The sequence below is a fragment of the Thunnus maccoyii genome, chromosome 3 (genome assembly GCF_910596095.1).
Source record: "Thunnus maccoyii chromosome 3, fThuMac1.1, whole genome shotgun sequence".
NCBI lineage: Eukaryota > Metazoa > Chordata > Actinopteri > Scombriformes > Scombridae > Thunnus > Thunnus maccoyii.
Genome location: NC_056535.1, coordinates 9567916 through 9712094, shown reverse-complemented (window position 1 = coordinate 9712094; position 144179 = coordinate 9567916). Strand labels below are relative to the sequence as shown.

General features: G+C 41.0%; 1 protein-coding gene across 2 annotated transcripts; it reads left to right on the top strand.

Annotated features, from left to right (window-relative positions):
* Positions 1-27038: 27038 nt before the first annotated feature.
* On the top strand, positions 27039-133180 carry LOC121894839 (chemokine-like protein TAFA-1). 2 transcript variants are annotated; one of them, XM_042407713.1, is made up of 6 exons: positions 27039-27062; positions 29275-29411; positions 119214-119354; positions 129423-129547; positions 130877-130968; positions 132121-133180. In XM_042407713.1, exons 1-5 carry the CDS (start codon positions 27058-27060, stop codon positions 130901-130903), a joined length of 435 nt encoding a protein of 144 aa, XP_042263647.1. In that variant the 5' UTR covers positions 27039-27057; the 3' UTR covers positions 130904-130968; positions 132121-133180. The 2 variants fall into 2 exon arrangements, with proteins under 2 accessions (XP_042263647.1, XP_042263648.1); XM_042407714.1 differs by lacking the exons at positions 119214-119354; positions 129423-129547; positions 130877-130968; positions 132121-133180 and adding an exon at positions 94236-94559.
* Positions 133181-144179: the final 10999 nt, after the last annotated feature.

Below are 144179 nucleotides of genomic sequence, written 5' to 3'. Positions count from 1 at the left end.
GTGGCGCCATGGCAGCTTCTATGAAAACGGGCTTATAAGCAATTTGGCATCCTACTGAGTGCACTTCTAAGGTAAACTAAAATATGAATACAACTGCTTTCAAATGCCACAGTGTCCCTGTTTTCCTACTTTCTTATGAGTCATGCATAGCAGCTGAATATAACAAAAGGTCCAATTCAAGCATTCACACACAAAGAATGAAATCTTTTCTACTAACTCCTGATTTTCACTCTTGAGAAGAAAGAGAAGTCTGTCGGCGTAGTTCCATCTTCTTTGCTTTGACAGCTAGCTGGTACAAACTAGGGCTGCTGCAATATTGTAGCTTTGGGCATATGTGCTGTGTTTGTGAGATAAATGTCGACATGTGGAAGACTCTCCATAACACTCCACCTCCTTTGTCACCTAGTCAAACTCTCAGGCTGCTCTGGATCAGCTGTCTGGCTGAGGTGAATGGAGACATGAGGGGTGGGACGCCTGTCAGGGACAGTTCCCTGCAGCCTACGGCCACTGGGCTTATCACAGCCTCAAGTGTGTTATATCTCTGCTGCTCTCATCATGCCCAGGGATCTACTGAGAAGTACAAAGAAAAACCTTCTGCAAAATGATTGCCTCAGTTCAACCAAGATGTGTCACATGGCTGTCTCCCAACAAAATGCACCAGATAGGTTTCAGTTATGGCAACATTGTCAAAGCAGCCTAATGAGAAGAGACGTGCTAAACTGCTTAAAATGCAAATGTCCTCTGCATTTTTTCCGCAGAGCTTTTAAATGGTTATTCCCAGTGCTTTTAAGTGGTTTGAGATGTTACATAGCTACAATTTGAATCCAATTTATAGACATATTGACCCACGAAAATCACATGCAAATGGGATCAGTCGCGCCCAGGTTAAGTGAGCGATCTTGGCAGCGGGTAAGAACTTTACGGCTTGCAAATAGCAAATGGATGGCTTCAGTCTCTCTTTCTCTCTCTCACACACACACTCTTCTTCCTCAATAACTCAGCCCCGGCATGAATATAAATGGAGAACGGTGAAGAGCAGGGACCGGGTGCCGGTGAATGGCTTTCTGCTCGGCCTCCGACAGCAGCGCTCCCCTAATGGGTTCAGCCTGACTGGATTCAATCATGTCCCCTGATACCCTCTGAAGAGGATGCAAATTGTCAATCAGACCTCTCTCTCCACACGTCATACTTCCCCATCTTTTGCTGCTGTCTTCACCTCATTCCCTGTGATCATCTAGTCATCATTCATCTTGCTCTTACTTCCCATTCTCTCTTCCTACAACCTTTTACATATTAGCTCCACCTCCTGTTTTCCTGTTAGCTCTGTCTGGATCTGTTGGGAAGATACTGACATGCACTTTAACCAGGTTGAGTGAAATAAGTAGAGGGAAGGTCATGTGCATACAAAATTCATCAGTTCCTAGTAATGTGAGTTGTAAGGAAAATATGTCTTGTCTAGAATGCATATTTGTGTCTTTGTGCCACTTGTAAGTGTCATAATAAAAATCATCTCTAATAATAGGGAGATAAACAGAAGATTTTACAAGGGACTTTCAATTGCTTTCATTCAAAAGAGAGGAGTAACGGGTCCACTGACTCAATAAACACTGGACAGCCCCATAAAAATGAATGAAAATAATCATGTTTTTGTTTAATCCAACCATTTTAGGCAAATAGCAACAGTTAGGAGGAGATAACATGTTTTGATTTGTAAAGGTTAATGTATTTATTGGATTGCCTCATAATACAATCATATTTCATTAGCTTCATGTAAAAGCAATCAGACTGTGAAAGCACTTGCTGGAGGGCAGGCACAATGAGGAGAAAATTAAGCATATTTCCACACTGGATGACAACTTAATCCACCCTGTGGGCTACAGGTGCGCCCAGCTCCCATCTGAATTCAAAGGACTTCATCGTGAGTCTCATTAGATTGCAATACACAATAATCAAGCCACAAGACACAAGGAAGGGACATGCTGGGTTGTGCTTGTGGTCTAAGACAAATACATGTACATGTAACTGCAACTTCAGTTACTGGAATCAAACTGGGAACTCAAATTTAAATCACAAAATAGGTCATTTCAATCAGGAGAGACAAGTGAATGAAGCAAAAAGAATTGTTTATTATACAGATGATATTGATGATTAAGTCTTGTCAAAGGTCTTTGGCGCTTAGACTCTACAGAGTGATTTTGTAATTGACATCAGTCCTGAGCAGCAGCAAGATAAATCCCCCCATGGAGTCCAGACACTGGTGCTGGTCGTGGATGATGACTTCTGCTGAGGCTGATAAGGCTGATGAGGTTGATGAAGTGATGCACTGATGAATCTGTGAAGACTGGTTGGTGATGGGGAGGTGGTGGGGTGTGCATAACGGCAGCATGAAAGCATTAAGGCAGAGAGGGAGAAAACATACTTAAAAAGACAGCCGCAAGATGATAGGCTGACAATGAAGGTGTTTCACCATGCTATTGGTTAGATGTGACCAGCTGATGTGAACAGCTGACGTCTCAATTGATGGCTCGGGCAATGAATGCAATGAAATTATGAGTGAGCATGTGTGAGGGATGGGAATGACAGATGGTTTGAGAAAACTACAGACCTGAGCATGCAAAAGATAGTCTTCCGGACTAAACTTTCGCTAAAGCTCCATTTATCATTGGCGTCAAAAATGATCTGTATGAGTGCTTTCTGATCTGTCGGCAGCACGTGACAGAAATAGGCTTAGCAACTTTCTGTCTCAGAGTTAGATGAGAAGATGGATACCACTCTCATTACCCATGCATTAAGTGCTTAGCTAGAGCCTTTGCGGAGAGCTATGAGCTGTAACTGTTTCTTGACAAACAGCAGTTCAGTCGGGAACGATCTCGTCATAGATTTAGCCATTTATTAGTAAGTAAGTAAAGTTTATTTATATGGCACCTTTCACAGACACCAGTCATAAAGTGCCTCACAGGTGCACAGAAGAAACAATAAATACAATAGATGAATCAAAGATAAACAAGAATTAAAACACACAGAAGTTAAGTTAAAACATAAAATACCACATGCTGCCTAAATGCCTGTCTGAACAAATGGGTTTTTAACTGCTTTTTAAAAGAGTCCGCAGAGTCCAGAGACCTCAGACCATTAGGGAGACTATTCCAAGGCTTAGGTGCTGCGATCTGGAGTGCACGATCTCCCCAAGTCTTAAAACGTGTCTGAGGGACATTCAGAAGACCCTGGTCAGAGGACCTAAGAGCTTGGCTCGTGGTGTGTGGGGTGCAGAAGGTCTACAATATAATGTGGAGCCTAGCCATGTAGGGCTCTATAAGTGAGCACCAAGATTTTAAAATGAATTCTAAAATTAACAGGAAACCAGTAGAGAGGTTAAAATAGGTGGAATGTGTGACCATCTGTTGGATTGCGTTAAAAGCCTAGAAGCATCATTTTGGGCAGTTTTGTAAGCGGTCCAATAAAGATTTATTAAGGAAGATAAAAAGAGAATCACATGCTGTCACCATGTGTACAGTTCCTTTTCAACAAATCTTTTTTCTAAAATTTTAGAAAAGAAAGGTAGTTTAGAAGTAGGCCTATAGTTCTGTGACAGGGAGGGGTCCAGGTTTGGTATCTTCAACAGAGGTTAGACAATAGCCTGCTTAAAATAGCAGAGAACACACACCTGATAAAAGAAAGTGGATTATAATATTAACTAAACAGGGACCAATGTATTTAAAAACCTTTAAAAAAAAACAAAGGTTGGTAGGACGTCCAGGGGGCTTGAAGAGGGTTTCACTTTTCCTAACAAAGCTGTAACATTGTTTAAAGAGACAAGACAAAAGGAATCCAAGATGGATGGCTTAGAGGAACCACTAGTGAGTGGACTGGATAAGGGTGGGATGTTTGCCCTAACATTTACAACCTTATCTATAAAATATTTAAGTTTTTGCAGCCACTGTTAGAGAAAATTGGCAAATTTGGAGTGTGCTGAGAGACAATATTGTTTATTGTATCAAATAGGAGTTGGGATTTCTCTTGCTGGAAGATTTTAGATTAGAGAAATAAGAGGATCTCTCAGCCTTCACCATGCCATTGAGGATACCCATAAGTTCTTTGAGATGCAACCTGTGTACTTCAAGCTTCATGGCTTTCCACAAGTGCTTGGTCATCCGACATTTGTGCCTAAATATGCAGATAGTTTCATTTATCCATGGGGATGAATTTGTGGATGGGATCTTTCTGAGCTTGAGAGGAGCTACTTTATCCAGCACTGAGGAGCAGTGATTGTTAATGATTGGACTAGAGTCTCCACATTGCCATCCTTTAACACTAGAACTGCCAAGGGGTCATTTTTACCCCACTGGCATTTTCAAATGCATGTAACCCCTATATCTCTCAGTTCATGACTTTTCCTAAAATGCGTTTATTAATCATCTAGTGAATTATGGGGGGTGTGGCATGAAAAGAAAAAAAATTATGATCATTTATACCTCAAACTGCTAAGGGGTAATTTTTATCCCTCATAGAAACCGCTGTATAATGCCATGCTCAACATTTTTGCCACATCCAGTTGCTTAGCAATGACCATTGCTTAGACGTCTTTTAATGAGCACACTGCCATATCAAGAGCTAGAGCTAGCTAGATTTGATAGAGAGAGAATTGCAGCGTAAAACGCAAGTGCGCAAAAACAGCGAAAATGTACATGATGTGCCTACGTGCAGTGTGTGGACAGTGCACCGTGAAAGTCTACAGCATGTGTGCTGATTGTGAGTAGTGTGCATGTGTGTGTGTGTGTGTGTGTGTGTGTGCATGTGTGTGTGATCATCTCCTTGCAGCTTTGACTTAAATATTAGTGTTCAAGTTTGCTGTCTGTCATTGTTGCAATAACAAGTGAGAACAGAAATTGAAAACGATGTTCAGTTCAGGTTTATTTTGTCTCATTATTTGTATGCACACAGATAATTTAGTACTACTGCAAACATGTATGATCCATGGGTTAACAGAAGAGTGCTGCCAAGACACTGTGTGTGTGTAAGTGTGTGTGTGTGTATGTGTGTGTGTGTGAGTGTGTGAGAGAGAGAGTGAGCAGTATAAAACAACATCGTTATCCAAAATTCTTTTTCTTCTTCTACAATAATTAGATTATTTAAATGTGTTAATTATTTTGTTGTTTGTTTGTTATAGCCTACAGTTTATTGATGAATTTTAAATATATTTGACCTTTTTGATCTGTAATGAAATAAAGCAATTTAAAATTAATAAATAGCAAGCACTCTGTTTCTTTATTCCCAGTAGCATAACTAAAACAACACGTTATTATCCAAAATTCATTTTTAACTTTTACTTAATGTTTTTCTACAATAATTAAATCATTGAAATGTGTTAATTATTTTGTTGTTTATTGTAGCCTACAGTTTATTGATTTGATTTATTTTATTTGAATTTTAAAATGTATTTGACCTTTTCGACCTGTAATGAAATAGCCTAAAGCAATTGTAAATTAATAAACCCCATAAACAGAATTTTAAATAGTTATTTTGTCAAGTCTTACTTATTATTTTTTTAAAAATAGATGAAAATGAATAATTTAACTGCTTCAACGATGCTTAACGATTGCTGACACTGTTGTGGTAGGGGATAAAAATGACCCCCCTGGTGGTTCTAGAGGGTGTTGGAATGTTGCCGGTTCTAGTGTTAAAACAATATCACCGTCAAACATAGAGAAATTAACAGCTGTAGCCTCATTTATGAAACAGGTAAGTCTCATAAGTAAAGGAGGCTGAGACTCTAATTTAAATAAAAAATACATTTGTGGTTAATGATAAATCCTTAGAGCCAAATTCAATATCTGTAAAAATGAGGTCCAAAGTGTGCCCTCTGTGTATGTAGAGCCAGATACGTGTTGCATAAAATCAAAGGACTCAATGAGATTGGGAAATTCAGGGGCAATATTACACGTAGTATCATCAATACTAAGATTAAAATCCCCAATCATTAGTTCTCTGTCCAGCTTTATAGTGGATGATAAAAGATCAGCAAAATAAAAAGCAGCCGATTGGGTCAGACCAGAAGACTCGGTGCTTACCATCTGGCATGTAAACTTGTTCTTAAAAAACTATGACAAGTTCACCACCATGACCCATCAGCCGGGGTGTGCTGATAAAAGAGCAGTCTGCAGGACAAAGTTCGATCAGTTGGGAATAGTCTATATTCCACTGCCATATTTCAGTCAGAAACATAAAGTCCATACTTTCCCTGCAAAAGAAATCATTAAGGAAAAATTACTTATTTGCAATAGAGATCAGAGCCATCCTGACTGATTGACCGCTGGCCAGTGAAAGCCAATCCGCACTGCCCAACTCACACAAATAACTGTTAATCAACCACCCGAACCTGACCTGACCCGCAAACTGCCAATTTTTTTCTTACCAATTTTGTTTACTAAACACCGGTAAGCTCAGTGAGCTGTGGCCAGGGAGCAACAGGCTGTGTCCGGGCAGCAGTGAGCTGTGGCTGAGGAGTAACAGACTGTGTCCGGGCAGCAATGAGCTGTGGCTGAGGAGTAACAGGCTGTGTCCGGGCAGCAAGGAGCTGTTGTCGGGGAGCAATGCGCTGTGGCCGGGGAGCAACAGGCTGTGTCTGGGCAGCAAGGAACTGTGGATGGGAGCAATGCGCTGTGGTTATGTTGTGAAATCTGTGCTTATTACGACCTTTGGACTACCAACAGGAAAAACAAAGGGATAAGCTATGTTCTGCTATTGTTCTGGAGTTTTCTGCTCCTTTGTTAAGGGAATAATGCTGTTTTAGCTGTGTGTGCTTGGGAGTGGGTGACTTGTCATTATGGGGGTGTTTTGTTGTGAAATGTGTAGTGGTTGACAGAGGCAGCTATCTGTCTCATTAGCTGGAGAGCTAATATCTTCAGGGTGTTTCTAGTGTGATAGCACCATTTTGTTGTGTTGTTTTTTTTTGTTATGCCGGTCGTTTGTTGATGTTAGCGGGAGAGAGGCAAGATGCTCGGAAACGTGCAAAAATGTCACTTCTGTTGGATTTTCGTGGAAAATTTGGCCCAGGTCCTTCACATAAAAATCAGCCCACAGGCTGTTACAGACAACTGAGAAAGTTGGAGAAGGTCTCATTTTTTAAATTACATTACTACTCATTCACTCACTGGCAATAAAAAATCATTAATACATGTAAAATCGCCCCACAATTCTACATATAGAACCTTTAAGCCAGTTAAGTTTGATTTGCTTGTATTCATTTCTTTTTCCAAGACACTTTTTTCTTTGTTAAACTGGACAGAAGAAATCACTTTTTTTTAGTCATTCAACAAGTCTCTGAGTCTGCCTCCTACCACCTTCCTAGCCACTCTGGTCAGACTTCCTCACAAACACTATGAACAGATGTCATCATGAATCACTCTTGTGATGGAAAACTTGCTTGCAACTGCGAATACTTGTAGAGGCAGAGTTAGGTGGCCTTTCAACTTGGTGGGCTCATTTTTTAAAGAATATGGTCACACTGTATGGATTGCATTTACACCTGGCTGAGATCTGAGATCAGTGTCATGCTTAACTAATAGGTTATAAACGCTCTGAAAGAATGCAAATATGCATATTTCCTAAATGTGCAAAACAAGAAACAAGGAGCTGGCAAATTGCAAATTCAATTAAAGGATTAAGTTGAGAATTGTAACCTTATTGTGGTGGATGTGGTTTGAGTGTCCCTGTGACCCTGGGAGCTTTGTTGTTGGGGGCAATAGCCCCTTGAAGGGTCTCCCAAGGCAAATTGGTTCCAGGATCCAGACCAAGGATGATTCATAGACCTCAATGGAGTGTCATTTCAGGCATGTGGGAACCTCGCCTGGAAGAGGGAGACTGAGGCACCCTCCTGGAGCCAGGCCTGGAGCTCACTGGCAAGCTCCCCTCCCAGGGGAGGGGAGCCGGGCCTTGACATATGGGGTCCAGTCAGGCACAGCCCAAAGAAATAACATTGAATTGTCACCCTGTGGGCCCACCACCTGCAGGGATAAAGACTAGGGTTGGATGCATTGCCAAAAAGGCAGCAGGCAGGGGCGGGGACCTGGACATGGTGATACCAGGCATCATAAACTAGTTCTAGGGACGTGGAATGTCACCTCTCTGGTGGGGGGTGAGGAAGGAGCCGGAGCTAGAATGGTAGGTAGAGCGGTACCGACTGGACTTTCTTCTTTTCTGGAGTTGCCCAAGGTGAGAGGCGCCGGGTGGGTGTGGGGAAATTCATGAGTCCCCAGCTGCACACAGCAGTCATGGAGTTCTCCCTGCAGAATGAGAAGGTTGCCTCTTTATGACCATGTGTTGCTGAGAGGAAGACTCGATCTGATTGTTGTTCGTGCGTATGCGCCAAACAGCAGTTCAGAGTGTCCGGCCTTCTTGGGCCAAAAGGACGACTGCTCAGGTGGCTGCTGAAGCAAAAACCTGGATGTGGGAGGAGTTCGGAGAGGCCATGGAGAAGGACTTTTGGTTGGCCTCAAAGAAGTTCTGGCAAACCGTCAGGTGACTCAGGAAGGGGAAGCAGGGCTTAGCCCAGGCTGTTTTCAGCAGGGGTGGAGAACTGCTGACCTTGACTGGGGACATTGTTGGGCAGTGGAAGGAACACTTTGAGGATCTGCTAAACCCGACTGACATGCCCTCTATGGAGGAGACAGAGTTGGATAACTCGGGGGAAGCCTCACTCATATCCCTGGCAGAGGTCTCGAAGGTAGTCAAAAAGCTTCTCAATGGCAAGGCATCAGGTGTGGATGAGATTCATCCTGAGACGCTGAAGGCTCTGGACATTGTTGGACTGCCATGGCTGGCACAACTCTTCAATGTTGCATGGATATTGGGGACAGTGCCCGTGGACTGGTAGACCGGGGTGGTCTTCTCCCTTGCAAGGATACTTAGGAGTCATGGGAGTTCACACATCCAATCTACATGTGCTTTGTGGACTTGGAGAGGGCTTACAGCTGTGTCCCTCAGGGCACCTTGTGGGTGGTGCTGCCAGAGTATGGGGTACCGGGGCTGTTGCTGTGAGCCATTCGGTCCTTATATAACTACTGTGAGAGCTGTGTCCGCATTCTCGGCAGTAAGTCAGATTTATGCATTGAAAGGAGCCACCTGAGGTGGTTTGGGCATGCCTCCTGGACGCCTACCTCTGAAAGTGTTCCGTCCAAAGTTGGCATGTCCAACTGGTAAGAGCCCCCAGGGCAGACCAAGAATGAGCTGGAGGGATTCCATATCTCTCCCGGCCTGGGAACACCTTGGGATCCCACAGGAGGAGTTGGAGGGCGTTGCTAGGGAGAAGGATGTCTGGGTTTCCTTATTCAGTCTGATGCCACCCGACCCTGTCCCAGATAAGCAATGAAAAATGGATGGATGGTTGGATTAAGTTTGGCAAAATATTATTGCCAAAGAAATGTAAACAATGTGAAATCAATCACTAAATTGTCATCTAAGGTACTGATAATTAACAGGAAAAAAACACATTTGCATGGCTAATGGTGCTCAGACTGATGGAGGGTAAATTGTTTTGCTCACTTTCTACCATTTCACAGCTTACACTGTCAGAAACATTTTCTACCTTTCCCTCCACCATTTAAAGTAAAGCTGAAAAAGAACAAGATGGTGCTGACGTGATCGATGACAGGGGTGATGTACTGCAATTAGCTGTGATGAATTGCTAGACTCTTTAGATACTCTGTAAATAATTGATTTTAAAAAGAAACATCAGGTGTAGGCATTCCAAAACTACAAGCATCAGTGTCAGTAGGTGATGTATGGAAACCCAGTTAAGAGCCCATTTCCCTCCCATTCCATGGGGAGAGGAGAGGCTGTAGTAAATAACCACTACATCTCCAGAGAGGAAAAAGGAGAGAGTGGAGAGGAGAAAATCCCCTGTACTCTCACCACCTTTCTTTTTCCCTCTGCTTCCTGCATATTCTACTTCATGCATTCATTTTCACCTGCTTTCTGCTCCTCGCCTGCGTCCCTCTCGCTTCCCCCAATCTCTCCTCTGTATGTCTCAATCTCCTTTGCTTTCTTGCCCTCTCAATCCTGCTTCTTTCATTCGTGTGTGCCTGGCGGACGATTGCTGAAAGGAAGGTGGAATTGGATGCCTCCCTTGCAGAGCTTTCCTTTGAGACTTGTAGGAGATTTTGTTTTGCTGGAGTGAGCTGTTACAGCTCACTGGCTCATCGTCATCCAAAACATCATCCAACGTCTGTCATGGTCTGCTATGGCCCTTAAGAGTTCAAAGCATCCAGGACAACAAACATAACTCAATCACACCATTGAGTACATGCACTTGTGATATAAAGTAAGATGATATGCTGTAGATGTTTTTCATTCATGTGAATGTTTCCATTTGTTGTTTTGATTGATAAGGATGAGAAAACATGTTTGAAAGTTCCTCAGGGCTGTGCTAAGGTCGCAGATGAAATTGCCAGTCAGTATTATCAGAATTTAGTGAGTCACTCCAACAGATGTGTGCCCTATAATGCTGCTTTCAAGTATGGCTGACTCATCCCTGGAACCTCTCAATGAAGAGTTGGAAGTCCCTCTCCAACTCAAATGAAATGCAATCCTTAGTGGGTGGAACTCGGGTGTTTGGAATTCAGCGGCTGAATTTTTCCTCAGGGCTTCAACGCCACTTTTGACAGATCATAATTATCAGCATTGGGAAAACATTGAAAATCCTTGTCTCATGGCTGATGAAAAAGGTCACTTCAGTTCTTCCATGTTACCCTGACCTGCTGAGTCACCACTACAGACGGTGGTGGCTGACAACTCAGTTGTCCAAAACCCCCCTTTTTTTCTCCCCATCTCTCCAAAGCAAAGCAACAGAGTTTAATCCCCACCCACAGGTTGAAACCATCTCCTCTCTTATCTCCCTCTCTTTCTGCTTCTCTTTCAGTCATGGACAGGCTGCTTGAGCCATTGTGGAAGGCAGCCAGACAGGTCAAAGGTGACTTGAGTGGAATAATCCCTTTATGAAACCCTCCTCCCCTGCAGAAGTAAAGCTGGCGTAAGGAAGGTCAGCATGTAGGCTCTGTCCCTCCTCAGCATCAGCCAAAGATTGTACTGCTCTATTCACTCTCTTACCTTGAGAAGCACACAGCTGGCTTATCACCCTCGAATTGGCTGTGCAGCATGAATGCAGCAGAAGAGAGAAGCCAGATGAATGTTTGAATGGGGCTAGACTGTGAATGCCTCACCTGTTTCACTCTATCTGCTGTCAGCTTCTCTCTATCCTCTATCTCTTGTTTCTCTTTCACTTAGTTTTATCTCAATCTATTCTTGCCCATATTCTCTAACCCTATGTGAGGGAATTGAATCTGTCGCCTGTCTGTGATGTGTGTTTTTAAGATGACCCAAGTAAAGAGTAAGTTTTGCTGAAAGGGATCACGGCCTTTTCTATAGGTCAGGGTTGGATCAAACCTACTCTGCTGCAATAGTATGTCCAGATGAACATGCTAAAATCCCAGTTAAAAAAACACTTCAGTGACTCTGAACTTGTCTATTCTTAGTCAACTTTCAGTTCATTTTAGTTTTACTTTGCAGACAGAAATAAAGACAGTGTGGCAAATTTTATTGCTTTAAAGCTATACCAATCAATACTTTTATATTATCAGCTTTCAGGTCTTTGCTTTTATAGCATGTGACTTTACTGTTTTAAAAGAAATTAATGGTGAAAATAATAACCCTGTTGTTAAGGTTGGGGAATGATAGTGATCATGGTTTAAAAACACAAAGACACCCAACAATCCACCCCATTCTCCTCCCTATGGAGACTTTGTTTCCCCACAATAACACCTGATTCCTAACACCTGATCACCTGATTTCCTTTTCTGTTGTCATAATTACCAGTTGTAGAACAACTTACTGTTGTTTTTCTCTGTAGGACAGTCTTCTTTTGTAACAGCTGCCCTACCAAAAAACTTTGGAACTTTGGAAAACAAGAGAAAGCAAAATCCAGAAGTCTCTATTCCATTAAATCAATTTCACTTTATTCTGCTCGTATTCTGAGCGGCATGGACAATGGACCCACCATGGACCACTAAAGACTAAGTGCTCTCCTTACAAGGGGCCGATGGCGAGCCATCAACCCGCACATTTCTGGCTGTCTGGGTATTCTCTTATGTCGTGTGCTTCAGATTTTTATTAAATTATGTGTTTCTTATGATTACAATGTAAGTTTGATGATTTATAATCTTCAGCAAGCAAGTTATTCTTGCTGGGTTTAATTCCTCCATAATGCATTCATATTCACACTCTGAGGACAGAACTGGTATGTAATTTTTATTTTTTTCCAAAAAGCTGTGTCAATCTCACACTAGTGTTTTGAGAATGAATAACTTCCATATTCACATAGGCTACCTTCAGCTATCAGAGGCGCTGCCTCCTGTGAACAACCTAAACATCCATGTTTCCACTGTCAGTGTAGATGTGTTCGGATCAACCGTGCCACTGCAGTAATGGTGGTGTTGCTTCAGAGCACAACACATAATCAGCCAGCAGATTCATTCATAATGGATGTTTACATCAATGTACACAGATTCTAGCAAAAAGGCTCTTTGAGACCATAGCAAGATATCCATCTTTGTTTGCAGCATCAGATTTATATTTCCTCATTGAGGTTTAAATTTCAATTTAGTTGCATATCCTAGAACTAAACTAGGGTCTTATCAAGTGGTTGAATAAATCACTCACTCCTTCTCATTCTGACTCACAGTAATTTCTAATATCAGTTAAGTTGTGTTAAGGAACATTGACATCTGTCATTTGGAGGAAACCTGGAGCAAATCTGCTACCTTTCCAATTTGAAAAGTGAAAAGCAGTGGGTGCATTTTTTGTCTCCTTGTTCTCATCAGCATTATTCCTTTTATCACTCTTTTTTTCTCTCAGCAGGTCCCCTGTCTCATCAGTTTAATAGTGGTGTATTGAGCAAAGCATTTCCACAGGTGGTCTCCTCGGGCCAGAACCCAACCCCACTGTCCCTGGTCCAATTACAGCAAGAAAGAGAGGACATTTTTATTGGTCTGCAAAGGGACATTTCCATGGCTGCCATCTTCTCCAGGAGTAGAGTCGTCTAGTGCTTAATTACTCCTCCATTCTGAACTGGCAAGGGAAGGAAAACGTCCCCTGCTGAGACCTGGTGAGTCCCAGTGTATTACCAGCAAAGAATTTCTGACCTACTTCAAACACAAAATCCCACAACTTATTTTCACTGCTACCTTTTACCTTTTTTTATTTTATCAGTGACCCCAGGGCTCATGGTCAGGGTGGTGGGCTAGGTGTTGTATTTAAAAAGCATTTTAAATGTGGTCTGTTACCCTCCAAAGATCTCTCTAGCTTTGAGGCCCTTGTCCAAAAAATTCATTGCATAGACCCTGTCCTCTTTGTTGTTATCTATTGTCCCCTAAAGACCAGAAATACCTTGTTCTATTTCACACAGGTTCTGCCCTCTACTGGACTCTGGGTAATACTCTCCTCCACTAACACACAATTGCCCACTGAAATTTGCATGTATGTAGCCAGCCAATCATGACACATTTACTGATTACATGTGTCTCACACAGTATATAAGGCAGTGCTTTGCTGCCGCTCTCATTCTTCTCACTTCAGCGATGGAAAATCTGCTGACTCATCTTACCTCTCCACACGGATTCACCACTTCAAAACGCTTCGTTGTATACCATTATGTATTCTACTTCAAGTGCCTTGGATGAGACCACACGGAGAGAGGTGTTCAGCAGCCACCATCCTGCCCAGGCTGCCAAAAGCTGTCCGAGATTAGACGCCAGCAGCAGTGGGATCACTTTCTGTGTATCAACGTGATGCTCCGCTGTGAGGAGAGTGAGTCAGAGCTCATGATCAATGACCCTGAGCCCCCTGCTCTGGCCGACAACACACTGCTGCCACTCCCGGTCACCCCTGCTGAGATGATGGCTTTGTTGCAGATGTCGAAGATAACATCTAATCAGTGTCCAGTACATCTTCATCTCGTGGCGGAGCCCCACTGCAGGTGTCTGTCCGCTGGGACTTCCTGCAAGTGATGACCATCGTGGCAGGCCATGTTGGGCTAGCATATTCACAGCAAAACGTCAAGGTGAAGTCGGTTCATTCCATCTTACACAGCGTGTTATGGCTGTCCAGTGTTGCACAACACACACACACAGATGTTGACCCTGCCCCCGCTCCCATGAAGGAGGCGGAGGGCTGGGGAACTCGTGCCAGCCTAGGTTGTGATGTCCAGAGACATCAAGGCGCTGTGCCAGTTTGCGCATGTTACAGTCAGTGTGATGCTGTCAGAAAGCACACCTCACCCAATGTAACAGCACTGAATAACGTGTTTGCCTCCTGTTGTGGCCGCTGTTTCCACTCTGTCATGGAGCAGCATGTGCAACATCTCTGGCTTAGTGTGCGGTGTCAGGTTACATTATCTCTCCATCAGGGAGAAATATACCTGACGCGCGCTTATCTCAGAGTGAGGGGCGTGCATGCATGACGTGTTATTCTTCATCCATCTCCACATGAGAGACAAGGAGGATTGGACACAATAACACAAGGTCTGCTGCTGTGTTCACAGAGTGGCTAGCAGTTGCGCGTTCACGGACCACCCTGCCAGCTCAGGTCCTTCCACACTGGCCTTTTCTCTGCAGTGATGCCCAGAAGCATCACAGCGCTATGCCAGTGTGTGAGTGCTATGTTCGGCATGATGCTGTCAGATGCTGTCAGAAAGCCTCACCTCACCCGATGTAGCGGCTCTGAATAACATGCTTGACCCCCATTGTTATGGCTGCTGTTGTTTTGCCTCGAAACGGCACGCACAATCCTTCTCTTTTGTGAAGAGCGAGGCATCAGAGTGCATTATGTCTCCATCAGGGAGGAATACACCTGATTCGTGCTTAACACAGAGGAGGGGAGTACATGTCTGTCGTGTTCTCCTTCATTGATCTCCACATGAGAGACAAGGAGGACTGAACACAATGACACAAATATTGCTGCTGCTACGTTTACAGGGTAGCCAGCTCACAAACCTCCCTGCTGGCTCGGCCGTTTGTGTACTGGCTCCCTATGGGCCAAATTCCCATTTATGGAGGTGTGGTGGTGGAGAGAGCTGAAGCAGGATATCACAGCTTCCTGACTGCTGCTATGCAGCTGGTCGCTCACCTCCTGATGCAATTTTATGAGGTGTGGCAGTGCGAGTGCGTATTGATAGAGTGGATGGACAGGACACTGAAACTGGGTTGTTCTCTCCAGTTCTGCTGTGTTCCTCTTCCATTCATGGGCATCAAGGAGATGAGTCTATCCTCCCAGGGGGATATAGACTTCCTCTCAGCAAAGATCCAGGACCTGTTATAGAAACAGGCTGTGTCTGTTGTTCCCACTCACGACAGACAAACAAAGGGGTTTTACTCCGCGTACTTCTTGGGAACCAGGAATCCTAAGAAGATGGGAGATTTCAGACCCATTTTGGATCTCAGTTTTCAGACTGCGGCTGGGAGCTGTAGCGACAACCTTGACTGTCATGCAAGTGTTGGGGCTCATGGCGGCGGGCCATCCAGTGGTTCTACTGGGGCTCCTGAACATGCACATGGGGGTTTGCCAGCCTGCGCTTGGATCTCAAGAGGCACAAGCACCGCATGGTGAACATTCCCATATCGGTGCAGGAGAACCTGCGTTATTGGGAGTCCCCACATTATCTGTCGATGGGGACACTGCTGGGTTGAGTGACCTCCTACATAGCAGTGTTCACAGATGTGTCACTGATGGGGGCACCTACCTGGGGAGTGCGATAGGTGGTGTGTGGCCTTCAGGGGAAAACTGACACATCAACTTCCTTGAATTTCGTGAGTGCTCTTGATTCTCCAACACTTCCTGACTCTGGTTTAGGGGAGACATGAGTTGGTGAGAACAGACAACCACACCACAGTTGCCTACATCAACAGACAGGGCAGCCTGATCTGCAGTCCTGTTGAAGATGGCAGAGAACCTGTTGGTGTGGGTCCAGAACACCTCCTTTCTCTGAGAGCCCTTCACATTCCACTTCTGGAGAGCAGGGGTGCCAACCTCAAGTTTAAAGGCGGCCCTCTGGCAGAGAAGTGGGTGCTGCACCCTAAGATGGTGCAGCAAATTTGGAACCGGTTTGGGAAAGTGGTAGTGGACCTATTTGCCAATTGGAACAATACCCACTGCCCACTCTGGTTCTCCCTGACGCCACAAGACGATCCACCCATGGGGATGTATTTACACACGTGCCACAGCCAAGGAGGCTGCTTTACACCTTTTCTCCTCTTCATCTCATGCCCCTTCTGCTGGAGAGAGTGAGACAAGAGTGGCTGTCGGTCTTCCCTATAGCCCCAGACCACCGTTCAGTGTTGTGGTATGCAGAGATGACCCAGATGTTGGTGGTCCAGCCCTGGTCCATCCTCCAAGCCCACGGGACCTATCCCCGGAGGCAGGCTCGATAGGCGTGCTGCCCATGTTGGGCCAACCTCTCCAGGCTTGGCTTCTGAGAGGAACAGGCTGATGTGGTCTGGACTGTCTGCAAAGGTGGTTCAGACCATCCAGGTGGTGAGAGCAGGATCCACCATTGCTTGTGACAAAGCAAAGTGGTTGAGATTCCAACGCTTGTGCAAGGAAAGGTTCTCTCCTTTCTACAGTATCTTTTGGAAAAGGGGCTGTCTCATGCCACTGTTAAAATGTATGCAGCAGCTATTTCCTCCTGTCATGAGGGTTTTGGCGACAGACTTGTCTTCACCCACTCCTTCATGAAAAGTTTCTTACAGAGAGTTAGGAGACAATGCCTGATGACACATGTCTCCGCCCCCCAGTGAGAACTACCGTTGGTGCTTAAGGCCCTAGTGAGTGAGTGAGAAATATTCCACTAGAGGCATCTATTGTGCCCAGTACGTGTGTTGGCATGTTACTGTTGTTGTTGAATGCATGGCCCCTATTTGGTGCACTGAACAGCTGTTTGTGTGCTATGGTGAGAGAGTGGCCAGTAAAATCCTATCCAAGAAGCGCCTAGCTAGTTGGCTTTGTGAGTGCATCTCCCAAGCCTACAGGCAGGTGGGTAAGGACCCCCTGCTGTGGTCCAAGCACATTCCCCACGAGGTGCAGCAGCGTCAATGGCCTTATTCAGTGGGGTGAGTGTCAAGGACATATGCACAGCAGCATCTTGGTCTACACCTTGTCTGATCATAAGGTTCTATCTCTTGGACATGATGGGCTCCTTTTAAGGGTCTGTGCATGCAGGGGTGATTTAAGACTTGTGAAAAGGGTGGTGTGAGTGTCAGCTGTGGTACACCTGACCCCCCTATGCAATATGTGCCTGCATTCTCCTGCGCTCCATGATGACTGAGGGAATGAGGTGTGCAGGGTGTCCATTATATGGTTTTTGACCACCGTGAGGTTAGGCCATGGTTATACCCAGTTTCATGCTCATGTTAGCGGGGGCTGGCTTGGGCCCCCTACTGCTCCACTGCAATGGCTTGGATTAGAAAGTAGTAGGTAGGCTCTGCCTACTGTACTCATAGAGTCCAGAAGAGGGCGGAGCCTGTGTGGGATAAAACAAAGGTTATGCTATTGTAATCCTAGTTCTAGGCACAGGCGGACCCTCTACCGAGTGGTTTCTGGATGAGAGCTGCAGCAAAGTACTGTCTTATATACCATGTGAGACACATGTAATCGGTTAACGTGTCCTGATTGGCTTGCTATGTACATGCAAATTTCAGTGGGTGATTCTGTGCATGTAATTGCAGGAGAGTATTACCCATAGCATCCAGCAGAGGGCTCTGCCTGTGCTTATAGAATTAGGTTTACAATATCGTAACCTTTGTTTTTGCCTGAACTGTCAGAGTTTTTATCCTCAGTTGTTCTCTGTCGTGCCAAAGTTTTAATTGCCGGTGACTTATATATACTTATATGCGTTGATGATATTTCTGATGACGTTGCAACTGAATTTTTAAACATTATGGAGTCCTTTAATTTTGCTCAACATATGTCAGGCCCTACTCATAAATGTGGCCATACATTGGACTTAGTTTTTACTTTGGGTCTGGATTTATCATCTTTGGTTTTAAGGGACATTTTTGTTTTATCTCTGATCATCTATGTCTTGTGTTTAACTCTGTGTTTTATGTGAACAGGGATCCTCTTAAGTGGGGAAATTGCTCACACATGGACTCTGCTGAATCCTCAGATTTACTTTCAAACACAAATGACTCAGTGAACTGTGTCAATGATTTGTGTACAACTGCTTTAGATAATGTTGCTCCTCTAAAATGTTTATTTAAATCCAATTCATCAACTGTATAACCTTGGATTACTGAAAGAATCCATGGCATGAAAAGGGAGCGTAGGAAGACTGAGAGACAATGGAAGGAATCAAAGCTCTCAGTACACTATGAGCATATGTGAGCATATGAACTTTTTATTAGTCTTATAACAGTGAAATTAAAGATGCAAGAGCAAAATACGTTTCAAGGCTCATCACCACCAGCCAGCACAGGACTAGTTTCTTATTTAAGACCACTGATCGATTAGTCAACCCTAGTACTTCTGGTGTCCCTATTATTTCTATTGCAGACTGTGAGAGGTTTTTAACCTTTTTCATAGATAAGATTGAGCACATTCGATCAAAGATTCACCTGCCCCACACACACTTCTGTGTCTGACTTAGCTTGTCCTCAGCTGGATACTTGGTGTTTTTTAGGAAATTTTTAGGAATGAACTGAAACTATTTCACATATGACACCATCATCAAGCCCACTTGACATAATACCTACCAAATTCTTATTAGAAGTTCTAGATACTGTAGCCCCCCCTCTCAATCATCAACAGTTCTTTATTTTCTGGATGTTTTCGTGATTATTTTAAGACTGCTAGTGTCCAGCCACTTCTAAAAAACTGGTTCTGATCCCTCTGACTATAGACTATAGACTGATTTTCTTAGCTTCCCTTTATATCAAAATTCTAGAGAAAATGGTCTCAAATCAATTTTTGGAAGTCTTGATGAATAACAGTATTTTTTGGGAAATTTCAATCAAGTTTCCTACAGCAACAAAGCACAGAGACTGCCCTTGTAAGAGTTGTCAATGATATCTTTATGAAGGCTGATGCAGGCAAATTTTCAGTACTGGTTTGATCTTAGCGCTGCGTTAGACACGGTGGATCATATCATTATTATTGAAAGGTTGAAAACATGGGTTGGTATCTCTGGGATTGCCCTCCAGTGGTTCCCCTCATACATTTCTAACAGAAAATTTGTTGAGTCTGTTGATGGCTTTACCTCCTCTCAAGCATGGTCTATGTATGGGGTGCTGCAGGGCTCCATTCTAGGACCAATTTTATTTTCTCTTTATTTACTCCCTTTGGGCCACATTATCAAATAGGATTTAATTTAATTGCTATGAGGTGATACTCAGCTGTACTTGTCCTGCAAACCATCTGAATCAGCTAAGTTATCTTCCCTGCATAATTGCCTAACTGCGGTTAAGGATTTGATGGCAGTAAATTTTCTTCAGCTTAACCTCTCAAAATGGAAATCCTTATTAAAGGCCCTGAGCACACTCATGGCCAGGTTCTGCCTTCATGCCTTCTTGGCTCTCTAGCTCAGCATGTGGTGCCCACAGTTAAAAATCTTGGAGCTATTTTAGACCAGAACTTTACTCTCGAGTACCACGTTAAAAGGCTAGCTCAGTCTTTTTTTCCACTTGAGAAACACCTCTAGAATTGGATCTTTTATTTCTTTTAATGATCTTCAAAGAGTAATTCATGCATTTATCACTTCTCATCTGGTTTATTGCAATGCAGTGTTTATATGCCTTGGCCAAAACATGATTGCATGGCTTCAGGGTGTCCAAAATGCAGCCACCAGACTTTTCACCAAATCACAAAAGCATGATCATATCTCCCCTATTTTAGCTTCCCTTCACTGGCTGCCTGACAATTTTAGAATGGATTTTAAAATTTCTCTTGACTTTACCATACCTGGTATACCTGGTTCAGGTATGGCTCATGCCAAAAATAAATAATAATAATAAAAATAAAAATAATAAAATTCACTGCCTTCTTTTAAATCGTCTCTCAAAACTTATTTCTACCTTATGGCTTTTGCTTAATCATTTTACCTGTTACTTATTTTATCTGTTAATTTATGTGTTACTTTTACCCATTATTTTATCATTACTTTTAACTGTTTTATGCTCTTTTATTTGTTACTTGTTTATTTGTTGTTAATTTTGTATTGATTGTTTTCCTGCTTTCTTTTACTTTTCCTTGTTTGTCAAGCACTTTGTAATGGTTGTTTTGAAAAGTGTAATACAACAGTATATGATTGAATGTGTGGCAACTAATATTCCCTTCAAGATTGTATATAGAGGTACCAGCAGACTCTTAATAACATACTTTTCCATACAATACATAAAAAGGCATATAAATAAATTTCAATTAGTTAAGAGCAAAGGTGTCATAAGTAAAAATTATCTCAAAGTTACACATTAAAAAACAATTGAAAGCCTGTTTAATGACAGTAATGACTATGATTTGAATTGTCATAGAGTACAAAAATACAAAGTGCATTGAATTCAAAACGAAACGAAACAAAACAAAACAAAAAACTGAACATTTTTTTGTATGCAAATGATTTGGTTATATTTTCTCTCTGCAGTGCTGTTCTTCAATGTTCTCCAATACGGTGCTGACTTTGACATATGTTTTAATGCTAAAAAGAATAATGTAATGATAATTAGATGTACAGTGAATATAAATTCTTCTTCAGTCTTCTGAATTCTATTGTAATTAAATAGAGACAGTCTTAAAGTAAGCAATGAGGTCAGATATATTGGGTCAGCAATTAATGGATGATTTACTGAATGACAGCCTAAACGTAAGCACTATCAGAAACGATCTGCTCAGTGCAACACACATACAGTATATTTCATTGCTCTCATTTGGTGAAAAAGCCTGACTCCTCAGCATAAAAAGAGCAGTATGCAGAGGCTGACAGTCGCTTACATGGGGATTTTATTGTGTGTGCCAAGATTTATAGTGCTAGTCATATGTTCATCAGCATAAATATACCCACATGCCAGGCAGCGATAAGAAACCTTATATAAAAATGTATATGCAGATAGAGAACAGCATAACTGTTGCATTAGCAAATCGTACCTAAAGTTGCACACATTATATGACTGAGATGTGGTGATGTTGATACAGGGGTGTATTTGAACATTAAAGAATGGGTGACAAAGACTGAAATGTTAAGTTTAGTAGGTTTTTGATTTTTATGTTGTATGATTATGTGTGTAATGGCTGTTTTTTGAGATTTAATTTGTATCCTTTTTTTTTTACAACAGACCAAGGACATGGAACAAAAAACAGTTGATAGATTGTAGATGAAACACACACTGTGATCTCTAACTTGACCTCTACCTTAGACTACCTAAGACTATTTATCACGGAATAATAGTGTCATACTACATTTACCTTTATTGACTTTAAGGAGGTTGTTACTGTAGATATTCAACATTTAAAATCCACCATACAGCTTTCAAGGGAAGTGAAACTTTTGGTGGTATCCATTTTCATAGGCATATGCATGTGGTCATTTACCACTGGAGGGAAATTTGACTATGGATTATTTTGGCCAAGTAGTTGCATACAAATACAAAACTGTAGAGGACCTCGGTCAGAACCAAGAGCAACTCCACTGTTCAGGGTGTCAGTTGAAGATGTAGAACATTAAATTTATCTTTAATGACATAGGAAATCAACCACTTGAGAGAAAATCATGTGAACAGCCATGAAAGCACAACTCAGGTCAAGTAGAAATATCAGTAGCAAGGAGGCCTCACCTTGACATCGACATCACTTAGGCCTGACATGGTCCTACGGTCGTCTTACGGCAGTGTGTGTTCAGGTTTGAGCTGACTCTTGCCTGAGAAGACTGGATCAAGGAGGCCCAAATATCAAAGAAAGATAGCCAAATATCAGGAGCTGGTAGACCAATGTAAGTGGCAGTGATAGAGACCTTGCTTCATATCCATAAAGGTGGGTTATTGATACTTTGCTGGTTGCTCGCTATCCAGAGTACTTGCACTGCTAGGCATCACAGGGGCAGCAAAGAAGCACCAACAGAGCCTGCCAAAAGAACTTCCAGATGGCTTTGGATCACAGGGAGTGATCTGTGGGGTAGAGCTGCTGGGACACAAGTCTGGTTCTGATCAACCTTGGCTGGGTTGCCCTAGTAATGGCATCTGATATTGAAATACTCAAAACACCTGACCTCAGGTAACATCACTGATGGTGTGTCCCAGTGTCCTATCGGGTGTATCGCAGAACCTTAGAAGAGATGTGGAACCTTGGATGTTGCTTAATGATAATGATTGAATAAGTGAGATACATACTGCATCCTCTTACAACAGCTCATTACAGAGTTGGAAACCAAAAGCAGACTCAGGACACAGAGCAGGTATAGTAAAAACAGTCTTCACCTTGTCAAGAGGCAGGCCTAGAATCAGCAGGAGCAGAACAATCCACAAGACACAGAATAAATTGTAAGCGCCATATCAAGCAAGGGCATCATAACAACAGACACAGACAAAACATCGAAGGCTCGAATTCTAAGACAATATACATGATCTGGCAGAGAGGGATAATTAGTAACTATGTATATATGAACTATGGTGAGTGGCAGCTTTACAGACAGATGATGGGGTCCGGTTGATGGCTAGGGATGAGAGATGACATGCAAACTGCAATTTACAGTGTCAAAGTCTCACTCATTGTAGGCCCATCCATCCAACCTGACCTGCTTCCTCAGACTTCAGAAAGTGGTATATCACACGATGTCCCTCATTGCTATTGAACATAAACCTAAACAATATTACTGATTAACAATAGTCCAAGTATAGAGGAGTGAAATATGCCAATGACTAACTGACTTGAATTTGCCTCTTGATGACAATGAGGGTGTAATTTGGGATGTTACAGCAAAAAAGTATTCATATTTATAGCTATGAAATTGATAATTTGTTTTTGTGGAATTGCCTATCACGTTCTTTTACACTTTTTACTGACATGTTAGTGTTTTTTCTCTCTGGATCTGCTGACAAAAGAAAAAGGTGGAGGTAAAGCCTGAGAGGTTTATGTGTGGAGAACTGTATATCCACTAACCTTACCCTTTACACTAAAAATTCCACTGTTACAAATCGACAATATCCTCACAGCCAGGTTCCCTCAGTAATGAACACCTGTGAGCAAAAGCAGAAAAAGAACGCTTTGACAAATGTGAAATAAATTATTACTATAGATCAGGCTCCTTTGTTTCATTAATCATCTTCTTCCCTTCACCATACATCAGTGAGCAATAGTTGCCACCGCATACGTCTTCCAAATTAATTTTCTCTGCCTGCCTTAATCTTGCCTTCTTTTTTGCTATTTTCTTTCTCTGCCTCTGTGTCATTCTAACTTTTTCTCAAGTAGAGTGTTTCATAAAGTGTCTATGGAGACTAGGTGTACTAACACAACACAACTTCCCTCATCAGATGAAGAAATGCTTGGTTTGCTCCAGTGAGAAATGTTGAGAAGAATGTAGGAATAATACCGGACAAGGGCTCATTTTTTAAAAGAAAGCATAAAGCTGTTGGGAGGGTTAAATTGGTATTTTAGTACTGCTAGCAGGTGTATATTGAAGCTTGTTGGCTGAACTGGAAGGACAAATTTTATTAGCCAGAGGGAGAAACAGAAAGAAAGAGAATGACAGAATGAGAAAGAAAGACGGAGAGTGAGAGAGGAATATTGGCAAACGCTGCTGTTTAACAGGGCTGCCCAGATCCAAACACAGAGTTGGCCAGTGATTGGTCGGTTGTGGTTAGGTCCTGGCACGGTTTGCGGCGACAGCTGTTTGGAAATGATGGAAGCCCCTGAGAAGGCAGACGGGGAAGAGTGGGACCACGACAACAATCCAGAATTACTGTGAAATACTGTTGTCCCGGTCCATTCTCCCAACGCAGCTCAGACTGACGCAGAATGAAAAATAGGAGACCGCAGCGAATCAACAATAGGAAAAAATTAAGATACAAATGAGAGACTTGCATTGGTACTGCACATTGCTGAAAGGAACATGTAGTAATTGGATGCCTTCAATCTTAAGTTCTCCTCTGAGGCTTGTTTGTGGGCCTGTTTCATTTCACGCCTTCATCTCAGTCCAATGGGACAGATCATAAAGACATTAAGCGCTGAAGACAAAATGGAATTCAAGCGTGCATGCTATTAATGCTCCTTACAAAAGGAAATATCAACAAATATGCACAAATACAAATAAGCCTATTTATTGGTAATCAAACCATTTAGTGCAAATATAGCTTGACAGTGTAGAAACACTAATCAATGTGGTAATTACTCTGCAGTTCCTGCTTAATGTGAATCTGGTCACTTAACATGTGGTGTGCTTTACCCAACTGAGATCCAGATGGCAGCTTCACTATTTATAAATGCATTCCCATTAGATTATTACAGAAGAAATATGTGAATACAAAGGACGCAGTCCAAAGGCAAAAAAAACAATCAACACATGGCTTAAAACACATCCAGGAATAACTACCACAGGACTCTTTTTTTTTTTTTGTCCAGTATTTAGCCGTACGAAGAGGTCTCTGTTAACAGCTACTTGTTTACCCACTCAGGTACTCACATCACATTTTGAGAAATCCAACAGACGGAATAATAAATCCCCCACATCTCTTCCTCCATTTCTCCACATTGTGTTTTTCTACATTCATCGCCTCTCTCCCCTGCAGATTGTAACTCTGTGAGGCTGTGCGCATCTGGCTGTCAAATCACACTATGGCGTGTAAAGAACAAGCAGAGGTGATAGCAGCAGCAGATATGGTCCAGGGTGCCCTGTGGCATGGCACAGTGACCAACAATTGAAGAGATTGTTAACCATCTCAAAAATGTCACCCACTAGATAACTGGACAATCAGGAAGATGATATTTTTGCACCGTAGCTCTCTGAGACACACATGGATGTACTGTATTATCATACATCATCACACAAGCAAAGTAAAACAGGGTCTAGCAGATATTAATCATCAAGTTCATCTGTCTGTACTCCCCAACAGCACTGACACTATCCTCACGGTCTGCCAGCTTGTTTAGCCCCTCAGCTCTGCATTGTTGTGAGTAGCATAGGGTTCATTTTCTGTGAAATGTCAGACTGTGAGTGAGTCAGCCATGGCAGGTGCGTGGGATTGGCATATACTGTAAATCTCTGGTTAACAGTATAATGAGTTAAAGGGGAGCTCCTCCATATGGAAGAAAATGTGTTGGAGGAAAACATACTCCACACAAATAAGACTGGTTGCTTTCACCTGCCTGGCTCAGGCTCAAACACACATGCATACACCCACTCACCCACACATACAAACACACACACTCTTAGGTCACTTTTGGGGACATAACATTTCCTGGAGACTTACCCTAACCCTAACCGTACCCACTATTTGCCTTAGCCTAACCCTTACACTAACCTTAACCTTAACCTTAACCACCCACCCAAAAATCCCTGTTTTACCAATTGGGGACATGGCTTTTGGCCCCAATTGCATAGGCTGTCCCCAATCAACTGGTCTTAAGTCTGGTGTGTATCCCTGACAGTGACTTAAGTCATAACCCCCCCCCCCCCACACACACAGACAGCAGATTCAGTTTGTGAGCGAGTGACAGAAGGGTGCTCACAAGTTCTCTCAGGCTCTCGCAGCAGTTGTAAGTTTGTTTGGCTGGCTGTATAAACAAATCCCAACTCATCACCACAAAAACAGGTAGAAAGCGCACAGCCAGCTTGTAATGGATATTATGGTGATTGCAGAGCTCTGATGAGGCACTCTGCCTTCTATTAAAAGTGCTGTGCTTGAAGCATATTTCACTCTCGCCCCTCAAATGCTGCAGGGTGATGACTAAAAGAGGCACATTCAGTCATCCTCCCTCCACACCCTCTCCAACATACACACATACTTGTGCACATGGGTACACTCAAACACATTGAAAGTGAGCTGAAGGCTATACTTGCATGTCTCCTGACGTTGTGGATGGGAGGTTGGGATGTAAAGAGGGGTGGGTTAATAAAGCATGCTTCATTTGCTGATGAAGTCTTGATGCAGAAGTGGGCAGTCTTGCTTTAAGACATGTGATCTGACTCTCTCTCAGCTCTCTCTCTCTTTCCAGCTGGGCTACATTGTAATACACACACACACACGCACGCTCACTCACACACTCGCTCTGCCTCTCTGACACAGACTCTCTACTTAGTGCGTTGGAGAGAGGACTGAGGCTCACACTATCAGCACAGCTTCTCAATGGGGGGACGCAGCCAAGAGCAGACAGAGCAGTCATTCCACTGGAGCCTTCCGCTGCACGCGTGAGAAGGAGACGACAAGTGAGGGGGGTAAATTAGCTCCCTGTCAACACAACATAGGAGTTCTACTGACGGAGAAGAGACAGAGACTGAAGCAAGGAGAGGAAAAGAGATCTGCATGTATGTGGCTGATACAGCAGTGACATGATCAGCCTCCCAGTCCTCAAATCCTGGCCAGTTTGTGACACAGACCCCTGGGTGTTTTGCTCTTGGTGACTATTTGTGTTGCAAAGGATTTCAAAGGAACTGAGCAGCGGGGGTCCAGAGAAGGAAATATTGAGGAAAAGAACAGAATTTTATCCCCTTTTGTGCGGTGACCGGCAAGTCTAGTGCTGGAATTTCATGTGGGAATCCCTTGCTTCAAAGTATGGATGGATTTAAGACAGAAGAGTGAGTCTGCTGGGCAGACAGGCAGTGATTCTTACTGAGCTTCTTTCCTCCTGAACACATTGCTCAGGTAAGGGTGTGGGACTTTCGAGGAACACCTCTGGTGTTTGGGGATGGGATGGGTGGGGTGGGAGCTGATTTTACTAGGACAATTATATCTTTGGGATATATTTCCCACAAAAGATTGCTTGTAGAAGAACGTGTTTGAGTTGAGTAAAAAGGGACATGACTGGGATACTGTATACATGAGGTAAAAATATGGAAAACTGAAAACATCTTGTGTATCATAATACAATATTTGACCAATATATTATATAACTTTCAAGCATGTTTAAATGGGGCAAATAGGTTACATTCATCTTTTTAAATACCACAACTCGCATATTATTAGTGAACTGCATTTAATTAAATGCAGTGTTAAGACATCACGATCATCCTGAATCAACCAGACAGGAACGCTCTTGAGACTCACTGCTTAAGTTGTCTCCACATGTGAAAAAGATAACCAGGCTGCAAGAAACAAAAAACGAGAGTAATTTTGCCAAATCAATGTTGCACGCAGGACCATCGGTGGGTTGTGCGCCTGCAGGTTTGTCTGTTTGTCTGTTTCTACTCCTCGACCGCCTTTACTGTATCACGCTGGACTTACCAATTAGTACGCACTGAAGAGCTGTCCTCTCGCTTACGAGAAACCACATAACTGAGAGTAAACCGCTTTTCAAATGGCTTCCTTTTCCCGTGTGGAAAATAAGAAGGAGAAAAGCTCTTTTGCGCTGAGAAAATGAGGCACATACTGTCAAGAGTTTGGTTCTGTTTTCTTGAAAACTGGTTTCTTTTTCCTCCTCGAAGTTCCTTTAAAATGATGCTCGACCCGTGTATGTGCGTTTTATTCAAACTCTGCTGCGAGTTTTCACCTCTGGTAAAACGCTGCTGGTAAGAATCACATTTTATTTTCGGAAAGACTGCCTTCCGATAACCGGGAGGAACTCTCTATGCAATATGCAGTTAACTGTGAAAGCGTAACGACTCTCTTGAATATGAAGCCAGTTTAGCAAAGAGAAAACACTGAGTGGTTAAAAAAGGAGAGGGAAACATACCCATGGGACCAGTTTACATTTCCACAAAACCGCGGATTATGGTGGATTTAGAGCAGGGGTGGGGATTTACAATTTCTCTTAATAATTATATGCTTAATTTTCGCTGAATATTAAGCAGTGTCAATGTCACAGAGGGCACAGACACGGGAAACATTTAGTAACCTAATGGTTATAATCTCAGATGCAGATCAAAACATAACGGTGGTCTAGTTTGACCAAACAAACAAGCAAGTAGTGGCTTTGCTTTGTAGAAATAACTTATTGGATCAGGCCTGCTTTCATGGCACTTTTTTTTTTTTTTTTTTTTTTTTTTACAGACATTTATTCCTATATACAGGCTTTTTATTCAGATGTGAAATTCACTGGTTTGAAGATCATCTTGAAGAGACTCCCTGGGGCTCGTAGTCTGGTTTATATTCTCTTGTGTATGATGCTGTAGAATTAAACATTAAAGGAGTACTAGACTGTAACATTAGAGCATCAGATTCACACAGTCACCACCTCCACTACCACCTTTGTGTGAAAAACACAAATCGATCAAGGTTCCAGTTCAAGGTTTGTTAATTTTTCCAAACAGCTGTTGACAGTCCCACTGAGTAGGATGTAGGTGGGTGTACAGTTATAGAAGTCTGAGGCAGGGAGCCTAAATACACCACAGTTGAGTTTAGAGGAGGTGGGGTGATGCTTTTAAATTTCCCACTGCGGGGTCTTGAATGGAGAGAAGCGCTAATAACACCTGGAGAGGAGGAGAGTCTCATTATTCAATGAGGGCTAAGGCGTGCCTCCATATGCTGGCCCTCACCAGCCATTAAGCAGTCGCTGAACAAATCTGTGAGTATGTGCTTAGAAATGTCATCTTTTGTACACTTTTGGATATTCAGGGCTCCATCGTTGCTGCTGCTTTTAATTGAACTGTAATTTTCAAACAGATGACACAGATCATCATGAAATTATTATGGCCAAACAAAGGGATCAGGTAATATTCCTGCTACCGCTTCACAGTGTTTCGACTATTATATTTGTGTGGTACAAGTCCATTTAGACTACAGCAGGTTTGGACAAGACAGATATTGACTATCTTAACTTTATGTTTGTGTGATTCCTTAAAGCCTCTGTCTCCTGTTTTTCTTTTTAGTCCTAGTGTTATGATAAGAAAATACCCATGTGCAAACTTCTAAATAAATCATCACTAGTAGATGTGTTGGTCCAAATATTTTTAGTTGAACGTATCAGAAGACATGTCTGCACACATGTTTCTTTTGTTTGGCTTTACTCAGTGTTTGTGTTATAAATATGTATAGTGACATGCTGTAATAAAACTCTTTTCTTGTTTCTCTGTTATGTCTTTCTTACTGTGTGCTGCAGACTTGGCCTGAACATGTCCTGGTTGTTGGCCATGTGGATTAGCCTTGGCTTCCTGCTGTTGTGCCAGGCCACACTCTATCAGACCCTCCAGCAGCACCATGTGGCCCGGCCCGGCCGCACTGACATTCTCACCCTAGGTACGTGTGCCTCCTTGTCGGATTTCGGCTTCACAGCAAAGTCTTACAGTGCGAGATGTTGCCCTGTTGATGGGGTAGCAGTTGTTAGCTTTGGCTGTTTAAAAGCAACAGCAAGAGACTGCTGCAGTATGTCAGAATGATTTGCCACGGTACTGTACTGTAACATGATGATTCACCATGCTTGCAGTCATACAGGATGAGCGAAGAGGAAGACGACTAATTGTGCTTCTAATTGCATGTTACATCCTTAGATTTAGTCAGACTCAAATCTATATATCTGTATACATTTTGTGCTATTTATGGAAGGAATATGGTTACTTGACTTTAAAGCTGAGCTGCACGCTTCTGTTCAAATCTGAACATGGAAGTCCGGTTAGACAAAGAGCATCTTACACTGTGAGTTAGCTGGTAGGGAGATGATTTCTATGTGGGGTGAGAAATTCTTGACTACTGCACCCTGAATCTTGCTGGCAGACTGTTACGAGCAGGACAAGCTGTAGGCAAAAATCCCTATTACTGTGCTGGGTAGCCAAGGGAGCTTTGATCACTGTGGCTTAGATGGAAATGACAATTATGTTTCCCTCTTTTGCACTGGAAACGTTTGGCAATTAAGCCCGACGCCTTCTGCACCGTAGGGGCAAAAGGGGAGGGTAGACGCTGAGGCGGATATAATTCTCTGATTATGAAAAAGCTTACCACCATTGCTTATGGTGTATGAGGGAGTGTTACAGGGAAGGCAAAGGTTTTTTTAGAGCAAAGCGAAGGCTTTCTTTAAGCTTCTAACAATGAGTATGACTCCCATGCTGAACCCTCACACAGAGTGGGGCTCTCTCCGGAAGCCAAGCGGCTGTTAAACATTGATGCTATCTTCTGCTTGGTTCCCTCAGTGTGTTGCATTGCCAAGCAAAAAGACAGTAATTGAGGCACAGCAAAAGAAAAAAAAAATCTAGCATTGAATTCTCCATGCTTGTGTTGAATACTGGTGATTTTAAGCAGCATGTTGGAGAATTGGCTTACTTTTGCTGTGGAACAGCTGACACATGAAAATCCCAACTATGATAGATAGAAAGTTCTCAAAGTATCCCGGTGCCGTTAATTGGAACAAGAGGGTGAGGGATGAGCGACAGAGAGCTCTGAATGAATTTTTAAAGGCTGGCTTCCAGTTTTTCTGTTTTTTTTTTTTTGACTGGTTGGCAAGTCGAGCTTGGTGCCAAAGATGTACAAGGAAGTGCAAGGCTCAGTAAGTGTCTTTTGAATAATGCAGAGGTCCCAAAGGGGGAGAAGGGAAGAAAATAAGATCCCCCCCCCCCCGCCCCGCTACAGCCACCACCCCTGTTGTAGATCTAGAAGAGTCATCCAGGATGGATGAGGATGGTTATGGCTGAGAGTTCTCTGGAAGGTTTTCTGTCAGACAGATCAACTCACACTCTAACTGCATACAAAACTAAGGAGGGTACGGACATGTACATGCTCACACATTTACACACCATTTTCTCACTGAGGCCATTATGGTTGTGGCATTTTCTTGGGTCCTCTGGTGATACTGGAGCTGTGTTCAGGACACATCAGGTTTGAGAGGAGGCAAGCTGTGCAGATGAACAATAACCACACACTCTGTTGATTTGATCTTTTTAAGTCTCAGATTTTATTTACATTTTTAGACTGAGCCACTACATTATGAATAACGTCACCAGGAGGTAATCAAAATAAATACGTTTTACAGTATCCCTGCATTCACACTGAGACCAAAAGTCTGTTGTAGTGGGGGTTTTCTTTATTACATGTGTTCTCCAGAAAAAAAGTACTTTCCAGAAAAGTTTTAAAATCACCAAACTGTGATGGACGACGGCCATAATTGGTGCTGACAATCATAATCTCGGGATATGTTATGATATTTTACTATCCTAATCAGCAGGCTTCGAAGGGATAATGGTCTATCACAACTGGGCGCTCAGAGAGAAAACATTTCTGTCTGATTTTTTTTTCTGCTGCTGGGCAACTGTACAATTTACTGTATATCATGTTAAGAGGATTAAGCTGACATCAATCTTACTCAGCCGTGGAGTGGCGTTAACCGATCTAACCAGAACTGCTCTCTCAGAATTGAAATGCTATGATGAATATTTGAATTAGAATTGATTTTATAATTTAAGAAGCTCTCTGGTTTCATTGAGGCCAGAACCCTCAGATATAAATAGATATGGCTATGTAGGAAGTGGCAAAAAAAAGAGATGTTTTGCCTCGAAAAATCCATTGACTTTCATGCTACGCTGTTTTCCGTAATCAAATAATGTTTCTCTGTTTCAAAAAGATGATGAAAGGATGTGTGATATACTGTCTGCCACACCGTAAATTAAGTTGTAAAATGTTTTCAAGGAAGCTTGTGAAATACAGGATTCAAAATGTCTTTTATGCTGATAAATAGCTTAATGGAAAGTGTTTTGTCTCAGACTCACACTCACACTGAGATTATTGAATAATTATCCTTAAAAATAAGATAGGTGGAGCATCTTTCCTATAAATTGTAGCATGCTATGCTACTGTATTGTCTTTTGGACAGTCATAAGCTAAGTCTTGAAGTGAAATAGAGGGTTGGTATTTTGTAAGAAACAGTGTCTTGAAATAAATTTTTGTGGATGTTGGCATGCAGCCCGGCCAACTGTCTGAGAGACTGAATGGTACAAAAACTCAAGAACCATCCCACATAGACAAAGACAAACAGACAAGGGTCTGTGTGGGTATCTGAGGACGGGAAGTGAAGGTCATGTTGAGCTAGGTACAAATGTAATCCTCCATCCTGTTGAAGCATCTAACAATGTTTGAGAAATCAGCTTATCTGCCTCCTGGAACGGTGAGCTGACAGTGCATACCAAAAAAAAAAAAAAAAAAAAAAGTGACTGAGGAGATAAAGTTTCTAGATCGTATTTAGTTATTTTTTTCAAATGTTTCCGTGACAAATCGGCATAGTCACTGCTGAGGCGGAGATTGTAACGAGTTGCCTGACTGCTTCGTCACCTGCTCAGGAAGCGATGCTGCTCTCTTTCCCATGAGCCTCCGCTTCACACCGCTTCCCTTGCGTCCTACTCGTGCAGCTGAAGATTGATGGCGGCCTGATTCTGGGCAGCCAATTCTGGTCTCTCAAGAAATAATCCACTACATTGACAGATGAGCTGAATGTGACATGACACACACAAGCCCGGCTCTGCACTCTCCCCACCTGCCAACGCAGCGAGCAGAAGTGCTCACTGCCAAGACTGCCGCTGCACAAACCAGGCCACTCTTGACAGCACACAGTATTGGACTCCATCAAAAGTCAGTAAAAGTGTAACCAATTTACATTGTCAGTGCTTTGCTGCCACAACTTATTGCAGATTTGATGTCTTTTAATGAAAACTAAAATGAAAATGCTCCCTAATGTTTTGTCTGCAGTGTTATATAGTATTCTCATTAAGTTACGCTTAGCAGGGACTGTATTTACCCTTGTTCAGCTGAAGAATGCATACAGTACCATGTTCATAATGTATCAGTACCCAGAGGGGCAGTCTGAATATAACAACACTTTAGCTGGTGCTTTATTTTATTATGACTCTGACAGGGCAGTTTAAGAGAGTCTCAGATCTAACAGAAGGGCATGATTCCTGTTCCAGGTGCAGCTGTAAAACTAACTCTACTAGCCTGTTACACTTTAATGGCAGTTTGTTGCTGATGTTATGTTTTACCATTGTTTTTGTCTGCCATGATTAAAAGACAGTACATTGTACACTATATGTGCACTATTACAGAACTGTACATGTATTATGAAACCTCTTAATATGTAAGTGGTGGCTTATGATATAGACTATAACACAGTGGTACTGCTGTTATGTTTTTATCCATTGATTCGAAATGGCTGGTAAAGTCTAATAAGAGATGATTGGAAGGCATTTTAATGAGCTCATTGTGCAATGTGCCATAATGCTCCCTCAGTCTAGAGCATTATCTGAGGTGGAAAAAAACATGTAATTACTTTGATTAGCTAAGACGCATGATATGGTCAAACAAGAGCAACAGTGATCATAAGCGAGCGTGTGTTTGATAAATTAAGGAATGAAACTTCAGCTTTAAGAACACAAAATAAGAACACAAAAAGAACTGTCAAAATACTGTAGTGCTGAACTTAAGCTTGATGTATCTATTAAAGCTCCAATTTTTATCTTTAGAGCTAAGGTTTGGGTTTTTCTGAGTAGAGGAAAATCTGACAAGATACAGGGTGCTAAAATAAACCTTGAACTTGATTTAGGATTGCTGTCTTTTGGCAAATGAGGACGGGATAGAAGTCTGGAAGCCATACATACACACAGCATGAATTGATTTTTTTTTTTCTTTCTTTCCATCGCTGAGCGGATGGCTGCTTCAGAAGATTGATGATTTTTCTGGCAGTGTTTGAGAATGTTAAGAAATTAGCTTCACGGGCTCCCAAACTGCATGCACACACCGTTTTCAACTTGGAACTCATTTCCATAGTTCTCAGTCTCCTCATTACAATAAGCGTTAGCGGCAGAAGTGAACGTGTACTTTTTTTTTTTTTTTTTTACGTAGTCATCCCCAAATTAGTAATCATGCTGCTTCCCTTCTTTTGTGGCGATGTATGAGTGTTTATGAAAGGCAGATCCATCCATCCTACCCACAGGAACATCTTTCCATATAGGCTCTCTGTGCTTTTGTTTTGCCATTAAATCTGCTTTATTTACATCCCCCATTAAACTGAGGGGACTAATTAGTGTGAGAATTGATTGCAAAAACAAAATTCAATCAAATTTCAGTCACTTGAATGGATGGCGCCTTAATCATATTTTTGTTAAGTGGATGAAAAATAATTGTTTGATCCATCTGTCAGGGTTTGCTCAAGTGGAAAAACATCAACTTATAAGCTATATGCACATGTACACACAAACACACATCAGAACCACTAGTGTCCAAGATATTGAAATAACCTTCTCGGAGTTTGCAGTGGGCATGTTTTTTATTCCATTTTTATTCTTATTCACTTGTGTATGTGTTTGTGTATCATGTCTTTAAGAACTAAATTAAACTATACGGTGATAAAAATCACACATTTTATATGACACAAATTTAATTAGAAACATACATTTTCTGAACGTGGCATCTACAAATCCTGCCTTGAGCCAGCAGAGAAACTCAAATCTGATAATCTACCTCGCATAGATTATAATTGCTTTGAAAACTCTGGGTTTAGGTAGAGAGCTCATCAGTGCTGTGTGATCTCTCACTCTCCGTCGCACAGCATGCCCTTCGAGGTAATGAAAGCAACCTTTCTAAAAACTGGGCAATAACTGCCCGATCATTCAGGTGCCGAGCAGCACTCACTCCGCGGCTGGCCTCTTCTCCCAGCCCTCCATCCTCTTGTCCCTGCTCCCCTCCCCTTCTCCTCCTCCCTCCCTCCATCTCCTCGTCTCTATTGGCCCCTCAGACGATTTGTCATGGATCAGATGAGACAATTTGTCATGGATTAGTGCACTTAAATGTCTGTGTGATAGTGGAAGCAGTCACTGGAAAAGCTTAGGAATCCTATTACACTGCGTTTTATGGCCGACGAGAGGGGAGGGAGGAGTGGAGGTTGAATTGGCACTTTCTATGGCCTGTGTACCATTTCTTTACTTTTTCCTCCACACATAATCAGATATTCACTTAGAGGTGAGCTCCGCTGATGTGTCTGAACTGGGACCAAAAGTTATATATTCTTTTTAGATTCATCACTTCATGCTGCATAAGTTTAATTAGATTGTTGTCTGCCTTTGCCCACCCCCCACCTACTAATTTTACCATCTCAGTGACACATTTGAAGCCAAATATGAACAGTCTGTATTTTGAGTGCCACTTGCATCAACAAGTGAGTCAGACAGCGGGAAATTATCTACATTTCCCTCACTGTGTCATAGTCTTTCTTGGAAAACATATTCTGATTCACCTGTTGCAATATTGCTGTGTCATTAGTATTCATTTACTCAGCGGTGTTTCTCATCTCAAGCCTTTTGCTGCTTGTACTCTGGTGCATTTTCTCCCTCTCCGAGTGAGATTAGATGGTAGTAGATTAGACACTTTTCTGCTCTGATGTCAGATAATTGTGTCAGACAGGGTGCACAGGTGCTATTTAACACAGGTGGCCCATTCCCTAAACAATTTCTCATGAAGAGCATGAAGTATGAAAACATACACACAGAGAAAAGTGTGTTCAAACAACCCAACAGTCGCGCAATACCATGAGATACACGCCTGTGTCACAGTTATTATTTTTTCAGCTGTCTATTTTAAATAGTCCTCTGTGTATTCTTTTTTTGTCTGCCAGATTTTTATTTATTTCAGCCCCTTGCAGCACATCTATTTTATTTACACTGAACAGAGAAGTGGAAAGTTACTGTGTCATAGATCATTACCATCTTTATTCATACAATATCTTATGCAGCTTCTCCATCACCTCTAGGCCCCTCAAGCCCTTTAGTATCATCTTGGTGAAGTGAAATAGCTTGCTTATGTTAATGGAGCAAAGAGACACACTGCCAGGTAATTGTGATGCAGCAGAGCTACTTCATGGCATCATTTAAAACCACTGCAGGGGACAAATGTTGTTCATTGAGTGTTTTGTTTGCAGAGGACTCACTTTGCCCCAGCAACTCATTTACCCGATGGCAGTCAAATTAGGTTTCCTTTACCATATTACTAATTTACTTCTAAATCTTTTCACTTTTTTGCAATCACTTGAGTGGATTATATGAAACCTAAAATATTTTTAGCATGGATTTTTAGTCACAGTTCTGCAAATATGAACAGACAGCCAACAGAATCAAAACAAAACTTGCATGTTGACTTCCATTGTCTTTGCCATATTGCTGGTTCTTTCAGTGTAAAAATAGCAAGTAGAATATTTACCCATGTGGCCCTCTTCTCTGACTTCACTTCTGGCATGTTGAAATAGACACCGATATCATTGATTTTGAATTCCAGTTTGCCTCTGGTTTGAATTAATCACTTGTTTGTTTATTGACATTTTAGCCTCTAAAATATTTACAAATTATAAATGTTATATTTCTACTTTAAATTTCAAGTCTTTGTTGCCTGATATCATGTTACCCTTCCAAATGTATACTCACCTCACTTACACTCACAAAATGTGTGATAACTACTTCATCTTTGCAGCATCTGTGTATCAGAATATCAGAATTGTTTTCACATTCGTAAAAACATGATTTTGAAAATGAGTTTGAGATGCATATATTCAATTTGTTGCCAAGGTGACTTCTCAGTTTGGCCCAGTGAATCATTCATTCAGGCCCTGACAGGGGACAAAAGTGGATTATGGGGTTTGGAATTATGGAAACAGAAATCCTTTTGCTTGAATATGTCCCCACTTGTCAAATGAATGATTGAACGTCTGTCTAAATTTTCCACCCAGGGTGCTCTGTCAGCATTAGCTGAGGTCTATTTGTCTTGTCTGATGTGTCTGAATCAGTCTATGCGGGTGCTGCGCCGATGCAGCACCATATTGTCTTATCACAGTCTTATCTGACAGCAGATGTTCTAATAATGGAAGTTCGGTTGAGATGTCACAGTTAAATGTTTATCACAGCTGTAAAAAATAAGCCACCAGAGATGGACACAGCCAAATATCTCTATAAATAGACAGGATATCTTATTTTAATCTTTTTCATACTATTGTGTATCCTGTATGAAATATGCCAGTCATTTGTACTGTACACAGTGAGAATGGTGACAGACTGTTGAAAATGTAGGGGGCAATTAGTATCCGCTGGCCCTGCAATGTATCTTCATTTGCCACAGTATCTCCAGCACATGTCAGGTTCACTGAACATGGCTCAATGCCCTCATACCTTCCCGTTCTGTGCGTGTTGGCCAGGAGAGAGAGAGAATGAAGGATGGGGTGGCACCTGAATGTGTCTGTCTGTAGCCTAATGACCCAGAGGAGCTTTCTCTCTCTCACACTTTCATGCTCTTTGTCTTTGTCATTCTCTGGACAACTCATCTGCCTCTTAGGTCTCGTCTGATCTCAATCCTGTTGTTTTACTCACAAACTTCTCTATACATCAGTTTCCTCTGTGCCTCACTCCCTCAAAAAAATACATGTTTAACTTTAATTATCTTGGGAGCTAAGCAATGTTGGCAGTGTGTATTTGCAAGGAAATATTATTTAGGCAGCCAGGCAGGCTATGTAGGATTTTCTCTTCCTCATCTCACATCCCAGAGGTTTTAAGTGGTACGAGCTATCAAGCTTTTCCAGCAAAAACACCTTTTGACCTGCTTTCTGTAAGTTTTGAGTTGAGTTTAAATGAGGATTAATACCTGCTCTAAGGAACTCGTTCAACCTTTTCCCCAAAGGTATCAACGAAAGTGTGAGGATGGCATACATGTGTATAAAATAAGAGTGTTATTGGAACTGAGCTGATAGAACTGAATACCTTTCCACATGCTGACTTTGATCATAACATCTCTTCCCCATCCTTGTGGATTTCCACTGTCTCCAAGGCATAAACTGCAAGGCACACATGCATGCTAAATAAAGAGTACCAGAACTGTACTGACATACAACTGGATTGCTCACCTCATCTCTTATAAAAAATTTTTTTCTGTCCTAATGGAATCCACATCAAGGCACATAATATTAAGATCCTTCGTGAAAGACAAACAAAAACAGGAGTTACGAATGTAACAAAGGTTCTATGAATTCTGGATGACTGCCAGAGATGGTATGTAATACCTAGACATGCATCATGTACATGGGAAGGAGGTCGAGACATAATACCAACAAAGTCACATGTGTGACCTGGGTGATGCAAGCAACCTGATAAAGGGGCCTAGCAATCAGCAGTCGTTTCCAACAGAATCTTCTCGTCCAGACTCCGAGTGACAATGAACTCTAGCGGCCATGCAGAATTCATAGAACCTTAGTTACATTCGTAACTCTCATTCATATCATTCTTCCTGACTGCTAGAGACGGTATGTAATGCGTGGATGACCCATACCAGCAAGCAGGCAAATGTACAGGAAGAAGCCCGAGTAGCTGCAGCACAGATGTCACTTAGTTGAACACCCCTCAAGGCAGCCCAAGAAGTTGAGACACTCCTGTTTGAATGACATTTCAATGGGGGGGACCTGGAGGCCCCTAAGCCTGTATGTTTGTGATATGGTATCAACAACCAAGTTTGAGAGTCTCTGTATGGACAAGGCACAACCTTTCCTGTGTCCTCCATAACAAACAAATAGCACATCAGACTTACGGAACCCAGCCGACACATCTGTCTCACAGCCTGAATAGAACTGAATAGGCTAACATTAGGATGCCGTTCCTCTGCCCCTGGTTGCGGGGCAAAAACTGCCAAATTGATAGGCTGCTTGATGTGAAAAGCTGAAAGCCACATGGTAACCCTAGACCCATCAGAATTCCAACACAAACAGTCCCTGGTAATGGACAGGACATGAAGCTCACCAACTCGCTTTGCAGATGCAGCAGCAAGGAGAAAGGCAGTCTTACCAGACAGCCATCCGGGGTCAGTCTGGGCACCAACTGGAAAAGAGTTTCCACCTGTTGGCATACAGTGCCCTAGTTGAGGATGCACAAGCATTAAGTATGGTCTGGACCACAGCCTGATTGCAAGAACTCAGTAGCGAGCCTGGCCCTTCAGGGGCCAAACATGCACCTGAAGGTGATCCAGGTGAGGTTGCCTATTGCGCTCCCTCAACTGTGACAGAAGATCCTGTTTCAGTGGCAGAGGCCAAGGTACTCCCTTGAGAAGCCAACAGATCACCGGAAACCATATCCTTCTTTGGAACAAGAAAATAAGTTGAGTTGAACCCTCTCAATTGAATTGAACTTTCTACATATTCGATGGCACCTTTCCTTAGAAGCACCAAAATTTCCCACCTGAGAGCCAGAAACCTCAGAAGGTCATTGACAACAGTCATTCTGACCCCACTGAACTTTAGGGGCCGACGCCTGAACTGGATACAGTATCCCTTGGAAAGATTCGACACCCATGGATGCGAAAGATGTGGTGGGGAGAAATGGCTTGCGCCTGGACTTTGGGAGTCAGGCTCGACTCCCTTGACATTTGGGCAGCTTGGATGGTCGGTTGGTTGTGTTTGGGTACCCTATCCCTTGGTGTCCGAAAGGCAGGCTGTGGACAGACCAGTTGGAGGTGGCCCTGCTAAAAAGAGGAACGTCTGGCTCTCGAGGGACTCCGAGTGCTGGCTGCAAAGCAAAGAGTGCTGGTGTGTCTTGGTTTAGGCAAAGGCTTGACTTTGTTCACGTGTTCACTTTGTGCACCCCTCTGACGGGAGACTGGGCAAGCCAGGCATGGCACCGGGCCAAGGTCAAAGTGGACATCAGTCTGCCATGCTCTCTGGACATGAAAGCAAACACCTGGAGTGGTGCATCACTCAGTTTCTATGTCAAGGCATCAACTCCAGCAGTCTGGAGAGTCTGCAATAGAGCTAGAACAAGGTGGGAAAAAGAGATTCCAATACGCCCCATCCAAGCTGCTACATCATAGCCCTTGGTAAGGAGGTCATCAGTGATTTTACACTGTAGGTGTGGAACGGGCATCCAGTCTAAGGGCTTCATCTGGAGATACTATCAGAGAAGCAATGGAGGCATCAATGGCAGACATTTGGTCTAGACCATATTTGGCGTCATCTGCTAGAGGGAACAGCTTCCACAGGGGCAGCATCCAGATCAAGCCATGAGATGGTCAATTGGATGGCTTGCTTAACTGTGGTATGACCAGCCTCAGCATTCTTCAAGGAATCTGCTCCTGACCTGTGAGAACCTGTCACCGAGGGGAGGGGGGACTCTCCAGTTCCTCCTGTTCTCCTGCTTCCTTATCATAAAAAGATTCCCTGAGGTCACAACAGTTAATGCATTGTCGTCTTGCTGGCTAGCAAGAGAGGGTAAAGTAGCTAGGTGATCACTCTCATCATAGGCCTGGAGTGGCGGCTCTGAAACAGCATTGACAGCAGCAGCAGACGACCAGGCTGTAAATTCAGAAGGGCCTTAATCTGGGCAAACTCAGAGGCCAATGAATCCTCTTTAAGAGCCAATGGTTCATCAAAATTCTGTTTCTTCTTAGTTTTGGAGGCATCATCCTGTGTGTGCCTGTGGAGCTTAGAACCTGAAGGGGGGCTGAATGCAGACATTACTGAAGGAGGTAAGCCAGCCTCAGCAATGCTACTGTCAGACCTGGCCAAAATCACGGTCCTCTCTGCTAATGGCATGCAGCTGCAATAGTGAAAGCATTATCTGTCAGTGCCTGCATTAGGTGTTCAATACCAAGACATGATGGACATCTGTCATGGCCATCCTCTGGGCTGAGAGGGACCAAGCAGGAGTTGCAAACAGAGAGGATAGCCTACTTCATGACTTTCTGTCATAAACCAGCAAGGGGCGTTGCCCAAGGGATAAGATGGCCAAACAGGTGTTGGAGTGAACAAGCTTGTTCCTACCTCACACAGACAGCTCCAAGGCGAGCAGACCTCAGCATGTGTAGCACCCTATGGTTTGATAATAGCAGTAGAGCAAGACATACTCACTTACAAATCCGAAGTAAACCAGCATCTTTACTGCCGTAAGGTTAGCGACGTAGCAGTAGAGCGAGCAACGCTCAGCTACAATTCCAGTTAAACCATCACCTATAATGTTGAAAGGCTAGTGATGTAGCGGTAGAGCAAGAAACACTCAGCTACAAATCCAATTTCCGCGAGTGTCACAGGCAATCCTATTGTATGTGTGTGTGACTTGTAAGTGTGTAATGAAAAGTCTACTCAGAGCTGAGCTCTGCTCTGCTATCGTCAGGATCAAGGGCTTTAGTTTCACTCTCAACAGACGCAAAGAAGCACCGTAACAGTACGATGTTTCGCTGAAGAGAGAAATACCTCTGGCTCACTGACTGTATATTAGCTTTTAGTCTTACATTCCACCTCTTCGGCTATTTTGCTGAGTGCAAGCCTTGCCCAGAGCTTCGCTCACATCTCAACACGACTCCCTCTCTCTCATAGGTGCAATCAAAGTGCAAAGTGATTTAACCATGAATAAAATACAGAAATATTTTGTGATACATTCACTGGAGTGAGCTGCACCTCTGTCTAGCTTGGGTGCTACATTTTTTTCTTTTTTTTTTTTTACAGAATGCATGTCAGGCAGAGAGCTGAGAAAGAGATGAAGATGGCTCTGTCTCAGCATTCATATAAGTCACAGTCACCAGTATTACTCATTCACAATCTTGGTCACTTGTATCACACTTCCACACCTTTATCTGCTGTCTGATTGGAGAATGGATATGCTCACATGCTGTTAGTACAATAAAAAATTCATATACATGACAGAGCATCACCTTAGCATGAAACATGGCTATAGCAGGAGGTGCTGCTTCTCAGAGTTTGTAGGGATGTAGAGAAGCTGTGTGCATCCTGTCAGGGTAGTCACACCAGGCTGGGCCCCTGAACAGCAGCATGTTGCTGAAGTGATGTTATTACAATTTTGGATGATTCACATGAGAGGGCAGGCAGGCAGACAGCCTTGCAGTTTTTTTTCTCAGCTCCTTTGCAAATGAGAAATGTCACCCACAGCTGCAGCTGGGGCAGGCTTGAGGGGGTACATATTCAAAGAGCTATGACTATTTGTTCCACTGTTGTAATGTAGTTGGCGGTATACACCGGAGGGCAGAGGAATAAAGGATAAGAAGAGTTGTAGAGTAATACTTAGCCAGTGAAGAATAAGGAGGGCAGAGGATGATGGAAACCTTCGAACAAGGCTCATTAGGGGCTGGAAGTATGAGTTTGACTTGGAGAATATATATTTCTGACAGGCTGCTCTCTGCCCTGACACTGTGACATCCACACTACCAAAATTTATAGAGTTGTGCGTGTGTGTGTGTGAAACTGTTTCTGTAGAACAGCATTGTGTCTTGGATTGAGATGTACAAATGGAAAAGAGATAATTTCCAGTCAAGTGCCCACTGATGTGCTATAGTGTTATCACATATTCAACCTTGACCTTTCTGTTAGATTTTACCATAGCCATTTGATAACCTGGTGTTAGATATGTGTCACACAGCTTCTAGTTCTCCAAAATACTGTCAGACATCCTTACTTTTGTTGACTTTTCTTACAGGAGAATAGTAGTGTGAAATATGGTAATGCCTCATTTACTTCTGGTTTTGTCCAGTTTACATGATACATACAAGCTAATTTTACAGTGCGGGCCACACTATTATCACATGCAGGGTCATTATTTCTATTTATATATAATGTTACAATATCATAAGTTCATATTACATATGGCCAAAGTGTCAAATAATGAGGTTAACCTATGTAGAAGTAATCCCTGTGAGCAAAAAGCACTAGCTTCAGACTGCTCTGAACACTTGGTTTCCAGCGTTTTTTTCTACTTTTAGCCCGAGCCAATGTCAGTTTGGGATTGATTTCTTCTATGGTCATCCGCTCCACGCACAGTGCTCCGCTATGCTAATATTATGGTATTTTTCCATTGTTTTGGGGGTAGTCACACTGAGCCATGACTCAAGTCAAGCTGGCACACTGTAAGTGTTTAGATTTTAACACTGTAAGTGTTTTTCCATTACACAGCACAGCAAAGTAAAATAGGTAGTTTACCTGTTGGAGGTGTGTTGGTCATCTGCAACTCTTCATCAAACATCATCATCTCTGTGGCTGTTTCTGCTTGTGCTATTCCTCCCTGCATTATTTCTAACTGATCTGCTGAGCAAAAACATCTCAAAATATCTCCATATCTTGTTGTGTCGACCGATTTTTAGCACCGCTAACAAAGCTCTGCTAATTCAGTGAACAGGAACACATTTAATTTCCTGTAAATTCTTCACAATAAAAGTGTCCAGTGATTTTGTCATTTAAAAGCTTTTAATATGAAGTGGCAAAAGCAGAAAATGTTGGGTTTCATCAGCAGTAACTTAACACACCTCTGATGTGGTTGCCCCGTGGCAGGCTTCTGGAAAGCTGGCCAATCAAAACAGAGTGGGCTCCTTGGGAGGGCGGCCTTAAAGAGACAGGAGCTAAGACTGCCTATTAGAGACGGAGGCTGAACTGAGGGGCTGCATGAAGGGCCAGTATAAGATAAATAAGGAGTTTTTTTAACTATGAATCATGCAAAGCTACGCTTGTGGAGTCCCCGACTAAAAATATAGAGCTGGAAATGAGCATAATAGTTCCCATTTAACTGCTGTTCTAGCATAGAGATGTCTCAAATAAAGATAGAGTGATCTGGGAGTTTAGTTTATGGTAACATGTTTGTGAAGGATTATTGCTTGTGGAGACTGTGTGTGCATGCACAGTTTAACACAATAACCAAAGATGTCAACAGTCTGTGTAAAATTTTGACCTGGTCAGACCCCGATCACTGGGGTCAGGAAGGGTTCTAATTTCTCTTGATTTTCTCTGTTTTCATCAAGCTGGGTTTTGTCTTAAATATTTTTTCTTATTTGTATTGTCTTTATTAGTCAGAGCAATTTAGTTGCACCTTTAAAATGATCAATTTTACTTTGTCATAAAAGTGTATCTTTTAATCATGTTTGGGTTGTTAAGTGCTGAAGCGGTTTGGGCTCAGGTTTCTATCTATATTGGCTTTTGGACTTTTTGGCTCTGATCAAAACCTGAAATATTGTCTGTATATACATAAAGTGATTTGAAAACACATCAACAGTAAAGCACACAATCATACCTAGCCTTTGACAATAAATTAATGAAAACAAGGGTTTATATTTAATTTGAATTATTTTAAAAACTCTATCCAAACACCAAAAGGAATACCTGGTGGAGGTGAGCGCCAGACTAAAGTAAAAAAAAAAAAGTCATATGCTTCAGAGCTGAAATGTTTAGTTGATTAATCAGTTAGTTAATTGCCCTAAAATCAATCAGCATCTATTTTGATAATCAATCAATCATTTCTGTCATTTGTTAAGCAAAAATGCCAAACATTTGATGGTTCTAGCTTCTCGGATGTGAGAATTAAAAGCTTTTCTTTGTCATATATGATAGTAAATCATATATGTTTGGGGTTTTGACTGTTTGCCAGATAAAAGGAGTAAATTAAAACATCACCTTGTGGCTGGAAAAATGTAAATAACATTTTTATAAAAAAATAATAACAGTTTGCAGATTAAATGATTATTGGATTAATCTTTAGTTGTAGAACTAACTGTCCAATACAGTAACTGTGTAAACAGTTAAATATTTAATGTTCAACTTACAGTAACTGTATGCCTTTGACACAGTTTGTATCACTGCTTGAATCACTTTAAGTGTAAAGACCCTTAGTCAAAAGACAAAATCCAGGTATGTGACACACTAGCCTTTTGAGCTAGAAATTTGATTGTGCCCCTTCAGTATCGAATAGTCAGCAGTTTGTGTGATAAATCTTTCACCTACCCCCGCATAGACAGAATAGGAAGAAGAAACCTGGAATTAACCTGAGTGCCTTTTCAGCACTGAATCAATGAGGGGAGATTTTCTGGAGCCGGAGGAGATGAAAACAGTACAGTTACAGTTGAAAACAGAACAACCCTACAGTTGTGCCTAACAGATGTTATCCAACACCAGCGCTGGAGAGGAGGGGACCTCTTTCTCACTGTCTAGCCAGAGGTGCGTTGCGCTAATGTTAGTAGTATTGGTGATATTGAAGATGAATACGAGCCCCTCGTAAGGTCTTACAGTCTCTCATGGACATACCATCTCATCCTGCGGTGAATTGGATGAGAAGCGAGTACAGATCTCATAAGTCCCCTCTAGGAGTCACGGCTCACTCTGCAAGGGCACTCGTAATAGGCGCCTTACACATGGGATAGCAGCGATAAAACAGCCTTATATTTCTTTTCATGAGGAGGAGGGGATTATGTAGTCTTAAAAGAGAAATGTGGCTCCCAAACTGTACATGTGAAGGATACAAATCTACACTAGAGGCATCATGTGTAGGTTTAACATTGATAATAGTGTAAATCATTTAAGAGCCATAAAGTAATGACTTGCTAATCTTCCTAATCTCTTATTGTTAGCTACACAGAATGTTTGTGTCTGTGCTTTGTGGCTGAATATGAGAGTGAACACAATTAGATTCATGTTTCTGTGTGGATGTGTGGATTGTGTTCAGGCCTTTCTGCCAGTTGGAGGAGGCAGCAATGTGTTTGAACAGTGAGAAAATTTGGCCAATCAATCTCACGTCCCCTGTCCAATGACTAAACTGCCATCGATCATCGTTTACCCGTTACATCTCATTCCCAGCAAGATGCTAGTTGCCTTCCTGTAACATTTTCCCCCGGACATTTGCATGTCTGGCTGGATTCACCTTTTATGTGTGTGTGTGTGTGTGTGTGTGTGTGTGTGTGTTCGTGAAAACGAGGGAAAGAGAGAATGAGGTTATGTGTATGCAAAAGAACGAGATAGGATGTGTCTGTCTGAGCCAGCCAACCAGCTTGCTGCGGTGCTGTTGCTGAAGCCCAGCCAGACAGATGGCATCCATTTGATCATGGAAATGCTGTAATGGTGGGCCAGGAGCAGCTAAGAGACGCTGTTTTTGGGTGTTCATGAGCAGGGCATACTCTCAGTCTGCCAGGCAGTGAAAACTTTAACCTTTTAAAAAGCTTTCCTTCTTTTCCCCCTACTGCTCCACTGATGTGTTGGCTGATGTGCCAGATTGTTATCACGACTGTCTCAGAACTCGGACTTATATTCATCAGTGTTGCATATGGACATGTCTGTGTGTCTGTTCACCCTTAAAGAGTAGTTATTTAATCAGTTTAATTTTAACCACAAAAAGAGACCACAATCAACCCTGCATTTAAAAGGTCAACATTTGTCTATGTACACTAACCACAACTTGATATAGCTTATGCCTCTGTGCCATAGACCTCCATTGCTGTACAGAAACTATGAAAATATACATAACAATACACATAAAATAGCCATACTGTTAGTGTGTTGAAGTGTGATCATTACAATAAACAGCATAGTTTAATCTGAAATGCCGGGACAGCGTTTATAATCTCTAGAGAGTAGGTCCAGGCAGCTGAAATTGCTGAGCATATTAGAAAATGTGATTTTGTCTTTTCTTTTGAAAAGAATAAAGTGTGCTGGCATTGTTCATTTCAAAACCAATATCCCACCATCAACAGCATGGCTCTTTATGCTTTTAGCTATGGGAGACAACGTCTGATGGTCAGTCCACCACTTTGGTCCATACTGAACATCTCAACAACTAGTGGATGGATGTTCATGAAATTTTGTACAAGCATCCTTTATGGTCCCCAGAGGATGAATTATAATAACTTTGGAGATCCCCTGACTCTTATGGTGGACTCTTATGGTGGAGGTGGTCAGTTTGGTTTATGAAATACCTGCAACTCTGCAAATACCTGCAAATCTAATGACATAGCTACTTTGTGTTTAGTGCTAAATTGGATCAACATTTCACCTGCTCCTCTGCATGTTAGGATGGTTATTACGAGCATGTTATCATGCTGATATTAGCATTTAGTCCAAAGCCTGCATGTTAAGTCTCACAGAGCTGCTGTGTCTATAGACTTTTAGTCTTGGAAGATAATGGAGTTGTATGGCATGGAGCCATGAGCTATGTCAGACTGACCATACGGAAAGTATGTGTTAGTGGGTGTACCTCATTGTTGTTTTGGTCTTTTCATGGGATTTGTTGATAATAATAAAAATGTAAATTAGCACCAGCCTTATGTACTACTATTGTGATACAATAGGGAGCTCATGCTGGGCTCCAACCTATGTCTATGATTGTTAAACAGATTTATTTCTTTATATTTATATTTATTTCTCTATGAAAGTGAGACATCAGCCATGAAGGCAGTGTATTGTTATTATTACTATTATTACTATTTCCAGCACTACCACTTATACAGATGGTGTCCACCTGCTTTTAAAGGTGTTAGATTTTAATGGGAATAGCTTTGTGCTGTGTTGTCAAAATAGTTTGTTTTACTTAATCAGTCTAACACAGAACATATGCTAAGTGCACAGAGTGTTAATCTTCCCTGTGCACACATTTGATATGAGATGAAAGGCAACATCTTAAGCACAGTGTGTTTAATTTTTCTGTGAACACTGCGATTGTCTCCTTTCTCTCCCTGTTTCTTGTCACAGGGCAGAGACATTTTTATGATCACATTCGGCCCTTATCTCGTCATACTTGCAAATCCATTTTTAAAAGGTTAGACATTAATGGCAAGAATCCCCTCCTTCCTCCTCCTCTTTGCCCTCCCACTTCTCAGATATGAGATTACACATTTCACCCTGAGCAACAGACAGAAACTAATCCGTGGTCCATGTGAGATATAGTATTAGGCCTATACTTGCGGTGTGGCTGACAGCTCTGCAGGCCCAAGTTTTGATATTTAACAGGCCACTATAAAAATCCAGCGTCTGTTAGGCACTAAACCACACACAGCACGCATACTCCCACTCGCTTGCTGTCGTGCACACCATCCATATATGAAGACACAAATGAGCAAACACATGAACATACAAACCCTCAAAGCAGATGCTTCAGCCTAGTGTTGATGAAAAACTATGCAGGGTGATTTCAAGTACAGCAAATGTTAAATAGCAAGATAAGCATTGGGCCTATCAGAGTAAGTGTGATAAGTATCCCATTAAGTGCCCTATGGCTTCCACATTCTCTCTGAATCAGTGTGTGTGTTAATATTTAATGCCTCTAGTAGAGTGCTACAGACACTTCTGGGTGATCACATCAAACTCACAGTAAGTTTGACAGTATCAGACCAATCTTTCACAACTTGAGATTCATTTACAGTCAACATTTCCTTAGTGCTTGCTGAGTTGTTTTTACCATGTACGCACACATGATAACATATATTTACCTACAGTACATACAATATTCACACTTCTATGTCTATTATTCTTCCTTTTGTGAAAGGCACAGTGCTAACATTAATACACAAGCTGTGAAATTAGCTACTTTGTCTTGAAACAAACACTTTTAATAGCCCCACAATCAGTAATATTCAATTGAGCAATTTAGATGTACTGACAGAAAGAAGGGTCATGCTGTTAGGAAATGTTACCAGTGAACCAGAGTATTATTTATGAACTTAAAATAGGAATTTATTACAGTTCTTTGTAATTAAGAGAAATTCATCAGACTGTGTAGAATACCCCTTGAACTGTTGGTTTTTTTCCTATTGGCTGTTGCACTTTACAGCCTTAATAGTGGCAGCAGTATCAAGCACACTTTCAATTTTTGTTAAATATGAGTAACTACTGTTCACTCTGTTTAAATGAAAGGCAGACTGGACTGCAGTTTTAGGAGCCAGGAGGGAATTTACTCAGCATTCATCATGCATGTCCAATTCATTAGCATCCAGTGCTTTATAAGGGTATCATAATTCAATTTCAGATCTGGATTTTAACATCAAGAACTTAGCCTTATTAATAAATTACCACCACATAATTTGGATTAGTCTGAACCAAATTTTTTGTGGTTGAATAAATCAACACAGGGTGTTAAAACGTAGCATGTTTTATGTTGGCAAAGGGCATAAGCATGCGCATGACTCTATGTGTGGATGTGTGGTTTTTGTAGTAATCCTCCCTGCAGGATCAAATTTTAAATTATTTAGTTTTAGTTTTACTTTGAAGTAAACAAGGCTTGTTGACATGTCTCAGGCCTCAAAACAGAAACAGAAAAAATCTGAAATTGAGGCACGTACTTTCTTTTTCTTCTTTTCCCTCCCCCCTCGCTATACTAAAACTTACTATAGCAGCATGTAACACTTGCATATCAAAAGCATCTAAATGTCAAGCTCTTCATCATTCCCAGGCTTAGATTAAAAGTTTTTCCTGGATGTACAAGATCACATTAGCACAAGTTTTGTCGACTCAAATTTTGTCATCTGTGGACATGTTTCTTTGAGACCCCGTCATTCGCAACCACCTTGATGAGATTAAAGTGTCTTTTGTCTCTTTCAAGAGCAACACGCCCCCTGCACAGCCCTGTTTGCAACAGAAAATAGATGGCAGTCGATAGACGGCCAAGTTTCTGTTGTGTTGCTCTTGCAAATACAGCTGTGAGGTCTGGACTACGGTAATGAGTTACTGTATACGTGTTTGAGATGCAAGCCAACACTGAACCAACACTATTCACGGAGTTGCAAAAGCAGGTAGGGAGTGGGGGCTTGTCAGCTTGTGTGCTCAAACCCTCCATTCACACCAGTCCCTTGGTCTAAATCCAATTCATCAGCCCTTAATGGACTGCACAAATTGTCTCTCCAGGATCTTAACTCGAAGAGTGGACAGACTAAGCAGGAACAGAGTGGAAGCATATGGCACATAGTGTTGAGCACAGAATAAAAAGGCAAGAGCTGCAGAATTGATTATTAACATGTAAAAAAAGGTTTTGTGTTGTAATTCAATTTATATTTTGTGATTTTTTTTCCCCAGGCAGCTTAGCAGAATTACTGGCATAGTAATCAAACATTCACTCTGGAGGAAGTATTTTATTCACACTGAGCAACAGAGCTAAATCTGACAATTAGCAATTAATTTCCAAAATTAACAGTATGACATTTTTCTTAAGTGCCGGAGCTCTCAAGAAGGTTTCTGTCTGTATTGTGCTGCACATTTGAACCCGTGCAAGGGTCACATTTTGTATTGCAATCACATTTCGCAAGAGCTGGTGAAAAAGTGTGTTGTATCTGTGCTGTGGTGGTTGTTCGGCTGAATGTCACTGCACACATTTCCAGTACACAGGCATCTGCATCTAAAATTACAGATGGCTTTTTTCAGTGGCAGTAAGCGTCTGTCACAGAGCGATGTTCAATGGCCGGTGGATTCTGCTGTGAGTGGTGTGGTGGAGATCTGAGAGCTATCCTTTCTCCTATAGTCCATTTACTCCCTCCATTTCCCTGTATTCGAACATGATCACACAGCTCATAGGGCACAACAGCAGCAACAATAACAACATTAGTAAATTGTCGCTCATTTACACAGGGGCAGCAACATTTACTGGGCACTCAACTCCATCAAGCCTTTGATCCCATTCATGAAGGTGCATGTTTATGAATGTGTGTCCCTGTATAATACACACAGACAAATACATTGCATTTCTCAGAATAAGTCTTGGATTCTCCTGAAAGGTGCATTTTAAAGAAGAGCATTTACTGTAGAAATTTCATTGCAAACACACCTGTAACTCTTTCACCCCCACAGTGTTTGTTTCTCAGCATGGTTTGTCTTCACTCTCTCCAGATGTCAAATTACCACTTGTCTGACTTGTTTCACTACAATTGATTACTTAGTATAATTTGTAAGAAGAGCAACACAGTTGGTAGACTGTCTCACTTTGTCTCTTTTGTTTCCCTCTCTGTATTTTAAATGGAAAGGAGAGTGGGAGAGAATGAACCCATCTGCACCGAAATGACTCATCAGTCCTTTTCCAAGGTTGATATCACCCTTAACAATCTGGGAGTGCAAACAGTCTCCCAGATTCTATTGCCACAACATCACTGGTTGTCAGACAGCATGCAGCAAAATCCAGACTGGTCCACCTGTCACACACAAGCTCAGCTTTATTTTTCTGAGAAAAAACATCTCAGCAAACCCTAATATTGGAAAATGGGAAATTGAACGCTTGGATAATTTATTATTGTGACACCGCCATTTGGCCTAATCATGATTTTGGATTATTCTGAACTTGTTCCAGTTTGTGTATTATGAGAATCGGTCTAGGATCAGTGAGTTCCTCTCTTAAAGTGGTGAAGCTTTCCTTCATCTCACAACAAGGAACTCCTCTCAGTTTACCTCTTCCCTGCACTCTTGCATGCGGCTCTCCTGACCTTACTTCACGCTCCGCTTGGCAGGATCACTTAAAGACTTCTCTCCTTCCATTTCTTTCCCCTCTCTCCCTCTCTCACACCTTTGCTCTCCCCAGCAATGACATAACTGAGGGGATCGACTCCTCGTGATTTTTTAATATCTCCCACATGTTGGGACTCGGGAGCCGAGGTGAAGAGTGTTTTGTGTGATCAATGTTTTCCAGACTCTACATCTCGTTTTAATCAGGATATCATCTCCCCACTCGGGTATGCTGGGACAGATGCCTTCTCCTTTTCGCTTTCCCTCTATCACCTTGTCTTGCACTTTTCCCCCTACCTCCCTTTCCCTGAGGTGTGAGCATGTTATTTAAGTCTTCCCTGTGAGAGGACTCCCTAGGGTATAGGTAGAGAGAAAGTGTGAGGTGTGCAAAGAGAAAGAGCTTTGACTAGGAGGTTGGTTACATGACGCAGAATGCAGGATAAGGCCAGGTCAATTCACATTGATTGAGCTGAGCAAATCCTTCATGGAAATATAAATAATTGCCAAATCACAACTTTTATTTTAATCCTGTGGATTTATTTGTCTATTTCTATTATCCACCCTCAAGGAGAATTTGACACCTTCGGATTAGGCTTAGGATGCTGAGGTAAAAGACGCAAGTGTGAAATTTTAGTTTATGTTCAACTATGCTGCTATAACACCTCACTTAGAAGTGCAAGGCTGTCATATTAGCTCTGTGCCAACAATTCAGAGGTGCAGAAAACAAACTTTTTCCATATTATAAGGCATGGGTGTCACAGTGACAGCTCAAGCAAAAACTTCTTTGCAAATTTGTTTTTTCACCCTTTTCTTGGCTTGAAGCTTAGGTTTTTGCTTTTTGTGGATTCACTTTGAGGTAAATATTGTCATTTTAGGGATCAGAGTGGCAAATCGTGTACAGTATAGTCTATCAGAGACATTTTACTTCCCCGGGTCTCTAACGCTCCAGTGTGAGTTGGATCAAAAGCGCTCATCAGATCAGAAGAAAGCCAGAGCAGGCCTGAACCCACACTGCAAAGGTCATGGTTCACTCCATTATTCATCAAGCTTCCATGCTTAAGCCGAAGAGTGTTAAGAAAGAAAAGAGAAGAGGAGAGAGAGATCGAGAGATTGATTTTGAGAGGCGTCCCCCTTTTTATATCTGTCCTCCCACAGAGACCCCTGCCAAAAGTCCTCCTTCTCTATTCCAAAACAGCCAGCTCTCCTGTGGCTAAGGAACAAAGGATGGAGGCAAAATGAATGAGGGAGCAGTAGCGAGAGAGAAAGAGGCAGAAGAGGGAGATCACCTCTCTCTTGTGTGGCCTGTCCCCTCTACCTCAAAGACCCCCTCTCTTGATTTAGCCATCTCTTCTGTCTTCCACCACAACCACCCCTCAGAGATATGAGACCAAAACAGAAAGATGCCCTTTTTTCTCTCCAAATATGACACCTGCAATGCCACCTTGATATGTGCAAGCCTCAGCGCCACTTCGCTCCAAGACCCTCTACCACTGGCCAAGATGAGTCGAGTTGCCAAGAACAGAGAGAATATTCATTTGGTAGGTTCCCTTGAAATGCATGTGCCTTCCCCCGGCAGCAGCAACAGCAGCAGCTTGGCTCCCAACAATCACTGTGTCATCTCACCCATTTCAGTAAAGCACATACCTGTTATTCTCTGTAAAGGATAGAAAAGAACTGAAAGCACCAAGCTGGAGATGGGGTGAAAAAAAAAAACACACATTCACACTTTCACTGTGAAATCTAAATACGTCTGGGGCCCTTGTTGTACATTCTGTACAGCTATTGTATTCCCCGCAGAGCATATATACTGTAGCTGTTCTGGCTTGTTTTATTTTTTTTATTTTTTTTTTACACAGTGGCATAGGCTTAGCATCGGCCGTCAGCAAAGCTCTCTCTTAACAGTGACCCACACTATCCAGCCTCTCTGGAAATCCTGACGTCCTCGCTACCCAGGGGAATGTTTCAGGAAAGGAGCATGAGAGGTGAGATCTATAACTGAACACGTATCACTTTCGTCTCCTCAACCGCCCCCGCTATCGCTTCTATCCCGTCAACACACATATACACACCACCTCCGCAGAACAATGAGAGAATTCTGTGATCCCCCGTTGTGCAAAAAAAAGCTCACTCCCCCAGTCAACTTTTTTTTTTTTTTTTTTAATAGCAGCATACAGTATCAGCAGAATTACTGCAGCTCGGCTTCGGCGCTGCAGCAGCCTTGCTAGAGTGTGTCAAGCCCAGAGGGGTTTATGGCTTTGATCTAACGCACAATACCCAGTGTTTGAGGGGAGAAAGCGTGCATGCGTGCGCGCACGACCGTACGCAAATGAGCACATGGATCACGCGCACCAGCAAATGCTCACAAACACATACACCTCTACAGAGACACACAAGGGAACGCACACACACACATCCCCTTTGATATAGTTCCAGGCTTTTAGTGGGTGATTAGGAGAGGCGACCCAGCTAAGGTCTAGAGTGATAGGAGGAAACAGGAGCCTGCTGCTCTTTAGTTAGAGGAAACCAATACGCTGTCTGTAGATAGAGGAGTAATTATGCTCAAGGATTGAAGGGAAAGAGGAGTGAGCATTTTAGAGAAGAAGCCAAAGAGGGAAGGAGGAGGAGGCAGAGGGTATGCTGTGGAGGGTGGTGGGGGAGTGGGGTTGGTTTCAGATTCCCCACTGTGTCACCCCCACAGACAGCAATTAAAATTCCTCCAGAGGGATTTTAATGTGTGTTTATCGTATGTATGTGTGTGAGGCTAAGGATATGTGTATTTACATTATGGTGCAGGGTGCGGTTGTGCATGAATTCCTACAGTGCTGCATAAATGCAGTCGAGACTGCCGTTGTGGTGTACGCATGCATGTGTGTGAGTGTGCACACGCCTGTTTACTGAATCCACTCCAACACTTGTTGGTGGTCTAAGGGCTATGAAATATTAATGCCCCCTCTCTCTTAATGATTCATAAATTGTATTCCGATACTCGCCACTCTGCTTCTCCTCGCTACTTTCCACTCCCTATAATTGGACCGTTGGCTTGGTAAAAAAAAAAAAAAAAAAAAAAAAAAGATGAGTGTGAAGTGTGGAGCATGAGATGAAAATCAAGTTTTCCTCCCTCCTCACATATTTCAGTAAGCCGCATGCAAGTGCTGAGGGATCATAATGTCAGTAAATAGTATTCATGAACAAATGCTCTCCCAGGGAAAGTGTCTTTAGCATTCACACTGACACTGAACTGTGCTGTGGAGTTGGCAGGGAAAACCATTGCAAGACTGCCAGTGACACCTTACAAAATATCAACTTTAGCAGAAAGGAAATGAGAGAATACTTTATTTACTGTAATAAACCCTCCGTTATCAGAACAAAGTTCAGAGATTCTTTTCTTCTCTCTCTCTCTCTCTCTCTCTCTCTCTCTCTCCACACATTAAGATATGGCGAGGCCTCACTCTAATGTGCGCTAATCTAAAAGAAACAGATTCACATTATGTTTGTTTTATTTATTTATTACTTAGCATCGATTGGAGTGGTGAAATCACCACTTGGGACTAAATTGAAAGAAAATAAGCTCCTCACTCTACAGCTTCTTTGTCTCCCGCTTCTCTCAGTTCCGAGTCTCACCTTATTTGATCCAGTAACACTTTATACAATGGGAACATTAATATTAGGAGAGGAGAAATCTACAGTGGGAGGAGTTTGGCTTCTTTAGATGCTCTTGCTCACTCTCTCCGACCTTACTCTGTCTTTAAATCTCCCATACACACACTTAAACACACACACACATAGAGGCATAAGTGGCTCATCTGCAGGGCCAGCTGTATGGCTGTTTACAGTAATAGGTGAAGAAATAAACCATAGAGCTTCAGCAATTTTCCTGTCTAAGTGTAACCCATAGAGCTGATTGGCTTTAGTATGTTGACATGTCTGTGCTCAGTGACAGCATACGTTAGTGCTTTAGATGAGCCTTGACATAATCTCCCTCATTACACACACACACACACGTAATGAGGGATAAGCTGTGAAGGCTTTTGTAGCAGGTGGGTTGCCGTTCTTGTCGAACACAAGTAAAGGAATAAAAAAAAAACATGAATTCAACATGAGAAAACAGATGACTGTGACTTGCACAACCGCAGACCCACTTGTAGGGAAGATACAAGGACATATACAAAGTGCACATGTATGTTCAGTCACGCTCACCTTTGTTCAAAGATTCATCAGGAATTATCAGTGCAGCTGGAATTTTCTCCTATATTGCTCCCATGAATAGAGAATGTACTGAATATTACTGATCATCAATCATTTACTGTAACAGGATCTTATCACCTGCACCTCTATCATAAAGAAGAAACTTGCAGAAGAAAAAGAAGAAAAATGCAGTTGCACCAAATTGCGCTTTTTGGGCAAAAAGAGCAATCAAACAATCAGCCCAAAGGTTTAGCAAGGAGCAGGGCCTAGTGGCTCCTCAATCACCCGCCAAGATCTACTGACTACAGGAAAGGTCAGTTAGACTGTGAGAATCGAAACGACCAAGCCTAGATATCTTTGCTGGTGACAGGGGCTTCTTTTTTCCTCTGCCTGAGCTCACGCTGACCAATGACTAATGAAGATTGATCCAGTATATTATGGACATAACAACTTCCAGGAGCTAATAAATCCTGCTAGTGCTGTTGTACAGACAGAGACAAAGAAACAAATCAAAGTGACAGAAATGGTGGGAAATAAGGGAACAGGGTGAGGAAAAAGACAGCTGTAGGATTGTTGATGCACTCCTTCCTCTTTTGTGGTACAGATATTTTACTTGGGATAGTGTGCAGTTATGTGGGTCAGAGTCCAGGGACGAGATTATTTGTGATATAAGACCATGATGGTAGTTGCTGCATGGCTGGAAGTGTGGTAAATTTCACACACAAAAAAAGAAAATAATGACATATTGACATGGTGTGATATGTGGATGAAGCATCTGTCACCACTGGATTTGAGTCAACTGTGGATTTGAGTTGTGCATACACAAGAGGATCCGCCATCTTGGACAGCTAGATACGGCAGTACCACTTGGACAAACCACATGTTGTCACTACACGATCTGAGTGTCAACTGTGGATTTTATGCACAATTCACAGCATATGAGTTATTGCATAAAATGTTTGGTTCGTATTCAAATTCTCTGGCAAAATGCAAAACGCAAAACTACTCATTCAGTAGTGTACTTGAATGTGTTTGTCTGAGCTCTGACTTTTGTTTCTTCCATCTTTGACATTAATCTGATACAATGGGGCTTTTTTCTTTTTATTTAGATCTTATAGTTGTTTTTATAATGTTCATTTTGGTAAAACTGTTTGGTTCATGTTCAAAATGTAATTCTTTGGCCCTGAAAGTTATAAAAAATAGTGTTAAAAAAATAAAAGTATACAAACTTTCAGTATCTGCTTGAGCATTCATTCTGAAAAAAATATAAGCTATTGCCTACATTACCACAACTATATAGAATAGCTAAAAAACTCAAATATGCCCAAAATGTCCCCCTAATATATTTATATAAAAAATATTTAAAAAAACATGCACACACAGGCGCACACACACATACACACACACACACACACACACACACACACACACACACACACACACACACACACACACACACACATGATCTATAATATGGCTACTGTACCCCTTCATCCTCCCCTAAACATAACCCCTCCATCAGCACATACACACACACACACACACACATACACAAATACATGTATAGGATATCATGTATATATATCTTAATGTTGTGTTAATGCTCATATTACTGTTCTTGTGTATTGTCCAAATATTTGGACAAATTGTACTTCAATGCTTTGTCTTATATTGGAGAGTATTTCTGTAGTAATTTGTAAATGAACAACTGATGAAAAAAGTACCAAGTCTAAAATGCCACACTATGTATTGTCAGTGAAACCTGCAGTTGTTTTAGTAAGAAAGTAATAAGTTAGACTTGGAGATGGACAAGTAAATACTTATTGAATAATAATGAAAATGTAATTGGCTTCTTTTATGTACCCTTATCCTGCTAGTCCTCTCAGCTTACATGCTTCCCTTAACACTTATTAGCATAAACTCAGTTTGGTGTTTAAGAAGAAGTTCAAAAGTAGTTGATCTTAGAGAAAGACAGCTTCTGTTGTCAACAGTGACTGTTGTTAACTGCCCCAGGAGTATATAAGAAATGTTTTTGTTTTGTTATGAAATGTATGTTTTCGTTGACAGCATTAATTAAAACCTAATGTGATGTAAGGTAAAGGTCCTTACTTGTATGTTGAGCAAAAAACTTTACTCTGGAATTCTTTCTCTATACTGTGTTTTCTTCTAATAGTGTGTAACAGTAAATCAGAGGAATGCATACCAGAGTTAAATCAAATCAAGTAATTAAATGATGAATAAAAAATGAAATAAAATATTTATTTGCACAAAACAGGAACAGGAAAACAGAACTTTTGGCTGACCCTAACACAAACCCCTGGCTACATTCATTGTGGGGAAAAACAATTGAGGAAGCCCATCAGGTGGAAAGGCTGGGGTAAAGCAAAGGGTTTGGAAAAGATGGAAGAGGAAGGGAGGGAGAGTGATTGACAGAACTGACAAGTGTGATGGCTACCCTTGAATGTAAAAAAAAATAAATTAATAAAAGAGTGCACATCAAACATCACATAAAGTATAAAAATCCTGACCTCTTTTTTTGCTGCCAAAACTTTGGTGGGAAATCCCTGTGTCTGAGAGACCAAATCCAGAATCATCCTGGATTTGGTCTCTCAGACACAGGGCAATATTTTTTAAAACTATACAATTTCCCAGAGGGTCTGAAATGAATTCTGTCATGCAAAAAATGGCCCGGACTTTATCTGAGGATGATGTACCACGCTTACACCAATAGACAAAACAAAGGTAGCTATCAAACTGTTAATGAAGCACCAGGCTTTGTTCTTGGGATGGACAGACCTCCACCGGTATCGCTGGGTGATGGCAGAAAAGGTGCTTTTCATCTGAGGGAATTGCCGGTGGAGATTTTGCATGTCCTGCTTGATCCCTGCGATGAGCTTTATGCTCTTGATGTTCCCAAGATAATTTCCTCCATAGTGGATTAACAGGACATCTGGCACAGCTCTTCCTCCAAGGAACTGATGAAAGAAGGGGAGGAGATTTCTCCAAAACATGCCACTCCCAGCCAAACCACTGGACCCAGGCATCCAGACCAAGGTTGGTCCTGATGGTCTCTCTTGCTCATATTTCCCCACAGCGAATGTGGCTGTCACCAGTAATGTATATTTTGGGTCCTGTTGATTGTAAAACGAAAAGAAAACAACATCACCTTTCTATGAAACTTTGTGCTGGTGTATTATAAAATTAAACATATTTCATTTATTTATTGCTATTTTATTTCTTCATATTTTACCAGGCTGTAGTGTGTTCTATCAGTGTATGATGGATGTAATGCAAAAACTTCAGTTTATATTCTTCTCAAATGAATAAATAAGTGTTATGCCAAAATCACAATAGGCAAGATTTGATTTCCATGTCCGATTTACAGATATTTCCATTATATTTATACTTACTGGACTTACTGGCCTCTGTGGAGGATAATAAAATTGAGGATAACAAAAATAAAACAATGACTAACTGTCCATTCCAATATATTGACTCTACATGAGAAAAGCAAAGGTGCTAACTAACAGTTGCAAACATTGAATGCATGTGCTAACCTAGCTAAAGTATAGACTGTACGAGCTAAAGATAGATGATTTGGCTGTTAATTTCAATAATAATGAAAATTATGTTACTTGTATTTTTAAAAATATAGTATGTTAAAGGGGACCTATCATGCTCATTTTCAGCTCTATATTTTTATTTTTTGTCTCCACTAGAGTAGCTTTGTATGATTCACAGTTAAAAAAAAACCTTCATATTTATTATATTATTATTTTGATATTTTATATAATATTTTTTGTTCCTCTGTCTCTAACAGGCAGTCTCAGCTCCTGTCTCTTTAAGGCCCCCCTCCTGATGAACCCAGCTTTCTTCCAGCTTTCCAAAAGCCTGCCAAGGGGCAGCATGTATCAGAGTCGTGTTAAGTTACCACTGATGCAAACCCGACAATTCCTGCTTTACTGCTCAAATTAAAAGCTTTTAAATGACTGAATAATGGGAGACTTTTGTTTTATTTGTTTGTTTGTCTTACCCATGCCATGTGATGCCTCTTTGCTAACTCTTTTTTCCAAGCTGGAAAGATGAAAAATCACACTCCATTAGCGATCCCTTTCCCATGCCGGTTGTGAGTTATGACCGTTGATAAAACAACAAGCATTCACCATTCCACCATGTTTTAAAGTTGGATAAGATAAACACCACCTCAACATCTACTTCCTCTACTAATACTACTTGGTCTCTGCCATAGTGTCCATGTCCTAATCTCTTACAGTGCCTTGCGTTGCTCACTTGCGCTGACGTCACAATCCTATTCTCTCTCAACTGCTCACATGTGCCACCTGGTGGTTGTTGGTGCGCAATGCAGCTACTCCTGGATAAATTAATTGACCCGTTCACTGCCACTGTGACATTACCACCTTAATCATGTCAGTTGAAATGAGTAAAATCTATATCTTATTATTTAACACGGCCAATTTTAACATGAACATCTGACATTGTAACATTATATATATATATATATATATATATATATATGACTGAAAATGAGGAAAAAGCATAATAGGTCCCCTTTAAGCAATCAGGCTATGTCAAAAGTTCAGGGAGTGTGTGCTCGAGAATAGCAATTGAGTCGGGCGGATGTATGTGGTTTGTCCACTTGGTGTTGCTGTACCTAGCTGTCCAAGATGATGGATCCGCTCACACATGCGGGATGCAAATCCACGGTTTACGCAAATCTCATAGTGACAGTATCCACACACGCAAGAGCTATAATGAGCATATCACCAATCCGTCATTATACTACACATGTCAGTGCTGGCCGAGTAGCCTCCCACTTGTTCACTGTTTTCATGATAATGTCACCCACACACAAGCAAGACAAGTTAACATGGCTGCCGTGGAAGAAAAAGCATGAGTTGCCACTGACAGCGAGGTAATGATAACTATCGAGTATATAACATACAATTACTTCCTTGGTGCATTTAAACACAGCTGAATAGTTCTCTCCAGGACTGTGGATGGGGCTGGACACGTGCTTGCACTCATAAAGTGACCCCCTTCATTTAGGCAGTATTGTCTCTATTTTAGTTATATCATTATAATTATTTCTAATGAGGCTAACAGAACAAAATCTGGCAAAGAGAGAAAATAGCTAGCTCGCAGAGAAATCCTTTTATCACTGGGACAGAAGGTTGGCTGGCCACCAGCATGATGCAACATGGTGACATTTTTATCATCTGTCCTTACGTGAGCCATTCCTAAATACAGTAGGTACAGTTTGATTTTTTTTATTGAAATGACTCACCAACTCTCACTTTTCTTCACAACTCAGCTCTCATACTTTTTTCCAGCCACACAAAGAGACACACACGTCTGCACTCTCACAAGCGTACAACATGGATAACACACAAGTCATTAACTGCCCCCATGTCTCCCATCTTTTCCACGCAAAATGAGACACAATACATTCTGAGGCGTGCAACCACCTCCCTTCTTCTCCATCTAAGTGTTGTATTCAAGCCAGCAGCAATCCCCCCCCTTCATCTTTCCCCTGGGGTGATGTTGTGATGGGTGGATACATGTGTTTGAGGCCCCCAGGCCCTTCCACACCTGTAGCCTGCCACTCTATCTGTTCCAGCAGGCTCGTGAGCTGCAGCGATGACCACCACAGGCCACCCCTCATCCTGTATCCCTGTTGCCGCTGTCTCCTCTCGGTGGGTGGGGGTACACCTCCACCAACTGACATAGATGCTGTGCATGTTTATATATGTATTGATTCTAATAATGTCCACTTCATTTATTTGCCAGGCTAGACAGTGGTGGGCCACCATATGTGACTTATCTAGCACTCTGACTTGCCTGTCTGCCACATTTCTGTACTACCAACGCAGGCCTTGATGGAGCATTGTCTGAGCTTTGTCTGTTTATTCACTCGCCTCAGGGTGTTCCAGCACAAGCTGCTGCATAGACTGTAAATGCCTTCCATACCATTCCTGTCACTGCCTCCCACCTTCATCCATGTCAATATGTCATATTTATAGTATGCACTGCACAGCATAATAGCAAGTGCTAGCTCTTGATTAGGTTGATGTCTCACAGTAATGCACTTTGATGTTATGTATAGAAGGGGAATCGAAAAGGACCAATCTCCCAAGACGTCCTTCACCACCAAACACTTAGTCTGGACTGATGTTTCACCCCATGTTTAAGATAGCAGAAGAGAGGGAGGGAGAAGAGAGCAGAGTGGGAAAGAGAGGCGAGGAGCAGAGAGGAGTGGAAACCTAATAGTGAGGGATGGTTCCATGACGTGGCCCTACAGAGAGAGACAGCCCTCCATCTCACTTATCTCTTGTTTGCTCAATTTCCTCTGTGTACGACAGTGCACCTGGGGTCTGGCTGCAGCCTCCCAATGCTCCTCAGCGGCAGCCCCCACGAGATAATAGCCAATCCTGCTCTCCCCACTCTGAAATCAGACAGGGCCAAAAGACCTTGTGCTTTGTTTAAGATTTCCAATGAACAAACCCGTGTCTCTGTGGCGGCAAGCCATTACAAAACCAGACAGACTTATATCAGACTCCCTTTTGCTCAGCTAATAGCACAAAGGAGAAAAAAAAGATACCTTTCTGTTCTTAGACAGAAGTCGTGTCACCTAATAGGGACTATTTGGCTATTGTGTGCTATAGAATGATTACTCCATGGATGATAAAAAAAAGTATTCCACTATGATTACCATGAAGTTAATAATCCACAGTTACCTGAAATCAGAGCATTACTTACAGTATGATTGGCTGTTAATGGGCGCAGATTGTGTGAGAGACATAACACTCTGATAACAGCAATAGCAAAGCACTCTGTATACAAAGATGCAGAGCTGCCACAAATGCTTTGATGTCCTCCATTATCCTCCCACTCGACACCTTGTCTTCTTTGTGTTTGGTGAAGGAGTCAGGTGCAATTATCAGATGGCTCATGTGGCGGTGTCAATCAGTCTCTCGTCTCCCAGATACCTAATTCCTCTTTCAACTTGGACGTCATGTCTGTCATTATTAAAACACAACAGCTGTCTTTTATGAAAGGTATTCACACTTCTCAGGTAGAGCCTCTCAAATCCGTGTGACTGCTGAAGACCTTAAAGTTTGCAAAGGGCTAAAAAATAGCAGGTAATTGGATATTTTTTGTGGCATTCATATCCAGGATGGTTGTGAATGACTGAAATGGTTGCCAAGCATGAATTCTGAATTAGTTTTCTTTCCAGACATGGTCAGCAACCAATTTCATCATATTTTATCTATATGTGCAACACTTGCCTGAATCTGTTTATTGGTTGATGTAAGACACTCATGCCCACTGTGTTTGTTGGCCCTCCTGTGGGGTACTTTGTGTAGATAGAGCTGTTTGACTGTGTCCAGGAGTATCTCGTCCTTCTTGCTGCAGAGATAGGCCAAACAGATAGACTGTTATAGCATACAGTAACATCCCAAGGGTACACTCTTTCTGGTCAAAGAGGAAAAGAACCGCAGGTGAATCGTTAGGAAATCCAAACCCTTAAAAACCCAAGCACAAATCAATGAGCAGAGCTGCCTGTAAGGAGTACGCCAACCAAACAGCCAGCGACTTCCCGATTGCCGCACTATCAACATTTCATGTTGATGTGACGAGATCAGCAGCACACTGGGAAAACCACTTGGGCCCTGTCCATCATGGTCAAGACATATGAGCTTCTAAGGCCCCTTAGAGATGAAAACAGAGATATTACCTACATGCACTCAATGCACACACATATGCAAACTGCACACCGGCACCCAAGCTCACTCACACATATTACGAGCAACAGAGCTATCGGAGCTTGTAAGCTGCAAATCCATTTGGTATGAGAAATCTGAACAGAACAACAAGATCATCAGCAACACCATGACATGACATGACAACATTTTCCTCCTCTACTCTTTCAATGTCTACAACATGCCTCACTCTAAAGGAATCCAACCTTAATATGTAGCATACTAGTGAGGACTTTTAATGTCTCCTGTTTCTGCACTCTAAAATGCCAAATCATTGCTAACCTACTTAACCCAACACCCCTAGAAAGGGTGAGAGATTACAGCAGACTTTTATCCCTCTAGTAAAAACCACACTTTCCAGGGAGAGGATTGGGCAGGGAGGTTCTTTCTTAATAGGCCCCTCTCTAACTAATGCTCTTAAATGATAGATTAAACAAGGAGACTCTTGGTGGTACAGAGGGTGGTGGGGAGATCCAAGAGATTCGTGAGTGAAATTAGAATTAGAAAGACACATGGCAAGGGAGATAGAGAGAGAGATACATAGTAGTGGGAAATACAGTCTGCCAGAGTTGAGTCTCAACACAGCACGTAAACACAAATTCTAAATAATGCACACAAACCTTTGATAATGTTAACTAAGATGGTTTACCACACACTGTCCTCTTGCTTATCAATTACCACTTATGGGATGAACCAACAAGCAAGGTTGGGAATTATAGGAAGCAGTTTAGACCTTTTATGGTACAGTGGGCGTGATTCTTTAACAGTAAGGCCTCAGTTTCAGAGTCATCTCTGGAGAGCTGCCATTGAGAAAGAAGTGAAAGTAGGTAGTAAGTTAAACACAATCAAACCAGGGATCATAAAGAAACAGATGGTGCTGGGCTGCCTGTTTACAATACTAGTCTTAACTGCTGTGACATTAAAACACACCTACACTGGTATACTCACAATCATTCACATTAGCATGACTCAGACAAGAGAATTGGGCAATGTCAAGAGAAAGTCAAGAATGCTTGTTAGCCTTAATGTAATGTTTGGTGCCACTGTAAAATACAGCAACATATCTTTAGTTTTTGGGGGGGTTTTTTGCCATGGCTCAGACTCAGTTCAGAGATGCTGCAGTCACTGCTCATCTCTTTACGACAGCTAGGAGGTGTAAGTTAACTTTTCCCGTTGAAGAGAGGCACTTAACATTGATGTGTGCATGCTGAGATATTTGCTGGTTCATTTAACTCCAAGTGGACATGCTGGGCTCTCTCTCGTGTGATGCTGTGTGTGTGTGTGTGTGTGTGTGTATGCCCGTGCACAAATGCATATTCATGTTAAATGTTATACATTTTTGCATGCATCGTTTTTAACAGCAACATTTCAATGCAGTACTCTGGTTACAAACCCTTCCCCCCGACCTCCTACAACTTGTTCTCATTCAGTCGGTGATAGTGTCTGTCTGCGCCTCCCAGCTCATTAAATGTGCCAGTCTCTTTTGCCTCACAAGTACCGTTATCTAAGAGATGAGCAAACACACAAATAATGACTTATCCACATGTAATTATATCAGATTATTGTCACATTACAGTTATTGTATTTGATTGCCAGCCCACTTGTTATCATACGTAATCTATGCAAACCCCCATAACTGTCCTCCTGTTTTTACTTCTAGAAGGCATGTGCTTTGACGCAATGGTACATACAATTAGACATAATTGGTGATGTTTCATGAAGACCTTCTCCTCTCAAGAGCAGCCTGATGATAACTTATTGAGATATCTCTTATGACGCACGGCCACTCTGCCTGAATGTCACAATTTTTTAGTCAGTCTAGTATTCACACTGACAGTACTCCCACACAAAAATGCACAAATAACTCTTTATTATCCAGAGAGGATACTATGAATTTTGTGATTCCATTATGCTAAGATGAGTCCTGCTGGAGACAAGGAAACTCTTGTGTAATTTACTTTTGGGATGATTGTCCAGAGTGAATTATAAGAGTGAAATATTATTGGATATCATGGTGTTACAGAAAATGGAAAACAGAGACAGGCAAGAGAAACTAAAGAGTGCAGAGACATGAGTTTGTAGTCTATAAATGTTTCAGAACAACTGATACCGATATTGATCAAATGTTTCCTTGCCTATGTCAGATAAAATTCAGCCCTGGATCTGAATTTAAACATGAATCATCCTGCATGTGCAGCCTGCTTCTGATCATCCACATGTTCAGCATAAACACTTTACATTATTAACATCTAATCGTCAATTGTATACTGGGTCAGGAAACAACAATATGTCACCTTTCATACTTCTCAAAAAAAAGTGTAAATGCACTGACTTTGCTCTGCTTGTGCAGTCATGTTCTCAGTTATATTAATACTTTGGCAAACAAAAGTGTTATTTATCCCTAATATGGTTTTTAAAAGGACATGTGCGCCTCAGAGGGCAGACTGCAGCCTTTGTGATAGTTAAAAACAAAAATCTATCAGACAGCCAGGCCTTGGAAGTGTAATTAAGCAGCTACCTGGCAAAATTCTCTCTGATGCCAAAGTTTTCAAAGCCCACCTTGCTTCAAAGCAAAAGACCCCTGAAGAAAGGAATCAATTATTTCATTATTTATTATTTACCGACTACAACAGGATAAACAAACTCTTTTTTTAAGCACCTAATGCAACCTCTAAGCTGGGCTCCTCAGAGAGTAAACAATGGCTGGTTTTAGTACTCTATTTCTGCAAACAATCTCTGCATTTCCTTTCCATTGTGTTTTCTATTCGCTGCACTCTTAAAGGTAGAAATTTTAAAAAACATATGTGCTGCAAAGCATATGTCTGCTACTAGCAATTATATGACTTATTCATAAGAATGTGAATGGAAGAGAGGCACTGGAAGAAGACAGATGGAGACTATAAAAGAGAAAGTGACTGAGTCTTGGCACCATAGTAACAAATGGCAGCTTTGACTCTGAGTCACCTATGGGTGAAAGCCTAGCGGACAACGCATGATGCTAATGTTAAGTGACACAGCAGCCCATTGGCTAATGGGAGCCTGGTGACCAGACTGAAACTAGAGTCTTCCTTTCTCACCATGTATACTTTGTCACACAAATATTTATAATTTCATAAAAGACGGAGTTCTCAACTCAGTGTAGCACATCACAGATTAGTCATAAATTAGTTTTTAGTGTCTTAATATTTTGTAAACCCATCTGGGCATAGATGTCACTGTAGCATTTCTGTCTACAAATAATGAGGTTGTTTAATGTGATTATTTTGATGTCAACATGATAAATGTGTTATTGTTTAAGTTTAGAAATATTGGATGTTGCACCATTGTAAATGCTTCTGGCATTAGAAAATAACACAATAGGACATAGCAGTGTAGAAAATTACCAGGCGAGAAAACAAAATGTAAACCCTAGAAATAAATATCAGCGGAGCATGGAGCCAATCAGTGTCTTTCGAGGTGAAGCAAACTTTGCCTTCTGACTTTGCAATAAGTGAAGTCAAGTGAAGTCTTTTTTAACTTAATCATCCCTCTCTAAGCACATATTTCTCAGTCTGTTTGAAGATCCAGCTGAATTAAGTCATATACATCAAGCAGTGAGCAAATGTGCGTAAGATTAAAGGCACATACACAATGCTCAGAGACCGCTGATCACTTCACATTCAGACAAGATGAGGATGCACAGAAGATTTGCACATACAACTGTGCACGTCTGTGGGGAGCCCCTTTCATTTCACACTGTAATTTAATGATTCACTGCACTTGGAAATAGCACGAATGCTATAGAGAGTATCAACATGCCTTTGCAACTGTATGTTCTAAAGCCAGCATGATTTGACATGATTGCTATCAGCTCTCACTGAAGAGGAACTGCAGCAGCAGACGCTAAGAAGTAAATCACTCTGCGAAGATGATTCACAGATGATAGATTAAGCATTCAACATCTCAGGGAGAGTGCTGTTATTGTAAATAATGACCCTATCAACCTCCCGCATTATGCACAAAACCTGTTCTTCAAACATTACAGCGCGACTGATGTTGTTATTCAACATCAGTGGTGCTGTCACAGCTTTGCATCTGACAGCCTTGCTCCTATTGCCTAACACTTAATTAGCTGGAATATTTTGTCTGCCACCTGATTTCAGCAGCTATTGAGCAATGAATATTTTCAGAGGAGCATCCTTGGGCTTGAGCAAACACTACACCAATACCCTAAGGGGGTGTCACCTGATGAATTGCCAAGCTATATGCAGAGCAAGGTCTAGTGACATAGAAGGAGAATGTGAAAGCAGTCTTACTTGCAAAAATGTGTCTCTCTCTTTTTTAAAATTGACCCTAGACATCAATCAAATTATCATCCTCCCATCAATAGTTGTTAGTGAAGTGGTATAATTGTTGCCCTTAGATGCTGAGAACCATGCAATGCTATGCAGTGCAGCAGATTCTATGCACAAGGATTGATGGTTGCCATGGAGACAGATATCTGCACTATCTAAGTTATGATTTATCAAAACACCCTCAGGTATGTAGCCTATACTTGAGGCTCTCAGAGGAAGAAACTCCTCAGCTGCTCAAAGCGCCTGGTCAGGACCAGTCAGGAAAAGACTGTAATTCTCTTACAAGCTAAATGATAGGTAAAGGGTTGGCCTCTGAGATACTAAGTATCAGATAATGGAAATTAACACTACATCCTGCTTGTCTTGAACTATGCAATTTGAGTTGAGTTATTCCAATAGTGTGAAGTCAGAAAAGTGGTTAATAAAGGAACAAAATCTGTCATGACTTTCGGAGCTTGAGTTGGATCAGGGGCTGTAACCCAAGTGAACTGGAATCATTACGACCTCTTGGACCTGGCTCTGCAGAAATAAAGCTCTGTGCTCAGAGCTGAGGAAAAGGAGGTCAGGGGCCAAATGGTGGCTGGGGAATGGGTCAGTGATTACAGTAAGAGGCCCAGTCGCTCATCGATCCCTCAGCTCAGGGTAGAGCAGGTGAACGACTGGAGCTCTCACAGACACCGAGAGACAAAAATGGAGCTGATGCAAGGAAACAGGAAGTGATGGGGGGCCAAGGAGAGGCCAGGGACACTGAGAAGCAGAGGCATGCACTATGAAGTCTCTTCAAATGAGAGTAGGAAGGGCGTTGTCAGCGAGTGGTGTGTAGAGGCAACGCAAAATGTGTGAAGTGAACCTGAACTGAGCACCCCTGGAGAAATGTTCTCTTCTTGGTATAGTGGTAAACTAAAACATAAATGCAGTGTATTCAATTTGCTTTTCGGCGTATTTGTGTACAGATGCGTCCTTCACATGCAAAATATTTTTGACTGCACCCAGACTTTAATTACTTTCAAACATGGCCGTGATTATCTAGCTTGCAACCATTTCTTACTGAAAATCACAGACTAATGTTGTCCAGTAATCACAGTGAGTAGGGCTTATTGAAAAGCTAATTGCCTATTAGGCTCAACTTGTTGCCTTGGATTTTCCTAGCCCGGTTATGAGGCAGAGGACTAAAGGGCTTGAGAAAAATATGAGGCGATGTTTTCAAACTTCAGAGAGAAGCTGTCAAGCTGTAATGGAAAATGCCAAGTTCTGCAATGATGGTTTTACACAACCAGAGAAACAGAAAATATTTATAAAGTTCGAGTCACTCCATCATGCTCTGCCTCTGTGAAAAACCTACGATAAAACAACAGATTTTTTTTTTTTCTAAAATACAAACACTAAAATAAACATCAATTTATATATATAATATAATAATGTGTGCCCTTGAATTTGCATAGAAATGCATTGAAGAAATTAGAAACGGGAAATATATTGATTTTAATTATTCTTGTTGTGCTTTCAAGTTTCTCTCTCATATTAGCTCATTCTGCAAGACACACAGGTTTATACTATCTATAGACACTACAACAAAGAGTAGTTCAACTAAGACACACACGCATACACACGCACAAAGTGGACAATCTCATCAAATTGTCCACCCACTCCCCCAGCCAACCCTATCCTTGTCTGCACTATTATTTTCCTTTCCAAGCCCTCTCCATCCCAGTACCCATGCTGCCCTCACAAACATTTTACCCCCACTGAGTTAATCAGAGGGGGAGGCTACAACAGTATGCCTGCAGAGTATACACTATAATCTGTCTAAACACACACACGCTGCACACAGATACTGCACCTGTACTTGTGTAGGTTATAATCAGCCTGGTTGGCTCTCTCCTGGTGTGAGTAGAAGAGAGGGTTGGACCAGGAAGCAACAGGAGACTATTAAACTGATGATGGCCTGAGCTGTAATCACTACTTGATGGTGCAAGAGGTGCCCACTCCACGCTCTGCATTCTGGCCCCCACACCCCAGTGCTATAAATTGTGCCCCCCTCATAAAAAAAACTCCATCATGAAAATGCAAGTTGATATATTTCATGCTTCATACACCTGCTTCATTTTACACCCTGAGACATCTCTGTTTGAGTCTCTGCCACTTGAGGACAAGGAAGCGATTCCTGAAATTGTTGTAGCTCAACACAGCAGTCAAATGATGGTGTTTAAAAACAGCCACTACCAATGTTTCATCCCAGTGCTCACAGAAAGCAACATGCATCTGAGGCAGAGCCACCCCCCAACCGAATGCTCGTGGGGATGCTAAATATAGAAACCATTTTCCATATTTCTTTTCATCAACGCCATGGCGATTGCCCAGTATATCATTTTCTCATCATGCAAATTGGCAGAAACTTGTAACATTTGTGTTGTTCATCTATTTGGCAGAGAAAAAGCCTGATCACTTGATGGGACAACTTTACAAAGCAAACTGGAGATTTCTGCTTGTTAGTTTGACTTCGATACAATTCATTGTAGTGGAAACTATGATATATAAAAGTGAGAGATGAGACTGAAGGAAGTTTGTAAGTGTGTTTTGATTTGCTGATCCATATTTATGAACTTAATGGTGCAATGGCATGTGGAGTGAGGAGGAGAATACACTTTGAATTCCGAACTAAAATGTGGCATAAAAATGACATTTAAAAAATTTGTCCTACAGGGTAAAAAATGTCTTTGCGATGAGAACATGAACAAAAAAATGCTAAAGATCCAATTTGAACAATTATTATAAACCACTCAAGTCTGTTTCTGGGCGGGGGACACTAACTTATAAATGTGTAAATAATTCATGCCTCAGTTTCAACAATCCATCCAAAATATTATATATTCATCTTTGAGAAGGAAGACAAACTCCAGCCAAACTGTCTGAGACAGTGAAAAGTGTTTGCGTAGTCTGTATGCTGTTGGAAAAATATAAATAAATAAAGGAATAAATATAAATAAAGAAGTAGCTGATGAAAATAGTGTGACAGGGATGAGGATGCAACAATAGGAGGAGTGTCTGCCTGCTATTGCCAGGATCTGGCAGAGTGAAGGAGGATAGAAAAAGAGGGGGAGGCTGGAGAGACAGAGAGGTAGAGGAGCTCTCAGCTTCCTAATGGATCAGATCTGCTGCCACTAACAGCACCTGTGCTGTCACCACCACTTCTCTTTAAACCTTTAAGGAGGGAATATGCAGCCAAGAAACCTGGCTGATAAGGTCGAGCCTACAGTGGAAGGAATGCACTACAGGATCTCTGCTTTGTGCTAACTTAAGGCTGAGTTCTTTTGGACAGTTTTCAGGTGAAAAAAGGTGCATTAAATGTTAAAAAAAACAAACTACTGCCTTTGGCTTCCCTGTGACTAGATGTATCTCTTGTGTTTTGTTCGCATTCGCTTCACCTCCTGTTGAAATATCTGATTACCTGAGCTGAAGTTTATGATCAATTCCAAATCAGATTTTGTTGCTCACATGTCTGTTTATTCAAATGGTAATCGAGAGAAAGCTTGCTGCTTGTTATTTCACATAAAAAACAAGACATTTTTGATGATTAATTATGTCTTTGGTTTGATGATGGGCTGTGCCAGCAGGATGCATTGAATATGATTTAATGAAGTGTCAATAAGTGTATCAAGGTACAAAAATAAACAAGATGACACATTTTTAATCAGGAAATCTTAAACTATAAGTGTAGTGGTCTCTGGACACTTTAGACTGATTATTGTAATAATTTCATATATTTTAGATGAGTGAGATTAAGTGCAGCACTTACAAAAGTTATCTGTAGCTTTTTCCGTGTAGGTTACCCTATACAGCAGACTTTTTATTATCTAAAGATGTCAATAGCATACATAGTAAAAGCCTTTTTGACCGAGAACAAAATTTTATTCAGACTCACGTCCTAGACTATATTTTTATTTCCCATTGCAGAACACACTTTTTACACATGCCAGAGTCTCAAAAAGTGCCGGATCAAAATCTTAAGTTAGATTTTTTTCTTTCCCCCTGCAAGTGCATTTTTGACAGGGGAAAAGTTGCGACAAACATCCAGACTTTTAGTACTAGAAATTCCAGAGTAGGAAGGAACCTGTGTGTGCTCAAGTGGGAGCAAAAAATTTCTCCAGGCATATTTTGTGAGGTGAATGGTAAAATGATGCCCACAGGAAACAATATAGTTGCATAGCGAGCAGAAATTACACTTAAATTTCACCAAAGCAAAGCTTTTTCTTCCTGTGGTGGGTCCTACGTGCTTGTCTGACACTTAATCCACAATGATGTGTGTGTCTTTGAACATATTTCCATTCCTGCATGATTCTCCCGATCACCCGCAGCTAAAAGACTTTTGGGTTGGTTTTTTTTCAATACAACCATAAAGGAGAGCAGCACTTCCCTCTCCATGTCCTCACTCTTAATTACTTGTGATCACTCAACTTGTTTCCAAAAGCATCTATTCACAGCTCCGTAACTTGACAAAGACAACAACAGAGACGATGCTCTTATTGCAGGGATGGAGGAGAGAGGGAGGAGGAGGAGGCGTGTGTGAGCGTATGTGGTATGTCAAGTCAAATTGTTTTTACATTTCATCTTGTTGGCTCCTTATCTATTCTAGTGTTTATCTGCATCTCTGCTGGGGTATGTGCAAGCTCCTGGCGTGTGTTTTTGTGTATGCTTGTGTGCAGCAACTGCCAAAGTAAGGAGGCAGGCAGCTTGCTGTGTCAAGGGCTGTAGGGGGAATGTTCAAACCCCAGTCAGCGGGGGATTGTGTGTGAAATACAGATGTTAGAAATGGCTCGACTGTTTGCCTATTGTTATCACTGCTCTTTGGCTAAGAGAAGAACAGTCTCGGGTTTTGACTTGACAAGGGAGAAACAGAATGATAAATTGTCCCACCAGCTTTCATCCAACCCACCGCTCCCACTCTTCCCCATGCACCGCCGCCCCACCCTGCTGTAGATAGCATAAAAAACCAACAGATTACAAAGTAATACACAGACAGCTACACAATGAGCAGAGGAGATAGGAGTCCCCACCCTCTTGTCTCACCAGCTGCCACATCGGAAAACAGGGCATGAATTAATAAGGCAAAAAGAGGGTTACAGCAGTTTTTTTAAATAAGTGATTTCTGGGGGCTGAATGGAAGAAAGTAGAGGGACTGACAGCAAGAGACAAAGAAATGTAAGCACAGTTATGTGCTATATTCAATTAGAGTGGAGCACAGTATAAAATAATAATGTATTCTGAGATTTCTGCTCTTGATGATAATGATTTTTACAACACTTGTTTTCCAGTGCTGTTATATATACATACTAATTAGCCAGAAGAACAAAGAAGTCAACTCTCTGATCTCTCCTGCTGAATGCTGACGATGGGCAGTTTGGCTACAGCAGTAATTAAGTACAACATATACAGTAAGTTGCTCAACAAAGTAAAGAGTTTCATGCCTTGGTGAAATGAGGTCTTTTTTCAAATAAAAAAAAGCTGGAGACAAACAACACACATCAAGGTTTCCACAACATCATTAGCAGATACGTCACCATTTTGAACATGGCTTTTATTCTGTTTGTGTGGCCTCTGTGCAGGCTGACACTGCATAAAAAAGGAGATAACAAAACAAACATTTTTGGCAGTAAAAATAGTGTAGAACAGAGCCTCTTGGCTAATTAAAGACCTGGCACATAAGGAGAACAAAGTTAGGTGTTAGTCTGAAGGTGTGGATGTCTAATTAATCTGCAGAGACCACTGGCATAGATGTGGCTAGTGTTGCTTATGAATTCATGCATTTTCAGGCAAGCTTATATTAATATATGGAAAATACTCCTATATTGTGCCGTATTTTGAAAATTAACTGAATAAATGTAAAAATTCGAGGCATTCCTAAACCCTTTAACCTCACATGCCCATAACCCATATCCCTCACATGAATAGCACACACTACAATCACACCGACTACCCTCCTACACACACACACACAAACACACACACACATAACTGTCAACCCACCATGCACCTCCCCAACGGAAAAGTAAAAGATCTAAATTTCTCCACCCAGAGCTGTAAGAGCACTCTGGCTGATGTGTAACATTAATTTCTCATGATGTCAGTCAGCTTTCATCAACGTTAAACTTTAGCTTGCCCACAAGATGACCGTCCGGGACAGACGTGGGAAGACACCAGAGGGCTATCTGAGAAGATGACTGTCCCCTCCTCTCCGGTGGTGACGAACCCCCACCCCACTCTTAACTGCCATCACAAAAAAGAAAAAAAAAAAAAGAAAAAAAAAAAAGTGAAACTTATACATTTTAATATCTTGTGCCTGGATGCTTTCCCCTGACTGCATGGTCATGTTTCCCAAGATGCCTTCACTGGCTTTCCAATTACAGTAGAGAACAAAACAGGAGATGGGAACAAAAGAGCGTAATGGAAACACAGACTGCCTGGGTGTGTGTGGGTGAATGAGTTGGTGTAGGTGTGTGTCTGCGCTGTGTGGTTGATGCATTATCCAGAGTTTTTTTCTCTCATCCAGGTGCAATATTTGTATTATAATATAAAACGGTGGTGTAAAGCCTATCAGAGATATACGATTATGTACTGTGCATTATTTAAACAGTAATCATCTATTTTCACGATAGTGTAAAGTTTAAATTTTGGTTATAAAAACGTAGATTTTGTCTTTATGTACGAAGATCTAAAGTTAATCAGGATGTTGTGAGGACAAAGGGGCTTTTACACACTACTTTTCACCGTGTCTGTCTGAACATTCAGCAGACATTAAGCGTGTGATGGAGCATATGGAGTTGACTGGCACTGTGCTTGTGAGAGCACTGTGTTCACTCTCTTCTGGTTTCAATCATAATAGGATTTTTTTTTTTTGCGTGCACAGAATTTGACCTTGTACTGTAGGTAGGTGATAGCTCCCGCAGGAACGGAGCAAAAATCATTAACCAATAGCGATGAGGTGGATGGAACTTAAGATGTTGTCTGCAGGGTTTAGTAGCTTCCTCTCCTCATACAGTCTTTGTGGACAGAGCAGTGTTTCCATCCATCACGCATCACCATGATAGGATAGCTTCCACAGCCAGCTAGTTTTACATTATGTATTGTGAGCCAAGTGGTCTTATGCAGGCTTATTGCCACTAAAGGAACAGCCAGCGCCTCTCTTACTAAAAGGATTTTTTTGGGTCTCTCTGACTTGTTTGCCTTTTTGCATTTCTATGAAGAGGAAGGGGCTTTTAATCTGCGTAACACATGCTGGTGCTACACAGAGAGAGACCTTCACTTTTATAGTTTATCATTGGTTCAACTAATCCAATTGGCCATGGCTAGACAGAGGCAGAAAACTTGTCTCTTCGTTATCTTACAATACTTTGAGCTCTGAACTTCAATGATTTTTCTTTTGGATTGTGCGGGAGAGCGTGTTTTCATCTATCCCAGTGATAGTATTGGTTTATTAAGAACCTCAAATAATCCTTGGAATCATTCCCAAATGCTCTGTCCCCAAAAAATGGGAGGAAGGTAAAAAATGTAAAACAGATATTGTATTTTTCACATGGTGGGTTTTGTGATACCCTCACTTCACAGTTGGAAAACCGTCAATGGGCCATACATAGGAGGGAAAAAGTCTTTTGTTTGTTTCAGGTTGCTCTCAGAGAAGTCTTTGCTCTGGCACAGAGTAAAAGAATATCGCCTCACACAGTTTCAATGACTGACTGAGGAAAATGTGGTTCACCACATAGAATATAAATATTCAGTCAACGTGCACTCCCCATAGGGATCTATGTGGACTATCAATATGATGGATTAGTCTTTGCCTACAGGAGAAAAAAAATAATTACTCAAAGCAATAATTGCACCAGCCCCATGCTGAATTGCACAACACTCAGTCAGTAGATAAGATTTCATTGTCAAAGTGCTGAACTGAATAACGTACAACTTGAAGGACAAGCGGAGAGCAACAAACTTCACAGGTCATCTGTATGGATATTTTTAAGCCTTTTTATTCCTCACTTACATGACAACTTAATTAAATTTATATAGTCCAGGTTAGCCCGCAGTTCTCTCCATGTTATATTAAACTTGAATCCACCTAAAATATTTGATTTCAGTTCCCTGTGAGGAAATACTATGTGAAAACTACAACCAAGCACAGCACTAGTCAGAGCATGGCATATTCAGCCTTTGCCTCTAGTTTCCCCATCAGCCTGTATAATTTGATGGTTCTCCTGGCTGGGCTGGGCCAAATGTTACAAGCACAAATCATTTATCTAGTAATTAGAGCTGGATCTTGTATGGCAACCCTTTATTTGGTCAAAGTTGTCAGTAGGCAGTTACAGCAGTTGGATAATTGAGTAAAAATGTGAGTAATTTCCAAATGCCCAGCTACATCATTACAGCCTCTTACAGTACATTCCTCTGGTGAGCTGTTGGACTGTCGTGCATATTAATGGTCACGCTTGTGTTTTATTACAGTATACACACAAATACATAGAGTTCTGTTCTTGATCTGTTCATCAAACCACTGAAGTGAACGACTTCCAGGGACACCAGCAGATTCAGCAGTTTAGTAAGCCCTTTAATGGGCAAGAAAGCAATTTGATGATGACTTTCCAACTGGGGTTATGGTGCTTTGGACCTCTGCATGAGCCTGTGTGTTCATGTATGCATGTAAGCAAGTTCATTGTATGGCTGATATAAGCCTGTAGCTAGTGGAGAGACTAGCAGTGCTCAAGTAATTAATTTATCACTGAGTGACAGTTAAGCTGTGGGGCAGAAGCTTGCCTGTCGTTGATAAACAGATAGGAGTTGATTTATGTATAAGTCTGGGGTATGTGTGCTTATCTGTGTGTGTTTCTCTGTCTGCTTGTTTCATTTTGGCTGACATGCATGTGTGCGTGTTTATACATAATGCAGTCTCTACAGATGCTGCCTTCAGCTATGCTTTTATTTATATTTTTAAGGTCTTTGGAGTCTCTCTAAAGTTGCTTCATGGAGAGGAGATCCATCAAGCTGGTGGAGGAAAAACAACAGAGGGGCAGAGGTCAATTGAGAGCACCGTGCACATCAGAGGAAACAATGGTTCCTGAATTATTGAGTCCTTCCTCTGCCATCAGCTATTTGTCCCATGCCTAATGGGTTTCTTCTCTAAAAGGCAGTGTGAGAGAGAAGGGAAGGGAATTTTCTTTCCTTTTTTTTCCCCTTTGAGGTAAAGAATCAAAATAGGGATTTCCTCCTTGAGACAGGAGCTTCCTACCTTGGCTCAATATGCTTGTTTAAAAATGCTGCATCCAAAATGAACTCTTTCGCTTCCACTTTCTCTTTGGGTTATCACATTGCTTCATACTAATAGATATATTTTGATTGTAATATTTACTCAGAGTAACAGTGCCTGAACTGGTCTAAAAACATTGAGGGGTGAATTCACAAAGAATGGACTGATAGCACCATGAATTGCACATGCCCCATCTCAAGGTCTGATTCACAAAAGATGCATAATATATGTCTATATTATACGAATATATATGTATATGTATATATATATGTATGTATATATATGTATATATATATACACACACACACACATATATATAATGAAAACTGCAAAGAGCACAAAAGCCTCAAATTTCGTGTCTTTAATTAGCAGAGGTGCATGCACACAGAGCTCTCCATAATCACAAACCAACTTTCATGTATTTTGCTTCTTTTACTTCTCTAGTATTTCACATCTATAACATAATGTCAAATGTCAAAAAACAACTATTAATGTGACTCAAGCAGGTCTGAAGTGTGTTAGATTAATCTCAGAATTTTAAAATAATGTTGTTCAGGTGTCACTGAATGTATCTGGGATTTCAGAAACAGAGACATCAGTACTGATGTTCTGTTTGAGGCCCACAGCCAGCTGTGTGTCACAGTTGACTATAAGATAAGTGCGACTCCAAACTGAGAAAGAGGCTGTGCGCATTTATGCATGGTAACTTTATTAACACTGGATCAGTCAGGATCTGACGGTAATTAATGTTCTGTGTTCTGCTACACATATACACAGGTCAGCTGTTACACACAGATTCCAGGTTTATACATTGGGATTGTTTGTAATAAAGCAGCTTATGAAGAGAGAGAGAGAGAGAGAGAGAGAGTGAGTGAGTGAGTGAGCGTTTCAGTTACCACCAACTCTCTGAAGTTGCTAATAATTTCACTCTAACTGCATGTGGCTATTAGTGCTGGTGTTTGTGAACTGGACTATTTTTGCAATGAGGCTCATTTGCATAGAAAAGGGCCAATTTTGCACCAAATGTATGCATATTATTTAATTTACATACATGCAAATACCAAAGGAGTACCGAGACGCTGTTTGCTTGGCATCGCAGTTTGAGGTGCATTTCACCCTCTGCAGGTGCTTTGTGAATTACATGGTTTGGTTTTTGTCTCATTTGTGCAGGTTTAGTGGCCCCAAAAGCTGCACAATCCTTTTCTGAATTTGCCCCTGAGATTAATAGGAGGAAGAGGGTGTTTTCAATACATGCTCACATACACACAGATATGTATTGAGAAGAAGCATTGACTTACCAGCAGTCTGACTGGTGCTGTCTGCAGCCGTAGAGGAATCTGTCTGCCAGCTTCTTCGATTAGCCCGCACTTCCTGGGGCTGGTTAGATTTAACTCTCATCACAGTCAATATGAACTCAACTGCACACAAACATACACACGGTTGCACGCACAAATCAGAAATGTGTTCAGTGACACAGACGGACAGTTGGTAGATACACAGTCACATGTACACACATACACACGCACACACACCCAGCCTTCACACCTTTCCAGAGTATGTGTGCTCCCGTGGGTTTTATTGGGTGGGCCACCATCCAGCCATGAGTTCAGGAATCTGGTCTGTCAGCTGGCAGTCAGGACTCGGCAGGTGTCTCCTCAGCACAAAAGCGAAGTCAAGGGCCAATAAACAACCACAGCAGGAGAACCCAAGCCCAAATCAATACAGAGAGTATGTATTTTCCCTGCACTAGCTGCAAGATCTTCTTAATCACATAACAACTCGCCTGCTCCTCACTCATGGTGGTATAGTCACACGCACCTCTGCCTCAGTGACATGGAAGTGACATGCTGTGGGCTGCAAATGTCTTCTCTGGAAACCATAACATCACTCGGTACGCTTGCCCAAAACTACAGCTGTTGTCTCTCAGTGTATGTTCGGGCGTGATTGCTGTCAGGTCATTCAAATCAACACATGGAAAAAGCAGCCCTTTTTTCCTGCACTTCATTTCCCAAAGTATTAGCTGTTCATCTAATTCGCTGAACCGGTAATATTTTATCTGGTAGCATGCAAATGGAAAGTAAGTGTTTTAAATCTTGTGGGTTGAATGCCAACTTGCAAAATCTGCAATTCTTCCATGACTAGAAATGAGTGGAATAGATGCATCCAAATATGTTGGAGAGTCAGTTGGCTGGATGAAGTTTGAGCATTGAGTGATTCACACTGAACTCAGGTGCACTCGAACATGTGGTAACTATGCTGATATTGTTGAAAATAACTCTTTTAGCTCTCTGCATGTTAACTCTGAGTTCTTGTGGAATATAAAGTGTGGTTAGACAATGAACCTGCCATCTATGAGGACAAGATGTCAAATAAATCATAAGGTAAATGGCTTTAAATAAGGCATGATATATGTATTATGTGACCTCTCTCACAGTCATCCAATAATTAGAGGGCTAACTAAAGGTTTTACAGTACACTATAGTGTAGAATATAAAATCACTTTTAGGGTGCAAAATGTGCACCAGGCTCATTGGGCTACTGATTGATCTCTGCTCCATTTTCAGTGGGTTTTTTTTACACAAAGTCTGATTTTTGTGGCATAACCATTGCATGAATTAATTAAACCTATTCCTAAGTTAATAGCCAGGGTATACCAACACGTCTTCCTCAGGTCATTGTTGCACCCTGGAAAAATCATTTTACAGCCTTTATTAATGTTATCTCCTTCCCCCACATCTCTCACATTAGTTGGTTTTACTGTGGCTGGAAATGTACTTTCCCTGCCAGTTTCTTTACTCCCTCTCAAGAGGTACATGCACTCAGATATTGGTCCTGTATGCATGTACACATACACTCTCAGACTTCAAAGACGTACGCTGTCAGCAGCAATCAGCAGACCAGAAGATGTTAACCGAGTATAGATGGCTCCCCTATAGATTTCAATAAAAAGCTGCACCGGGTTATAGCACTGCAGTGCCTTATTGCCACTGATTGGTGTTTCCTCAACCTAACAGCTCGAGCAGTCAGAAGTCAGTCTTAGCCTAGAGCACTGTTACATTCAGACAGTCAGACAAAGTCACGCATGTAGATACAGAATTAATGAATAGTACAGTGGTTACAGTATTGTTCAATCATATACATATTCATAATGTATCGCTTTAGCAGCAGTGTTTGTCACTGTGACTTTGACTGTTGCTTTGTCTTTTGCAAGTATTAATCTGTTTTACGTCAAATTAGCCATTATATAACCTTTATAGAAAAGAGATATACAGATATATTCAAAAAGATTAACATTTCACCTGACTTGTTATATTTTGAAAAGCGTTCTCTTAAAGGAATAGTTTGATTGCACTCATTTGCTTTCTTGTCAATAGTTAGATGAGAAGATTCATATCATACTCATGTGTGTTTGCTAAATATGAAGTTACTGCCAGCAGCAGATTAGCATAGCTTAGCATAAAGACTAGAAACAAGGTGATACAGCTAGTCTGACACTGTCTAAAGGTTAAAAAAAATCCAACTTTCAGGGTCTCTCAAGCTCACTGATTAATTATTTCCAACTTCACAACATGTCAAATTATTCTCTTAAACAACAGCTCAGCTTTAAAAGTGAAATCACAAAATGTTTGACACTGTTTTAATCAGAAAATTCAATCACTGACAACACTTTTCATCATTTTATTCTCTGTCAGTGCCTGAAACACTGTAACGCCTCCCTGATTAAATTTTCAGTGTCAACTCCACCCTAAGATAAGAATTGCTTGTTAAAAAGTCCTAGCTGGGCGCATGACATCACAGAAAGCTTTAGTACCTAAATTTAATGCTATGCAAAATATATATTTTATATTTTATATACAGTATTTATGGGTAAGAATGCTTTGAGGATATGAGCCAAGAACTTCTGATATGGCACTTTCTAGAACACAGAGGAAAAAATCAAGGGAACATCCCCCGTGTGGGGTGTGTTTTACACATCATTTAACTGAGAAATTGTGTTTTTTTTCAACATATCTCAGCAGCCATTAGTGAGGATTTGCTCCTGCTTGCTAGAAGTTTTGGTACGGTGGAATTACAGCCACATGGCTAACCTCTGTTATCACGACTTGGGATCCACCAGAGCCTGAACAATTACAAGGGACTGTGTTCTTGTGAATATGTGTCACATTAAATTTGCTCTGACAGGAAGGAAGGAGGGAAGTGAGGACAGAAATGCTGTAGGGATTAATGTTGAGCTCGGGAGCCCATTTCTTCAAGGCATTAGCTGCCTGGTGGAGCGCTGAGGGCCTGACAGGGAACTATGACACAGCGCGTTGAGCCCTTTGGGAATTTTACAACTGAATACACACATGTTTTCTTGAACCCCGAGTGTGTGTGTGAGTGTAAGCTACCAACCAGATCACACATCTACACTTGTACCTTAGAGAGAACAGGTAACTCTGAAGTATTCAGAGAACTCCTATGCATAGACTGATTTCAGTAGCATTAGCACAAAGGGCACCTTTAAAAGTTCAAGTTTCAATTTTAACAAATGTGTAGCAAATTAATTATGATAACGGAGCCTGAAATGTTAATAAATGGGAGAAGACATATTGTCAACAGGGCCCCAGGCCACCAAACATAGAGGGAAAATAGAGGTTGATAAATGATGCAGAAATGCATATATCTACCCACACCCGTCTGTGTTGTATGTAAATAAGTTTGGCCTAAAGGTTTGGTCTATTTGAAGGGACGGAGCTCTAAAAACAGGCCAGAGGATTTCAGATTGGTGTTTTAACGGTGTGACCTTTGAGTGAGTTGAATACATGCAGACAGCAGCATGGAGCCTGATGAATAGCTTGGGTCTTTTCCCAGCTGGGAGAGCAGATGCTGAGAGGAGAAACAGTACATGTTTTTCTATCCTCCTGCACTCTCTTTTTCTTCCTGCTTCTAATCTTATATTAGAGATCTGGGGAGGGGGTGCGTGGTGAGTTTGGAAGGAGGGGGGCTTAGAAGATGACACACTATTAACTCTCCTGGCGTTAATCTTAATGGCTCATGCTAGAGGACTATACACAATCCATTTTAATGCAATTAGCTCTTGCCAGGAAGGATGAGTTATTCAATGGGAGCATAATTGCATCCTCAAGTTTTTACACTGGTTCATTCCAGGGATGTAATTACTTTCATACGTGGTTTAACACATGCCGCCACTGACACATACAGTATGTACACACACTGGGGCACTCATGCAGACACATACACAGTCATATGGAATTAAGTTGACACGCAATACATCACACAATTTTACCTGATTATTCAAAGTAGAAAAGTAGAATTGCCCAGCATCAGGTTTCATCAGTGTTGGCATTCACATAGAATTCCCAAGCAGCAGATCCAGGCACACGGGGTCTGTAGATTGATGGGCTGCCTTTGGATGTGTCACCCTGAGGGGGACAATTGTGTCTTCCTGCTGTCCTACAAAGCCATCTAGCTGCTTTGTATTAAAATCAGGATGACAAAAGCCCCAAACATTACCCTTTGATATTTGAGAGGAAGATAAAGCAGGATGCCCAATACTCAAGCTGGCATGTTGCTTCCTTTTCTTTTTCCCTCCCAATCTACTTACCCCCTCCTTCCTTTCCCATCATCACACTTTTTGGCTTTTAAGTCTGTTTTGCCTTAAGTATTTCCAAAAGACTTGGCAACACCATCCTCCATACAACCTTCTTCCCCGCCCAGCTCTTCTTCCCATGAGTTTTCTGTATTTTTTTTTCTTTTTTTGGATGTAAAGTTTGTCATACTTACTCAATTAGTTTTTTGTTTATGGTATCTATACATGACAGATGGAGAATTTCAAATGAAACTGTAGCACGATTAGTTCAGGTTTGAAGTGGGTTCCTCAGAGTTGATTTCTTTCTCCCTTAAGGGATAATAGACTTTGAAAAGATGGGGACTTTGCAAGATGATGACATCACGTTGAGAGCTATTGCAAGGATACACACCACAAAGAGCGCTTTCTTAAAACTTGATAAATTCTCTTGCAACTCACGGTGAATAGCTTAAACACTAAGTCCCTGTTCACTTTCCCTCATATTGTAGTATATAACACAGAAGGCAAAGATGGAAGGCTTACAGTATTGTCCCTTCGAGGCCAGTGCTTAACGAGTGATGTCTGCGTAAATAAAGGTTCCGTGTAATGGAGGGGGAGCAGAGAAAGCCCAATGAGCTGCCGCAAGGGAGATTGTTCCTCTGCTCTAAGTCTATAAATAATGGAGATGAAAGGGAACTAGGACTAGAAATGATGCGCAGTGGCCCTGGGCAGCCCACGGGCCCCTGTCAGGGCCAGGGGGAAGGAAGCAGGCCCTATGTCCACCCACAGCTCAGGTCCCAAGCCTCCTGTTAAATTTGGCAAGACAGCAATGCTCAGTCATTTACAATGAGGGGGCTGATCAATTGTTATGCAACTGTTTCACTTCTCTTGCCACTGTATTTTATTGAGCTAATACACAGAAGTGGAAAGAAAGTAAATGCACTTTACCACTCTTTACAAGGCCTGTAGCATAGCCTTGGAATGGCCATTGCTCTGAAAAAGATGTTTCCACTAAAACCCAGATTCTCTGACATGGCTGTGAAAGGTCAGACCCCTGTGCCCCTGTGATGAACCACGTGCCCTGGCTCCCTCCCATGTCCTCCCTCGATCAACAGCAGCAGCATGTCCAGATGCACTGACCCCTCCTCTGTGTAGCAAATCGCTGACAAGCAGCTTTTTCAGGCAAACTCAACAGTGTTAGCTGGGACCCTTAGAGAATCCCTCAAGCCCTGTAGCACAGATGACCTTCATTGCAGAAGGTGGAAGCTCTCTGGTACCAGTATACTGACAGATGTCAGAGCTGTTGTGGCAGAACTGTGGGCGGAGGTCACTGATGATGGGGGGCGGGGGGTGCACACCAAAACCCCTACGCATGCAAGACCTTGAGCGCAGTATGACACAACTACAACCGTCAGGTAGCTGGATCTGTCATCCCACACACAGATATGACCCCTCTCCTGCTGAGAAGCACACAAATTTTGTCCAGATGAGCTGTTATATCTTGGCATTGGAGCATTAGATGTCAGCTGTCAGGTTCAGACTAATACAGTTAACCACACATATACATACACACACACACACACACAATCTAGCCTCAGCAATGTGATAGTGCCTTATTGCCTTAATCCCAGACTGTGAGCCATGGAAGTCATTATATTGACCCACCCGTAACAGCCATGTTTCTTTTTTCACCCTCTCTCTTCTCCAGTAACTGCAAGGATTCAGATATGTTTTATCTCTTAGCTGAGTGGACACTGTGTGAATGCAAGCATATGTAATAACTGTGCATTAATGTGTGTGTGAGCATGTAAACATCTTTCCTGCCTATTATTTCTTGGGCTGCCGTTGCATCTCACACTGAAAATTGGCACAGAGGCCCAATACGAAGAGAAAAACTTACATGGCCAATAGTGTGATTCTACATAATAACCCTCACCGTAACCCATTTCACTGAAGAAAACTGACACCCAGCCAGAGCTAGTGTGTCTATTATCGTGCTCTCGCCATGCTCAGGCACGTCTCGTGATGCAGACATCCCGCCAACTCATTTATAAATGATCAGAGAGTATGATACATCCCCAGGAAAAAAAATAGAAAAACGTGTAGCTGTCCAAGTGAATTTCACTGACATGGTGCTTTATATAGAGCAGACTGGACTTCAGAGTGGAGAGAGTGAGAGTGAATTCCGTTTGGTGTTGAACTCCGCTGTTGTACCTTCAGGCTACAGCCGTGGACACACAAGTCCCTCGGTGACATCCATTTCATTGACTTGGTGCTGCAATATTTACCATTCCATTCCAGCACACTGTGCAAAATACACCTTTTCCAGTATTTGTCTCCCATTCCAGTCCTGTGACATTTAAAGCATTTCCTGAAGATAAAAGTGTGTTGTTGGGGAGTTGACTTTCACCATTTTCCCTGTAAATCTTTTATTCAAGTAGTTGTGTTAATTTACAGCATCCCATGTATGCATAATGATAATGCTGTTAGCATCAGTCATCTCAGGAGGAACAATATGGAAGTGGATGTTCTACTTGTATATTTCTCTACATCTCCCAGGGCGGCATGTTGGGAATGTGACAGTGGCATCTCTTGTAAAACTGTTAACCCATGGCTCCAGCTTTGGAAGCCATATTGATAAACAAGCTGATACACACATTAGCATATCGGCAGTACTAGAATAGAACAGAATGACAAAACGATGAGCATGGAAGTGGAAACAAAACAAGCTGTAAGTCTCTAAGTCTCTAATTAAGAGCTCACAGATAACGAGTCGTGTTTCTGTATCGTGAACACATGCAGTGGTCCAGCCCCTTCTTAAACAAGGATGCACAGTGTCACTGATTAAAGCAGCAGAAACCACAATTGACTAATATTAGCTATTTTCTGAGTCTCAGAGACAGCAGACAGAGACCTGAAGTTCTGGTCTACAGTTCCAGTTCAACCTGTGCCACCTATCAGCGGCAGCAGCGGTTTAGACCTTCTGTTTCAGACATGCTAATCTGCGCTATCTACAGGGAAGCACAGTTATGGCTGCTGCTATTTTGATATTTGCACCACCCTGAGGCACAATAATACAACAGCAATGTTTATAGCTTTTTTGTCATTCTTTGTGTTCATACATGTCTCAATGAGACTAAGTACTCATCCTCAGTGAATAAGGGTTTTAAAAAAGTCTTTATTTCCTGGATGTGTGTACTACATAGTGGAAGCTCAACTAAATGTACTATCTCTGCTCCGAAAATCACCAGACATTAAATGTCACTGCCAATGTAACACTTTTTGCACTTTTGTGTAACTTAAAAAAAAGAGGTTTAATATTGTACTTTTGATAGTGTTAAAGTAGTGAGAAGGATTATGGATTTACCATTTTTAATTCTGCTCTCATTTCTTTACCGTGAAAGACTACATGACTCTGTCATACATGCACTCTGCATGTATGACCCTGCATGCACTGTACACGTGCTGGACTTTGATTTCATGTTGCCATGTGTAAAGAGGACTCTGACCTAAGAACAAGACTAGGAGTAAGCAAAAGAGCCAATTCTGTTGTATACACTGTTCTCTGATAGGTTCATTGTGAAAAACATGGTTTTGAATTATGTCACATGAAATATGTAACATATATGTAATGATGAGTGGTGTACATATGTTCTATATTTGGATAGGCTGGTAACTTGGGCGGACAGTATCATACTATCTCAAAACAACCAATCTTTGTAAAGAGGTGTGTCTTGCTGTAAAGCATGAATTGTGAATGGACCTGTAACTGGAGAGCGATAAGGTAATGGGTAGGTAATGGTAATGACAGGTAATGCTCTCTCCAAATGTAATGTACATTACATCTTGTAATTATACTTGGATTCTCATCAAAAGTGTTCTGCATGTCTCTGTGTGCTTCATTCCTGAGAGCCAAGAGTGCTCACAGGCAAAATTTCCACGACAACAGTCAGAGAGTTGGAGTTATAGTATACTGTAGCTATAGTAGAGCTGACAGATGGATAACAAGTATGAAATTGAAAAAAAAAAATGAAGAGAATTAAAATGATCAAAATTCTTCAGAAAACAACAGTGCTGTCCAAGCAGTTTATTCAGTCAACTTCACAGCCTATATGTGTGTTGTATTAGAATCACACCCATTTTATTGGTAAGTAAAACACTTTAAATCCTCTTTTTATGTCAGTGTGACTTAGAGAGTAGAACAACTTTACCATGAAATAAATGACTATGAAACTGTGCTGATGAGAAAAGATCAGATAAGTATGAACAGTAACAGGAAAAAAAAATAAATAAATAAACAAAAGTAAATAGATAAATAAATGAGGAGGCCTCAGATTTGTATGTTTCAGTGGCTCAGGATGCCACATGCATGCCCTTACCAAAGCATATATGATCATTTACCATTTCTTTATTAGTAAAAAAAAAAAAAAAACCTTTATAAAGCCAAGCAGAGATTGCTATTGAGGTCATTCTAAATTTGCAAACCTGTCTACAACCTGCTTTCTCTGAGTTTCAATCAAGCTGTCCTCTTTTAATTTTTGACAAGCCGACTTACCCGAGGGTGAAGTCAAGCACATTAACCTTGCCCATCCTCCTGGAGCATCTGCTGCAGGGCACCCTCCATCAAGGCTGCCCTTCCATCAGAGGTGTGACAGGCCCTCTGTCACACCTCGGCCTCACAACTCGGTGCTGAAGATGGATGGATGTGTGCCCCAGTGCCCAGGTGAACTACAGTAGGCCCTCTATGCCATTGTGCTGCTAGCTGCCAGCCCACCAGCTGACCGGGCTTGAGCTGACAGCTCCCTGGCCCAGGCACAAAGCTGGATTAGGCAGGAGAGAGCTGCCAGCACCATTCTGGTACTAGGACCACAAGCCTTATGACAATTACTCAGCAGGTCTGCTTCTGAGTAAAACTACGCCCACCTACAACATCTTATACGTGTCATCTTGAGCAGGCTGGTATATATTTAGGTTGTGTAAACAGTTACTTTAAATACGCAAGGTGACTCCAAGGTGGGTACAGTACCACACTGCCTACTGTTGTCTGCAGGGAGGATACTGAGTAATGAGCTGGCATGATTGATCAGAGGCTGTCGAGGGACATCAGCTGGAACCTAGCCAGTAATGCTCACCAGTCAGCATGGGACCACCATCAGAGGGCAGCCGTGCTCGGACACAAGCTGCAGGGATGTCTTGCACCATGCTGCTCACTACATCAGACCTCTACAGCAAAAAGATTTAAGAAATCCCACATACTGTTTTTGGTCTGTTTTCAATGCTCTGACTATGCTGCATTGTCATAAAATTTTGGCTATGATGTGTGTGTGTTGTTCTATATTGTGGCAGTGTATTGTGGTGTTGTGTTTTCCCCATTTTGCTGAGTAACTACTGTATATGATGTGGTAATTGCATGGAGCCACAGATAATAACGGCTGTGGATTTTGTTAGGGGAGAAATACATTTTCCTTTGTTTTCTTTGTCAGCTCTCTGCTGCCTTCTTTTTGCACCATTTGGTTTTTTTCCCTGTTGTTTTCACACTTTCATTGCATGTGTCTCTCAGGAGTCTGTGTTCATAGGCACAGTAAGATTGCCTCTAAACGGACCGCTGGTCTCTCTTGGTAGGAGATAGAGTAGCCATTATTCAGGCCCTGGCCTTCTCCCAGCTTGCCTGGTCACCCATCCCCAGCTGAGTGACAATGAGGCTGGGCAGCAGAGGAGGCTCAGGGAGGCGAATATGACAGGAAGCAGGCGGCTGTGAATATGGATGGAGGTGTTGCTGGGGAGGCGTAGGTGGTGTTTGGTAGGAGAGGGGGAGAGGAGGAGCCACAGAAGCCTGGATCCAGGGACCATTGCTCGCCTGTCAGCGAGGTGGCAGAGCGGACAGACTGCCTCTGTGCTGAGCTCTCCCCGCTCAAGAGCCCAGTAACGCTTAAACACCATGGAACATCCAAAAACGTTACTGCTCAGTGACTGCTCAGCACAGGACTACACATCTGAAACACTTCTTGGCCCAGAGGTTCAGCAGAGTGAAGTGTAACTAATACAGGAGATAATAAATAAAGGTAGCCACCACCTATTTCAGAATTCAAGAACCTATTAAATGCCTGCCTTTGTCCAGATTTTGTGATAAAAACTGCTGTTCAATTCTCAAAATTCTCACCTTCACATTGAATGAAATGTTTTGCTCATAAAAATCACTGACCTCTGGATTCCAGTTACTGTAGTAAGATATCAGAAAGGCACATCAATTTAATGATACATATCCCTTTTCAAAACTGATAACACACTGCCTTGGATGCAGTCATATTCATGTCAAGGTTCATGGTCGATGACATAATTTTAAGAATGACAGCAAAATTACAGCTCATGTCGTGCCATCCTGGCTTTAGATACAGTTTCTGTGGATGCGACAGAAAACTCCTTGTGGCGGTTACTAGAGCTTTATTCTGCATAGAACAATATGATGATATACCCAGGATCTACAGTCAGCCTGGGCTCCCAACAATCCAACTGCAAACCTAGCAATTATTGCCACAAGTGATGTACAGCCTATGGGACTCAGAAAGGAGTGCTTTCTCAGAGGGAAACACAGTGACTGGGCTCAATTCACAGGGAGCTAATACTGTGTGTGTGCGTGCATCCATGGGTTCACTGAGGAGTTTCTTTATTCCCTCTTTTTCTGTATGACGTTTTTCTTCTCAAAGGTTAATTGAATCTGTTGACCCCAGAAATACTTCTTTTTTCCATTCAGGAAAAAACATATTAGTCTCACTTCCAGCAAAGAGCAAAAATACACAAACTCCAAGCGATATACCAACATTTTCTAGCCATGGAGTGGCATTTAACATTGCATTAGTCTTCAAAAGTCAGTAAAACTAAGATGTTCTTTTTTTATAGTGTTTTTAAATTTATCATACATTGATGTATGTTTGTGTATAGGTGGGGGGGGGACACTATTTATACAGCTTGCATGTAATTGCATGTTTGCATGCAACCACACCCATAACTGTGTGTGCACAGCAGCTAGAAGCATTTGTATGGCAACATTGGGTTTCCCTGAATTATGCTCCACTCATCCCTACCATCGATCAGCACCTCTGTGTGACGGCAGGAAATCACATCATATTACTAGCCCTTCACTAATGTCGTTAGCGGATATTGTTCTGAGGCGAAGTGTGGACTTGCCCAATGTGATTAGGCCCTATGATGAATTTGCCCTGTTGTTTGGAGACTGCTAACTGACTAGAATGATTGACCTGACCCAACATCCTTCTGGGCATTTATTGATGTTCCCCGAGTGTTATTCCTTTAATGACTGCACTCTGATCATTTCCAGCTTCATGGCTTGAGGGAAACTAAGTTGAGTTAGCAAAGTTAGACTAAATGGAGTTTTAGAGGTTTATGGTCACAAAGCAGGGTTACCATGTACACATGGTAGTGTTTATTGCAACAGTAGTGTTTGCTGTATCCTCTGAATTACTGTTTTTAGTGAATGTTTGTGATGACTGTAAAAGCTTTCAGATAGGTAAAAGAGAGCCAAATGCCTGGAGGGCTCAGTTTTGTACATCTGAGGATGTTAGGTCTCTCCAAGGGTGAGGCCTGGCAGTTTTAGCAAAGACAGAGTGGCCAGGGTACACCATGAGTCAGTTTATTTTCAGCAGCCTCAAGAGGTACACGAAAGGGGCGAGGTCAGAGGGTTGAGAACTACCCAGAGTTTCAGCAGTTCTTCTATAGTATATCTTCCGGTATATGAATTTGTGTTTATGTGTGTGTGTATGTACACATTCTTAGCCTATGGCCTGTGTAGGTAGAAGAATAGTCTGTCAATCAGTGGGTTATCTGTGCACTCAAGCATTCCCAAGAGTCAGACCCTTACCTGTTAAATTGACTCCCCCAGGCCATTTTGGCAGGGAGCTGTTGAATGTGAAGAAACACACAACAGAAACAAAACAATGCTTCCAAGCAGAAGAGCGGTAGCAACCGTATCACCCACCCACCTGTACCTGACTACAGGCTGCCCTGCCAATGATATTTCAACAACAGCTGGGTGCATGGCAAAATCAACACAGGTTTTAGTTGCAAAAAATGGGATAGCCTCTTTCATTCTTCCAGGTTTCTCAACAAATGAACTATGTGTTCAGATTGCTTGCAGTTTGCGTTAGTCAGGCCAGGGGCCTTTGTTGTAAGTCGTTCCCTGTCTTGTCTCACTGTCATCTACCTAATAAAGGCATAAAATGCCCCCAGAATATTTAAAAAACACTGAAATGCTTTGTTCTCTTCTTATTTAAAGTAATACCGGTCAGTTCCTGGCACCAGTGTTGTCAGCCTTTGTAGGTGAACACAGAGAGTTTGATTAATTAAGAATTCTCTAAATATACCAGTCCAAGTTACACAAATTGAAGTGGAATATCGGTTTGTATAACTCTGTTAAAAGCAAATCTGTTTTTGTAAAAAAAAAAATCTTGGTTGACTCATCACTTCCATTGTCTATCATAATATTGTATTATATTCTGATTAGTTGTGAATTAGTTTTTAACTGATTTATCTCATCTTGGCATTTTCAACCATTCAGTTTGACACACCAATCAAGAACTAAGAACAGAATCACAGTTACACAAAAAACTTTGCATACAGTGATAACTGACTGCTTGAGTCATTCACACCTATACATTACTGTGTGATTTCACCCCTTTAATACAATAGATATGGTTCCTTTGCAGTATACACGTGTGACAGCCGGTTTCTGACATTTATAGCACATCATACGTGTTTCCCATTTTCCCTTTCTTTCAATGCTAAAAACCTTGCTTGTTAGCAGGAGACATGACATGACGGGGAAAAGGGAAATGTGAGAAAAAAGGGGGAAATTGACTTGTTGTCGGCTGAAATTTCAGGTCTATTCGTTCACAAAGAGACACTACAGTATGCTATTTTGGCAGTTATCTCTTGTGTTGCAAGTAGCCTTATAAAAGCAGCAAATTCGGTGTCCTCATCCTACAGTGTCAGAAAAGAAGCCATCCTCTTCTGAGACATGGCACAGTGCAACAGAAAAGCAGGTCACGCTTTTGTTCCTTCAATATTGGGCCATATCCTTTTGAAAGCATCTTTTCTATTTTCTGTAATCTGCAGCCCTGTAACAAAGACCCATATGACCACTTCAATGTAGTCAACATAGTTTATGATTAATGATGCCCATGGCAATAATAATAGCAAGTATTTTTCAGTGTTTAGTATATTCCAGTATTAATAAAAGGCTTTTTACATGTATGGAAAATAAGACAGAAGGTGTTTAAATTAGATTATACATTTTTTGAACCTACATTATAGTAATATATATTGTGCAGTGATATAGGCAATATACTCTAGCTTATATACACCTACAACTGTGATGTTAAGTATTCTATTCTTTACAATATAAAAAATATCCTGTCCTATGTGTTTTAGGTTACACAAATTCCATAAACTGTTTTATGTGGTGGATAACAGCCCTTGTATCAAGCAATTGTATTCCATATGCTTGTAAATTTGACTCTGATATGGTCAACTCCTTTGTGTGCGAACACTGCCCACATGCCTATCAGAGTGTGTCTGGGCCAATTAATTGCATGTAAGCCTGCCTATCATGCCCATGCGGTTGTGGTGACCTCTGATCCCCCCTCCATCCCTCCATCCCTCTCACCACAGACACAACACAGACTGTGTCCAAGACCACTATGCAAGATCCCAGATGTGTAGTTGCCCACCAGCAGAGGAGAGAAGGCTGAGCGTACTGCATGTTGATTTGAAAACAGCCACTCACAATGCACCAGCTGCCCACACAGAACAATAAGCTCCAGGTATAAACACATCTAAGAAGACACATTGTTACTATGCAGAGGGTAAAAGCACACCGTACACAAATGCTTCCTTCTTGTTATACTATTATAATAATATGATATATATTACAGGCATCATGCAATATCGTGTACAAAAAAATACTATGTGAGACCACTGAATACGGATTCTTAAACATCAGCTACATGATGAACTATGGTGTCAGCCAGGAGCCTGTACAATAAGACTTACACTCAACAAGAGGACAAAGAGAGAATTGAATACAAGCCGTCAAACTGCAGGAGCAAATTATTATTCATCACTTATACTTTTAACATGCATTAGTAAACAATGTCCAACTCAATACACAGACCATTGTTGCTAAAATCATTGAATATGACATTTGTTATATATTCATGAATACATTACACAAATGATGAATGCATGTATGCCTAATGATGTTATTCAATTTCAGTGTATCATAGATGCTGTCGTTTTGCTTATATCCCATGTTCCATAAAATATAAATGTTAAGTTACACGCAGTGTGTTTTTGCATTTTGCTCTGTCGCCTTCAATTGTTGCACACACAGCAGGAAGATGGCTACTTTAACAATGTAGGGATTTGAGAATCTATGAATACTTAATAAGTGTCTGGTGAAAATGATGTAATGGTGATGTAAGCCACTGAAAGCTATTAGCCAGAACAGTTAAACCTGAAGCATTCTTTCTGTTCCGATTCACCTTTTTGGTAGTGTCCTCATGAGTTACTTTAGTATTTTAATGGTGTGTGTACATACAGTGTAGGGAGTGTGTGGTTTAATGCACACTTGTGTGTTTGTTTGTGTCAGGAATACTTAAGTGCAGTTGTGTGAAAATGAATGCGGACTGTAGAAGTGTGCTCATTCTAAATGACGGACCAGGACAAGGGACTTTGGTATTCACTTTGAATGTCTGTTCAACACTGATGTCAGCCTTTCAACTTTCAACTTGGAATAAAATATTGTGCTGTAGATCCCTTGCACAGTAGCCCTGAGCTCTGCCATACGTTTGCATACAAGGATCTGAGCCTGAGTGGAGCTGACAATATCACTTCATGACTCACTGTATGCACAGTGGCAATCCTTTGATCCCCATCACTTTGAGCGTTGGATGTGAGACACACACACGCACACACATACAATGGGAGGCATTTGGCCCCCACCACAGGGGACGTTGATGCACTCAATAGAGCCAATTAGAGCAGGAAGCATTTAGTGATTCATGCAACATTTGACACATCCCAGTGGATCTCCCCGTCCCGTTCTTTCTCTCTTTCCTTCCCTCTCCCTCTCTCTCTGTTTCCTTTCTTTCAATCAGTCTCTCCGTGTATGCGTATGTCTCTTACTGGCAGATGAGAATGAGACTCCTCCATCCTGTTCAACTCCATTAAGCAGCTAGTGTGCCTCAGTTCACCACAAATCATAATCTGCTCATGGTAAGAGGAACTATTCAGCATGAATGGGACTTGACGCCAGAGAGTCACATTGAGTTTAAGAGAGGGTGTGTGTCTGTGTGTGTGTGTGTGTGTGTGAGAGAGAGAGAGAGAGAGAGAGAGAGACAGTCAAACTTAATTATTTGAATGTCGCACCTCACATACCTCACAGCTACTGTTCGAACATTACAGGGCAACCAATTGAAACTACACTCATGTCACCTTCTGTACCAAACATTACTGTATCACTATCACTACATCGCTGCAAATGTGACATTTCTTGGCACATGGATGACTGCTTTTTCAATCTTTTCCACTCCTAACTCCTAACATGGAGTATGTCGGGGCTTCCTCCTCACCTCAGCAGGGGACGGGAGTGTCAGATCAAGAGTGCAGAACAAGGTGGACTGGTGTGACTTACTGACTCTGTGGTTTTATTCTACCCCATGCAGGCACCCCCACCTCCCCACCTCCCCCTGTGCAGACCTTACAGTGGGACACAGCAGGACTTGTCAGCCACCACTGCGGCACATGTTATATTGATAAATCTCGCCTGAATTCAGATACGACAGGCCAGCATGTCACTGCAGCAAAAGCTATTCCCCACGTCTCCCAAGTCAACAAGATGGATCTATTGCTGTGCTGCTTTAGTCAAAACTGTTCATGTGATTTCTCTGTTTTTGGAAGCTTGGCGTAGAGTTTTTGCTGCTGGTAACAAGAATTGAAAGTGATTGACAGAGAGGGTAGAAATGTACTGTAGAAAGACAGTAAAGCAAATACTGAAGCCAATAAATTGATGATATTATTGCTGCCACTATTGTATCATTACCAGCTTTCTCTTTCTTGCTATTACCCTTTTTCTCTCTTCCACCCTCTCTAAGGCCATTATTAGCATGCATGAGCCTCGCGTTCCTCAGTGCTCTCAGGGAGGCTCTCATCCAGCTAGTTCATATTTAGTCTCCTGAATGAAACATTCATAACTCAGGTATGTGGTCTTAAAAACAATGAGTGCTGCTGCCTCTGAAAGGCCTGCATCAATCACAGGCCTGAAGAAGTTAGGCATGAGATAAAAACAAGCGCCCTTGTCAAAGCAATTTCGGCTCACCTCGAGGACAGCGTTGGGGGTCATAGGAACATAGTTCCACATAAGGATCCACAGGAACTAACAACTTCATTTGCATTTTCAGGGACCACCCATGTCTCAGTGGGATTATTATTTTTGCCCTTTCAGCTGGTTTATCTCTTAAATACACAGAGCCACACAGTAGCACAACCTCATGTTAGCACTGCTTGGTTTATTTTCAGACTTCAGCCTCCCTCGGTTGTGTAACTCTCAGCCCCCGCTATTTTTCTAAACACATTAGTGCTGAATTATGGGTATGCATCATGTAATTACTGAGGAAATGCCCACAGAAAAGGAACCCCCAAGAGAATCAACTGTTGTTATTGTTGTTATTATTATCATCGTTAGTGCTATCAGCTTGTCTGCAGAATAAATATTCTGGCTCTCAATTGTAGGACAATTGCTGATTAATCCAGTACAAACAAGGCTTTGCAATTTGTGCCTCAAGAACAAGCACAAAGAGTTCCTCTGCTCAGTAACCGCCAGATCTCATATCATGTCGGCCCTTCACCCACCCTCCCTCATCCTCTCCAGTGCTGTTGAATCTCTAATTACACCACTAACAGGAGAAAAAGGGAGCACCCTGGGATGCTCCGGCCACCCAGTGATAAACCTCTGTGGGAAACTAACAAGAACCCCCTCTCTTCTCCATCATCTTCCCTGCTTCTCTCGCTTGCAGTCAGACTCAAACTATTTGATTCAAATTACTTTGATTATATTAAATAGTGCATTTCAATTTGTGGTTCTGTAAAGACCCTTTCAGGCACCCTACCTCTTTAGATTTCACACCTCTGCGGGTTTCCTCGCATGAGTAGGAAGAAGCTACACTCAGGAAAAACACAATTTTGATATTCAGTGGACATAGAAACCACAGTAGATACATAGCGGATACTGATGCTCTCAATAAATGATGAACAGCAGCCACAACTTACTGCATGTCTTTCCTTTCTTCCTTGTTCCCAATATTTCAGTTTTGAAATATCAGAGACAGCTGCCACATATTTTAGCATGCAGTCCAGGTGTTGCTTGGTCGTTTAAGGACTCCCTAGTGCTGAAGAGAAGGCAGAGCCTCAAAGTCTCCACTGCCAATAACGAAAGGAACAGGTGAAAACAGAAAAAGGAAATTAGTAACAGTCTGCTCAGTCACACACACACACATACACACACACACTTGCAATTGCCATGTCCCAGAGGAATTCACACAATCTCCAAATTGTTTGGCGTAAAAAAAAAACAATTTCAAACAAAGTGAAGCAAAACAGGGGTTATATTGTACATACTTTAAACTGCTTGGTAAAATGCCAGCTGGTGTATGCAGCCGAGCTCATCATCCAATAAAAATATGTTCCAAATGAGTGCTGGTGCATAGCTTCAATCAGAACTGAGGGTAAGGACAATGTAAAAGTAGTATTTGCTGTGATCATTCCTCCTCTCCATACTGGCCGTGCAGTGATCCCCTCTTAGTGTGACTAGTGGGAGACACATGTAGGTTTCTTGCCAAGATGCAGCACTCACAGAAATAAACTCACACTGGACTACCATAGACAGCCTTATAGCTTCAGCTGAACTTTACAACATATTTTTAAGCAGAATGGGAACTTTGTATTTTTTGTATCTCTTACAGTCAGAGCTGTAACTATGTTTAAGATCACTGATGTTGTGTCCTCTGTATTCACTCTTCTTCTGGAATTTTTGGGGGTTAAACCCTCAAATCCCCAGGAGACAAGTAAACATAATGCTGAGCTAATATTACATTTTAAGTTGATATGGCTAACTGGTTAACAACCAGCCACCTATTTACACATCTAACAGATAAGGAGCACCATTAGCATTTATGGAGTTGTGTTTCTGGCCACCTGGTCAATATAAGTCCAATATTCACTCTCCTTTTATATTTGTTTTTATAGTTCACCAACTCCTAATGGAAATATCTGGCTGTTTAGCTGCTAAATGCTCCAGTATGTTCACTAGCTGGCCACTAACTTTGTTAGTCTACTATTGAATGTGTTGTTCGATGGTGTCGGTTTTTGGAGCTTTTTCACTGCACCAGCTGGCTGCGAAATTATATTCCTTGAAGTGTTGAGTTCTTTAAAACAGCATTTAGACCATCCTGTAACTGAACAGTGAAATGAATAAATATCTATAATATAAAGAGGAATGATTACAACAACCAGTAATTCTTTCAATGTAGACAATTGGAGAAAATCTTTTTAGAAAAAAATAAAGGACTTGCCATAACAAAATCATTGATATGCATGTTTTCTAGATATTTATTCCATAATCAAATACACCCACCCAGTGTCGGTTATTTTCAGATCCTGAGTATACAAAATCTTAGTCAGCATCACTGACCGTTGCTATTTTTCTGTTTCCGTGCAGGTTGCATTTATGATATAAATGGATGTCACCTTAGAATGAGTGTAGGTGTGCAAGGGTAGGTGTGTTTGAAAAATGAGAGAGAGAGAGAGATAGATAGAGAGAGAGAGTGGGTCCAGTTGTGACAAAAGTGAGTCAGCCAATGGAAATGGGGCCGGTTGCTTCCTTCCTTTCTCCTCCTCCTCGTCCTCCTCCTCTCTTTGTAACTCTGTGGGGATTTAGTTATTGTGTATTTTCTCTCCTTTTTGGCAGGTAGTTTTTCCTGATAAATGAGCAGCATTTGACTCGAACAAACAGAGCTGAGGAAATTGCATTCAACAGTAAAAAAAAAAAAAAAAAAAAAAAAAGTTTCCTTGTCCTTCCCTTCTTTTTTTGCTCCTATGTTTTTTTTTTAGGATAGATGACAGTGTGGGAAAAGAGTGGGGCGGGGAGCATCTTTATGTCTGGCAAAATGAAAATGCTGAGAACTGGCACTCACATACTGTACCTGCTCTCAACAGAAGAAAGCTGTAAAAGCCGTATCCCTTCCGATGCCAGAAACAGGCTCATTTTCTCACAGAGATGAAGAAAAAAAATGTCTTTCAACCTGCATCTGCTCTTCAATGCTGAATCTTTCAGCTGAAGTGGAGTATTCAAGAGTAAGAGAGAGTGAGAAACAAAACAGACAGGGAGGAAGAGAGAAAGTGTGAGAGGCAGCGAGCTTGGTTCGGGAGTCATTTCATCACTCACTGTGTTGTGAGACTGTCCCACTGCTTGGGTTCAGCGATGCCAACTGCTTGGAGGAAAGTGTCCTGCTGAGTGCTGTCTATTGGCTGCCACTCTGAGAAGATTTGAGGCAACATGAAATAGGCAATTTTACACAATTCTAACCTAATTTCTGCCGGAGAAATTTTCTAAACTTTTCGTCTTAATATTCAAGTCAGATCCTCAGGAAAATCTGCCACTTTTAGCCTCTTGGCCATTAATGTTGCTGCTAATGTGGTTCAGCGCCTCTGGTCTGAGCTGAAGTTAAAAGTACATTGTCAAACCCTCCACTTGATAGTGTTGTAATTCGAGTTGCTTTCTTTGATTTCAATTCAAACATGGGGCATTATAATAATATAGAAGTTTCACCACTGCAGGTGACCTCCCATGGTGAGAAATGTTTTGAATAATGACACAAAATAGTTACCCAACTGTGTTGTGACCCTGTTTCTTTTATACTGTGTGTCAGCATTTCTTGCTCCACATTCATTTTTCTTTTGTTCACCACTCAGGGTGGATACTACTCAGGATACTGCAGGAAGGAGTCACATGTGACTTACTCTTACCTAAAAACAGGCATAAATGTTTCTCTAAGAAGAGTGTTTGTGTGCAAGCAAACATTTATGTGTGACCGAGTGTGTGTGTGTGCTAATTGCCTCAGTGAAAGACAGATTCCTTTGCAGCCTGAACTTATCCCTGCAACATGACCCCTAAGTCAGTACTAAAAAGGGTCACTAACACAAGACCTTCATTATAATACAGCCCCATGCAAATCAACCACACTGACAAACTCCAGTGTTTAAAAAAAATAAAAAACATTTCTGAAAAGGTTAGAAGGGGCTCTGTCTGCCTGTCTCTGAGTCGTCCTTTTTCAAGGTGAGCTCCCCAGCGCCATCATAATTGAAAATTAAGTATTTGCTGCGGTATAATTAAATAGTGACCTATGAACTCAAATGAGACCTCAGACGCATATTAAGAGATTAAGGGCCTCGGATCTCTTCACACACACATGTTCACATGCACACTCACTCACGGAGACACATACAATGACAAGGTAACAAATGGTGACAGCTTCTTAATTATCACCCTGCCTTAGTCGTTAAAGCGCAGCCTCCAACATCACCTTTCGATTTCTACAGCCCATAAGTTCAGGGAATATCTCATTTATTTTTAATTAATTATCAGATAGCACCATAAAGGTGGTGGTAATGATAAAGGAGTGGGATAGACAGCTCTTCAGAGGCTAATTCAAGGGGCTTAATTTGTGAACTGGGGAGTTTTGGCTGAAGAGGAATCAAGAAAGTTGTTACTCTGTAGCTCATGAAAAAGAGATCAATTTAAAAGGCTTTGTTTTGGCAACATGGGGACAAACTACACCATGAATAGTAGACACGCATACAAAGCGTCCCTGCATAGTATCTTAATTGAAACAGATTAGTCAAGGTAAGGCTTCTGGACCATCTTTTGAAAGTGCTCACCAGGTCATATTATTTTCAGTCACTGACCACTTGCTACCTAATGTCTTGGCTCCAATTATCTCACTCTGCTGAAAACGATGAAATTCTATTGTTACTTTCACTATTCTAGATTCCTAATGAGTTATAAATTAAAGTGTATATTTTGATACAGAGAAAAAAGAGAAAAATGTCATGAGCCTTTTCCCATTTCAACAAATGGAATCATCAATGGACTTTGGTTAGTATAAATCTTTTAGTAATCTTAATATAAATATGATTAGTGATTATGGATGTAGGCATTTTTTATTCATACGGAATTATCCATTACTTTGGTAGAGCTCACTTAAATTCACTTTAATTTCATTTCCCTTCTATTAGATTCTGTTTTATTCTGTTCTTTTTCAAAGCCCCTGTCGAGTTTTGCAAAGATCACTTCAGTGTTTAAAAAATAAATACTGTAGTTGACAGGGCAAGAATATCAAACCATATATAAAGTGAAAATAATACTCACTGACATGTGCTGTTTGCTCTACTATAGTATTTTAGGTTTTGTGGGTCAAATGGTAGATAGACTTCTGTCAAGTAATAGCATCACTTAACTGGGATCAGCACAAAACACTCACTTCAATCCTTTTGCACAACTAGGAGGGGATTGTTATGCTTGATGCTTTGAGCTCAGCAGTGGTTTAAATTGATTAGCACGCAGTGTCTCCTACTTAGCCAGAGAGGAGGTCTGCATTTTAAAAAAAATCACAACAGCTCTTAATCTTGGCCCTTAAAGAGGGAAGAGCAAAGGAAATCAATAGTATTAGAATGTGGTTCGTACTCCCACTTATCTTTGTCTCATTCTATAATATAAGGAGTAGAGAGAACAGGAGCCTTGAAAGGCTCAGTGCATAATTCAAGCAAAATGTCAGCTATATGGTGATGTCAGGAAATATACAGCCCCCAGCGGCTCAGGGAACCCCTAGTGCAGCACAAGAGCAGCCATTCAACTGAATATCCCAACTGGCTTCTTCAACCAGAGATTGAGTGAAATCTTTTGATATCAACTGGATTTTGGACTTAAGTGTTTTTTCCTGCAGCTCAACCATATTCACTGTCTGCATGGAAAATATTTCAATGACTTATTACACTTCATTTTGTATCTCTCGCCTCTGTCCACTGCTGTATATAGCCTCATGCGCACCAGGGATAAATCACTTCCCAGCCAGCTTATTACATGAAATGAAGGAATTCATCATGGTGACAGTCGACCGTTGCAAGGCGTTCACTGTGATTTATCTGGGAGAAATTGATTGATTAATTAACACTGAATGAACAGTGCTTCACTGAAGGGGCAGCATGGCGTACTTTGCCGCATGCTACTGTACATTTTGAAAGAACAGATCTCCAGTAAGGAGGCCGTAGCTGGATGTCCCCTGTAGCAGCATACAGGGGCTCCGATGTCGCCAACTCAGCTCATTACCTGGCCGTTGTAGTCAGTGGCCCACAGCTCAAAGCTGGCACTTTGGTGTAAAGAACAGAGCATTCCTAATGAGTTCATTCATATGCCTTCCAACATAACGGAGAATGTCTTATAATATGACACTAACAGAGCTTTCACTCAGAGACGCTGCAAAGTAAAGTTCACAAGGCCAAATTACTTATGGTAGTATGGCTGATGTTCCACCTACTGTGAGTCATACCTGACAGTTATGAATGCCTTGTACGGTTCAGTACAGTGAAGTACAGTGATCAATAATGTGAAGCTCAGTTTGATTGAGTGAAGAAGTTCCTATGTGTGCAACTGTCTATGTGTCCTTCAAGGGACTTTCATGAGAAAACTGTGTGTAATTTCCAAGACTGCACTAATCAATACATGACTGGAATTATGCGTTTTTGCAGTGTTTCAGGAGAAGTCTGACAGGTGACTTAATGATAGCTAATGTTAAAGGTTTCTCTTGCCTCCCTGTTGGTGCTCCGTCTTCTGGATTTTCTGTTATGTCAGTGAAACTTAAGAAGAAAAAAGAAAAGCAGCCCCATCTCATTCCTTCTGTTTAATTGCATTAGTGAGAATAATCTAATGGTTTTTTTTTCAGGTTTTCTGGAGTAGTGATTTTGATTATAGTGTTTTCTTAAAGAGGGGCTTTCTTTGTAACCAGGTTGTGAATCAATAGTTTTGCAAATACAAGTCTACAGGTATTCCAGTAAGGCTGTCCCATATTCATGGTCTTGTTTATCTCTTAAAAGAGAAGCAAATGAATACAGTAGAAAAGTTTTGTTAAAGTCTGTCCTCTAAGAAAAGTTTTAGTAAAAGTTGTGACAAGGTCAGTGAGAGACCTAGTCTTGATGAAGAAAGGAGAAAAAAGGGATGTGCCTTGTGATGAGTTATATGAGGAGACACAACAGTATGGCGAACTTGCTGGCTGGCAACCTGTTCCATCTGTCTTTTTATCCAACTGCCTGTTCCTCTGTCCCTTTTCATCCTTTTCATCTGCCGCTTTCATAGGGCTCCAACTGAGGATTCTTTATTGATTAATCTAGTGATTATTTTTATGATTGATCATAAAATAATTAATTGTTTAGTGTACAAAATATAAAAATGATGAATTCATCCATCACAAGATACTAGATCACAAAATAATTCCTTAAACTCCCCAAGGATGCCTGTCTCCTCAGCTGACATTACAATCTTTCAGAGGCTGCAGCATTTTAAAGCTATAGTGAAGATAGTGGTATCATATGAAACTAGAAGACCAAAGCTAGCTTGTCAGGAAGGGGGCTAAATAGCACTCCAAATTTAGGCTAAATTTTGGCAAAGTAAACACTGGCATGGCCATTTTCAGAAGGGTCCCTTGACCTCTCACTTCAAGATATCTGAATGAAAATGGGATCTATGGGTACCCGCGAGTCTCCCCTTCACAGACATGCCCACTTTATGCTAATCCCATGCAGTTTTGGAGCATGCAGTATAAATGTGTTATTTTTGCTTTTTCTAAAAATGGTGTATTTGAATATTTCTACATACTCGGGTCCCTAAACCATTGAAATTGCATAAATTTGGTATGACTGGAAAGCTGAGACTCTTGTGGATTCAATGTGCCCAATTGTATTCATGTGTGATGATGTTAGTCCCCATAGTAGCCATTTTGTCGTAGTGAGACCATTTTTTGAAACTTGAATATGAAACTTGGGAATATGAAAAAGAGAAAACCAGGATCTTCACAGTTAAATTGCACCAAACAGTAAATGTTTGCTGTTTTTGGTCATGCTAGCAGTATGGGTCTAGGGATGGCAGTGTCATTCAGTTGGTCAGTCTGTCTACCACTGTGGTCCAGACTGAAATATCTCAAAAACTATTGGATGGATTACTGTGAAATTTTCTAAAACATGTTCTCACCGGGCAGAATTGTAATAACTTTGGTGAACCCTTAACTTTTCATGCAGCTTAGCTTGTCCAATATTTTGGTAAACCTTAACGTTCATTAACAAATGTTACCATGCTACCAGTCTAAACTAAGATGGTGAACATGGTAAACATGTTGTTCACCTGCTAAACAGCATGTTAGCATTGTCATTGTGAGCATGTTAGCATTAGTCAGCATTTAGCTCCGCTGTACCAAGGACAGCCTTACAGAGCTGCTAGGATAGCTCTAGACTTCTTGTCTTGGTACATTATGAATATATTTATGGAAAACTCAGATTTATTATAACTTGAGTCGTATTTTCAAAGCTTTGACCAACATTGCTATTGGTCATGACAACATTGTATTCACCAAAGTAATTGCCACTATCTGGGCACACAGTGTCTTTGAGTGAGTACAACACAGTTAGACAAGGACAAAAACAAATTTATTGCAAATAGAAATGATGGCCAAAACCATGACAAATAACACCAAAGCTGTATGAAGCAAATTTTGTCAACTCATTTCCTCCCGTAGGTTCTGTAATAGTTACTGCTGTGCTGCTATGCTTTCAGAGTATAAAGTACAGTCAGAGTGAAAGTCTGAGGACCCAAAAATGCACCACAATCTAGTATGTCTCACTCTGTTCCTCCATTTTATCGGAGCCCTCCAGCTGATGCCAACAGAGGTGGGTAGGCCAGATGGGGCGTGCCAAGCTCCACTTGTGACGTCAACAAAAAGGTGCAGTATTCTCAGAAGGCCACATGCCAAATTTGAAGTGATTAATTAAATTCCAAAGAGAGCGGGCGGGTCTGAAGACATTTCTAATTTGAAAAGAGTTGGCATCTGCCTCAGGAACAACAACTCTGACAAAGACAGATAGGAGACCTTTTAAGCACATTCAAAATAGCTGCCACTGTATTCAGCTGAATGAGTCTGCCTGGTTTAAAACATACAGCAGTTTACCCTCATGAAATGCCATCAGTTGTGAAAATGGGCAAATAATGGAGCCCTTCCAGAAGAGTCCATGGAGACAAACATAGGAGTGTCATCCTACAGTAACTACTGGGGATTTGCTCTCGGTGTGATCAACCATCTGTTGCTGAGCCTTGAGAGCTCCACTCTAATTTGATTTGTGCGTGAGAAACAGCTGGCAAATATCGTTATTGCATTTTCTTTTGTTTAGAGTGCATAGGTGTTGACAGATCAGGGCAATAATGTGAAAATTAATGTACAAATTACCCCATGATGAAATTAATCAAAAACACACTTCTTAGCAACAGTGTCAAGCAAAAGACAACCAGTACAATTCTATTAGTTTCCATTTAGGAACATTAATATGTGCAGCACTGAATGTCTCCTTGGTATGACAGACTTAATTGCAATAATTACCACAACACATGAGAGTCATTTTGAAAGTGTAATTTTTATGTGTGCATGTGTGTGTGTGTGTGTGTGTGTGTACACCAATAACACACACATATTTTTTCTCTGTTGCCCATCTGCATGTTTTCCATCGTAATTCAAATGCATGTTTTTTGGGAAAAGTTGCCTTTTTTAAAAATATTTCTTGGGTGTTTTTGACTTTTGATAGTGATAGTAAATCAAGCAGTAAAGGGAGAGAGAGTAGGATATGACACGCAACAAAGGCTCTCTGCCATTATTGATCCAGGGATGTTGTGGTTTTATGGTGTACGTCTTAACCACGAGGGCACCTTAACATCCCTGGCAAAGTTGCCTTTTTATGGCATAAGCTGCCTGCCAGTGGGGCCGCTGAGCCTGGATGAACTCTTGTCAGTGACCTGGAGCACTAACACCCCATCCATGGTGCCATGGTGCGATCTGCTCCCCTTAAGTTCATCCAGGTCAGATGTTATACCTCTCTCTTACACACCACTGTTGGAGATGTCTTTAATGAGAGACACCTGAGACATGAGAAGAGAAGGCAGTCAGTGAGAAAAGTGAAATGGAGAGTATTAGAGTGAAAGATCACGTTGCAGTTTGAGTGTGTGTGTGTGTGTGTGTGTGTGTGTGTGAGAAAGACAGAGAGAGAGAGCGACAGAGAGGAGTTGATGAGTCTCTAACAAGCGGCTTCATCAGAGTGAGGAATGAGCTGCCAAGCAGGATCTTTCTTTTGACCTACCTTGGAGAGCGATGGATGGATGGATGGATGGACGGATGGATGGATGGATGGGCAGATGGGTGGGATGGATGGAAAGAGACAGAACAGAGAGAAATGGGGAGAGCATCTACTGAAGTGCTGTGCAGAGGCTCCTTTCTTCATTGCCTGTCAAGGCAGCTCGTCTGTCTGCCAGGAGACAATCACTTATCTCCTAGCTCTGATCTCACAGTCACGACTTGGAGCACCACCAGTACACAGCCAATGACCAGGGAAATGATGCAGCAGATATGATGGATAAAGAGGATACACACGATGACTGCTGCTTTTGGCACTGTAACAGCCATATCTCTTTCCAAGCTGATGTGTTGTAGAGAGGGAGGTATTTTTGCAAGTACAATCAATGGATGAAAGGTAGATACCACCATTGAAACGTAGTTAAGGCAGACCTTTATGTACATGAAAATTGTGTTTAACCTTATTTTTCTCCTGGATAACACAATTCAGTTTTTTTTCCAATATATTTATTTTTCTTTGAAGAGAGATTTTCTTTGGTTGCTTTCTTGCTCTCTCCCTCCTCTTCTCTCTCTCTCTCCATCACAGAGCTCAGTGCATGCATTGCTATGGCATTAGTATGCACACTGAGTTCAGTCACACTTTGATGTGCAGCCACATGATTTCACAGTCCACCCTGGTGGCACAGATCAAATTTACAGGTATGTAGAGGCAAGACTGATGAGGAGATTCAGGTTTTCATTTCATTTCTACTTAAGGTTTTCACAGTTACAATACAATATAATGCCCAAGTTACATGCATTGTGTGAATATATGGTATTGATGTTGATACAGAACTCAGTCATTTGGTCATTTTGTCACATAACTTTTGGTAAGCAGGTTATGAAATAACTGCATAGAAAACTATAAACATTTAATTCATTGTCACTATGTTTCTTTGCATTTAAGTCATCTTGTAAGAGAGAATGACCTTGAGAATCAGCATGGACATGAGTTGAAAACGAAGTCGTGATTCTAATCTTTATAATTAATGAGTACAAGAGCCTGTGTCATTCATTATAGCTGATATTTAATCTCATAGATGGGGGATAGTTTCTGTGACTGAATCATGGCATATTTCAAATTCATGATTGATTCCTCTGTGCAGAAGATTGCTATGGAAGATGAAGTAATCACTCTTCTTTTGCTATTTGAAACTGAGAGCCTTTCTGAAAAAAAGTTTGGGTGAGCAGCTGATACTACCTGAACTGACAAGGGTGGAGGAGGTGCTTCACAGTTACAAAAGCTCAAGGCAATTTATTAGCAGGGTATATTCAACAATGATGGATCAATGTCCAAAACAAAACATACATCGGTCAAGAGAGAGGGGGGAATCTGACTTGGGCATTACTATAGATGACCTAAGGTCTGATCTATGTCAGAACAGCATGTTTGTCACTGTAAATACCAGATTTAAGCTGATCAACTACAGTTTCACCTCACCTCTCAGAAATTATACTGGTACAAACCTGCAAACTTGAATATGTGTTTCAGGTGCAGTATTACTGAGAGCACAAAGTTACACTGCACATGGCAATGTGCCAAAGTCACAACATTTTGGTGTGACATATGTGTGACAGTGACTAAAATTATGGAGACACCAGTCCCTTTATACCCCGAACTCCGTCTCCTAGGAAACGTAACTGGCTTGAAACTAAGTCAGAGTTCCAGAAAATTCATTGATATAGCTCTTGCTGTTTCCAGAAAATGTATTGCATTAACTTGGAAGTCGGATTCCTCCCTCTCAAAATGGATATCAAAATGGATATCAGAAATGACTAACTGTATGCTCTCAGAGAAAATCATGTCTGTCCTGAAAAACAGATATATGATATATTTTTAAAGATCTGGAAGCCTTTTATTGAATACATGGAAACATTGCCTCTTTCAACTGACTTGATGTTTTCTTCAAACTGGCTCCAACATAGGCCAGTACTAAGGTATCTAAAAGACAAGTATGTCATGACATAGGAATTGTGTTTTGTTGTGTTTTTTTTTCACTTCTTTGTTTGTTGTTACCTGTGTACTGTATTATTAAGTTAAGTGGGAATAAGTTGTACTGTTTTTTTTTTTTGTATATTTGAATATTCTAAAGAGAAAATATTTAAAAAGAAAAAGGAGAAGAGTGAAAGTTAGAGCTTTTTCTTTCAGCATTCAGCAAGATATCTTTCCAATTTTAAGACGTTCGATAAGAAGCCACAGGAAGCTTAAAAAAGGTTTGATTGCAATATTATCTCCACACACAGAAAGAAGAAAGAAAACATGTGAACCATACAAAAACACTCTTAATAAACACTTGCAGAATACAAAAGTCTTGATTCAAAGAGATGTTAATAGTGGCAAAAGTTTGTTGTTGTCCTCATCTCTATGGGGATGTGAGATGGGGGCTTGTTAATGATAAAGTCATCAATCATTTTTGTAATGAATCATCTCACTCATTGCTCTGGTGCGTTTAAAAGACCAGGCTCATTTTTCTCTGTTATGGCTTCAACAATGGAAACAGATGAGACTGAGACTCTTCTCCCACTTGTGTTACCACATCAAGATGTTATCTCCAGCTTAAAAGCTTATCAAGCTGACAGTAATGATATTGGGTGACTGAATTGTGTGTTTTGATGGATATCACTGTGAGTAATCTGATGCCAAATTGTGTTCCAGTATTTGTATTGTTCCGATTTCAGAGTCTGCAAATAACTATGCTCCCCTTCTCCTTTGCTATTACCCCCACCAAGTCACCCCCCACCCATCTCTCATCTCGATTACAGTCATTTGTCATAGCTATGATTCTTTCCCACAGGTAGAGAAATAGGTTTAAAACCCATTTTAGTGCACTGTGACACAAAAATAGATTATTATTGTCCGATGTCTATTGGCCCATAGTCAATCTGTTGTACATTGTGCACTATGCTGTATTTTCAATAGTCTCCATTCTGGTCCCTGATAGGACTGAGAACCTGTCTTTAAAGGTATGTGCAATGCCTTATGAGGAGGATAATTAGCTTCTACAGTCAAGAAGCACCACTGAGGACGATGACAATTAACAGTGAATACTCCTTGTGTCAAATAATTTTTCACACAATTTGTGGCTACAATTACAATTAATCACCAATGTGGGGAATGTTTTAAAAAAGACCTTTTCCTTTTCATGCCTTTGCTAGACAATTAAGGCTGGCGTGTGCTCAAAAATAGTTTGTACTTTGTACCACTGGTTGTCCAATCACGTTGGAAGGTAAAAGTGTTAAAAGCTGGTCTGAATGGTGGTCCACATCAGAAGGTGGGTTGAGTGCTGGCCATCATAAAGAGGTGCGACACATGATAATTTGGGGATAATGGCACATAGTTTTTCACAGTTTTTCAGAAAGCATTCATAGTGTTTCATTTATTTGTACCAAGGATGTTGTGTTGTGTAAAGAATGAAAAGAGAGCTTGGAATAGAGGTTCAAACCTCATATATAGTATACTGGCGCCATTAATGAAAATATATACTGGATGAGGACCATCATTTCAATATGTGCAGAGTAGAGGTGGACAATACAGAGAAAATCCTCTGTCACTGTAATTTTATATCATGATATAGTCATTTTAACAGAAAATCAATTGAGAAAATGCATGAATAACATAAACTGACAGGGATATCTGTTTTTTATTAAGCCAGCAAATTAAAAACCAATAATAAATCAAGATTTACATGAATGCTACAATCATAGAATATATAATGTAACTATAACATATCAAAGGGATGGTTACCTTGGTATTAACATTATGCCAGAATATCTGATGGTTGACAAATTTAGATAATCTCACAGTATTAATTGTCATGTTGCCAACTTTGTTCAAAATATTTGTGAAATAGCGAAAGTAACAGACACAAATTTTATAATCTAAAAACCAGAGATGAAATTAGGGGGATAACAATGGCAAATGATGGTTATTTTGGTGAAATAACCCTTGTGCCCTAATCCATGGATTAAGATAATCGTGAAACAATATGATTCAAGTTCACAAAAGGGATTTTTGAGTCTGACAAATATCTAGAAAGCAGGTATGAGAAAGAAATTAATAGAAAGGGCTATTGCCTGATCAGTTTAAATGAATATTCTTCAACCATGATAGATTATAGCTCTTTATGACAGCTTCATGTTAATGTCTTTCTCGTAGTTCACAACACGCTCCTGCCCTTGCTGCCACCGAGAGCAAGGTCAACCACTAAATGCCACATCTGACATCGTTACTCTGAATTGTCAAACAGCAGCTAAGTGTTTAGCACATTGATTTTCCTCCCTTTTGCTCTGACTTAGATTGATCATCATGTGGAAGTCGGTCTTTTGGAAAGTGATCAATGCTATATCATCTTGCAATGTGTCATTTAAAGCCAATATCCATTTTAATAAGGTGCTTAGTGGAAAACACTTTGTCACGTACTGTACATGTCAGCCAATGACACTGGAACTAAACCGAGAATACAGGCACTGAATTGTAGAACATAGTTGTAAAGCTTGTTGTAAACAGATTCCTGGGTCTTGACACATTTGAGAAATATGTAGTTAGTTAGATGTAGCATGCACGCTTGAGACCAGAATGCTTTGGTTCAAATTGGCTTGAACCAGTTACAGTACATGGCAAAGCAGGGCCATTTTCCACAGTTTTCTAGCCACATTTGCACTAACAGCCTGGAGTTATGTGTTTGTATGTAGACATGCTACAGTAGCACATTTGAATTTCTGTTTGTGCCTACAATTATTTACTATAAAATAAATAAATAAATGAATGAATATATAAATAAATAAGAGACAACATTACCAGACACACATCCAACTGGCTAATGCTTTAAGACAGAATTAAAATATGCAGACATGCCAGTGAGAAGGATACGAGCTTATTAACATTTATTGCATATGGGGCCAAGTTATGCAAAATCATGCAACTCCCTGATAGCTTGGCTTTACAGAAAGTGGGCAGATTATTTGCTCAGCAAAGTGCCCTTTCTCTACGTACTGTACACTGCTCTGGGAATTTTTGCATGCATCCATAATTTGATGTTAAGTGCATTCTGATGCATTATGCATATTAGATAATGTATTGCTAGTAATCCAAGCAGACCTCGCCTGAACCTAGAGTGTCATGTCGTTCCAGACCCTACACGCAGAAGCCCTGCTTTGGCTTGATCACTGGTTGAGACAGCCACCATGTTCTCCACATCATAGCTCCTTCACATTGTAATTTTGTGTCGCACAATATTTAAGATAAATCTGACCAGACAAAAGCTACATCCTGTCATACTAAACAGACCTATATAGCTTTTTGTAACTTCACTTTTTGCCATTTTCAGAACTTTTTTCCTTTAGAAGAGGTGAACTGAAACTCATGGTCTATATTCAGGCCATTTTCCAGGGCTCACAGCATCCAATTGTTTTCTTCCAAGGAATGTGACTTTTTGAAGGCTTCTCCATGGTGCCGTTCAAAAAGGCAGTTTTGTGATTGTGAATGGACAATTTAGTTGCTCATTTCACCATCCGACTCTCATTTAGAGTGAGCAGTGACCTGTGTCATATGGACATTGAATAGAGGTCAGGCAGTGCCAACTGTACTGCAGGGTGCAGTAAAACACGATCCGATGGTTGTGTGGGTTTGTAAAGACACAAGAAAGTACACACAACCTGAAGAGAGTAATAAACTGAGATACAAGAAGTGATAAATAGTAGTTTGCTGATTTTATCTAATGGTTTTCTTTATATGACTGTGACAGCATACAGTAAATTCTGTATAATAGTATTTCTGGCATTGCACTACACTATTTCTGGCTTCACCCTCCTGTCATGGAAATAAGATAAGCAGGATAAGGATAAGCACATTTAAAATGCAATGAAGCCCTTCGCCACCGAAAAAATAACTGTTGTGCTCATACAAGAGTATCCAACAAAGTTATCCTTACACCTGAAAGACCACAGAAGTAGGTTACATCCTGCATAATTTTCCATAATCACTACCTTTTTCCATTCATCTGTAAGGTAACTTCTGAGAACTTTTTATGTGTTTTCTCCAAAATGGTGTGTTGTTTTTTTTTTTGTTTGTTTGTTTTGTTTTTTGTCTATTAGTTTTCATCGCTTTTCTAAACAACCATGTGGGTAATAAAAGCTAGAATTGACATTTAAGCCATAATGGTTTTCAGCAGACCCTGTAGTGCCCCCCCCCTCTTCACGGGGCTTGAGCTTGGCAGTGGGTCTTCTTGCAGTGGGCTGAGTCCATGACATGGAGAGTTATATATGCCAGGGTATTACAGAGCCCTTCTTAATCCGGTTTGTCACGCTGCTCCCTCTGGACCGGGGTAATTTCATGGTGCTGAACTGGTATTGATAGAGCCTTGGTAAATGAGGCACGCAGCAATCGTTAACTTTAATAACCATAAAGATGTGAGCATTGGAGTCATACAGGCCCACGAGAGGAAACCCATACAGGTGATTAAGAATCGACCAGGGCCGTGGCCAGCAGCACCATCTCTTATTCGTACTAATGGAATTACCTGTTAAAGATGTCAAGACTATTACCACCAATGGTGCAATTTCTGCACAATACTTTTCCTGTTCAGTAAACTGGAGCTTATTTTCATGTCTCCTTGGATGAAAAATACCTTTTAAAAGCAAAATGCACATATAATATTTTTCTTTTTGTGTCTTTTTTCCTCTGACTTCGCTCTCATTCATCAAACTCCATAGTAGGTTTGTATAAGTTTGACCGGAGTAAAGTGGTATTCAATATTCTGTAGGAGCATAGCAAGATCCAGAAGTAAGCCATACCAGCAGTAGGGAGGGGAAAACAACATTGATTCATGTGACTCCAGTATAGCTGGGTCAGTGGTTCCTGTCAGTCAGCTTGAGCTGTAGAGTGTCTTTCTCCCCTCTCCTCCTTCTCCCCCTCTCTCACTCAGGTTTGTGATAGCTGCTGGCGCTACTATAGCTGCTATGTCCACTTGTTTGTCTATTGCCGTTACAGTGGGTGATGCTGCCTTAGGAGGAAAGTGAAATCCAGGCCACATAAGGGTCAGTGAGAAACCAGCCTGGAGCCTTCACACTGGCTGAGGTCAGAGAAACCATACGGATCACTACAACAGGGTGCTGCTGATAGGTATTTGATAAACAGTGAATCCACTCCATCTCCTGATACATCAGTGGCTCAGGAGGTTTTCAGATGAGATGGTTAACAACGCCTGAGATTAATTTGTTTGTTTGTTATTCTTAGAGACATTTTGTGCCATACAAAGTCCCAAAGCTGGCATTCCTCCCACCTCTTTAGATGTGCTTAGTGGTGAACGGTGCAAGCTCTTCTGGTAGCCTTCCTCCTTGAGGCTACCTTTTATTATTCATTGGCAAGAGTCAGCTCTCTGGGAAAGGACTTCAGAGTGAGAACAAGTGGCTAAGGCTCAAGCCCTAGTGGACGATTTACTCTCAAAGACCAAGAGAAATTTGCCACTGCAAAGAAATACTCTGCGTCCAAACCTTAAGAGGCGTTAATGGTGTTGTTTCATGCTTTTATCAACAAACTACCCTCTGTACATGCCATCAGTTTCCATGTTAACACCTCCATTCAGTGACATGCATACCAGCACAGCACTAATGTGGCATATGCACAGAAATATGCACTATGCATGCAATCACTCCCTGCTTTTTCCCCTATTATGCTGCTTCACACATACCCCTCATACTCTATGAGGTGTGATACAGAGAGCATTAGCACCACAGAAGTGATATACTCCACTGTGAAAATATAGCAGTAAGGTCTAATTCTGCTCCTCCCAGGGATTTATCCTCACACACTATCCATTTTAACTGGTCCCGTTACAGAAGTAGGAAACAGTAAATAAGGGTTGTGTAATTTCTGATAAAATATATAAACAGTATCAGTTGCCAAAAGGAAGGACATAAAAAGTTGTTCTCTGGCACTGCCTCCAAGGCCCCCATTTGGAAGCCACTCGACAGTGCTTTGTAGCATGTTTAAACATTATCCTAAGTAATCAGGGGGAGTGTTCGAGAAGTTCCAACTTGATGTTTAAGTAATGAAAAGCTAAATTCTGATGAGTGTCATTAAACATATATGCAGTGGGACAGCTGGCCCACAGCCACTTTGATGCCTTTGCCTCTTGAAACAGATCATTAATATCTTTCTTTTTTCTTCCTTCAAATCTGAAAAACATAAAACTAATCGGGACAAACAGAATAGAGTAGAATAGAGATTCTGGACATATCTGACAACATTTCAATCATGTATTTTAAAACTATGCCTCACAAGTAATAAAAAGGTCATTTCCATTATGCATGAATTCATAGCACAAAAGTTGACAGAAATAAACTATCTCAATCAACAATCTGCTGCATAATAAAATGTTGTGGGTTGAATTGCCTTCTCTAGCACACAGTACAAAGCAACTTTGTTCTAGCGAAAACGCATTTGGCGAATGTGAGATTCTCAATTTGTCTTTCAAATATGCATCATTTTCAGCAGTAATTTGAAATGCAGCTCTCCTTCTGCCTCTTGAATAAGGCCAGAGAGTCAAATTTACATTTCTTAGCTCAACACATGTCTACATTTATTTTCCGACGATGGGAACCATAATTCTTGTTGCCACCTGAGATGTAAATTGACAATTAGAAGTACTAAGACAGTGGATCGCTGTCAGTGATGCAGAGGCACTGGGGAATGACAACAAGCCCACAAAGAAGGAGAAATTGTAAAGAAAAACAGACTGGATGGTTGATGCAGCAGCTGCCTTTCTGGCAAAACAAAACCAGCACTCCAGTATGCGGAAACAGCTTATTTTCACCTGAGTGTGCACTGATTAAGTTGTTATGACGAGTTCTTGAGAGGCTTAAGTTTTCCCAACTGCTGTGTTCCTTCCCTCGGCCATATGTCATTACTTAATAACTGTAGCACTGAGAGAATCAGTGTGAGAGAGAGAGCTAAAGAGTGTTAGAGGGAGAGAAGGTGAAATGCTTGCTGATGGTGAGCCAGTGATTACTGCTCTTGGCCACTCTGCATAGAAGCTGAGCCAAGGTGTGGTGGAAAGAGGATTTTTTGGTTATTGTTGTTCTTTTTTTTTTTTGCGGTGACATTGTCACCAGCACCTGCATTTATTTCTGTGTCAAAAAATTGCCAGATGCAGTGAGATCAGAAGGCAATCAGCTGCCAGTTGAGTACATTTTTTTGTCACCCAGAGGATAAAAATAAACTGTCACTCTCACTCCTGTGAGCCTGGAGTCTTTTGATGTTGCAGAATAAATATGTAAACATGTCATATATGTTATTATGACCTTGAGTTTATGCACAGGCATAATAAAACCTGTGGTAGTCATGAGGTTGGCTGCTGTAGCCCTTAATGGTGATCAATCTACTGTATATGTGTGGGTTTTATGCATGTATGTGTGTGCACAAATGTATTTATATGCACACCTTTGCATTACTGTTATGTAAAAGTGTAACTTTTCATGCTGCAAATGTCAAATTCTCTGCAGACTACTCTAATATGAAGCATGACTTTTCGTCTTCAGCTCCCATTCCTTCTCCCCTTATCTGTCTCCACATTTTACAACTTCCCTCATTAACAGCTCCTAATTGGCCGTTGGGCTAAGCTGAAAACAATGAAGCATTGATTTCCTTAAACATAATCACCTCATCCAGTCATTTAATGGCTGCTGTCACTGTAGGCCGCCAAGAGAAAAATGACCAGTCGATGGTCCCATCGATGCCCTTCACCTCCCCTCACCAAAGGCTAGAGTACACAGCTACCCACTCTATCTTAGCAGGTTGGTTTAACCCCTTTAGCTGCCTGACAGGCTCCAAGCAAAACATCCATCACAACCCACAGTCATGTATCAAGTTGTTGTGAACCCATAAAGCACCGGAATGCACACACAGTTACTACTGTGCACTTGAGCAGAACATATCTGTTATGAAATACTACCAAATGTCATATGAATAAACCAACTCATATGGACACAGACACACACATGAACACACACACGCAAACTCAGACACTGATAATGGATTGTTATTTACTCCACCGTGAGCTCCAAGCTACCTGAATGGGATTATATCTAGTCCAAGTGGTCATTTGTCGTTTAAGTGGCTCTTGTGACTGGCTCAGTAGAGTCATTGTGAAGCCATTTACACTGCTCTCTCCTCCACATACCAGATGGTTCATAGTGATCACGCCTAATGTCCACCTGGCTGATGGCTGGACTTCACCCCACTGCTGATACACACACACAAGCATGTGCTTATGTGCGTGTGTTAGGGATATTCCCAAATGTAGACTAATAATAATGAAAATAAGGATATTAATAATCATTAATCATCAGTGTTTTCTTTCCTACTTAATTGTATGCAGTCAGACATGTTTAAGTAAAACATGCTCAACAATACAACAATATTCCACTATTATATTCACCCTACAAATCATGTAATTTAAGTAACTGAAGAACATTTACATCACCACATTACAGTTATTATATGAGTTATTATAACTTTAGAAGAAAGTTATAATGAAGTTAAAGTTATGACCTCATGCTGGAACAGCTGGAAGTATGATTGCTCTCAGCACCTGTCCATGATTGGACTCCCCATCCTGAACCAATCCTAATGACCAAATGTAAGTGTTAGTCTTCTATCAGTGGTGGGCTCCCTTCTAAACTAAAGCTACAATGATGAACCTGCTTTACAATCGTGTAACTCAGTGATCGCCCAGTCAAAACTATTACTCTACTCTCTTTACAACATCTAGAATGGAGCATAGCATTAGTTCTGGCAGAATGCTCAAGTCAAGATCGCATCAGCTGTTGCATTCATGCTTATCAGCCCAATGATGCATCATCTGTTGGACGACCAGCTGACTTAACATCCAGTCCCATCTATACAAGGGTACTAGGCACCCTATATAACCTGTCGGTTCTCACTATAACTCTTCTGATACCCATTCAGTTTGCTGCCTCAACTCCCTCTAGCAGCCCAATGTGTTATGTGATTGAAGCTTTGGTATTGATTTGCTAAGCTCTAATGGTAATTTATGTTTGCATCTGTCCTTGATTCTGCACTATTATGTTACAGGCAATTTGTTCTCCCAGTAGATTCCCTGTTGCTGCACCGCTGAAAGATTCCTCAAAGAGCAGAGCCTTCTCTACAACATTTAATTGTATAACCAATTGAAATAAGTGATCAGTTTCTTGATTTAGTGGTTCTGACACAGGGTTACATATAAATTTGAGTATTTAATGATAACAATAATAATAAGTTTATTTAGTATAGCACCTTTCACAGACATAAAATTCACAAAGTGCTTCATAAGAACAAAAGTTCAAAATAAGACCATAAAACATACAAGCAATAAAAACACAAGGCACTAATTAAAGTTAATATATAAGCAAAAGACAGGCAACAGGGTACTCCAAAAAGATCAGTCTTCAGTTGCTTTTTAAAAGCTTTTACAGAGACTGCAGACCATATATCTAAAGGAAAAGTTCCATATTGTTCGAGCCACTACATTAAAGGCACGATCACCTTTTGTTTTCAGTCGAGAGCGAGGGACAGTCATTAGGCCCTGGTCAGAAGTCCTAAGTAACCTACTGGCGATATAAGGATGGGGGAAGTCACAGATGTACTCAGGTGCCTGTCCATGCAGGGCTCTATATGTGAAAACAAGAACCTTAAAATTAATCCTAAACCTGATGGGAAATCAATGTAAAGAACTTAAAATGGGTGTGATGTGAGTTAACAGCCTCACAGCAGCATTCTGGACCATTTGTAGACAGTTCAGAGATGACTTTCTGAGACAGGTGAAAAGGGAATTGCAATAGTCCAGCCGGGATGATATAAAAGCGTGAATAATCATCTCAAGCTCCGGTTGTGATATGACAGACCTAAGTTTTGCAATATTTCTTAGTTGGGAAAAACATGTACTGTTCAATGATTTAATATGCTGATCGAATTGCATAGTCTGATCAAATATAAAACCAAGATTTCTTAAATTAGAACAAACAGCTGTGGAAAGGGACCCAATACTCTGAGCAACCTTGGGAACTATACTGTCTGAGGCAATGATAACAACCTCTGTCTTGTCTGTATTAAGCTGTAAAAAGTTGTTAGACGTCCAGTCCAGTAACACACAAGTAATCTGTTTCTATTATTGTTTCTGTGACTTAAGTCCCACCAAAGAACCAAATTTAAAAGTTACACTTCTGGCCACATAACATTCACACAAAGGTAATTGTGATATGAATATTATAAGCATTGCCTTTTGTTGTCCCTTGTCAGATGTTTGCAGGTTACACCTCTGTAATTCTAACCTGCAAATCAGGTGTAGACGCTTGCTGAGGGGATTCAACCCAATTCAGTATTCTGTATAAACTTCTCACTTATTCAGAGATCAGTTTTGACTTGAAAGCATGTCTGCAGGTCAGGAAGCCGTCAGTAAAATATTCAACAAGCCAACACATTGTGGAGTTTGTGGTTTTAGCACACTCAAGGGATATTCTCCTCACTTTTATAGTCTGTATTCTGCCTCCTCCTGCCCAGAAATATCTAACAACAAGCACTGAGAGAGTGACATTAATACTGCACGACAGAACAGTCCAGCAGGACCACAAATGTTTGCCTTTTAATCCAGGACTCAGCGGCCTTTGGTCTGGCCATGGCAGACATTGATGGGAATGGGAGAAGAAAACTGTTGCCAAACTTGTCTGGGCTGCTGGGAGCTCCGTTCCGTAATTCATGACCCGAGCCATTTCAAACATTTGCACAACCAGCCCAGCCAGAGAAACACACACCGGTTGTTGTCATGCCAGTGGAAGCAAATGCATCTTCTCACCGCAGCAGGATGTCCTCTTTAAAATGTGGTACGGCCGAGTGAAATAAGGCACAAACAAGATGGAATGTGGCATTTGGTTGCCTCCCCTTTTTACACTCTATCCATTCGGTAGATTTGAGAGGATAACTTCAACCCTCCCCTATTTCTCTTCTCTTCTCTTTTCTTCTCTTCTCTTCTCTTCTCTTCTCTTCTCTTCTCTTCTCTTCTCTTCTCTTCTCTTCTCTTCTCTTCTCTTCTCTTCTCTTCTCTTCTCTTCTCTTCTCCTCTCCTCTCCTCTCCTCTGTCCTGGGATGAGCTCCAGTTTGTTGGACGATGGTGTCTGTTGCGGTGGCTGTCAAGGGAAGATAAAGAGTTTTTCCTGGGGCGTGAGGAAAGGGGAGAGCTGTGATGGAGGGCCTCTCTCCTGCAGCTCCGCTGGCTGCATTAGCCCCTTGCTTTATAATTGTGTGAAGGGGGCACTTCCAGTGGCTCCCTCATTACTCACTGGCATGGTCAGTCCCTGGCAGCCAGACACACCTTGTCCTCTAGCTCTCTCTCTCTCTCTCTCCCTGTCTCACTCATTCCAGGATGTCCCTCAGCTCCATCACCCCCTCTCCCTCCCATGGGCAACCCTCCCTATTGTTATTTTGACCCGCACCGCTATTGGCGCATATCACCTTCTCTTTTCACCGAATTTTTTTTGACATTCTCCTTTGTCAGACTAGGACCTATTGTACAGCATTTGCTCTGGCTGATGTCAGCTATGCTTTGGAGTTAATGCTTTAGTGTAGTATAGCCTAAGACTGTATTGGCTAAGGCATGAGACTTAAAGGTGTCAGCCATTTAAGTCTCATGTCTCAAAAGAAGAAGCAGAGACAAAAGATTCGTCCCTTTTTGATTATATTGACAACATACGGGAGACATCAAAAATGCGAAGACAGGCACATTAATACATACTGAATGCATGATGTGATCTTCAACATGGGCTTATTGGTATGGAGTGAGGACAGCCAGCACTGAGTGAGAGGCAATTAGATAACATAATTGAGATGCCTCGAGGGCCAATTTGTTACACATACTTACGTGTGAGTGCCCAATAATTTTACTGCAGCATGCCTCAAATGATATGACGTGAGGTAGTTGAGTATCGTAAGCCTATTATTTTTCATTGACATTATTGTTATTTATTTGGATTTTTGATGTTAAAAATCCAACTGACTTACAGTCAGGTAATGAAAACTTGCAGGACCTCTATATGTGGATGCCTCTGTTAATTTTTTGTGACATGTTTCTTCACACACACACTGACCGTGTACCTCTGTGTCTGCTTATCTGTCTGCAGAGGGAGGTACGTGTGAGGTGATTGCTGCCCACCGATGCTGTAACAAGAATCGTATTGAGGAGCGTTCTCAAACAGTCAAGTGCTCCTGTTTACCGGGGAAAGTGGCCGGGACGACACGCAACAAACCCTCCTGTGTGGATGGTGAGGAAATCTCATGTGTTCACATTGTATTGTTATTTATTACAGAGTGCTCTTATGAGGCGAAAAAAATGTTCAATGCAGTCTGATAGGTACCTGCTCTACTAGTAATTCCATACTGTTAAAGAAACACTTTGCATTTTTTTGTAAAAATATTTATATCAAATTAACATTAAATAGGACACTGTCATGAAACGAAATTATGATATCACTTAAAGATTGTTAACAAATATAACAAATAGTGAATAAATTGCAATTAATCTGAAGTCAGGTACAGTAAATTAGGATGCAATTTTAAGAATATTGCAAGAAATCTGAGACTATTAAGTGAGAATATGGATTGAAGCTGACAAGTAAATACCACTGCACACTTCTGCTTGGTTTGTTAAAGCAATACTTTGAACATACATGCATGGGCCAAGGTATTGATTGTTGAATTAAGTATTACATAAGAGATTTCTCTGACTCATTCTGCTACACTGCAGCTACAGCACCAGCATGTCATAGAGAATAACATCACATGTCAGAAACAAAATATGGTTTCCAGGTGAGGTTATCTTTAAGTTAATTATTTCAAAAACACTCATTCATCATCACCAAGACCTAGCATATAAGGCAATACAGCTTTCTCTAATTTTGCTAATAATAAAACTGCATTCAACCATTAAGAACCCAGTAGTGCTGTGCTGCTGGGCATCATGAGAGATAGAGGATGATCCATTTGGGCTGTTGAACACCTGAGCAGGGAGCATGTTGCAGATCACGTTTCCTAAGGCAGATAAGGCTGATGGAAATGAATAACTAATAAACACAAGTCAGGGAAGCTCCAGGCTAGTGCACCTGATTTACCTCAGCTGAAGAAAACAATCAAGCAGAGACAGCCCCATTGAACAAAAAAAAAAAAGCCGACAGGAAGTCACAAGTCTACTGAGACAGAACTGCAATGCCCCCTTCACTCCATGGAGCTCATTTATTGCTCCTCAGTCTACATCTTTTCACCTCCACCTTCACAAGAGATCAAAATCATCTCTCTGACTGCCCTCTTGCAAAGAAATGACACCAAAATGTCTTCATTATGAGGGATGTTACATGAAGGGCCAGACAGGCCTGCTCAGTGGGTTTCACAGGGTTGGTTAGCCATAGCTGACACTTGAGAAGATCCTAGAATATGAATTAGATATGAGTCAGGGATGACACAAAAGAACTTTCTTCTGGTTTGATGAAAATTTACCTCAAACAGCTGAGTTTTTAGTCCTTGAGACATTTTTTGTTCAAGAAACTGATGTTCTGTTTGCCCTGTGGTTGGAGACATCTCCTGAATGAAACATTTACAGAGTTCTGACCTTGAGCCGCAACTCGACATTCTTTTTTAGCAGACAGTGTCATATTTATGCAGAGAGGCAGACAACCAGACACTGTCTCCTCAGTAGTACCCAACAGACAAGGGACTTTCACTCAGATTGGCTCTCATGCAAGAACATTTTCATATTATTATCCTTAAAATCCTTAAAATCTTCTCTTGTGATGTTTGCTCATTTGAGTATTCCAAGTCAGATTCAACAAACTCTGTACAAACTTGTAATTAATAGCTGGTTTCATCTGTTCATGACAAGGTGTGTGTTTGTGAGATTTGATCATTTGCATAACTGACACATTTGAAATTGCCAAGACGTTCTGCTCTGTTTGTGGGCAAGTTTAATTCATAAAAATGTTAGGTTGGAAATCAGCAGACAAAAACATAAAAAGTTTCAGCAGTGTCAGTAGTCTTAGTAGAGGACCCTAACAAGCTAAAAATATGAATACAGCTGCCAACAACGTGTCATCAAAGCAGTGTCGCACTGTGACAGAAATAAACAGGGAATGGTTTAACGTGATGTGAGATGCTAAAAAGTCTTGTTAAAACAAAATTAGCAAAGTGAGAGTTTTTTCCCCTGTGGAGAAATATAAATTGTACGACAGGTCAAGACCACTCATATGTGCCACTTAGGAAATAAATCTGTTCAAACGAGTGGTTTTTGCATGAGGTCTATTTTGTTTTTTTTTTATCACTGACTGTGGCCTAGACAGACTTAATAAAATACCTGAAAACCTTAACATTAGACATTTTCTCACCCACAACTAAAAATGATGCCTCAGTTCTTAAGATGAAAACCATGCTGGCTGACTATCACGATAAAACATGAATGTGACTTGAGGCATCAGGCCTTTTTTTCATCCTGTCATTAAGAAATGCAAAGTTGCAAGTTGAAGTTGGACAAAGGTAGACAAATCAAAAAGTACATCACACAGTTTGAGGCATGGAGGTGGAGAAGTAGGAGATGTTAACACTTCATGCCTCTATGCTTCAGGCTCCTGCAGCGAGAGAATCCTTGCTGTTAGGGTATTGATTAACAAGCACTTATATAGGGAGTGGTGATAAAAATGGAAATGACAAGCCACTGAGCAGCACCGCTCCGGTATTGAGTACCATTGCACCACACCACCACAGTTAAAATGACCTGAACTCTTAATAAATGCATTTTCTTTATTTAGGGCCTTCACCTCCCCGCTTGGATAATTTTCACCTGCTTGACAGTGAAAGAGGCTATTTGTTATTTATTTAACACAGAAGCCACCGCAGGATAAGGGCGGAAGGGCAGGCGCAATAATTATGTGATTATTCATAAGAGCTCATTTGTAGTTGGAAGTGTCATGCGTTGCAAATGCATCATTTAATTAAGGGAACTTTTTTGTAAGTGTGGAAATCAATGGACACAGGAGGAGGGTTTTCTGTTCTAGGCTTTTGATAGTCTAGGAAAGCTACACCATAAAGTTGTGCGTGTTTGTCAACTGTGCCCGTGGGCTGCTGTTGCACCGTGTGAGGGATTATAGACTTGTGGAGTCAGTGGTCTGTCCCCTCAGCAGCGCACCAGCCTGGCCCAGATGGAGCTTTCTCCCCAGGTCCTGGCGTTATTAATGGTCCGTCCAGATGAGGAATGATGCCACAGCCCAGCTCATCTCACCACCCCCGGGGGACACCTGCCACCACTGTACCATACACAGGTTATGTACCCATGAAAAATAAATAAATAATAAAAACAGCCAGTGCTCTGATATAACAAATCAAAAGTATATCTTCAGAGGTCATTTGGTTTGGACACACATATAGAGCCTGGAGGAGTGAACACTCCTTTATCTTTGGCCAAATTTGCAGCCACAGGCAGTCTCCCTGAAGTGCTGTATTATCAGTCATTAGCATCAAACTCCAACATCAAAGCACACTGTGAACATCAGTCCTATTGTTGAATGTTTACTACCTCATGAATACAGGCCACATGGGGTTATTCCAGTTGCTATTGGTAACTGTTTTGGTTGTTATTAATATATGGGGATGTGACGACAGCTTGCGTTGGGAGGCGTCATGCTCAGTAGGGGTCTGCTGTCAGATTATCCCCGTTGTGGGAATTGATTATTAACTTTGACAAGGAGAACTATGTCCCAGTTATGTCAGGGCCAACGAGGCTCTTAGTGAAGAACATCCCTTTTAACAAGTCAAACGCTCATATCTCTCCTGCCTCGCCGGGCCGATCACATGCGCCGAGATTAGGCGCTCATCACTGCACCACTGCCTTTATCCCAGTGTATGAGACATGTAAGCCCTCAGCCACAGTATGGACATAAATACACACATACACAGAAATACACACACACACACACACACACACACATGCATTCATTCACTCAACACATGCATGCAGATGCCCTAATACGCACACATGCTACCACTTTGTGTTGTCATGTAGCCGCTGTAGCAGTAAACTCTTTCAACAAGAGATGCACGCAGATGCCCGCTCGCTGCTGATCACTGATGGGGAATGAACCCTTCTGTTTGGCTGCGGGCGCGTATAGCCGAGCATGACAGGTTGTCATGGTACATTTGAGATACATCCTGGGGGGGGAGACACACATGGACGCTACTTGAGGGGAGGGACGAGAAATGCTATGATTCTTCCACATACAGTGCTGGTCATACAGATGCACATTATGAATTACAGTGAATCAGATAATAGAATAAGATGCAAAGTAATGTCTTCTCATTACAAGTAGAGCCATGACTGCATTTCCTTGTTGACAAAGCTTGTGCTTGCATGTGTTTTGTGTAAAAAGCATATATCTGATCTACAGGAGTTTATTAATTAATGAACTTTCTTACATGGATAGTAAAGTCCAAAATGATGACACTCAAGAACAGGAAGTGAACATTACACGCTCCTGTTATAAAAGCTCTGCTTCCCACAGCACAGCTATATTGTTCCAGAGCCCCCCCTATGTTGTTGGGAAGACGCAAACCTGCTGCAGATGCTGCCTGAGGGGATGGACAGAAGGAGCACATTATACTGTACAATAGAAAACAATAACTCCTTTCTCCTGCTGACAAACAAACACACAGGGAGACATAGAGAGAGACTAACAAACACTGAAATCCTCCTGGGTCAAAAAAGATGTTTGTGTCTTTCGAGAAGCTGAAGATAATGATCGTGAAGCAGGTTTTCTCCTCCATCTTTGTCACATCCCACTGAGCTCTCACAGCATTGAAGATGTGATTAGACTCTCAACCTTTAACCTGTCAGGAGAGGTTAAAGGAAAGGTCTCCAAACTTTTGTTTTTCTCTGCATGTCTCTCTCTCAATTTTTTTTAAGCAACATATTTCTTTGCTGCTCTCACTACTGAGTATCAAGTTTTCAGTTGTGCTGAGTGAGAAGCACAGAAACAAGGCGGATCTTTGTCAGTTGCGTGGGAGATATATTTTCTTAAGTCGCTTTTGTACCCGCAAAAAGGAAAGAAAATAATCAGACAATAAAAGGATTCATTGTTCGTCCATTAATAGGCACATACATACTGTACACGCCCACTCACACACACACATCAAGTCCAGGGGCACAAAGTTACACATGTGCACACACAGACACACTCAAAAAGGCTCATAATATCTAATGAGACATTTATTTATAAACTATAAATGTTTTTAGTGTAACTGTATTCATACAAAATACTACAATGCCATATACTGTATATTTTGTTGTGGTTAAACAAAAAAATGGAATTATTCCACATGATGTGTTTGCCCGTTACCTTTAGTTTGTCTCATTTTCCCTGATAAACTTTGCTGTTTGTATCTTCGTATCTTTGTGTTTGTTGTATAACTGTGCCTTCCATTTTCATGTGAATGAATCTGAGGTCACGCAAAGTGAGAAATGCTTCTGTGCCACTGCTCATAATTCATTTGAATTTAAAAACCATACTGAAAATAATCAAATGAATACACAGCAATTCCTCTTCAAGTCTGTGGGTGCCAGGGTGTTCATTACAAATTCAGAAATTCACAAAAGCTGTGTGATTAGAAAGCCAAACGATATTTCCTGAATAGCTAATCAAACCTCGGCTCTCTCTTCTCTGAGAGGGGCAAAGATTAATGCAGAATAATGACTCTCTGAAACTGACCTCAGGTTCAGGGGTCTGAGTCTCAGTCCCGCTGTAATTATACACTTGCTTCATTTGCTTCATGCTCCCATGACCCTTCCAATACTTTACAAGAATGCTTGCACTCATGCTTCTGTCTCATTAAGATGGAAATGTTTTTTTAATTCACTGTAATTCTTTCGCTAAAGTGAAAGAGGGATCACTTGATTAATGGATGCTTAGTTGCATGATTAGATGAATGAATGATTGATTGGTTGTTTGTTTGCTTAATAATTAAGTAATCAGGACACCTACAGAGCACTGATGTAAACTGATCAGGTTATGGGCAAGAGACAGAAACCTAAAGAACTTGTACTAGAGATAGATAACCTGAAGTGGTGCTGGATTTTCAGCATTATCCAGTGAGAAACATCGATCCTGCACCCTAAAATTCAAAAATTCAACCTAACAAAATGGCATTAAAAATTTAAAGCTTAATCGCTCTCTGCTCCAGATCTTGACTTAAGGCAACTGATTTACGTGGGTAACCACACACAAAAAAAGAGACCACAGCTGACAAGACTGGAAAGCCATCGTTATGATTAATTTAAAGTAAGTCCACTAGGCTCTGTGCGGCCGCTTCAAAAACATTAACTATTCATTGAGCCCACGGACACGTTTTCACATTGTGACACAGACAGAAATCAATTCTCTTCCTCATCCGTCAAGGTGTTCAAACATTCTGCTACCTGGCAGGGACGTGTCAGTGAGTTCAATCCATCACATAGGCCGCTCACCAGTGATCTGACAGATGCACTTGTAAAAGGTCCATCGCTTCATGTTTTTCAATCAATTCAAGTCCCACTCAGTTGTTTGTCCATCAAAGCTAAAGACTCCAACCTGCTACATGGTTAAAATCTTGAATCAGTCCTGTTTCCTGATTATTCCAAGCCCACCTGTCATCTTTTGCAGGATACACTGGCAACTTTATGCCAACGTGAGGATTGTGTTAATTGGTGATGGTACTGTAAATCACATTGAAAGCGTTTAGCTTGTAAACAGATAGATCTGAAAATTAATAGTTGGCCCAAAGGAGGATATAGCACAGTTGTCCATGGTAAGCCCCCCCCCCCCCCCCCCCACCACCACCACCACCACCACCACCACCACTCCCTACTGCACTCCCCAGCAGACAGAGCAGGAGTAAAGTTTGCTGATGTTGGAACAAAGGTTATACCCTCTATGCTGACGATTGCACAGGGAGTAGTTAAAGTAAAACGACTGTTAGAGGTCAGTGGTCACCAGAGAGTGATGCATGGATCTCGGCCCGGAGATGGCTCTTCTCCAATGGTCAAGGTCAGAGCCAGATGTCCTGGCCTGGGTACAGCCACGGACATGAAGTGTCTATGTTCACATTAGGCTTGACTCTGTCTGGTTTTTATTCTGATGGCCATCAGACACATCATCAGATATGTCATCAGCGATGTGTTGTCGGGTTTTTCTTAGACGGGTGTGCTGTCTACCACATGTGCCATGTACCACTGACTGAAATAGACATTTAAGGCAAAGATCCAATTTGAGTATGAATATTTATAAAATTTAAGATATATTTCATGATCACTGCTCATTAAAGTTTTACTCTCTTTTTAGTATAGCACAAGATGGGAAGCTGTCAAGATATTAATTAAGATTGTGCAAAAGAGCATCTATTAAGGGATGACTTAAACAGTAAGTTTTTAACAGTAAATCATGATTTGAACACAACCCTGCAGCCCTGCTCTAGTTCACAATTCCTGGATGGTATATTTCTTGGCTTAGGCACTCACTGCAATTTGTCCAGACTCTGGTAATCCATTTTTTATATTATCGGTTGGATATTTTATTTTTAATCAAATGAGTCATAATGTCTACTTAAGCACAGCCTTGTGAATTTACACCCATAATAAAAATGTGCAATTATGGAATTTTATTGATGCCATGAAGAAGATGAACATGTCTTAACGTGGTGATGCATGCTGCCATTGACCATAAATGATATAAACAACACTGCTATCTGCATGTAGAATACACTTTAACATATCTTGATGGTCAAAACAAACCACAGAACCACGTTACCAGTCAAAACAAATTATACAAATCAATGCTCTTTGCTCTTCCAGAATTCAAAAACATTGCGGAGGCACTACATACACTCTGTACTGATCATCATATGGAGAGGAAATAATACAAAATACAATAACAATGATACAATAATAATACAAAAACTTGAAAAATTATACAGTGATTTTCTCACCTCACCTTGTATAAATTATCTATGCGTCATGAACACATTTCAGGGCACAGAGGTGAGGTGAATTCAGTTCCGTGAAGTACAGTAAATATCATTCAATTTTTATACAAAGCAGCTCTCATGTTTCAGCTACTAGTGCCAGGCAGCGTTTTAATCTCCTGCCTCGTTTTTGTTTCCTTCTTTCTCTGTTCCCTGCTTTCACTCTTGTTCCATTTGAAGGAATTGATTTTTTCTTTGCAGGTATTACTTTACCATTTTCGATTTCAAGTGGATTCTGCATTCACATCGTTGAATAGAAATCTTCCTCGGTTGGTGGTCTAATGAAAAACAACTTATGCGTTCCCTCTCATTCTCTGCAGCAAGAAGAAGGGTCTAAACAGAGTGGCAGCGTCGCAGCACGTCATCATCACTCGATAGAACTGATTAAACATGTCTCCTCAAGCCTAGTCATAATTTGCTACTTAACAAGGACACCCTGCATAGTTTTGGTATTTTACCGCACTTAAACAGCTGAATATAAACATGATTACTGATATGAAATGTATATGTGTCCCATGGATGAAGATAGAGGGGGAAAAAGCAAAAAAGAGGGAGCACAGTCGATGATGGACCAACATGTGGTAATTAGTGGAAAAGGTAAACAGCCATGGGGAAAGCCAAAGGTTGGGTTCACAGCTGGTTAGTGGATGCTCTCATTCTGGCGTTCAGTATCCCCCAGGGCTCATGGAGGGAAAAGCAAAGGAGGAAGTCAGGATCTGCAGCAAGTTCACTGAACAGCAGTGGGGTGTAACTCTGTGTCCAGTCTTTTGCTGTTATGTATTTGTGTGTGTGAGTGGGTTCACACAGAACCGTAGCACACTGTGTGCAGCAAAGGACTGCAGTTTAACCATCTTCTTCCATCACTTGGAGACGGCATGTTGCTCATACTCACAATTGATTGGTGGTTGGCCTGTAACCTTGGCAACACAAGCTGGAGGGAAAAAAATATTTTCCAAAAGGTTAAAAAAAAAAAAAGAGTTTGGAAAAATAATGATACTGGTTTAACTAATTGCACCCATCCATTCATTTGATCTTCACATCCTTATGGCTACATGATTAAAGGAAAAATAGTCTTTGGAGATTTAAACACCAATTTTTAAAAAAACATTGCCATACATGCTGAAAAAATTCTGGGGGGGGGGAGATGATTTAAAGTCTGAAAAATGGTTTTGAACACTTCACGTTTGCTGTCAGATACAGAGGAGTGTTGAAAAACAAAAAGTTTTTTCAAGCATCATGGTTAATAAATGAATCACAACTTGACTTTGAAAGAATGCTAAAGATTCGTGTGCCAGGATTTAATTCAAAGAGAATGACTTCTGGATATCAAAAGAAAAAAAAACTATTTAAATGCATTGTTAAAACAGTAATTTTTAGCTCACTAGATATAAATACTGCTACAGATTATATATATGTACTATATGTATATATATATTTTTTTTTCTTTTGTTTTTTTTCTTTTGTTTTACATCAAATTCAGTTAGAAACTATATGGATGTGAAAGAAAAGGGAAGCACCAAGGGACAACTCACATATCATGAAAGGTGCAGGGTTTTTTTGTATCATTGAATACTTAAAACATATTTTCAGAACATAGACACACAGTCACCCAGAGACACAAATAGAAAGAGAGGGAAGGCAAAAGAGAGAGATCTTGATGAGAAGATGAGAACATATTTGTTTTTGTCAGATAGCTGGAGGAAGAATTCAGTGGTTGTTAATGAGAGGCAATTAGTTTTGATTAAAAATGAGATTGCTCCCCTACATGCAATGTAGCTATATCAAAACAAAACAATGATTAATTTCTGTTGGTATAAGACATTATTGTCAACAGCAAAGTACCCATGCAGCAACGATACAATAGCTCTGAGGCTGAAGAGGAGGAAAAACATTCATTTAGAGACATGGCTGGGTGTTCCTCTGGAGATGCTCATAATATAGTGTGTGGGTTCTTGTGTATGTGTGCCCGTGTATAATATGTACTCAAAATATGTTTGCGTGGGAGGTTTCAACATGTGTTCAACTTTTTGTGATGATTCCGCCTAATGTGGTTGCTCCTTATGTTTTAATTGTGCTTAATTATTATTTATGCTACATTTTAATGCTTATTTTGCTCTTACATTAGTTTTTTCTATTTAATTTGCTTATTTAATTTACATTTTTCTTCTCCCACTCCCAGTGTTATCAGTATTTGTATCTGTACATTATGATGTAAACATACACACATGAATGTGCCCGTACAGGTGTGTCTGTGTTTAATAAACTAACCTGCTTTGTTACATATCTATGCTCACCTTCCCCAGCGTCCATTGTAATTGGAAAGTGGTGGTGTGAGATGGAGCCGTGTCTGGAGGGAGAAGAGTGTAAGACTCTGCCTGACAACTCCGGATGGATGTGCTCCTCTGGGAACAAAATCAAGACCACAAGGGTGAGACCTCACTCGCACACGCAGAGCACACATGCATCCAGTACATGCACAGACCTGTACTCACAATGCACAGTTGCACACAAGCATATACAATATATGCATATGCCTGTACTGTGTGTGTACATATTTTACCCAGGCATAAACACACTTGCACACATACCCACGCGTGCACACAAGACCACTCACACCATTTTCACACAGTATATCCCCAAAGAAGACAGATTTCACTTACTGTTCAACCTTTCTTCTTAAGCTTGAAATGAAGACATCACTAGAAATAACAAGAAGCTGTGTTTGAATACTTGGATTAAATGCTTCAACAGAGCTTTTTGCCAACTGCCCGCTTCATTTTTCATTAATCTTCTGTCATTTAACAATCAAATATGTACAGTATGAGGATACGCACAAATCACACTGTAGACAGAATACTCAGAAACCACAGCACATCAGTGCCCTTTGTATAACAAGGTGGATTCTATTTGGTGTAAGCAACCTAAGAGCCCATAGTAGAAGAAACAAACATAAAGCAGGCAGTAAACAAACAGGTGGGCTCTGCCTCAGGCCACAGTCTTTTCAGAGATAAAATTAACGACCACTCTGCTTCTCCACTGCCTTTCGGCTCTGTAAACTGACTCTGAATGCAGCATGCAAAAATAACGAAGGGAGTTAAGTCCTCAAAGCCAGCAGTCCAGCACTCTGTGACAGGTTGATCACCCGATTTGTATTCATTTAATTGACTCGCCCCCCCACCTGCTCGCGATCGGCAAACCCCCCGTCTTCTCTTATTGCTTGGTGACAATGACTTTGAATAGAAGCAGAGACTAATGTGACGGTAGGGAAAGAGGGACCAGCCAGTGAAGGTTAGACCACACGGGGCTTCCCAAGGTTGTTCTGCAGATTTATACGCCAGCAGACAGACATAAAGCTTTCACTGGGCCACCACAGGCCTAAACTTTTCTGAAAGAAGTTGATTGAATGGGGTCTTGCCAGCCTGTCAAGGTAAGGTGCAGTACTTGGTTCGCTCTAAAGAATGCATCTCTATTCTCAATTCAGTCCTTTGCACAATTTGAAAAAAGTAAACTTGAAATGATCATTGTGGTGATATAACTTAGTACAAAATATTTTCTTTATTGTTTTAAGATACATCAGTCAAGATTGTACTTTTCTGCACACTAATGGGGAAAATAGCTTTAATACATATCCATGAATAAAATGGCATTTGTCTAATTTTTATCAAAATCTTAAGAGAAGAGGGCCAAAAGGTCAGGCCTGAAGCTGCTTTTCTACCCAATACACACGTGTCCTTTTCTCTTGACCCTCTCTTTGCAGAACACCCAGCCATACTCCCCTTTTTAGCTTCTGGAAGCAAAATGCAGAGGATGCGTCAACAGAAATTGAGCTGCATTCTTGCTTCTGTAAAGGTTAGTTCTCAAGCTGTTCTATGTTTTTGTTTTTCCGGTCTCTCTCACATCACTGTGTGCACTTGAGTGTCGGGCGGCAGAAGTGGAACCAACTCATGTTCAATGACTTCTCATTAACCCAAATACTCAGTGCAAAATAATCAAGTGTGTGTTTACATGCTGTGCATGATTAGGCAGGCGTGACACAAATACTGAACGCACCGCCACCCACTGTAAATATTTATCACAGAGCACAGGCAGTGCAAGCATAAATAAAAACTATGTTGCTGCGTTTTTGATGTAAATGGTAGAACATGTATCACTGAAATATATCAGTCAGCATATAGATGTGTTAACACACATATACTGTAGCTGAAAATTTGTGGAATACTGTAGAAACACACACACAGAGCCAGGTCCACCCCTTAGTACAACCCTGCTGTCTGTGATCAGTGTGTAATGGCAGGATCAGTCCCTCTTCCTTTCATTGCCTCCTTTGTTCCGTGTCCTGTTTTTGCTATCGGCCACTGTGTGGGTTTGATTACAGTGCCTTGCACTGGTCTGCCAATCCCATTAGGCACTAATCTGTGACATGCTACTTGCTACTCTCTGTGTGTGCTCCTAGTTGTGAATGCACGCACATGTTTGATGTGTTTGATATGTTTGTGTCTGTGCATGTACGCTCACATGTGCACGCGAGACCCCCGGGCAGGCCTCTTCCCTTTAGTTGTGTGGCTTCTTATCAGAGGCCACTTGATATCCTGATCCCCCTCTGAGGGTCTTGTTGAAGCAGCTATCAGCACACAGCATAGCCCACAGGCTACATGAAAGGCCTTTTATCCTGCACTCTGCTCTCTTTTTTTAATCAACTTTCCTCATTCACCTGCGTCTCAGGCCAAATTGCCTCATTTGTATTTGTTCCGTCACAAGCCAGCAAGCCCACAACACAGCATTGTTTTTTGGGGGTATTTGAATCCTCAGCCATTTTATTTCACCTGCAGGTTTTCATTTTGCTCTGAAAAGTGAGGCACAATGCGGCAGGCACGCACACATGTTCTCTTGCACACAGACTTCATCATCATATTTCATAAAAATTGGCATGGAAAGTAAGAAGCCAAGCTAAGCCAGTGCCTGACACCCATGTTTCTTCTTTTCTTTCTTTATGTCTTTCAGAGAGAGAGCCCTTCATTGCCTGTTCTATAGCAGCAGACAAGGCAGGCCCTTTTGTTTGTGGAAGTCACAGTGAGAGCGAGGCTGGGGAGCACCTTCCAAAATACTCGCCCACCATAGATCTGCATTACCCGCTCCACTGGCTAAATAGATCAATCCATTTCTGCTCCCTCCAAACAATTATACACCTTAAGAGAGACAGGCAGAATGAGAGAGGCTGTAATGAAAACATCTTCTCTCCTTCTTCTTCTTCTCCTCCCCTGCTTTTGATGATAGTGAAAAGAATTATTTTCATTCGATAACCTGTGCTAGATAAAATATGAATGTCATCAGTATCAAGGCAGGAATGTCATACATACAGTACATAATACAACCCTCATCAGACATTCAGTTAATTTAATTACTTTTTCAGTAATTTCACACCGCAACATAAACACTTATTCATGTACAGTATTTGTTTTAACTATATAAGGACACTGCAGTTCCACTGTGGAGTAAGTAAACATTCATGAGTGCCAAGCATTGGACTCAAGTCAATCAGTTTTTTTACACCACCATCTTTCACACTTTACAGGGTGTTTCCCCTTCAACTAGTCCAACATGATTTACTTGCTGTTCAGAGAGCCACATGTCCCTTATTAAAAGAAGCGGAGGGCACTTTTTCAAGCAAAATAACACACTGTGACAGGATGTAGCCCATCTGTGAGACAGTTTCAGAGCAAAAGTGACCTGCCAGCAGATGCATCACCATCTAATTTGTCAAAACGGGAGACCACACACTCTGCGGTTGATCAAAATGAACTCCAAGCGGCCATGCCACATACAGTTCAACTTCACCGAGAAATCATCTGTTCCACCTCTGTGCTTGACAACACTTCTCCTCCTCCTTCTCTCTTGTATGATGTCATCATGAAGACAAACATAAAACCATACACAAATGGTAAACAGTATGTCTTTTGAGATAAATAATAAAAGACTTTTCTAAAAAAAAAAACAAAAAAAAAACAAGTAAGGTTATAAGCTGGCAGAAGCGGGCGATGCTGCCAAGACTGCCCAGGTTGTCATCCTCATGACATTTTTATACAGGTTTAGGATGGAGGAGTTCATTCCAAGTGCTACTGATTAATTTATACTCGTTTTCTTTGCTTTTTCCATTGTCAATGTCACATTAAATGGATCTTGATGTATTTTGTTGTCTTGAGTCTTCTGTTTTTAGAAGGTGCTCTTTAGTGCTGTTTGAAGAGGTTTCTCAGCTGGCATGATTGATTTGTTCAGCACTAAACGAGAAAGGGGGAAAGGCTAGGCTGTGTTTGCACTAAATTCTTTTTCTAAGGCAATTGTCCTTGGCTCCTTTTACTAACTGAAGTCTGAGTAAATTGCAATTTAATGTGGCCAGCAAATTAGAATGCAGACGGCTTAGTTGCCAGCAAAGATGGGATAGGCAGGAAATCCTTCAGCAATCCGCTGGTACCTGCTGCACTGTTCATTTGAAGAGACAGAGGACAAAAAAGAACAGAGGACACTTTCAGTCACACACACATTCACATACATATGGGTTGAAATGACAGCATTTGCATACGACACCTCTTCTCCTGCTAACAAACCTCTGGTGGATTGTATCTGAGATAGAAAGAGAGCAGTTAATATGTAACCTGTTAGTGCTCTTGTTCTGGCAGAGGTCATTCTCTACTCCGACGTTTTGATACGTCATTGGAGATGATACAGATGCAAATGCTGGACAGATGAGCCTAGAGGATTACTTTGTTTAAGGATCATGGGAAAAAAGGAGGCCACATTGTAAAGAGACAGACACTGTGACAAGACCTGGAGGAGGGATCAACATGTTAACTCTGAAGCTGTGCAGCTATTTACAGCACACAGAGGAACAGCTGCTGTGCGACTGCTTAAATAGGCATGATGCAAGGGAGAATACGTCAGTACTGCTAAGTGTTTCCTCAGTATGGGGCTCTGAGACAGTTCACATGACATCCGTCTTAGCATGTCATTTGGTCTTAAGAGAACAATTTTCTAAAAACAAAACAGTCTGCAAATGAGGTAAATGAATTCTAGCTGTTTCCACTGATGCTTTCCTTCTTTCAGAAATTTTGTAGCAGCAGTATACTCAAACAAGACAGAACTAGAAGGTTCTCAGTACATTCCCCTACAAAGGTTGTGTAATCATGTAAATGTATTTGAGTAAGAAGATGTGTTTAGAAATGATTTGTCTGCATCTGGAATTGCATCAAACTATTAATTTTAATGGACAATTATAGGCCATGTGTTCCAGATTTTATTTGTGATAATAGTAAAGTTGGTAAAAAATAGTAATTCTGGATCTGCACCTGGACCCAGGTCTCAACCAAAACAAAATGTTCCCGGACCTATAGCCTAACTTTGCACCTTCACAAAGACACTAAGTTCCAGTTTCTCAGACAGAGATTAAGACTAGTCCTTGACTAAAGAAAAAAATCAGTGAAAATGTCTTCTGAGAAACACTATAGTCTTGGACTAGACTTAATACCTGTGTGGGAAATCAGCCCTAAATGTTTTAATAGGTTTTTGAGATACAAACCAAAGATCCTGCTAACTAACAAACAAGTGATTCAAATGATGATGAATTATTCTAGAAAATTCTTCAAACAAGTTGATTTGTATTGAAAACTGGTGAAACAATCTCACCCAGTTGGTTCAATTAGACTCCAAAATCAACTAAATTACTTCCTAAAATTGAGAATTTTTTCTGTTTTCTGTGAAATTAAACGCAGTCAACCAATAAAACTACTGAAATCCATTATGTTTTCAGACATAGTCAATGTTGACGCTAAATTAAACCTAAATTGCAATGCCTTAGAGTCTCCTGCTCTTCTAATTGTTCTCTGAAGTATAATCTCAAAATAACACACATCATGGTAGGTGAATGCAGTTGCACCCCAATCTACACACACAAAATCATTTGGCTCTCATATAGCATGTCGAGCATGTTGGAGCTCTATAGGAATATTAGGCATTTATTAATATAAAACCTTGTTTGGACACCACCCCTATATAGTAAACATTTAATGTCTGGAGGAAACATTAAAGCATGAATTTAATTCTCACTTTGGTCAATTAATCTGTCTCAAAACTGTAAGTTCTTTTCAAAGCAGTGACCTCTGTTTGCTGTACTCTAAGAAATCAACAACGACTTCCTAGAATAAATGAAGACATTAATTAATAGCTGAACATCTTAAGCATAATTACATTATTATACAAATGTTATTAAGCATAATATGATAAACAAAAAGAATAATAAGGGCTTTAAATGATAATAGAAACAAAATAATAAAAAAATTGTTTAGAAATAGTGGCTTGAAGTGTGTGACTCAAGGATAATGTATTGCACTGGGGAATGCGAAGGGAAAGCTAACTCAACTTCTCTAAAGAAATTATCTACTTATTTTGAACATTATTCAACATCAACCCTTGATCACAAAGCCATGTTATGCCTTACTGTTGACAAGTTTCATTGTAGTTGGTGATGTCTCAGCAGGTCCAGGTTTGTGTTGGTTGAGCTGTAGTTAGCCTCAGTGTTCCAGCCGTGTTATAGGTGAGTCTTTGTTGATGCAGCGGTGTTGAACCACTGGTGAAGAGGGGTTAAGCCTCGTCTCTGGCTGTGCTGTGAAAGAGTATTTCTGTTGGCTTAAATCCCAGTTGGCCGTACTGCTGTCAGCAAGCAGGCCGAGATCCAGTTTAAGCATCACTGTGTTCTTCAAAGCGACGTTTCAGTTTGAGTGAAGATCCAGGTTTTCACTGGCTTCTTGTAATCTTAGTTTAATGTCGAATAAAGTTTAATTTGACTACACTCAAATCTTTATTCAGTAGCGGATAAACTCCATGTGAGTTGACGTGACTTCAAAAGCAAATACTATTTGTGGAAATAGGAAACTTAATGTTATAAATAAACAAACAAACTGAGCATGTTTCAATAAAAGATTAAAATAAACGCATACTTGGCCAAAAAACAAAGAGATGTCTTAATAGAAGACTTTTGTCTTGGCTCATGAGTTTCTGGAGGGAGCTCAGAGGGAGATTCCTCTGAGGTTGTTTTTATAAGTTTAAACAAGACAGGCAGAGTTTTGGGTGTGTTTTGAATGTTTTCACGCCAAAATGTTGATGATTTTTTTTTTTTGTTGTTGTTTTGATGATTTTTAAGGTGTGGCTGACTTTGACTTGAGATTATTTTTCTACACTGGAGAATTAAGCCTTGATTTTTAAATGCAAATTCACACTTCAGAGTCACTATCTCTGAATACTTCAGGTCAAATTGTAACCAACATATTGTGAAATCATTCAGAATTCAATCCTTCCTATCAACATAACGAACATTAACAGTCATATTAACGCTTCTCATGATGTTTAGACACTCAGCCTTCATTGATTTAACCTTCTCAAACCATCTATTCATCTAGTGCTGAACTAGAAGTTTAAAGCAGCAATTATGTGACCAGATTAAACTTTCAGAAACAGAATAAACTCAACATAACTCTTACTCCATAATATAAGAACATTCAACATTACTATTATTTCATAATAAGAAAACGTTCAACCTGAAATTCCTCACACATCACATCTCTAATATTTCTGTTACTTCAGAAAACATCATTTATACAACAACTTTCTAATTTATGTAATAAAATTAAAAAAAATATTTCCTCAATATATTATCAAAGTTATACTATTATTTATGAATTTTTATGACAAACAACATGACAATACATGACAGTACATAAGGATTAGATATTAAATTCATACAAATTTAGATTTGGCTCAGATTTGTAGAGAGACTCCATGAATGTCCTCCAGGAATATGACTTAGAGTTTATGACTCATGTCTAGGGAGATAAAGAGAGGAATTTTCTGTCCATGAGTGTTGAGTTATCAGTCCTTTATCCTGGTTCAAATGACCCCAAAGGTCGTTTATACTTTTAAGTTAGTTATATCCCATGAAATTAAGGAAAAGGCCACAATGTGTTTCACAGCTCTGAGACTCTGTGTGCTACAGCTCACAGAGTCCCAAGCAGCAACCTCGACAATCAAATCCACACACCTGGCTACCACCTGCCAAGCCTGCTGGAAATGTCATGGCTTTATTTCTTTGTTGAACAGGATTATGGGATTTCTAATTGGCCCCACGGTGTGCAGGGAGCTCCAGATTTCTTCGTTGTAAAATCTGAAAGTAAAATAACTGGCAAATATAAGGTAAAGAAATGTTCTGACAAACATTTACACGCTTTTGCTGCATAGACATAGGTCATAGGAGGGCACGGAACTCGACTACTTTAACTGTTGTAGACATTGTGTACACAGAGTTTTTATTGAGCTTCAGGTTAAGCAGGATGCTGAAAAGCAGGACATTCAATAGCAGTCTCAAGGTTGCACAATGTACCATTGAAATGTGTCCAGGTCTGCAACTTAGGCTGAATAAGAGTCCCTGAACCAGAGTCACGGACAGACAGCTCAGACTCCGCAGTGGGGGCCCCGATTCCATTTAGCAAAGACAAAGTCATTTTATTGGGTTGGAGGAAATTCTTAGCTGTGATTGCTGTCTTGCCATGAAAGTGCAAACAAGGGGGGGCAGGCAAACTGGAGATTGGGGAGATGGAGGTAAAACAGTCTGAGATAAAATCAAAAATATGACTAATTTTGTTAAGCAGACATACACAGCATGAAAACGCACCAGGGATTTTTGTACAAAGGCTTTTCCGGATATATCTCAGTATACCTATAAATGCCAAACACACCTCCATTTCCAGTGTTGTTTCCACTTGTATAAGCTGTCTGTTTTTAGTAGCAGCAGGAACCAGGTGGTGAGACGGGGCTGTATAAAGCCTCCACAGTTCAAAAGACTCCCCTTGTTTTTGAAACACGCGAACGGAGCAATTCCTCAGGGTCTAATCCTCGCACACTTGTTTGTCTTTGTTCTATCTAAGTGCATGTGTGTTTTCTCTTCTCTCCTCTTCCTCCTCTGTGTTGCAGATTCATCCCAGGACCTAACAGAGAGCTCCCATTGCAGGGCTGCGTGCCAGGCTCTTCCCCTCATCTACTGTACTCTTTCTCTTCCCTCCGAACGGACTAAAACTATTACATCCACGGCTACTGACTGGATTACCTGGGACCACAGAAAGGATATCCACCCAGATAAAACAGCTTTGCTTGCGTGGTGCCAAGGATTTGAAACCAGACTAATCCCCTGTTTGATCAATGAGCCCCATGTTGGTGACTCTCCTCTTCTACACAGCTGTGGCCAGTTTCCGACCTACTCTCTCTTGGTTTTCCCCATTCTGTCTCCCCCTCAAAAACTCAAACAGCTTAGCAGGGGTTATTTAGAGTTTGTTAAAACATTATTCGAAGATATTCGCCCCCGCCTGCCAAAAAAAGTAAACCGGTTGAGGAGCTTACATGGAACTGAATATGGGATCCACAGAACTGAGGGCACGAGCGAGGGAAATTACCTTGACATCCTTTTATTTCTGTGTGGAACGCATTTGTATTTGACTCACTAAGCCAGCAGGACAGCGTTGCAGTGACTATATGGAGGAGATTTGACTGAAAAACACTGGATTTTTAGTGACAGCAACCACTAGCAGCCCAGAATGAGTTAACGAAGAATCTTTGAGAGGCTTTAGGGTCTGCCCTCATGGCCTCACCTTCATCCTCCATCATTTGAATTTGACTTTTGAATTTGACTTTTATTCGTGGGCATGCCCAATGTAAATTCATGAGCACTTCTTTTTCTTTGTATGTAAGATAATTTGTGTATATATACATATATAAATACATTACATACTATAAGACGACAGATCCAAGAAGCTGAAAAGTATATTTAAGACTCTATTAAGAGCTTGAGCCCCACGGTGGAATATTGTTTAGCCCCTTATGCAGAGGCTGTTGCCCCAATATGGTGTGTATAGGACTGCTTTACAGTGTATGCTTGCATTGGAAAAAGCCACAACAGAGTCATAAAAATAAGTATTGGTCACTTTCGTCATTCAGCAATGTCGCTGGTTAAGCCAGAAAATGCTTGTAGTTTCTGTAAAGATGAGGAAAACACTGTATAGAACTGCCTCACAAAAGAAAGCAGCACTAACAACAACCCCTGGGCTTTCCACTCAGATAAAGGAGGGATTTAGACCAAACTGCAGAAAAACTCGGACCATAATCGCACAGTTAGTGTCTATTTCTGCTGCGAAGAGTGGTCATGGACAACTGCTTGACTGTGTTTGTTATCTAGATCTCCCTCTCACACGCCAGAGAGACAATATTCAGATGATTTACTCAAAATGACAGTGAGGAAGTATTAGTCACAATGGAGAAGCATACAGTTATTCCCCAGTAGATATAAGTACATTACAGGACAGCCTTATGAGAAATAAAAATGGTTTTCTATACTGATATGCTGTCCCATTCCTTCATATGGTAACTGATATTTTGAAAAATGTTCTTCTTATGACTATTTGATATGTTGTAATATGTGGGTGGAAGATCTTGTCAGAGTTTCATTTATATGATATGTTAACATTGTGAACAGAGTTTTTGCTTGAGTAAACAAGCAATCAACAACGGCACAAGGCAAGTATGAAAATGACTTACGGGCGGACAAACACACACATGCAGTAAACACACAAACAAATCTGTGATGCTTCATTTATACTATTCCCTTGGTGACAGAGAGGATTTATCAGAACAGCACATTCAATTCATTCATGCAATTAGAATAAAGATTTCCAATATCGTGCCAGCCCAAATTCCACATGATTTTCAATATCAACCTCCTCTCTCGGCTGATATGAGATTCGTTTATCCTCCCAATGGATGCACTCGTGTACATTCATCATTTAGGAATTTGGCTAGTTTCATGTAGCCCGGTGCCTCGCTGAGCAGTCACAGAAGGTATGAAAAAGACAGACACATCAATCTCCCAGTGGTCTTGCCAGAATCATGAAGGAATATGCAAAGGGAAAGAGCATGTTTTTTCTTCCTCAATGAGCCGTTCCCGTCTTTGTTTTCTCACATCTAATAGGATTCACTGTCCTGCAGTCTTATTGAGGCTGTGTGAAAGAAAATGAGTGGGGAAATGACTTTGTGTATATGTGTGTGTGAGTTTGTCTCTGGGTGCAGTTTTGTTGCTGCAAAATGAATACATGCCAGTGTATGTGCACATTTGTCTGTTTTACCACACGTCTGTGTGTATTTTTAGAGAGGTTACTCGAAGTCTGTGAAACAGGCGTCCTGCAACGACGTACTGTGAAGATTATCCTCAAATTCAGTGCTTGTGTAGAAAATCAAGGGATTTCTCCCTCCCTACTTATACGAGTTCTAAGTGGATTTTTGCTTAAAAGGTGCTTGGGGATCAGGAGTGGAAGAGGTGCTCTTTCTTCTCTTTTATGCACTCCTTAGCTCTTTCCAGAGATGCTGGAGTCGTGCTGTGGAGGGAGGTCCTGCTCCATTTTAGGCAGAGCAGAAAGGAACACTGCATGAATAGATAACAGGGGCTGGGTCCTCCTCCCTCTCTGCGGTGCTGTGCAGTCTCTAAAGAGAGACATCCATCAAGTCCTGCCGACCTCCCACCGAGACACAGAGACAGCCATGTCCACATCACGCTGGATGGCTAATCAACGGCTGACAGCAAGGACAACCCTTTTCATATGTGTGCAGAAGATCCCGGACAGTGTTTATAAAACTTGTGTTCGTAACTTCCAAGGGTATCTCAAGTAAATCCTAAACTTTTGTGCAGTACAGAAGTTAAATTCTTGGTTGCTTTTAGGAGCTTTTAATAGAGACTTCCACTGTACTTATACAGCACTCCTTGACTGTGCACTTTATCACATTTATATTCTTTAATCATTTTGCAGAGCAACCTATAATTTCTAGAAAACTCCTTATCTGTGGGGGCTTTGCAGTCTATAATTATAGTCATTATGGGCATGAGTCATTGTGAATGTTACCTTTACCATGAAATAGACCTGGACAACTAAATGTGTCTCAAAATCATTAATGACACTAAAACTTCTTCTCAGTGATAGCTGTTCAGCAACTTCAGGCATTATTACCAGAGGCCCATTAGCCATGTAAAGTAATGATATCAGGCACTTTAACATTTGAGGATCCTTGATTAATCCTTTTAATCACTGGACATAAGTAAGCACTGTCAAAACTAACGAGTTGATCATGAAGAGGGTCTGATGTCCTTTTCAAGACAACATAATCTTCATAAAGATCAAAAGCTGATACAAAGTAGCCCACAGCTACACTTGTGCAACAGTTTTTATGCTGCAACCAACAATTATTTTCATTATCAATTCATCTGTCGATTATTTTCTGGATTAACTGATTATTTGTTTGGTGTATAAAATGTCAGTAAATGGTGAATCATGTGGACCATAGTTTCCCAAAGCCAAGATGACATCCTCAAATGTCTTGTTTTGTCCTGACCAGCAGTCCAAAATCCGAAGATATTTAGTTTACTATCATAGAGGTACTAAAGAACACAGAAAATATTCACTATGAGAAGGTGGAATCAGAGAATTTAGATCTTTTTTTCTTAAAAAATGACTCCAAAGAATTAATCAATTATCAAAATAACTAATTTAATAGTTGACGACTAATCGATCCATTGACTAATCATTGCAGCTCTGAACAGTTTCTAAACTTTATAATTCCAAACAAGGTCAACATCATATATTGAAACACCAGTGCCCTGCTGCAACACCACTGTGTAACAAATGAACACATACTCTGATGCGTACACAATACATCACTGTCCTAGTCCCATGACACTGCGCCATGCCCGCCAACCACCAATACACTTGTCAGCCAAATGACTTGCCTTGTCTATGATTGTCAGCAGCTGCCATAATGATAATTTATTTCCCCACTGCTTTACCGTTTTTCTCACCTTATTTTCTCTTATGTCACAACCCAAAATGCAAGAACTTGCAAAGCTTCAAACAATGAGATCCATCATGTTCTACATGAACTGCCAAGTGCAGACTATGACAGGGCTTGTCCCACCAGGGGCGCCAAAGTCGGCACAGACCAGCCTCCCTGGGAGATTTCAAACTTCACTCTTTCCCATTAAACAGAGAACATTTTTCATGGCAGTGTCTCCCCACAGCCAGACTGAGATGTCAACACACCGACTCTCTCTTGAGAGCAAATGACCAAGAGCTGGATTTGAAAAAGAGAAGGATAAGGTAGAGTGAGGAGCTAATACATTGTTCCGAGCCTGAGGGGAGTATACAAGCATGCTCTGTATATTTTTATAAGTCACATAGGTTTAGCCTGAGTCGTATTCCACCTTCTACATATACAGTACACCTCACACAGTGCAGAACTGTATAATACTGCAAAATGTGCAGAAATACTCACGTTCAATGATTTGTTTTTATGACCTTTTCATGGTGGCACAGGGGATGCAGGAGCCTCTCCGGTCACCACAGACGGTGTGAACAGTCTGCTCTTGTCACAGTGGGACTATCACACAACAGGATGAAGACACACAGCACATCTTGCAGACTTAAAAAGCACTTGTGAAATTCTTTGTTTCACATGTGAAAACCAAGATGTGCAAGTTTTGTTTTCCCACATACTGACTGACCAGAAAATAGAAACCCCAGTGCATTGCAGTCCAAAACAAAAAAACACACCTTGGTGTCCTAGCATTGTATTGTATTGCATTACATCATACAAGGTTTTTTTTTTGTTAGAGTGTATATTTATCTATTTGTTTATCTAGCTATCAGTTAGATATTAGTTTTTCAAAATATGTTTAAAATATCACATTGTTACATAAATAATTTTAATTTGTGTGTGTGTATGTGAGGGCGGGGGGAATTATTATACTGGCAAATTTGTTATGAGGACAGCTATGTTAAAAGCATATACAGTACATATAATATGTACCAGAAACAGATTGTACTTTGGCCTTTTTCTGGTGGAGGTCAGATGAATGTTGTCAATCCAAGTTTGCATGGATAGTTCACAACATCAGCCCGGCCTTCAGGCTGCCTGCCAGAGACAAAGCACTGTGCCGCCTGTCCAAACCTGCCCACACACACAGTATGCTGCAGTGAACTTATCTAAAATTTGGACAGTGGATTTTGTCTTGCCTACACACTGCCCTAAAAGTTTTGCCAAGTCACTGGGTTCATGCAATATCCCTCTTTCACTCTCTGTCAAGTGTTTCTTTATCAGTATATAATACTGTAAATGTGAATACAAATGATATATTTGTTTTTGTTATATGACTCTGATTACTCTCAAATGACATGCCATTTGACCTTAACTACTCACATGTGGCCCAGTACAACACTCATGTGACATCACTGTGTGAATGACCCAAAGCGGTTCAAATGACACTCACCACCACTCACATCACATGATTGAATCTCTTGGATCTTAATTCTACTTCTAGATGTCCTGTTACTTTGATTATTGAGAATCTTCATATATGTACTGCTTATACTCTTTAGTGTCGCAAGGCTCTGGAGATGGGAGGCAAGGGTATAACCTGCAGGTCACCAATGTATCACAAGACTAAAACATAGACATTCATGTTTACAGGCAGTTTAGAGTTTACAGTTCACCTAAAGGCAGGGACACATTACAACAGTTGAGCCGATTATCAATATTATTTGATTCCCTGGTGATTCCCCAGTGGTGGAACGAGTTACCAAACTCTGTTCAATCTCTCAAGTCCCTCTCAATCTCTAAGAAAAGAGCAATCTCTTTCGCGAACACCTCTGCATTTGATGACTGTAGGTAGAGAAAAAATAAAAAGACAAAACTTGAAAAAAAAAACAAAAAAAACTTGCTTCTATGCAATCTATGCACTGCCTGTTGGCATCTACGTCCTATCAGACTCAAACTTAAGCTTTATGGCACTTACTCATGTTGTTGTCTCCTGACTAGATCCCTGCTTGTGTTGTATCAGTCTCAGATGTACGTCGCTTTGTATAAAAGCATCTGCTAAATGAAAAATTTAAATGTAAATGTAAATTTGGGCAAGATGACTGATCGGACCG

Coding starts and splice junctions, on each gene's coding strand:
- LOC121894839 (XM_042407713.1), top strand. Junction 29,412..119,213: donor CACTGACATTCTCACCCTAG/GTACGTGTGCCT, acceptor ATCTGTCTGCAG/AGGGAGGTACGTGTGAGGTG. Junction 129,548..130,876: donor ACAAAATCAAGACCACAAGG/GTGAGACCTCAC, acceptor CTCTCTTTGCAG/AACACCCAGCCATACTCCCC.